The sequence below is a fragment of the Callionymus lyra genome, chromosome 10 (assembly GCF_982586985.1).
Source record: "Callionymus lyra chromosome 10, fCalLyr1.hap1.1, whole genome shotgun sequence".
Classification (NCBI taxonomy): Eukaryota; Metazoa; Chordata; class Actinopteri; order Syngnathiformes; family Callionymidae; genus Callionymus; species Callionymus lyra.
In genome coordinates, this window is record NC_141827.1 from 28,513,332 (window position 1) to 28,635,227 (window position 121,896).

Consider the following 121,896-nt stretch of genomic DNA (forward strand, 5'->3'; position numbering starts at 1 on the left):
TGAAGCCTCGACATGAGACATTTTTTCTTTAAAAAAAAGTTATAAAAAGGTTTTTTTTAAAGTGACGAACTAGATACGTGTGCTTTCCGTTTAATTCCATTTTCAAATTCCATTTTGATTTTGAAAAACTAATGTCCAATCCAATGTTTTTATCCTCTGTGTTGACCCAAAAACTAATGTATTTGTGGTATCCCTTGTGTTATCTCTGGATCAAGGTGACCTGAAAACAAACGTGTTTGTGGTATCCCTTGTGTTATCTCTGGATCAAGGTGACCTGAAAACAAACGTGTTTGTGGTATCCCTTATGTTGTCTCAGGATCAAGGTGACCTGAAAACAAAAATGTTTGTGGTATCCCTTGTGTTATCTCAGGGTCAAGGTGACCAGATAGATATCATGTACAGATACATTATAAATGTCCAGGCCAAGAGTAAAAACTAAGTCTAAAGTGTGGCCATTTTGATGAGTGGGTTCAGAAACATGTTGTTCAAAATTAAAGGCTTCTGTTAAAGTTAAACGTTATTTAGCAGAACAAGATGTGACGTCATCAACATGAAGATTAAAGTCTCCAAGAATAAGAACAGATTCCATTTGAATAATGAAAGATAAGAAGTCACTGAAGTCTTTCAAGAACATCGCCGCAGGACCAGGCGGGCGGTAGATTGACACACATAAGAAAGGTCTTGTAGAACCAACCAAGATCATCTGAGATTCAAAAGAAGTGTGTCTAAATCACTTTGCAAGAACAACTCTCCTTATAGACTGTAGCAAGACTTCCCCCATGATCAGAGAGGCGAGGCTTCCCCAGAACAGGAGTTCGTTCAGATGAATAAACTCTTCCTCTCTCTGCCAAGTCTCAGAAAGACTTAATAAATCCAAATTAACTCTTGTGACAAGATCATTAAGAATAAAGGATTTATTAGTAATGGAGCGAACATTCAGAAGTCCTACATTCAGCACCGATGACGTCACTGATGACGCCGCGTCACTGACAGGCGCGCAGAGCGGGATCTTTTGAAGAGAATAGCGGTCACGTGGGTACCAGCTGTCACTCACGTTCAACTAGGTAGTAAAAGCCGAATTAAAGAGAGGAAATGAAAAAATCTTACCACCTTTCGTTGAGGTCTGGACAGATGGCAGCGCTGACGTGTCGTCACACTCTTCAGTGAGAGGAACGTCGATCAAACATTGATGACGTTCGATGACCTCAGAGTTCTTCCGAACGATCGCGACTGCGCGTCTCATCGTGACCTGTACTCCGGACTGACTCGATCGCTTGTGGAAATCGCCCGGTACCCGAGAGATCAAACGATATTCCACAGAGTCCGAGTCGATGAGAAGCGAAGGAGGAAACAAACTCACGGGACGTTGGTAACTGTCACGAGTGAAGTCCTCCATCGACTCTCTGATGTTGAAAAGAGCATCACGATCATAGATCCGAGATGTGATATGAGCATAATATCCGAACAAGTAGTCTTTGAAACAACTGTTTTTGGCAATTATTGCAAGAGCTCACGTTCAAGCAGCCGATCAAAGGCTCACCAGAAGCGGAAGTGATGGGTCAAAGTAAATGACTCCCTGACTTCAAACACGTTTGGTTTCAGGTCACCTTGACCCAGAGATAACACAATGGACACCACAACACATTTGTTTTTGGGTCACCTTGAACAAGTGATAAGATAAGGGTTAAAACACATTGGAATTTTCCTGTTTTTTTGGGAACAAAAATATAAAATAAATTTAAAGGATGGATTGTTTTCTGGCCTTTGGGTAACCTTGACTCTGAGATAACACAAGGGATGCCACAAACACATTTATTTTGGGGTCACCTTGACCCTGAGATAATGCTAGGGGTTAAATTACTATACTAAATGATCGATCTATAATTAATTAATATCTATGTGACACGTGAGGACGTCCAGATGTGCAGCTACGTGATGCACGACCTACAGGAGGCGTCTTCTCGCTCGCAGGGCAACACGGGACCAGTCATCTGGAAAAAGAGCAAGTTCTTCCTCGTCCTTTCCTGACTCCAGCCTTCCTGTTTCACCTCGGCTGGGTCGGGATTTGAACCGTCGGGCCCCCCGCATGACAGGCGATCGCTCTCACCGCGGGGTGTCCACAGAATTATGTCACATGTTAGGTTACACAACATTAAAAAGTGGAAGCTGTAGCGGTGAGTTCTGTCAGATGATACATCATGAAGAAAACGTGTCGAGGAATTTAGGGTCAGAAATACTGGTGGAGACATGATGGAAAGATTTTCTTTTCCTCATCTTAATTGAACCTTCATGTTCTCCAGTTTAATTAAACATTGTGTAAGTTGATACGAATTATGTTCACCTGTTGTGTCACCAACAACCACGTGATGTCGTCACATAACAATCTCTCCTGGAGCCTCTAATCCAACAACTGTTCTGCGGCTTTTTTATTAGACGTAAAGACGAGAGAACGTCTAAAAAAAACTCTTTTGTTTAAGATATTTAGATCAAAGTTGACGCCAGGATTGCTTCTATATAGTTTTAGAAAAGTCTGCCAGTCAGGTAAAGAAAAGTTATATTTGTTTTCTCTAAATCTTTTTAAAAGTATTAAGTTAAAGTAAAGTTTTTAAAAAAAATAATAATGTCTTGGCAGATTTTTACAAAACTTTTAAAATCAATTGATTTTGATCTTTTTATATGTTTTAATATTACATTTTTCTTTGTGATAGAAATATCGAAATATTAACGCAACATATACTAAATCAAGTCAATAGTTTTTTTTTTACTTAAAATAAGATTTAAATACTTTTTTAATTTTTGTAGTATAGAGAAAAAAATATATTTTTTAAATAAACAGTTCTTGATTAAAATTTAAACTTTAAACTTTTATAAAATTCCCAATCTTTGCCAAGTATGCATATATATATTTTTAAATATCTTGGCGATCAAATTTTAATTTAACTTGCGGGAAATACTCAAATAATTTGATCAAAATCAAGCGATCAAACATAAACTAATAACAAAATAAATGAACAGTTGTCAGTGGTAACAAGAAGCAGTTTTCGTCTGACCCCAGGAGGGCCACACAAATACACGTTTAGGTCCATATGTGGCCCCCGGGCCATGTAAACCAATGTAACTGAGCAACACACTTCTGCACAAAGAAGTCACAAAAAAATAAATAAATTAGTGCCTTTAGTAGATTTTAATGACACAAATTATTGTTTTAGTTTCATTCTTGGAAGTTAATTAAATAAAAAAATGTTGTATTTTTAATCATGGTTAAACACAAGTTTGATTCATTTTCCTACAAAAAGGAAGACAAAGTTTGAAATGAAAATTTTCAAATTTCTTTACAGAGATGAAAAATAGAAGTTAGACCGAATAATAATGTAAATTTTCATCAGTATATGGAAACAACATGGACGTCTTGTTTCAATAGTTTCCATCAAAATGTGGAATCACAGAAGTATATTCAAAGTCTTATACATCATTAGTGTAGGTTTGTAATGGTCATGTTTGACCTGCTGTCTGGGAAAATACCGTCAACATAACGGATAATTGTCAGTAAATAAATACGAATGCAATCCTTCATGTAGAAAAGGTCTCGCATCTTCGTCCACAGGAAGACGGAGGTTAAACAAACAAACAGTCCCTCGTGAACGCAGCATCGCAAATGTGGGAAAAGGATCCCACATCTGCGTCTGATAGCCAGAAAGACGATCTCCATGAAATGGACGTTGAAGTTTAGCGGCCTGGAGCTGTTTACGTGGTTTTACGGAAGAATCTATCCATGTCAAATCTGGATCTTCGGCGCTGCCGGACATTTACGTGATGGACACGGAGACTCTAGTTCCCGAAGGAGAGACCCGGGGTTCTCATGACACCAGGACCAAAAAATATGACAAAAAATGTTTGTTTTTTTTCCCGATAAGAGCTTGATTTATGTCAATTAAATAATACAAAAATATTTTCATTATATCGTTTTAAATATATAACAAACCTTAACACCTTAACACAGTTTCAAGAAAGTAGCTTCTTCTCTCGACAATAATAGCTTAAAAATCTTAAACATTGATTCAAGAAAAAAAGCTAAAAAAACACAAAAAACCTCACATAAAAATACCAACAACATTGTAAGTACAGATTTAAAAACTTTAAACAAAACACTGACAAAGATTGTAGCCCAAAGATACATTGGCCATTTTTTTGTTTCTGTGTAAAAGCAAATGAATAAAAAGTAACTACTGTAGAGCATCACGTTGTGTCATTACCCTATGAGGAAAAAAGTACAGTAAGAATTTTGAAAAACCCTCTCAATTATTGCAAAAGCATTTAATTCTGTCATAGGTGTTTTTTTTTATTGTTACCATATTGAAACATTAAACTAACCTGTGTTGGTAAGACTTTTCCACGAAAATGCATTTTTTGAGAGCTTTTGTTTTGAAAAATAAATCTGTAATGCAAACCTTACTCTAATCCTTCCAACGCCAGATGAACCTACCTTAAGAAACAATATTTTTGTTGAAGACCCATAATGTCTGTCACAAATGATTAAATAGCAACCAATGTGTTGATTTAAGTTTGTCTTAAATAGATAATGTATATATATATATATATATATATATATATACACACAGTATATGTTATATGTTTATATAAAATGAATTACATTTTGTATGTTTTTTTAATTGACAAGATAACAACACCAAGCTCGAAACCTGCAAACATCGCCCCTGCAGTTGCTATTTAACCAGCTAGTTACAGTCTGTGGTGTCAGAACTTTGCTTCTTTGCTGGTAAAATTGACTACCGGAAAAAATAATTTGGTTCCTTGTCGGTTCATTAGAGAATGATCTTAAGCCACGCTTACTGAAAACACTTTCTTGAGATGAAATCTTGTTTACCATAACCATGCCCACTCATACTGTGATTGGTCAAACATGGAGGTTTGTCACCACGCATCATCAATCCAGTAAGTCTCCACCTCCAAGGGACTCGTTGTATAAACAAACCGGGCGTAATTACAGCTGGCTGGAGGAGGAGTGAAGCCATTATTACATTATAATGGACTCCGCTCTCATAACCTCTCATTTGCCCAGATTTCAGACAAACTTTATAAAGTTTAAAAAGTTTTTAAACTTAAAAACATGGTCATGATGAGAGACTTACTGCATCTTGGGTAGGAAGACTTCAACATTTGAAACATGAGATTCAGGAGAGTTGAAGTTTCACATTAGTTACGCTCTAATTAACAATTAAAGAAAGTGATCTTTACATCCAAAAAAAAAAAAGAAAGATCATTGAAGTCAACCTTCATCGTCTCTAGTAAGTTTGCACCAAAGACTATTTTCCACGTCGTGACCACATCTCTCTTCACGTCACAACACGGGTCACCTGTGATTTTCCGCATTAGTTCCACGGCTGGAGAAGACATTCATCAAAGTGTTCTGACCCGAAGTTTGCCTCCACTCATCCGTTACCGGTGGTTTTCCTCTCATTTCCAGCGAGAGAGTCTGTTGTTCGGACGCTCCTGACAGTTGCCTCAGCACCTTGCAGTCCAGGCCATTAATATCCAGAAGGGAGGGAGGGAGGGAAGGAGGGAGAGAGGGAGGGGGGAGGAAGAGAGAGAGAGAGAGAGAGAGAGAGAGAGAGAGAGAGAGAGAGAGAGAGAGAGAGAGAGAGAGAGGCCTTATTAGAAACAGACACCTGGACGTTTTGGCGCCTTCAGCTCAGTCGGGGCATGAGGAGTTTTTATTATTTACATCTTATTTCCTACAGTGTTTAAGCAAACAACAGCTCATGAAATATACATTTTCTCCGCGGTATTTTCCCCTCCTGACCATCCGTCACTTCCCATTTAGAAGGAGGAAAGAAGGAGGAACACCAGCCAGAGGAAGGAAGGAATAATGTCTATCTTTTTCTGGCCGGTTTTCCCTCAAGAAATCCTCCAAGGTTATAAAGCTTTCACAATAATAACTTTTAAACCTGGAGTGGAAACATTTTTAACTTTATGAAGCATGTCCAGATCCCCACTAGGTGGCACTGTTTGCAGTTTGACCTTTGGCTTTAAAGGACAACCAAAAAAAACACCTCTGACTCACTCACATGTTGTAAATGTTGAAGTCTTCCTTAAGCCGCTCATCATGACCATGTTTTGAACTTATTACTTTATAAAGTTCGTCTGAAATCTGGGCAAACTATTTTCCTTTGTTTTGAACAACTGTTCCAATGAAACATTTTTTTTAATTGATGGCGCCACCTACTGACCTCTAAAGAACATGACACTGTTTCACGAAGCTCGTCACTAAACATTTGTCTTCTAGAGAGTTTCCAAAGAATTTCACGTTAAAGGACTCGAAGAAAATTCATCACATGACCACTAAACTTGAATTTTAAGATAGATAAAGAAGAGATCGGAGGTAAAGATGCTCCGGTTTTCTATTTGCTGCAAAGAAAAAACATCTGGATTTGGTTTAAATTCCACCAGAGAGTTGAAGTTAAAAAAGTTCAAGACAGAAATGATACGCAGTTTACATAATTTACTCTTATATTCAAAGTATGTTTAAGAGTGTAAAATTGACTTCAACGGTGTATCACAAAAGTGAGTAAGCCCCTCACATTTCTGCAGATATTTACACACACTGAAGAAATGGCAAAACCCCTAGTGAAAGTAAGTGAAAATATTTAGTGTGGACACCATTATTTTCCAGAGTATTCATCTTTTAAGAGTGTGAGAGCTGTACTACACAATTGAACACACCTATGCACACCTGGGACCTAGTAACACTAACAAGGGGTGAAGTCTCTTAGGGGTGAACTCGCTTTTGTTGCCGGTGGTTTGGACATTATTGGCTGTATATTGAGTTATTTTGAGGAAACAAGACAGTTAAACTCTTATTTAAACTTTACACAGACTACTTTCCATTGTGTCAATTTGTCAGTGTTGTCCTGTGAAAATGTATATTAAATATCTGCAGAAATCTGAGGCGTGTACTCACTTTTGTGATATACTGGGAACCCAAAATGTGTCGCTCCACGGATCTCCTTCACCAGCAAACTAGCTTCCTGTCTCGGCTTCAGTGACCGAAGAATAATATCGAATCAAAACAAGAATCATCCTGAGGCCCCGTTATTAATAGAACACATCTGGACCGTCTGGTTTCATCGTTTAACGGCAGTAAGGAAGTGACCCTGATGTAGCTCTTGACCATTCCTTTCCTTACCATGTATCGCACAAAGGGTTTTGAATTCAGGTGCTAATGCGTCCTGAGGTCTGTGGTCGGTGATCGTCGAAAGGGCTAATGAGATGTAGCGGCGAGAGGAAATTGCGTTGACACTTTTTGTTTTGACAACGTGACTGAGTTGTGTTTCACGGTCGGTCGATTTCTCCGGCTCTACTTCAGACTTCACGCTCCGAGGAGAACCGACCATCCAGAAGACGGGATGAGGATGTTTGACGTTGGTAAAAGAGCGTATTTTTAAATACATTATTCCGGCTGAAAAGCAAGAAAAATCCACTTGATAGTTTTGCGCGAGATGAAAGCGATTCGTGCAGCGATCAAATTTACAACGAGTAGATGATTCTCTGACCTTTGATCAGGAAGCTTCGGCTCCTACATCCGTCAAAAGATTGTTTGGTTTGATAGGATGGTATGGATTTTTGACTCCTGCGTCGGCGACTATTGACCCGACAAGTCGAATCACTTCATTGAAGGAAAAATACCTTTTGAACTTGGAGCTGCGAACTATAAAAAACGTGGCAGGAGTCCAGCCGTGGTCAAGTACCACCTGGCAGACGTTCACCATGTAATGAGATTATATTTGGCTTTTATCCTCAGAGGAGAAGGAAAACATTGGATCACATCTGGGTCACTGATGCATTACACCTTTTTATTAAGATACGCACGCTTGATTTAAACCGCTCTAGAAGAACATCTTGGAATATTTGCTTTAGAGACAAACTTTACCTCGGTACTTTTTAATTTGTATCTAATCTTAAGGCTCTAAACATGATTTTTTTGATTGTCTGAAGGTAATTTTAGGCTACTTTTATAGAAGGTGGCAGTTGTGAATTACTTCAATAACAATTGAATAACATGAACAAGTTCTCAATTTCTGAAGTACATTCTGACCTAAAACATGGATTACATTGAAAGAGGGAACTTTAAAAAGGATTTTAATTTCCATTTTAAACTTGATATATATTTTTTTTATTATTGGAATCATTCATTTAAAGGTCAACTAATTATAATAAGTCTTCATCATGACTGTGTTACTTTATAGAGTTCGTCTGAAATCTGGGCGAATGAGAGGTTACGAGAATGCAATCCATTATGATGTAATAATAGTTTCACTCCTCCTCCAGCCAGCTGTAATCACGCCCACTTTGTTTATACAACGAGTACCTTGGAGGTGGAGACTTCCAGGGTTGATGACGCGGGGTGACAAACATTTATGTTTTCAGTGGGCGGGGCCTAAAATCATTTTCTAATGTTAATATTTCAATGAAAAGAGAGTTTTGTACAAACAGACACTGATGATACAATAGAGTCCAAGATCTGTTTAAAACACTTAAATCAACACATTGGTTACACTTTTATTCATTATTATTTTAAATAAAAGCTAAAAATGTGTATTGTAAAAAAAAACTAATTTATCATTTATGTCCATATATACCACCCTGTATCATATTCTGGCTATTACAAAGACATTGTTTTGTTTTTTAAGAAATAGAGAGCAGATCACATCGCCTCAACTCATGCAGGGGCCAAGGTCTTCAGTAGACAAGTTCCCTCGCCCTATGTTTCTGGACTTTTTGGTAGTTTCATCTCACAAGCCTATGATGCTAGATCAGTTCAGCTTTTATATAATAGCTTCAGTAGCATTAGCAGGCGATTCAAATGATGGGCATACGTGTCTTAAATAACATGTAAAAAATGGTCCAAATAGAAAAAACGAATCCATGGTCGGAGGTGGAATTATAGGAGAAGAGATTTTCCTTTGGTGCTCTGGGAGCTTCTCTCAGTATGACAGTATGAAAAGGAAATATTAACGAGTCTAGACACGTGGAAACATAAAAATAAATGAATAAACCGGTGCTCGAGTTTCAGTTTCTATTCTTTGAACAAAAGCCCTCTTTGATCCGAGCAGGAAGAATAAATGATGAATTGAATGAGATTGGTGTCCAGACTTTGGGGACACCTTGTCGAGGGAACATCGTGTACTGAGCAGCCACCGAAGGGAACAATTGTCCTCCAAAAACTGTTTGAACCGACTCCTGACGAAAAGGAGAGAACACTTGATGGTCAAATGCAACAATGTCAACTCACCCAAGTTGAGGAAACTGAGAAAAACGTCTTTCATTTGGTAGTTCTTGAGAGAAGTCAAGGTGGGCTGCGGCTGCTAGAACTTTTGATTGGGGAGAATGAATAAAAAAGAAAGAAGGAGAGACTTTTTAAACTGTGGTTTCCGTCTAAACTGATTGGATCCTACAATCTCTAATGAAAAAATAAATGTCTTGTCAAGATCATCTGAAGCCACAGGAAGAAGTCCAAGAGATGCTACTACACAATATCGGTTATATTTGCAAGTGTGCAATAACTCTGCTACTTATCTCAGGGTCAAAGTGACCCAAAGGCCTGTAAACAAATGTGTTTGTGGTGTCCCCTGTGTTGTCTTTGTGTCAAAGTGAACGATCTCCCTGGCTTCCATAAATACATATGCAGTGGTGGAGGTCGTTCACCTTGATCCTGAGACAACACAAGGAATATCACAAACACATTTTCAGGCTTCCGGATCACCTTGACCCTGAGACAACACAAGGGATAACAGAAACACATTTGTTTTCGGGCCTTTGAGTCACTTTGACCCTGAAATACCACAGGGGATACCACAAACACATTTGTTTTCAGGCCTTTGGGTCACTTTGACCCAGAGATACAACAAGGTATACCACAAACACATTTGTTTTCAAGCCTTTGGGTCACTTTGACCCAGAGATACCACAAGGTGTAATAGAAAAACCTGAATAAAAGAAAATGCAAAAAAGGTTTTCTCACTCTCACATGAGGGAATTCATCAAAGCTGTGTGATGGATTTAAGATCCTCCTCAGGCATCCTTGTAAGGAACTCTTCAGCGGATCCAGAGAATCCTCGTGACAGACCAGGCATAATACAAGCGTAATAACCCTGGGGAGCTGGGAGATTCTTCCTGGGGTGAGCTCAGATGGCCAGCAGAAGACGGACGGATGACCGATACTGTGTAGTCCTTATTTCATTGACTGACATTTTAAGAATATCTGATTGTACAATTTAGTCTTTTTCCGTTTCACATTAATATATTCTCGGATCAAAAGACAAAAAATATCTAAAAATCTATTATTTTTCTTCATTATACTTTCTTGAAAGGCACTTAATAGTGGTGTGTGTATTATCAAGAATCTGTTGATACAGTATGTATCACGAGACTAGGGCAACGAGACAATACATTGTGATACTGTAGTAACAAGGTACTTGGCTCTGGGGTTGGAGAACATAACAGCTGAAGTCCACTGTATCCTCTCGTCCTCTGTCATCTTACAGGATTTTATTTTTCATTTTAGTGGTGGAGGTCTAGTGAGGTCTAGGTTTAGTGGTGGTAATGACTGCTGCCATCTAGTGGCCGGAAGATTAATTGCACAGAAACGAAAAATAAATATAATTAATATATAATATATAAGTACATTTTTGTGTGTTTATAATAAATTGAATTATTTAAATTATTTTTATTTTATCCACACTTGATAAACATTTTAAAAGATTTAAAAGCTGGTAGAGTCGACTGTATCCTCTCGTCCCCAGTCATCTCACGCAATTTCATTGTCATTTTAGACGCAGAGGACATAATGACTGCTGCCATCTAGTTGTCCTGAAGTTTAATTTCAATACAAAAATTAAATCTTTGTAGCTGTGGAGCCTATCCCAGCTACTAAGCAGCAGAGTCTGGGGACACCCTGAACAGGAGGCCAGCCAATCACAGTGGAACCATTCAGAAACCATTGGCACACACACACTGTATGAACACTTTAGAATAATCAATAAACATGAAGTGAAAAAAAGACAAAAGTAAAAGTTCAATGTTCAGCAGTTCATTCTTTTATTAATGCTTGTGCAAGGATAGGAGTTACAAAAATCTACAGACTAGAGATGATAATATATCTTGTTGCTATCATACATCGTTATTTATACAGGTATCCTCCAACAATATGTATATATTTATATATGTATATATCGTATATATATAGAGTCAAATTACACTTTAAAGATACAACCATCGACCTCATGAGACGAACGAAGAACAACCACCGACAGTAAACGAGTTTATCTAAACAGTCTGTTTGGATCGTGTGCAGTCAAGACGTTGCGGAAGCTTCTATAGGACTCGTGTGCTAATATATATATATATATATTTTTCTAGTACAACATCATCCAAAAGAAACACACAAATGTCTGCAACACACGTCCCCATTGTGTTTATAAGTGCATTTGTTTCTTCAATCCACGTGTTCGGTTGCCATTCATAAAGCAGCACTGCGTAACATTTTTGTTTTTTTTAGATATTTTCTGTAGCCATTAGTTAATCTTTCAGAGATCTGAAGAGGGAAGAGAAGAAATGGAAGATGACTCCAGGAACCAACACAACGAGTGTCTGAGTCCTGTTTTGTAACTTGAAAAAAAGAGGTTGTAGTTACAAAACTTTGACACTAGGGGGAACCAGAAACAATGATCTCAATCTGCTTTAACAGACAGGGAGGTCTTTAAGAAGCATTCACAAGACTTTTTTTTTAAACATGTGTGTTTACAGGTTGTTTGTGATGTAGAGACAAAGCTGAGATTTGTAAACTTTTATAAAAATGCTTCGTAAACATCCAGAAGTGCTACGATGTGCTTCAGTTTGGAGAAGAAATCAGGGAGAATTCAAAATTCAAAATTCATTTTATCAAGAAAAAAAGGCAAAAGAGGGTTTGAAACCGCACTTCTTTTTAAGGCCAATTTATCATCAACATTTTATTACGACGACATGTTTTCATTTGTGCTTTTTTTAATAGTTGAACCTATATTTTCAATATTTTTCTAGAGATTTAATCAAGTCTAACGGAACTAATAATGACCTTTTTTATTTTAGTAAACAACGCGTGCTCAAGTGAATAAACAAAACATCGACCTAAGTCACAACAAGTTGAATCAAATATAGGTAGTTTTATTTTATTTTTTTGTGTTTCTGCAACTTCAGTTTTAATCTTGTGAGTGCGAAGCTTTGAGTGAGGTTGGATTGTGGAGAGCAAGAAAAACAAAACCCACAACAGTTAAGTTTAAGGGTTAGAAACTGCAAGTTAAACTTTAGCTAAAATATCTTTGTTTTATTTGAAAGAATCATCTTTATCCAACTGCCAGAATCCACTTTTATTTTAGAAGGATGATGGTGGTTAAAAGGCAGCATATTTTGGGATTTAAACTGTAACGAGTTAGTGAAAAAACACGAGCTGCGTTTTTAGCAGTAACTACTTTATCCGATGTCGCCATCGTGCGGTCATTCGTGGAGCTACAACCAACCGTAAAATTAATTTTCGTTGCCTCTAATGTTTTCTTGCTTTTAAAAAAAAACTATATTGAAACTATGTTAAATCGCCCTAAGTTGGTTAAACAGTTGTTGTTGTCAACAAAGTGGTGTGATATTCCCTTTTTATGGTATGTAAGTTCCAACTGTTATTGTAAACACAAGTTCCAGTGAATCCCTCGTTTCTCCTCACGTTCACTACATGTGACATTGTTTGTCTGAGGACGACGAGGACGTGGACGGCGAAGGAGAAGGTGCCTTCGGGAAGACTCTCTCGGTGGGGGTGATCCCGGGGCTGCCCAGTCCGGAGGAGCTGGAGCTGCTGGACCGGTGCGGCCCCTGTCCGAGCACGGGGGCCGGCCGCACGGGCCTCACGGGCGGAGGTCTCAGAGGCGCGCTCGGTCTGCGGGCCGCAGGTTTGAAGGTGGTCATGGTCTCCGAGGAGGAGCTGCTGCTGCTGCGCCGCTGTGCCGCGTCCGGGTCCCGGATGACCATGGTGTGGAGCGGGCTCCCCGGGACCTCCTGGCTGCACGGGTGCTTGAGAGGCTCGAGGGTGTCCAGGACCACGTCGGGCGCGTGCTTGGCTACGTTCTGCCGCTCGAGTTCGCGCAGCTCGTGGAGAGCCGTGTTCATTGTCTTCTCGATGTCCTGGAGACCAAAAGGAAATACTGTTGGTTTAGCCTGACGATTTATAGTTTTTTATTTCAAAATAAAACTAGTATTTGCAACAAACATGTATAAGTGAGTAACATAACAAGCTCATTTGTTCAATGATAAATACATTTAATTAAAAGTTTAAATTGAAAAATATGTACAGTATACAACATTAATTAAGGGAAATACTAACATAACATATTTTTTTATTTGGAATACATCTAAAAAACAGCTGTAAAGGTGATGTTTGGACATATTTTGGCTTCAAAACAAATGAAATCAGTTACGACTTCGTCAAGAGTCATGTTGTCTGTAAATTCTGCAACACCAGTGTCCAGTACAATACTACAAATATATCCTTGTTAGTACAGTATCACTACTCTGTAACCTCATACTTTTACACTAGATTTTATCTGTTTGATTTGAGTCTCACCTCCGCGAGCGCCTCCGCCTCGAGGGTCTTGTGGTCGCCCAGGCTGGCGTGTCTAGTGGTGCTGGGCGACGACCTCTGAGAGTGGGCGTCGACAAAGGCCTTCCTGTCAGGGTGGTTGATGCAGCCGGAGCTGCCGAACGTGGTCATGCGTCTCTTCTCCGGACTGTCGGCGGGGCCTCGACTGACGGCCATCTTGTGGGGGCTGCAGGGTCGCGGCAGGACTTTCGGGGGCCCGTCCAGGGCCCTGGTGGGGCTGTGGCTCTCGCCATTCCTGTGGCTCGGTAGGGGGCCGCCGTCCGACCGCATCCTCATCCTTGGGAAAGTATTCATCAGTTACAACAGTCGGACCCAGACTGTGATTCAACTAAAGCCTTTCTATTCTATTCTATTCTATAACTCAGAATAATGACCAGAAAACTTTTGTTGCCAGTGTTGTAAAGAAACAGGAATTATTTGATGAGATGACAGTATAGAAAGATAAACGTATAAATAATATGAAAATAGATGAATAAAAAAAAGACATAACGTTAAAGTGGGTATATAAGATTAAAATAACTCAATAGAATATATTTATTTAAATTTCATTTTATTCATGATCCTTGGCCTGAGTATATATAATATATATTTTTATGGACCATCAGTAAAACTGTCCGATGCTTATTTTTAAAAGTCACATGATCAAATACACCAATAAAAACGGACTTAATTAAGAGTTGCAGTGGTAACTCTTTTATTAAGTTACGTTCTGAAAATCCCCCGCATTAAGAAAAATCTGCAAAAGTAGTTTTTCACTTGTTTAATTTAACATTTATTTGAATGTGCAAACATGACTATATTTATGCAATTAGACTTCCGGCCTCCAGATGGCGCAGTGTGTCCACAGCAGCTTAAAGAACAATGAAATCCTGCAGGATCCTGGTGATGGTTGGGGATGAGAGGATACAGTGGACTCCAGTAGCCTTAAATATATATTTTTATATTTGACCTAACTGTATCATTTTTCTATGTGTTACTATGGTTTATAGTTTATAAAAGGATGTTTAAATAAAATAATTTACAATTAACATTCATTTACTCCATTTTTATATTTGCGTTGCAATTAAAGGAGGAATTAAATGATGCGACGACTGAGGACGAGAGGATATTGCAAACATTGCAAAGGTTCCATTGCACACGAGGTTCCATCCCTCTCAACAACCCTCCTAGTAACGGGGACCTGAACGGGAGCTCCGTTATGCTTTGCCGCCCAGCTAACCAAACACAGCCCGCCACCACTTTTGACATATAGAACTTAAATGTAGTACCGTAGCCGTTACTAAATAAACCAGTGTGTAGAAAGTAGGGTTGACACGATACTAAAAACTTGATACTGATAACCAGGAAAATATTCCACACTTTATACCACAACGATAAAAAACTCAAATACTAAACATATTTTTGTTGTATTAACAAGAAAGGGAGCAGCGCAGAAGGAGAACCAAGACATGATGAGGGGGTTCATGTTCATGTGTGAGGTGTTGAGGCTCTACCTTCCCAGAGCTCCCCCGTAGCGATGCTCCGGGGTGTGCTCCACCGGAGACTGACGTCCAGCTCGAGAGGATACGTGGTCGTTGTAGTTCGGTCCACTGCTGGCGTCGCTGTCCGTCCTCGGAAGGCTGTCAGTGAAGGCATCGTCCCTGAATAAAGGAGGAACATGAAATCCTTAAGTAAACCTCAGAGTATTTAATACATCTTAAATTATTAATGATTATTAAAATATGTTTATTATTGTTTACCACAGAAAAATTCCCTTATAAATATTCAAAATGTACTTTAAAAAAACAACCCTCTATCCACTCTGGTTTCCTCCCACATTTAATAAATACAAATTGTTGTATTTGCTAAACAAAAAATAAATAAATCTGGAGCGGTTGAGGATGAAAACTATGGGAGTAAGTGCAGCAATATTTTTTTAATGAAAATCTTGATTTTTTCAAACATTTAATTAACTGTCTGAATAATTAAAATAATTTATTTATTAAAAGGTTGACATAGTTTTCATTCAATAAATAGATTTTAAAAAATCGAATATTTTCAAAATTATTATTATTTTTATTTAATTTTTTACACATAGAGTTTGGAATTCTAATTCAAATAAAAAAGAAATGTTCTAAATACAATATTCCTTCATTAGTAGGCTTTTAAATTCAATATAAAAAATGTTAATAGTATAATAGTTCAAACATTTCTAGGTATTAAAGCCATTCATATTTATTTATTTTCACATAGTTTCATATTACAATCATCAAAAAAAACCTCAGTATTTCTTAATTCATAACCTTTTTATTTCAAAACAACATTTTATATTGAATTTAAAAGGCTATGGATTATAAATAAATGGAATAAAAAATATATATTGTTTAATTACTGGCAGCTGATAATAAAATCTATGTGTAAAAAAAATTATTCACTTACAGTATATATAGATTTTTAAAATTAAATGATCTATAAATTCCAGCTTTCAATAAAAGAAATAATGAAATTATTTAAAAAAAAATCAACAATGAAACGTTAAATTCAAACATGCAACAATACGATTGGCTCTGTTAAACTTCCATAAAAAAACAAGGATGATGAAAACCAGAGTTTGAAGAGACCATAAATAGGCTGATGACGAATATAGCCTCTTTGTCTGTGACATCATCATGTTCTCCTCCGGATCAAAGACCTTAAAGGTCTCACTCACATGTCCTGGACCACGATGTACTGGTGCGGGATGAGCCCGTCCACCCCGTTGTGCCGACCCTCCCACCAGTCCTGGGACGCCCGCAGGTACAGCAGCAGCGACGCCCCTTTCTTGAACGACAGCTCTCGGGGGCTGCGACCCACGTAGTCGAACTTGGCAATGGCCTCGATCTGCTCCAGCTCTGTGTGCGTGAAGATTTATCTTTCATCATCTGTTCTCATCCCGTCTTCACGCGACCGTGACCCACCGTCGTCGCTCGTGTTCGGTCCGGTGCCGTTGTCGATCTCGTCCAGAGCGCCGGCGTCGCTGTGAGGACTTTCACTGAGCGACACAAGAGACGACAGTAAGAACTTAATATACAAGAAACAGCCTTGAAGTGGACATTTTGAAACGTTTATTAAGCGTAAAAATACCCTCAGATGTAAGTAATTAAAATGTGTCAAAGATTCTTTTACTGTTAAAGAAATACTTCAGTATCAGAGTACGTAATGAAAAAGAAGTCAAAAAATACATTTTAAAAGTGACAGAAAACACAAAAAATGCTGACATTTGACTTTTAACTATGAGCAACTACACCTGAAGCCTCTTCTCTTAGACGCAGTCAGGGCCAAACCAAAAATAGCCGCGGATAAAATATATACCGCCATTAAACGGCTTTCAAATCAGAAATATAACGAGACAGTGTGACACAAGGATCGTCTGCAAATGTGACCTTGAGATAACCTATAATAACTATTGGATAAAAGATGCAATTTAATGTATTTTTAACTTCATTTGTATCAACAAGAACAACAAAAATAATGAAAAAAACTAAAATATATATCCTATTTATTAAATAAAACAATAATAATAATAATTATGAATTGAAATGAAATGAATTAAAAATAATAATTATGATAATAATAATGTAATAAATAAATAAATAAATAACATAAAATAAAAATGATTATAATAATAATAATGATATAAAAAAATGTAATAATAATGATATTAATAAAATAATATAAAATAAAAATAGAAATAATAATAATAATAATAATAATAATAATGATAATAGTAATGGTAAAAATAAAATAAAATAAAACACAATATTCATTATCCGGACACGATTCAAACTATATTTGCATTTGGAATTTTAAAATAGGGATTTTTATCTAGATGAATGGAATACAATAAAATAAAATTAAACAAGAGAATTAATATAAAAGTAACAAAAATAAACAAATGATTAATAAGATGTTTTAAAAATAAACTAGAAAATAAATGCTACGTAAAGTGGTTATAGCACAATTTATATTTATTATTTTTACATTATTATTTTATTGTTTTTTATCATTATCTATATTTATTATCCTTTTCATGTAACTTTTGAATACAAAAGTACAAGAATAAATAACAAGTTTAATAAACTTATCCTTCATTTTTTTAATCCCTCATTAAATTGAAGAAAACCTTTATCGTTACTTTGAACTTTTAACTTCTTGCTGATCGATGTTCCTCCAGAGTGTTCCTGATATAAAGATTTTATCTGAGGTTGGAGAAAGTTATTAAAGATGTGTCAAAAGAGGTGACGGACGCTTCATAAGAGCAGCAGGAAATTTCTTCACACGTAAAAAAAAGGTGACAACAATATCCTGGTGTTTTCATACAATAGTGGATTTAATCATTAGAAGATGAGGACGTTTTTAAATAAAATAGATTATTAATTAATCTCTGTTGGATCTTTCCTGCTTGGAAGAATACTATAGTTAGTTTAGACCGACAGCTTTTTTTAGAGTATTTTTTCACCAGTAAAAGACAGATTTATTTAATATCTTCATATTGATATTGATCTTCAGTGAAGTTTTTCATTTAGGATTTATCATTTGTATGGAAGGTTTGTCTAGTTTTTGACAATTACCTTCAATATTTGACATTTATTGAGGTACATTTGTTATTCAATAAAAAAGTTTAAAAAAAAAATAATTAAAGACTTACATTCATTGAAGGAACGTTTTTTGGATTGTTTAATAAAAGACACAAATGTTTACTCATAGTATGGACCCAACATAAAGAAGATGATTTCAATCAAAGAAAACAATTTAAAAACAAATACATTTTAAATTTTAACAAGATGCTTTATTTATTTGTTTTTCTATATATATTTATTTTTATTTGAATAAATGTTCTTTTCATTGAAGTATATTTTTTTGGTTAAAGCAACTTGTTTTTGATAAAATCAACTTTTATTTTCAAGAAACTTTTTTGATTCAAAATATTAGTTTTGATTGAAGCAACTTTTTAAAATGTTAATAAAACCGAAACAAATCTACCTCCACAATATTTGATTCAATGCATCTCATTTTGGTCAAAGAAACATATTTGTAATTCAAATGTTTTTATTCTATTAAACTCATCATCTTAATCATAAATAATTTATTTTGTTGACCCCGAATATAATTGAAAACTTTATTTTTTTAAATCCAGTCAAACATGTGATCAGGAGAAGCTTCCTCACCAGTAATCTTCTCCTCCAGCCATGCACTTCTCGTACACGGGTCCTTCCAGCTCACGTTGCGAAGGGAAAATGGTCTCATGGTGAACGATGATGCTCTTGATGACCTCATTAACGTGCGCCTGGCAGGACACGGGATCCTGCTCGTCTGGGATCGGCATCAAGGTGGGGCCGAAGCAAATGGCCAGGTTGTAGGGGTCCATCATGTTCTCGTCGCTGTACTGGGACATGCTGCGGAGACGCGTTGTTATTCAATTAAAACTCATTTCTATACTTTTTATTTCAAACTTACTGGTTGAGAAACGCAAACAAGTATCTCATGACGACGATCACGGGTCGAGGAAGAGTGACGACGATCTGCTGCAGGTGATACGCTCGCTCGCCTCCCATGTCCAGCTCTGGAGCAAGAAAGTCACAGAGAGAACTTTTAATTCACCAACAGCAGCAAATAACGCAGAATCAGAAAACTTGTATTGCCACAAGGATTTTTTTTATGTTGATGACAACACGTGAAAAAAAAAGACATAAATATAAATGAAATAAAACAAGATAAATGAAACACAATTAAATATAATATAATGCAGACAAAAATTGAATGAATAAAATAAATTAAACAACGTTTTATTTATGATCAAAACTATATTTGCATCTGATGAAAGATGAATAAAATACAATAAAATTAACTAAAACAAGAGACTTTCAATTAAAATAAAAAATAAAAGGATAGAAAAATGAATAAATTAAAAAGAAAATTGTGACAGAAAGTTCATAAAATACAATAAAATGTGTTAAAATAAAATGTATAAAAGTACAATCAAATTAAATAATTTAAATGAATTACAATAAAATGAACTAATATTCATGTTCTGGACATGAATCAAACTATATTTGCATTGAATGAAACATAATATAAGGTTAAATAAAACAATAAACATTAACATTAAAAATTTAAATTAAAATGAAAGAAAAAAAAAATATATAAAAATCTAAAAATAAAAATAAAAATAAAAATAAAAATAAAAATAAAAATAAAAATAAAAATAAAAATAAAAATAAAAATAAAAATAAAAATAAAAATAAAAATAAAAATAAAAATAAAAATAAAAATAAAAATAAAAATAAAGATCTGGACATGGTCAAAGCTATATTTGAATCTGTTATTTAAAAAATAAGTACAATACAATCCAAGAGGTTTCTATGTCAGCAGCATTCACTAGCGACAACTTGATTCAATTGGCAATAATTGTTTCCGGGAAAACGACTTACTGGTTGTAGAGATGAGGTCCAGGAAACGCTCTTTAGGGAATAGTGGGTTCTCAAGTCCCCTAAAGTAGAGCTTTAAAACCCCCGCGACAGAGTTGATATCATGCTCGGCCTGATCGTCCACCAGTGGATCCTCGCCTACACACACAAACACACACATTTATTTATTTAAGTCACACGTGAAAGACTTAAAATATGGATTACAAACATGTTACTGTTCATCAAAACAGGTCCATTAACATGCAACACACACACGGAGACTGTGTGTCTTGTGCGACGACACAATTCCTAATCAATCAGAGGAGGCCGGTTGTCTGCACTGAGACTAACCTCTTTCAAATGCATTTTTAATGTCATTGACTTCGACCTGTGAGCCAGGAACTCGAAATATCCCCTGTTGCTGCAGCCCTGCGGACACAAGACCATCGCTCAGCATCATGGGAAATACACAAACAGGAAGCCAGAACATTTTGTTTATTTAATGAAGCAAAAGCATCAAAATCCTGTGTTTTGCTTAATTAAAGAAAGATTAGGAGGAGAAAGAAAAGTTAATCCATCAGATTGATGTATGAAAAAACATTGTTAGCTTTAGCAACAAGAAATGATTTTAAACTCTGCTTATATCCAACTAGATTTTTGAGTGATCTCAAAAGAGACTTGATTGGAGAAGAAAAACATGAACGTTTTAAAAACTTCACCCTCATTATCCATTATTAAGATGCTGCATCAAGATACTTCAAGACAATCAAGAAAAGGTCAGGCCTCATCACAGCGCTGACATTATGACCAGAAGTTATCTCTACCTTTATCTTAAATGTTCCCTCTTACTCTTATGGACTATACACAAACATAAAACGTTTAAATATTTACAGCAAGATCTTCTAAAGATCTTCAAATTTATATTCTTAACCCAAAATCTGAGAGCTTCTTAAATTTTAAATTCCAAAAGAACCAAATACCATGTGATAAAATATGTTGATTTATTATTGATATTATTTGAATGAACCTTTTATGTATGGGGCTATTATTGTTTCAAAACTGTCCTGAATGGGTGAAGCTTTTTACAAATATTTAAGTGCATGTGTTAGCAGTGTGTATTGAATTTGGCGATACGCATCATGATAAAGGGGAAGCGATACAATATAGTGTAGGAATGTATTTGTAGTTTTGTCAAGAATTGACTCTGGCATTGCAGAATTTACAGACCACATGACTCTTTGACGAAGTCGTAACTGCTTTCATTTTTTTTTTAAATGATCAGCTTTAAAAGCTGCTGGTGTCCACTATATCCTCTCGTCCTCAGTTTAGGTCCATTTGTAATAAAAGACTCTTGAACGCAAACTTGTAAAAACACACTTTACATTTCTTAATCTGCAGGATTCTGCAACGAAACTGTTGTATTTATTTTGAGATTTGTTTATTTCAGATTTTATTTCATGTTAAATGTTGCACATGATACCAAAATATATTGCTTTTTTTTGGTTTCACACTGAAATGGAAATTTAAAAAAATCAATTTTGAATATGAAAATATATCTTAATCTTAATATACATATGTAATAAAGTATAATTAAAAAAAAAATATATATATATATATATATATATATATATATATATATATATATAATATTAACTTAAACATTTGACATTTATTTTTATATCGAATAACATAATCTAAACTATATTTGCATCGGATATAAGATGAATAAAATACAATAAAATAAAAAGAAACCAAGAGACGTAACATTAAAATAAAAATAAATAAACTAAAGGATAGAAAGATTAATGAATACATTTAAATTTAAATTATTACAAAAAGTTCATAAAATACAATACATTCTATAAAATACTAATGTGTAAAAATACAATAAAATAATGTAAACTAAAATAATAGACACAAATCAAACTATATTTGCATTTGGAATTGTAAAATAGGGATTTTTATTCAGATTCATGGAATAAAATAAAGAAATTAATTAAACATGTTTAATTCATTTATTTTTTATATTTCCTGACTTGGTGAAGATTATTGAAATATACTAGTCTAAAAATAAATTGAAATGTTGAACTTATTTTGCAGCATTATAACTAGTTAGCCTTCTAGCATAAAAGTAGCTTCTCACCGTACAAATTGATGTATCGAACACAGCTCTCCACCACGGCGGGAATCGGCTGACCTGAGTCCTGCAAACGGAACAACGATAAAATTAATTCACAAAATATCTTCTAAATAACACAGCAAACATATTTTAAACCATGGAGAGTTAACGTTAACGTGGCAGCGGTGCAGGCGGGAGAGAAGATACTGAACCCGGCATTAAGAGTACCTGGCTCCGGGCTCGGACATTCCTTCGTCCCCTGGGCAGAGAGCAGCACAAACAGAGGAGAGAGAGAGAGAAAAAGAGGCGACAACCACCACAACACGTTAGTGAGGAAAAGCCAAACCACATCATCAGAGAAAAAGAAGAAACAAAAGATCAGTAACATCACCAAAATAAACGTTTTACTTCAAACGAAATATGGATTAGGATCATCTGTTTCACTTTGTTAAGTCTAATGTTCATGTGAGCCGTGACCTCTGACCTCTGATTTAATGGAGACGCTCACAGAGAGAAAGGCAAGGCAGTGAGCAGCCAGGTGAAGCCGGTGTGGCAGAAGGAAACCCCCCCAACCCCGCCCCCCGAGGCGCTGAAGCTCGTAGACAGACAGAAGGATTTGAGTAAACAGTACCTGGATGAAGGCCTCCATATTGCCGTTAAACAGCTTACGGTTAAAAACGGAGCGAGGCCGACACTTCCGTATTCGCTGGGGTTTAGGGGGAAGTCTAGGGGGCCTGGGGAGAGGGTGGTGGTGTACCATATCTTAATATCTGTCATAGATGTTTGCTATTGCTACGATCTATTCACATTAAACAACATTTGCACATATTTCTGAAGCAGAGACGTACCTACAAAGAAAATGATTACTGTTAGTTTTTGGTGAATCAGTTTTGGTGATTTAGAAACAACATGTTTAATTAATCTTAAAAATGTGTTTTCTTGTAAAGTCTTCAATCTCAAAGTTACAGAAATTTTAATCCAAATATAACTTTGGCAAACATTTATAGAAAAAAACAAAAAAAAACACAACTTAATTAACCTTTGTCTACACATTTAAAGTGAATACATTATTAAATGTGGGGAAAAGTAAAAATAAATAAAATGAAATAAAAATAAATTAAAAAATAAAATAAAAATAGTATCCGCAAATCTTTGTTGTAATGTGTTCAAGTTGCACTTTTTGTTAATTAAACCAGTTTATTTGTTAAGATACAACTACATTTTTGAACCAACACTAAATCCAAAGAGGATTTTAAAACACAAAAAAAATGCATCCTAGTGTAAAGACCTTAATATAAATTCTATAATTAAATAATATCAAAATAAATACATATATAAATAATTGACAATGGGATGGGGAAGCTGTTCAGTGAATTGACCATCATTAAGTTAATATTTAATATGAAAATAAATATAACACAATAGCAGGAAAAAGTTAAAAACATAATAAACTATCACCAATATCATGTTTGTTTTAGGTTTACCAATTATATTTTTATATTTCATGTCTTGTTAAAAAAATTGATCGTCACAATTTCTTGATTATTGGTAAAAAATATGTTTTTTAGAATTATTACAAATTCATAATTAAATATGTGAATTAATCAGCCAGCAGTTTTTGCAGTGTTAGCAAAATGGCTATTTAGCCTGCTAGCATGTATGTTGCTAATATGGTGGTTTTAGCAACTGGACGGTTACAAGTTGACTTTCAGATAACATTTTTAAAGAAAGTAAACAACTCAGGGTTGATTCTTCCTATTTTATTAAAAAAGGTTAAAGAGGCTAAAACCATAAGTGTTGATGTGTCAAACACAGCATGGATTGTAGTGTTGCTTATAAAATGCTACATGTTAGCTTAGTTTAAGCCTTAAAAAGTAACACAACTTTATTGACTTAGACAAGAGGAAAGAAAAACCTGAATGAAAATGATTGCTGTTAAACAAAATAAGCCACTTTATAGTGTTAAAGTAAAATTTTAAAATTGTTATTTTGTTATCGTGCATTTTCATGCTGAATAATGACAATAAAGACTCTAATCTAAAATAACTATTCTCATTTATGTACCGTATTAACTTAGTGTTCATTCATTTAGAGCTACCGACTCTTCAGTTGTGAGTGCAAGTCTTACCTCGTGGTTCCATATTCAGCTCTTTCCCCTTAAAGGAAGCAGAAAAACAACACGACAAACTTAGTATTCACATTTACAACTACACAAGTAGCAGCACGGTGGTTCGAGGCCGACGACCTGGGGCCTGGCCAGATGGATGGAGGCAGAAAAGAGATGAGGAAATGTGCATCTATTCAGGGGGACTCAAAGGGGTGAACGCCATGACTGGGTTTGTCTCCTCGCCAGGCAGCGGTCATTCAGCGGTCGCCGTAGAAACGGCACAAGAGCCCCACGAGGGGTTTGGCCCCGACCGCTCTCTGCAGAGTGAATCTACATCCAGGGGTAACATGAGCGGGGAGCAGATTTCTACACTCGGGGTGGTTTCATAACGGCCTCAACACACACACACACACACACACACACACACTTCTTGTTCAAAGCCACAGTGAAAAAGATGCTATGTTTTGTTGATTTATTACCGTTTTATATTCAATATATGTCGATAGCATCACCTGGAATAAAAGGCTAGTTCTAATAATGTTAATAGGATGATGAATTTCAACAACTTAATTTGCCCGATACAGTTGAGTAATGATCAAATGATCAAAATATATTTAAATTACACTTGAAAGTAAGAGGGAAGGAAAATATTGTGATATTGTTTCCACTATACAACAGCACTGTATAAAATAAAGCTAAACAACTTTCAAACCCCTTTTAATTTGTGTAATAATTATTTTATGGTTACTATTCCAATAACGTGTGTATAAAATAAAATAATTAAATATTTTATTTACAATTATCCTGAAAAAATTCACAGTGTTGACTTTGTGTGCGTTGCAATGCATCTTCCGGTCGCTAGGTGGCAAAATACACTAAGCTAAAGAAACAATAGAATCGCCACGAGATCTCAGCGATGACTGAGGACGAGAGGATACAGTGGGCCCCAGCAGCTTTTAAAGCTTATGTTTGGACATATTTTGGTTTGTAATTTTTGTGCAATACGATAAATATATCCTGGTAACTACAGTATCACAATATATCGTTGCACCTGCATCATGATACGTATGATATCGTCAGATTCTAATCAATACACACACCGACTTTAAAGTGTTAGAAATGTATTTAGATGGAATTATTATCATGCAACAGGAAGAATAATACTGAATTCAAAGTTGTGTTCTCACCTTCTCCAAGTGTTTGCTTCAGAAGGTCATGCTTGGCCTGCAGTTTGACAATGAGGTTGCTGCCGTTCAAGTATTCCTTGTATTTCTGTGGGTCAAGATCAAAAGGTCAACTTCATCTGCAGTTCCAGTTCCACGGACAGACTCACAGTGAAGTAGAAGCCCTCGGTCTCGTGCTGATTGGCCCGTCTCTTCACGATGTTGGCCTTGCTCATGTACGAGTCAGAGGACGCCGACTTGACCGACTCGGTGGACTGGCTGTGCTGGAAGGCGTCTGAGACGTCAAAGTCCTCCACTGTGAGCATGTCCTGTAGGGTCTGCATGGTCGCGTCCAGAGTCTTCTTCACCTGACACACCACAGTGACAGAAGACGTCATCACGGTGTATTCCCATGAACAATATATACGAGTCAAGTCATCGAACTTGACCTCAAATAACGTTGTGTAAACTCTTTAAACAAAACAAATGTGTTTGTGGTATCCTTCGTTTTGTCTCTGGGTCACCTTGTTTTTTGGGCCTTTGGACCGTCTTGACCCTGAGATAACACCTGTTAAAGCCGTAGTGATAAAATTTCCTCAGGCAAAATTTTATAAAGTAGCCGTTGTGAGGGCCCATCAAGAAAAAAAAACAATACAATCCTTCTTAATATGATACATTTTTTTTCCTCAATTATTTTTAAATTTTATTTTTCAGGGGCTATAAATACTGACAAAAATGACAAAAGCAAAAGACAAAATTCATTAAAACAGAAATAAATACAAAATGAAATGTAAAATACAGTCAAAGGGCCGGTTTTGGGGTCAAATCCAGGAAAAAGGACAATTTGGAAAAAGTTATATAAAAAACAATTAATAATAATTTTAATATATCATTTAAGGGCTTTTGCTGCTTTATTTTTGCTTGATGGCCCTTAATAACATTTGCGGTATAATAAAAGCTGCCCCTGAGGAAATGCAATTGCCCACCATTGTGTGAAGGTGTCATGTATAGAAATTTTGATTCAATCAAACTTATTATTTATCTTGTGTGTCTTCATTTTATTTTTTACTTGTTTTCTGCATAAATCTTGCAGCCTTAGTAAAAGGTGCCATGGAAACGCTTCTGTTTTCTCTTGATTTATTCCAGTTTTAAGGTTTAAAAAGCAGTCTAAAATATTTCCTTATGAAACGAGGCACAAAAAAAATGCTGTTTCTAAAAACCATTATTTACCGAAAAACATCAACTCTTTACTCTATTATTTCATCTGAAATACAATCTAGCATCTGTAAACACAAGTCATCTCAGCATAAAAACAAAAACATCCCTCTGGCAAGAGGAAGTCCGCTGACAACCACAAATAAATATTCATGTTTGACTTCTTAAGCAGAGTTGGGAACATCCTTGTGATCGGGCACGAACAACACAACATTTTCACATCGGTTTGTTTAGCTGTGAACTGTGATGTGTATTTACATCCACTGTTTATTCCATGATAGCAGAAGAAGATTTTCTCTGTGTGATGGATGAGACCCGACACACACACACGCACACACACACACTCACACACACACATACTCACACACTCACACACACTCACACACTCACACCCTGTGACCTGAAGAGTCATCGGCAAAAGAGCCCTGATGACCTTTTTCAACATGCAACACACTCGCTAGTCTGATGATGAACGACTGTTGCGTCAGCAACATTTTAGATAAATAAAAATGTCAGCCATGTAAGATTACTGGAGTGCTAACTAAACCAGTCTTATGTGTATTAAGCAGAAAATCCATAATATAGATTAAATAACCACATAAAACAACATTTTAAAAATACACATTTCCTTTTAAAGCTAATGCTACATGCTAGTCAAAAGAAAAACAATGGATTTAAGTTACAAAACTATATCATGTTTGTATTAAGCGTAGTTTTAATCCTATTGCAATATTTAAAAATCAATAGCTATTAGCAAAGAAATTATTCGAGCTACCGCCAACAAGCATAACAGTTAAGCTTACAAGTTACTATATATATATATATATATATATATATATATATATATATATATATATCAAATAAATATTTAAAATACACATTTTATGTCAATGCTAACCTTATATACTAGTCGAAAGTGAAACAAGGGATTTAAGTTAAGCAACTATACTATAAGTGAAGTTTTAATCCAATTGCAATAATTAAAAATCAATAGCTATTAGCAAAGAAATCAGAGCTAACGCTACTTTGTAAGCATAACACCAAGTTAGCAGTTGAAGTGGTAGCTAGCACCAACACACATAGAAGTTAAGCTTACAAGTTACTATATATATTCTATTTATATATTTAAATTGTTCAATAAATGTTGTAAACAATGTTTTCGAGTTAGAAAAAGCGACAAATTCTTAGTCAAACTTTGAAACAAATTCATTATTATGTTAATGTTAGATATTGTAACTAAAAGGTAAAAAAGAGTGGTTTAAATTAAGATTTTGCGTTTAAAGTCCTGTCTATATAATGAGGCTCATAATTATTTTTATCATTCCTTATTCAGGGGAAGTAAAAAAAACATGTTTTGGTCAGTTTAAAGATGTTCAAGTCAATCGATGGCTGGACCGATAAGACATTTCATTTCCTGTTCCTGATCTTCCAGATAATCTGTTGACAGACGATGCTCGCTCGGACATTGTCCAAAATACTGATCATACCATCAGGGCTCGTGTTTTAATGACTGAATAATCCAGATTTTTGTAATTTCCTCGTAAAACATACTTTGATTCACAAACTCTTTGTGCTGAAGCATGAATTAAATGGTATTTTAGCGATTATACTTTAATTATCAATTAAAAATGTCTTCAAAAACATTTGAATCGTCACAGAGAGTAAAGTGAAGACCCACCTCCTCGTTCTCGATCTTGAGTGTAGCCAGACGAGACTGTAGCTGGTGGTGGCGCATCAGGAGTTCGGTCTGGACGGGCTGCTGCGCACTCACCTGACAAATCTGGTGACGAATAAGAAAAACCTTCAGTTATTTCAACTGTAGAGAAGGACACGAGTCGGGTACGAGACCAGCAACACATAAACCAGCTGGGTCTGTCTATTTATTCACTCATATTAAAACAGCAGAATGTTTAAGAAAACTACCAAAATACAATTTAATTTAAAAAATAAACATTAGTGAAAGTAAGGACATTTTTAAAGATGGATCCATATTTTGAATATAATCTAATTTTTATATTTGCACAAGACAACACAGATACTTCTATCCATTCAGACTGTGAGTTTGTTGCTTTTTAGTGTAGAAAGTTCATTTTTAGAACATCAGGGGAAAAGTGAAAAGAATATGGATTGACACGATGACACTTTTTATTGAATAATTTGATTCGATCACTTGTATATTTAAAGTATTAAGTTGTTTAAATGTTTTTTTTTTATAATAAATAAACAAAATAAATCAAATTCGAAAAAAATTTTACACATACAGGTTAATACATTAATTTACTTTTCCATAAATTATAAATACATTTTATAAATTAAATGTTTTAAATCCGTAGCCTTTTTAATTTAATATAAAAAAATGAAAATAAATGATGAATAATAATAAAAAAGTATAATCCTCTTAATAATCTCTTAATAATTAATAATCCTCTCTCTATAATCTTTTAAAATTATATTATTCAATAAATTAAATTAATCCTTTCAGTATACATTTTATTATTTTATTTAAAAATGAAATTGAACCTTTAAATGAACAAACTATTGAATTAAGTAATGCCAAAAACTATTAAAAGCTTTAAAAAACAACAACATTTTACATCGTTTGAAATATTGAATTCAATCATTTAATATTATATAATTAATAATTCCCTGCTAGCAACCTGGGTCCATTTAAAGGAAAACTTGTTCTGAAAACAATGTCACACACAAAAGTATTTCCTAAAATGTCGGAGGAAAACATTTGTCATTAGCTTAGCATAGCTTAGCATAGCATAGCTTAGCATAGCTTAGCAACCTGAGAGGAGCGACGTTTGTCCTGCTACGGTGGCCTCACCTCATCTCCCATGTGCGGCTGATAGTCGAAGCGAGCGGGGGGGCAGAAGATCTGACTGTGCATGTCCATGAACTTCAGCTTGTCTCCTCGGAGGTCCATGGCGTCGACCGCTCCCTCCAGCTGATCCAACCCTTCGTGTCGAGAGGTCTCCAGGCTGTACTCGGCGGACAAGTAGGTCCTCATGGAGCGGGCCAGGCTGGCGTGGTAGCCCAGGTCGCAGCACTGAAGGGAAATTCCATTGATAACTGTGCGGAGCAAAGCGCTCACGTCTACTCACGTCGATCATGTCGGACACATCGTGGATGTAGTACTTGGCCACCAGGGCGTTGGTTGCGGCCATGTTGAGGAGATAATCGTTCCGGGCTTTAGTGCATTTGAGTTTATTTTCAGAGTACTTAGCTTGTCTCTGAGGACGACAAGACAGGGAGTGTTGAGAGGACTTTGAATGTACGGAGTCACGCTTTATCTCCGAGACTGACCTTCTCCTTCATCTTCTCCATCTTCTTGACGGAGCTGCGGCGCTGTGGGCGCTCGTCGTGACCGTAGCGCAGCAGAGCGCTGCTGATGTCGTTGGCCTTGCCGATGTGCTTCTCCTCCTGCTTCTCCGCCTCCTTCAGCTTGCTCTCCGCACTCAGGCTCTCGGTGTGGTACATGTGGTACGTCTTCATCACCTGACCGGGGAGAGAATATTAAAACCACAGTTCACTTCAAATCAAATACCAATAAAAGAAAGTGTTTTCTTTACATATAATTAGAGCAACAAAATGATGTTTTTACTACGACACTTTCTTGATGCTTCGTTTATTTAGCAATAAGGACACACACACTATCAAAGAAACACACAGACATGCACAAACACACACTTGCACACAGACTCAAACACACACTAGCAAACACACACAGACATGCACATGCACAAACACACACACACACACACAAACTCAAACACACACTAGCAAACACACACAGACATGCACATGCACAAGCACAAGCACAAACACACACACACACACACAGACTCAAACACACACTAGCAAACACACACAGACATGCACATGCACAAACACTTGCACACAGACTTAAACACTCACAAGCAAAAACAGACATGCACATGCACAAACACACACACACTTGCACACAGACTCAAACACACACTAGCAAACACACAGACATGCACAAACACACACACTCTTGCACACAGATTCAAACACACACAAACAGACATGTACAAACATAAACACACTTCCACACTTGCTCACACACATGCAAGCAAACATGCACAAACACACTTGCACAGGCACCTACATACACAAACACACACATACAAGCACACACAAACACACTTGCACAGGCACGTACAAACTCAAACACACACAAGCAAACACACAGACATGTACAAACACAAACACACTTGCACACACACACACACACACACACACAAACACACGCAAGCAAACATGCTCAAACACACTTGCACACACACCTACATCCGCAAACACACGGATACAAGCACAAACAAACACACTTGCACGGGCAAGTACAGGCGCAAACACACTTTCATACAAACTCAAACACACACAAAAAAACGAACGCAGACATGGAAAAACACACACTCACCTGCTCTTAGACTCAAACACACACACAGACATGCATAAACACACCAACATTTGCACACAGACACAGACACAAACACAAAAACACACACCGACATGTACAAAAACGTGCACAATCACACACGCGCACAGATAAACGTACACAAAAAAACACAGGCGCGCACAAACAACTTAATGAATATGAAGTACTTTAAACGTCATTTCAAATTTAAGAAATCCTTAAAAAAAATTCTTAAAATACGGAATAAATCCCAGTCCATGTACGTTTTATAAAGATATATATTTTTACATTCATTAAGCAGCTGAATTATCTCAACGCTCTGACACGTCCTCAGAAGATTCGACTCTAGAGAAGCTATTTGAAGATAAAATGATCCTCATGTCACTAATACTAAGAACGACTTCTCTGCTCGATACACACGATTCATATCTTTCTTTCTGTTCTGGGTTCTTTTCTGCACTGCAAGCAAAATCAAAGACTTTCTCGAATCTTCTTTTTACTTTTTGAAAAACGCCTCTAGGTAGATCTTTCATGTGAGTGTGGATTAGCAAATCACCGTCAAAACATAAAATAAAATGAGCACCGAGGCCTGTGATCGAACCTTTGATAGAACCATACATTGAATAAATAAGGTTTTTGAAAGATCAAATAAAAATAATCATGTTACAATAAAAGATAATCAACATCATAATATGCCAATTTACATTCATTAGAAAACCAGAATAATTCCCTTAATAATGCCTTTTAAGCTTTTTACAGGCTCTTGAGGAAGTTGTAACTGCTTTCATTTGTTTTGAAACCAAAATATGTCCAAACATCAGCTTTAAAAGCTGCTGGACGCGACTGTATCCTCTCGTCCTAAGTCATCATTGTCCCTTTAGTTGCAGAGGACGTGATGACTTTTGCCATCCAGCGGTCGGAAGTTTAGTTGCAACACAAAAATGAACAAATGCTTTGATTATTGTATGAAAATCTGAAATTTTAAAAAGTAAATGAACAAAACACATTTTATACTACACATACTTATTGATATACAAATCAATGAAATACCTATGATAAAAATACAATTTGATTTGAAATCCAAAAATTTATGAATGTTCTTTTTTTTCATTTTTTTTTTTAATAGAACGTTTTTTATTCTATACATTTTTTTGTAGTCAACCTAAATTTCATTACTTACATTGAACTTAATTGGAATATAAACCATATACATATATATCAACATGTTTATTTATAATTTTTTGGCTTAACAATTATATTTAATTTCATCAAAGTTATTTAAAAAACACAACAATAATTGATCTTAAAAATATTTATATATATATATATATATTAATCGATATAGTGTGGTCGAATTTCTATATTGTAATCACCGATATGACAAAAATCATAACTATTATAACTAAAATAACCGATAATAAACGAGCCTGCAGGAGAGAAATATACATAAATAGCTTTAAATTCCTTATTTTATTTAGCTTTAACCTCAACTCTCTAAAAAACGAACAAAAAAAAAACATGGTTCCTATAGAAAAAAAATGCAAAATAAAAAGCTGAATCAGCGACGAGGAGTGAATAGTAACTTCTCTAAAATAACCGATAATAAACGAGCCTGCAGGAGAGAAATATACATAAATAGCTTTAAATTCCTTATTTTATTTAGCTTTAACCTCAACTCTCTAAAAAACGAACAAAAAAAAACGAACAAAAAAAAAAACATGGTTCCTATAGAAAAAAAATGCAAAATAAAAAGCTGAATCAGCGACGAGGAGTGAATAGTAACTTCTCGTTGATATTCTGCAGCAGCGTCAAGGAGCAACAGACTGGAAGTGAACACATATGCGAGTCAAGACTGTTACGCAATCACAGGCGCCAGCAGAAGCTCTCGCGAGTATTTCAGAGTTCATCCACGGAGCGTCCGGAGGACATCGCTCCACATTTTCTACTCCAGGTCTCCAGGAGTTATTTTAGGGGGCGCGTGGATAGAAGAGGGACTTCCCGGGTTTTAGCTTTTAGAAGTCTGGTACGAGCTAACTGTCTTTTTAGGTTGTTTCTGTGTCGAATAACTTAATAAACATCTGTTTATATGTTGAATTAACTTTGTGTCAGTCTCCAAGTGACTCACATATTAATGATGAATCAGTCAAATATAATATATATTTAGCATTTTAAATAAACAAAATTAAATATAAGTTTTACCTTACCTTAAATCAGAAAAGAGACTGTCTAATTAAATTCAATTATTTTTATATAATTTTAAAGTCATTCATTATAAGTAAGTTTTTCTTTAATATATATATATATATAAATATATATATATATATATATATTTCTATATAATATCTTAAATACATTCCCAATTATTTTATAATGTATTCATAGAAAATTAATATATGTAAATACTAAAAAATATATACAAAAAAAAAAAACGTAAACAAAGGGATTGACACGATAAAATGTATTCAGTTTGAAATTGTAACAATTGAAATGGAAAGAGACCCATTTAAATCTCCCTCCAGCTTAAAAACTAAAACCAGGGCCAGACACACGAGCCGCACGAGACCCTCGTCAGAAACACATTATACGTCTATATGCAGCTGCTATGAAAGGATCGGTGGATTCATGGGCTGGAGAAGAGGAAGCGTCAGCACCAGAGCACAGATGTTCTCTCTTCACCACCAGAGACCAGTTTGACGAGTCAACTCAGCATCTGTGGACGTGTGCAGTGGAATTGAATTATCATTCTTTTAAAAGCCTACAGCATTTTGACAAACTGAGGCAGCAAAACAAGAAATGATTTATTTTTCTTTCTAATTATATGGTAACAGTTTAGATTAACAAAGATATTTTACTATGAAAAACAAATCATTAACGTGTCTAAGCATAACATTAGCTGCTCGGCTCTACATTAGGATGATAGAGTTCACAGAAAACCTAAAAAAAATCAAAAATAATTAGGTGTTAAAATTATTATTATTAATTTTTTTTTATATTTTCCACTATAGTTTAATTTTTTTTTAAATTAGATCTAGAGTTGAATTAAACAAAAGTGATAAAATGATACATTCGGAATGTTTGGGAAAGAAATATGGAGAAAAAAATATTACGGGAATCATTAAATAAAACTTAATATTTTTGTTTTTGGTATTTATTACAAAAATACGAGTGTGTTATTTTGGTGAACATGGTTCTTACAGATCTGACCCAGGACCCCCTCCAAGAATGTAAGAACATCCTTTGAAACTCTGCTACGATATATACAAAGTATATTGTTTTACGATAACCCTCGACCAGAGTTAAACTTGTCTCAGATCTTCTCCTCCATCATCTTGACTTGATTGAGACTTTGATCGGCTGCAGTGACATTTGGAGGTCTTGATGAATCAAGGCGGACCACGTCGTCCAACACCGCGGGGGTCAGATATTGAGGTCACCGAAAACTCTCTCAGGTTCTGCCCAGAAAAGGTCACGAAGAGAACCAGTGGTAGAACCTGATGCTGTGTCACTGGAAACTTGAGTTCACAAGAGAACAGACTCATGAACCTATAAACTCAAACTATTTTGAACAATACATGTTTCTTCTTAAACATGTCAATCAATTACTGAAAATAAAGTTTTCCCAAAGAAGCGGATCCTCCGCTCCTTCCTTCTCTGCAATCAGGTCTTTAATGAATAAATATCATGTTTTTAATTAGTTATTTTCGCCACTTTTCTGTACTTCTGTAAATAGAATATAGATATAAATAAATCTTAGTTATTGTCTTGTTATTCATGTTTATTGTTGTCGATATATTTAGAATTATTTATAACGTTTTATATTTTATAATTATTATTATTTTATAGTTGTTTTTTTTTATATTTAATAATTGTTTTTTTATTTTATTGTTTTTTAATATGTGTACTTTATTGCCTGATACATGCATGTACTGCTGAAACTACTTAAATTTCCAAAATGTGGCAAGAATAAAGGAATATCAATCAATCAATCAATCAAATAATATGTATGTATAATATGATATTAGGGAAATAAGAAAATATTGATACACTGAAATATTGCTATATTGTTTTTAATGATACCATGTTAACAGCCCTGTGTCAACTTAAATATATATATATATATTCAAATCATATTATATATTTGTCATAGTTATTTTATGGATTTATGGATTATACAAGTTATTTCGTTTTCTTACGTAACTTTTTAACATTCACAGCGCTTGTTAATTTTTGTGTTGCGATTACTCTTCCGGCCGCTAGATGGCAGCAGTCATTACATCCTAAAGGAGCAATAAAATCACTCGAGATCCTGCGATGACTCGGGACGAGAGGATACATTCGACTTCAGCCGCTTTTAAAATTTTGCAATCCCAGAGTCAAGTACTCAGGCAAAGAGTGAAGTACTCAGGCAATACTAAACATGTATCCTTGTTCTAACACTATTGCAATATATATCGAAAGAGATCGTATCGTCTACCCTGTATCGAGATACGTATCAAACTAAACCATCAAAAACTTTGTCAAATCATTATAGTTGGACGGTTTGAAACAATCAGAAGCCGATATGTCAATCAAACTCAACTTTTCAGAACAGAGTTTTGAAGAACCCCTACCCCTCCTTTCAAGAAAAAACTTTAGGAGTAAAACCAAACATGAACCGCACGACAAAATACTGCCTCTCCTCCGACTCCCTCCTGGTTAGCCACGCCCCTCACAGATGGAGGCCGACATGTCTCATCCAACCTTCCACAGAATGACCTGACCGAGCATGAACTGCTGAGCACGCAGAAATCATCGCAACAAACGTCAGATGTTCACAGGTGAGAAAGAAAGAAGGTCGAGGAGCTTAGAGGCTGTCGTGACACGGAGAAGGAAACAGGGAGAGGCAGTGGAAAGATTTGCTTCAACTTACCGTGTAGAGCTCGTTGGTGACTTTCACCAACTCTTCGTGCATCTGGACGCCGATGTCTTTGCTCTGTGAGCGAGAAGTTGATGAACATTAATGCGAGTTTGAGAGAATTCTGTGAACACGTGACACGACAGACATCAATGTACAAACTGGGAATGTTTGATTTCATTTTAAACACTTTTTAAAAAGTCTTTTTTAGAGTTAAAGTTTTGGTGAAGTTTCAGGAAAAGATTTTTTACTATTCACAATTTTATTTTCGTCCATTTTTTTTCCGTTAAATAATAGAGTTTAAAATACAGGCCTTGTTTCAATATGGTGTAGTGGCCCCCAGGGGCCAGACTTCCATCTTAAGTATAGGTGTTTTTCTGTTGCAATTAAACTTCCGACCACTAGATGGCAGCAGTCATTACGATCTACACAGCTAAAGGAACAAGGAAATCCTACAAGATTTGAGGCAATGACTGAGGACGAGAGGATACAGTGGACTCCAGCAGCTTGTAAAAGTGATATTTGGATTTATTTTGGTTTCAAAACAAATGAAAACAGTTACCACTTCGTTAAGACTCATGTGGTCTGTAAATTCTACAACACCAGAGTCAAGTCCTCGACAGTACTACAAATATATCCTCAAGCAAATATAAAGAAGCATGACCTTTAAACAAAATGTTTTAACAAATTTCAAAAGAAAGCTAAACACTAAATAAGCTACTTATAAAATAAAATGGGCAATTAAATTTCCTCAGGGGCCACACAGTATATACTGCGATTGTTGTAAGGGGCTGTCAGGCCAATAAAAAGAAGCAAAAACTTATCCCAAAAAATACTTTTTCTTTTTACCAAAAATATAAAAAGATGCCATGAAATTTTAAAACAAAACCATTTAAAAAAAGAATACTTGAAAATTGTTCTGAGGGAAAATAATAACTCACAAAAAAGGGAAAAAAAGCAGAAAACTTTTTGTGGAGTTGTTATATGTTGAAATGATTAATAAAAACTTAACAAATATAAACACTAAAATGAATCCAGTAAAGAACATCAGGAACATTTATTTAGTGTGGATAGTGAAGGATTAGGTGCCGTTTTTGATTCTAAAAACTAAGGTAAATTAAAAATGAATACTGTACATTTTTAGTACATGACATTGTTCCCTCTTATGCCAAACTGAAGTTTTTACAGATGAGTCAAGTTGACATTGTGACTCGCCTGCGTCAGCGATTTGATCAGATGATCCCTCTGACACTGCACGTGGTTAACATTCTAGAGTCGCTCGTACATTTCATGACGTTTCTGACCTTTTTGAAGAGTCTGACGACGTCCTCGCCCACATGTGCCAGCCGGACAATCACGTTGTTGTTGTAGATGTCGCTCAGGGTGGCGTGGTCACGGCTCTCCCTCCTCGTCTGGTCCAGCACCAGATACCAGCAGTTGATGGTGGACAGAAGGTTTTGGTCTTTTCTGGAACGAACGGTGAGGAATTATTGAGTCAACGAAGGGAATGAATTAAACATCAGCGAGTTTTAAACAGTTGAAGTTGAAAACAAACATTAGACAGTAGTGTTTTTTTGGAGATTTCACTATTTTTTGTAAAATATTTTGACTGATTCATGAAGATTTTTCATAAAACTAAAGTTTTATTTGCGTAAAAGTGATTTTTTTTCTATAAAAACAAAAACTTAATTCAGGCTAATGTCTAATCAATAAGTTCCATCCACAGCAAATCCAATTATAAACTGATTTGAACTTTTCATGGACAGAAATGTTCAACGTTAAACTGACTCATTTTTTTAAGGTCTAATGAGTTTTGACAGACAATGAGACGTTGATCCAGATTATTAGGCCTTTGTATCGAGTACTTTTATTATTTACATTGAGAAATATTTAATATTTTTCAGTTTTTGAAAGGAAACAAAAGGAGAAAAAAATCTTGATTTACAAGTGTTATCACATTAAGGTTGTCTATTAGCGATACGATACTTATAACGATACAGAGACAACAATATGATATATTAGATACTGTAGTGACAAGGATATATTTGTAGTATTGTCGAGTACTTGACTCTGGTGTTACAGAATTTAAAGACCACATGACTTGTTGAAGTCGTAACTGCTTTCATTTGTTTTGAAACGAAAATATGTCCAAACATCAGCTTTAAAAGCTGCTGGATTCCACTGTATCCTCTCGTCCTCAGTCATCATTGTCCCTTTAGCTGCTGAGGACATTATGACTGCTGCCATGTAGCAGCTGGAAGTTTAGTTTAAATACAAAAATGAACAAACGCAGGGATTATGGTATGAAAATGTAAAAAATTAAAACGAGTGAAACACATTTTATACTACACATACTTTTTCATATAGAATCCATGAAATACCTGTGACACAAATAAAATGTGATGTGAAATCCAAAAAATAAAAAATGATTATCATTTTTAAATAGAATGTTATTATTGTATACAAACTTTATTTGGAATATGAGCTTTGAAAGCTGGAATTGAATGTATCCTCTCATCCTCAGTCATCGCCGGGATCTTGACGGATTTCATCGTTCCTTTAGCTGCGGAGGACGTCATGAATGCTGCCATCTAGTGGCCATAAGTTTATCGGATCACAAAAATGAACAAACGTAGTGAATATTTGGTCGTTGTTAATGTAAATAAATAAGGAAATAATTGTATTATTTTACTCACATTTATTGAAATATAAACTATAAATAACTATGATAAAAATAAGATTTTAAAGCCAAAAAAAAAAAAAAAAAATTGACACATTGATGTTCAGATGGATTCATGATATCAAGAATAAAAATAATAATATTAATCATCATTTTGACTCATATTTTTGGCCTCAATTTACCTCATTTCAACTACATTTTTCAGGACATCTTGAACCCGGCAACAGACAGTAAATGCATGTATTTTCCAAATTAAACGGCGTCGGCGAAGAAACAAGAATCTGACGTGACCGACGTTGACTCGCTGCAGCGCCGAGGTTACACATAAAAAAACAACCCATTGTGACAGTGAGGAGTCGACCAGACGAGCAGCGTTCGTGACAGAGTCACTACTCTGACCCGGGAACCACGTCTGGGGCCAGACGCATTTAAAAAACGGTTAAAATCTGGGCCAGTGGATGAGACGCGGGGAAGTCGGTCCACATGAATTTCTCAGAAGGATCTTCCCCGAACTTCAAGATGGTTGAGGTGTCGTTTACGAGGAGATAAAAATCACGTTGACTTAACAATTGGTTCCTCTCAGATCTCTGGTCAATATTTGTGGTGTGAGAATGGACAAGAGAGACAGAGGGGGGGGGGGCGACGACAAAGAGTCTGACCTAGTTGTGAGAATCAAAGCAGCCCCGGGGCCACAAGCTTTCTTGGCCCTGGCTTCATTTCAGGTCATTTCCTCTGCCCCCCCCCCCCCCCCCTCTCTGTCTAGTCTTTGTTGTGCAACCCTTTGTTTAAGAGTTTCATTCCGCTGATCAGTACTAAACAAGTGGAACTAAACGTGTGTCACGTTAATAATGTTCCCCAAAAGTTACGTTTAGGGTCATTGTTTTTTTTTTAAGACAAGCAGCAATGTATGCTGGGAGATTCATCTTTTGGAGGTTGTTGGAGGTTAAAAAATGTTTACATTTTACACAAAGAAAGTGAAGCAGCTAAATTAACAATGAAATTTCACGCGATGACTGAGGACGAGAGGATACAGCAGCTTTTAAAGTTGATGTTTGGACATATTATGGTTTATTTTATTATTATTATTATTATTATTGTGGTTTCAAAACAAATGAAAGCAGTTACAACTTCGTTAAGAGTCATGTGGTCTGTAAATTCTGCAACACCAGAGTAAAGTACTTGACACTGCTACAAATATTACTTGTTACTACAGTATCGCAATACATTGTATCGTATCCCCTGTATCGTGATACGCATCATATCGTCACATTCTTGCATATACTCGATACAGGAGAAACCTATGTCATAAAAATACAACAAAAAGACCATAAAAAAAATGTTTGTATCGGATCTGAACTTGGTTTAAGTAGAATAAAAGTCAAATTATGAAGAAAAACAGTTCAAGACTGTTGAGAAGAGAAATGTTCTCTCGTTAATTAAAAAAAACACGTCAGGCCAGGTCAAGCTTATCGTTGCGCAGTGTTTTATTATCACGATTGTCTTGCTCTTCAACATATAATCATACACGCATGCCTGTCAACTCAATCTGTCGACAAAAGAAAGAATTTCTAGAATGCGGGGGGGGGGGGGGGGGGGCATAGCCAAGAGGCAACATAAAAGAAACTCTTGTTTCAGGATATTAATTAAACAAATTAAAAAGATATATTTGTAAGTCAAAATATAAGTAATCGTTAGTGTTTATGTTAAGGAAGTGCTTTTTTTAATAGTTACATCATGTTATGAAATATAATATTATATTTTATTAACACACTTAAATGTTGAAGCAACAACAAGTCAGCTTGAATTACAATCATTTTAAAATGATAAAAAACATGTGAAAAAAGACAAAAGTCAATTTAGAATAGGAGGAAAAATATTGTTTCATAATGATGAAAACAAGAAATCATGAGCATGGGTTATACTAAAATAAATAAGATTAATAACATATTCTACTACTTCTACTTCTTATTCTACCGCTACTACTTCTACTTCTTATTCTACTCCCACTACCTTTACTTATACTATTAATTCTTATACTACTTCTATTACTACTTCTACTCCCATTACTATTACTTCTTCTACTACTACTTCTTCTACTCTCATTACTATTACTTCTTCTACTACTACTTCTTCTTCTACTTCTACTACAAATTCTAATTTTTTCTTCTTCTTCCTTTTTTTCTTGTTTTTAACCTTTTTCACTTTATTTCAACGTTTTCACATCAGTCTTTCTACTTTATGCCATCATTTCAACTGTTTCCGCACATTTTTACTTTGAATACTAATACTTTCATTTCAGTTTACAGATTCGGCAGATTCAGCACTCGTAATGCATTTTCTTCTGGAAATGCACATTTTCTTTGACTTGAGTATTGATAAAAATGACTTTAAAATGTTTAAGTGATAAAGTTCGTGTCCATTATTTCTCACGACTCACTTGAAGTGCTGGTGCTCTCTGGAGGTGCGGATCTTGGCGGAGTAGCGTTCCGCCAGTTTGTCCAAACTCCTGGAGAATTCCAGCTGCAGCTCAGCTTTCCGCCGGAAGAACTCCTGCAGATCCTGCAGCAGCTGCAGCCGAGACTCGGACTGCTGCTCCAGACACCGGAACTGCTCCACCAGCTGGTTGCGGATTTCTGCAACAAAAAAAAAGAAAAAAAAAAGAACTGTCAGGAGAGATAAACTCTGACTTGCTGGAGCATATTAAGGTAAGGTAAAACTTTATTGATCCCCGAACCTTCTTAACACCAACATCCCGGGTTAGGATGTTGATGTGTCACTAATGAAACGACAAAGTCATGGTTGCAGTCGTTGGATGTGGAAGTGCATCTGCTGCATGAACGTGTGTTTATCGTGGCAGACAGCACGGAAAATATAAAATAGGTCAGCTCCTCAAAACGTATTGTGCTGAGCCAGCCTTTAGTCAAGTTCGTCTGAACGTTCTGGAGATTATATCCAAGCTCGACTGCTGCGGCTTTTTTTTGTTCACTGGGTTTTGAAAAAAAAAAGGAAAATAAAAAGTGATTCTCCGGTTCAAGATCTAGTCATGTGTAGGCTGAATGGTGCACGGCCTGTTTAAGCGCAGTCATGTGACATGGAGTTTTAATTAGATCAAATAGTAGTGTAACATCTGCCCCCCTTTTTTTCTACATCTGTTTTCTCAAACAGAGAGTTTTGGAAACATTTGTATATTTGTATATGTGTGTGAAAAAAAAAAAAGAAACCGATTCTTCCATGTTGTTATAACTGTTGTTAAGGTTCAATAATTTCTCTATTCTGTCACGTTTTAATCCATTTTATTTTTAATTTATTGTGATTTGTTTGACTTTCCAGCGTTTGAAGTAAACATTCTCTGTTTTTTTGTTTTTTTTCATCAGATTACCTTGTTCATCATTGATTGATTGATTGATTAATATAATTTTATTTCTGATACTGGAGAAATGGTAGCAGTTAAAAAAAAATTAAAAGATTAAACAAACACACACATATTAACACATAAAGTACACATGTTTAATTTATTTACAATTAAAAATAATAAATAATAATAACACTAATATAATTGCAATATTAAAAGAACCCCAAAAAAAATCAATATTTTATAATGTAGATATAATAAACGTAATTTTTTTAAATCTCTTTTTAAATGTTTAAATTATTTAATAGCATGACTACAACTTTTCTCTGCTGGCACCACTCGCCAAAAATTAAAATATAGTTTCCCACTTTAACATAGTTTTATTTTGAGACAAAGTTCAGTAAAAAAAACAAACACAGAGAGCTTGCGATATCCTTGGGTATCTGACACAAACTAATAAAAACAATAATATGATTAAAAAAAAAAACATTAATAAGAAAAATCATGAAAGTAAATAAACCTATTTTTATCTTTTATTTATAATAATTATTGAATAGCGTAACTACTATATTTCTCTGATGGTAACCCTCAAAGTCCACTGAAAAGGAAAACAAAATCCATGCGTTTTAAAATAAAAAAATAATTTCCCACTTCATTTACGGCTCCCCCTACTGGTAGAAAAATGCATATATTCTTAAGCACTGATAGCACCGTCTACATGAGCTTTTAATCACCATCAAAAAGAGTCTTAAAGTATCTTCCTGAAAACTTCTAAAACTGCTATCTGTACTTCAGCCATGTAGGAATTTGATGCAACTGCCGTCTCCGGTAAGAGTTGCTAGAAAAAGTACATATTTAAAAAAAACACCTAAGAATGTTACGTAGTGCTGCTTTAAACCTTTTATACTTGAAATTACTATAAAACAAACTTTTCTCTAAACAATCAAATCCTTATCTTATAGCTTCTCATCCTTGATTAAGTCCAGAGTTTTCTCCCTTTACTTCTCGACTCGTAAGCAGTTAGTTATTTCTCAACCTCTCCAGGATTACGAGGGATAAAACGCCGACAGTCCGACCCTCGTGCTGGAAATCTTTAAGCGGCGCGTGGGTGGCAAATACTTGATGAGAAAAGCAGCGGGATTGAAGCTCCGGTTGCAGCGAAAAAGAAAAAGTTGATTCTATTTGGTGAACACAGATACGCGTTTTCTATTCGGCGACGAAAATTACCTTGAGATTTGTGCTGGCCTGGGGGCCACATCCGGCCCGTTGCCTGTGATAATGTGGCCCTCAATAAGTCAGAGGGAAATTAAATATAAATAAAGTTATTTAATTTTTATTTAACTATTGCCAGGGTTTAATACAAGATGGACGTTACAGACGAGTAGTATGAAGGTATTTGGATGTTTTAAGTGTCTTTTTGGAGGAACATGAAGACGAAGACAACTAAGCTCCAGTCGCTACATTAAACAACAAGTATTGGTATTGTTGGGTGAACTATTACTTTAAAAAATATTTTTTAAATGAATTTAATCTTGAGGCAAAATTTTGTGAATTGTAAACGAAGCTCAATAACGTTCTGTCAGTATATTTTGGAACCAATTTGTGCTTTTATCTGACGCCATTATCGCAAGAGCTTAGAATACACATAGAATGTTTAGACAAGTTTCTATCAGAACCACAATATGGATCCAAATTCTTTGTCGCCAACAATGATAATCATTTTTCATTTGTTACCAACTTTTTTCTGGTAATTATCTTCTAAATGTCATAATAATAATAATAATAATAATAGATCGTATCAGTTCAGTCAACGAATCTCAAAGTGCTAAATGTGTATATATGAAATTATTAAACAGATAATCCACCTTCTGTCACATTTTAATCTAATTTCTTTCTTTTTGATTTAATTGTGATTTGTTCGATTTTTCTCCAGCATTTTAAGTAAACATTCTTTACTTTACTTTTTTTAGTTTATTTTTTTTTTTTTTTTTACATCGGATGACCTTTAATGTTCTTATCGTCATCCATGATCCATGTTAACGATCGATTAATATCGCACACACACTTACTTTAAGACATACAGACATACAGTACACGTATTTAACTTATTTACAAAAAACAATGAAAGAAATTAAAATTAAAATTAAAAAAAACAAAATAAAGATGTACTGTCCATAGAATAAAAAGATTAAAATAAAATATATTTAAAAAAACAACATTACATTATTTTGTAATAAAGTTCCTGTCCACGACATCTTTTGTGCTTCACTATTTTATCCAGATTTAACTATTTAAATAAATATATATCTAGAGAATGAATTAATATTGTGAGATATACTAATATCTTCTTAAAATTAATTTTAAAATTCATTAAATTTATTTAAAAAATGAAGCATTTTTGGCAGGTCATGGTCATACCCTAATTTGCAGCATTTTATAAAATGTTCTCTTCTATTTTGCAACTGCTGTGAACCATAAAACACATTTAAGTTCTACTGAGCAAGTCATGAATGCTAAAAATAAAGAAAATCATTTAAAAAAAATAGTCTAAATGTTACGTACTGCTGCTTTAACATCAAATCAAACTGGGTGTTTGCGTTAGTGACACGAAAAAAAAAACAAAAAAACTCTCAGTTCACATCTTAACGCACAAACAAATCCATCGGCGGCAAACAAAGAGAAGCTGTTGAGCAACGCGGCGAGTGAGTGGAGCGTCGCCAGATTGTTGTGAAGCCAACGGAACGTTGTCGCCGCGCATCAATGGAGGAGATGCTTGATGGAAGAACCGGCCTTTTGTCTTTACCTAAATGATCTTTCTGTACGCAGGATAAAGGACTCGCAAAATGTCCTCCCTCAGACCGGCTGAGTCTGCCAGTGGGAAAGTGAATGGAGGAGTCGAGGGAAAGATGTTGGTTCCCTCGGTTCCCTCTGGCACGGTTGCCTGGTTACGGAGCTCCAGAGTCGCCCGGAGAGAACAAAACCTACAACTACCTGTCGCCGCCTAATGACCAGGGACGCACTTAAGCCACTAAACTCATGCTTTACAAGGATATTTATCATCATTCGAGGCAGCAAAGATGCCATAGAATCTTTTGATTGATGTTTTTTAAATGTTTTCTGTTTCCTCTGACTTACTACTTACTTAATGAAATGATGTTAAACATATGTTTAACTTAGAAATGCTAATGTTTTGTTAGCATCTGAGTTTAACATTGTTGAAATAGAAACTATTTATCCAGAATTCATCCAGTTCTTACAAGGTCAATGTCAAACTGTCAAACTGTAAACTTTTATTTTTTAAATAAAATACTTATGTTGGATTTATTTGCAGTTTTATTTTACTTCCTTTTAAATATTTTTTAGCCCAAATATGCTGTGTATAAAATTACATATACAGAAAATATATCGCAACCATCACAATGTTTATTTAACGATTTTACGACTTTACCGATATTCAACAGCACTGCATCCTTTTTATTCATTTTTTTATGTTTTACTTTCAAATCTTTTTTTTTTTTTTCATAGTTTTTATAATATATATTTTGTATTGGTTTGTTTTGGATTGTGTATTGAATAAGTTAAAACAATTCAAGGTGTTCCTTTTTTTTATGTTGCAGCAGCCAATACATTTTTCCAAGGCTAAAGGATAAATGAAATCCCATGAGATCCTGTTGATAACTGAGGATGAGAGGATACAGTGGACTCAAGCATCTTTTAAAGCTGATGTTTGACATATTTTGGTTTCAAAACAAATGAAGGCAGTTACGACTTCGTCATGTGGTCTGTAAATTCTACTCGACAATACTATAAATAATAATAATATAATATATAATAAATATTTAATTTGTTATATCTTTATTGTTCTTAATATCACACTATATACATAGAAAACATATTTAAAACATTATTATTTCTATCAAGATATTTTTGGCCCTTCTTGACTAGAATCCAACATCCAACTAACCATCTTGGGATTAAAGGGTCTGTTCAATATCAGTAATTCAGCGTATACTGCGGTCTCTCTCTTGATGATTATTGCTAATAATTATGTTAAATAATTACTTATGTATATTCACACAATACTAGCATGTCTCCATTTAGTGAGAACCAACCATTACACCAGGGAAAACTTTAGACCATGTGTGTTTAAACAAATAAAGGGCCAAAATATTTGCGCACTCTTGGTCGTTGAATGAACAAGTTCTATAAATACAAAACTTCCATTAAAAGCCTTTTTCTTAACACATAAAATGATCTTGGAAAAATGTACTTTCAAATACTTATTTGATTCAAGAGTTTTAAATATGCAGCAACAACATTTCTGTCATTATAAGATATATGTAGTTTATATATAACCAAGTAGTTCGATTCGAACTCTTTTGGCATTGTATGGTAATATTATTACACCAAAATGTTATATTGAATTTAAATGGCTATGAATAAAAAAAAAAAAACTAAATTTAAAACATTTATTTTTCAATTATTGGAATAAGAATATCAAACTGTATGTGTAGAAAATATTCATTACTCTGTTGAATATTTTTTTATTCAATTATTTAAAAAACTAATTATATTGAATTTAAAAGGCTATGAATTTAATTGTTTGGAATAAGAATACCAAACTTTTCTTTTTTTTTTTTTTTTTTTTTTTTTTAAATCATTTTCTTTAGAATATCCTTTTTTTAATTCAATCATCCAAAAATAATTATATTGGATTTAAATGGGCTATAAATTAGAAAAAAAAGAAGTACATTTAGAAAATTTATTTTTTCAATTTTGGAATAGGAATATCAAACTATAAGTGTAAAAAATATATACTTTTCATCAGAATATTATTCTTTTTTCAATTAATAAAAAAAACGAATTATCTTTAATTTAAAACGCTATGAATATTCTATACATACAAAACTTTCATTAAAAGCATTTTCTTAACTTGTGTTATTCTTCTAACACTTAAAATTATCTTAAAATAATCTACATTCACTCGCTTAATTCAATAGTCTAAAACTGCAACAACAACATTTCTGTCATCATAAGATAATTTTCGTCATTTTTCAAACGCAGAGAACTCGTATGAACGAGGAACCTGAACGCAGCGCAGAGTAACGAGCACATGATGGACTGAAACTGATTCCACCGCAGCAGTTCGTACTATTTGCATTCACTCTCCTGTCTCGATGCTATTTTTAGCTGCTTAACTGTTACTAGGGTTGGAGCGATGTTGCAGTGGATTCAATGAATGATTCAGGCTATATTTCAGGGTAATGCTTCGCTACGAGGAAGAATAAAAGACCCAGGATGTCGCCTCGTCTCCGTCTTGATCCATTGATTACTCAACAGCACAGTTCTTTCTAAGATGAAACAGGCCAGAACAGGTCGGTGAATTAAGGTTTGTTTCTAGGCAATGAGAAGCTCCACACCCTCGAGATGTTTCACCCAAGTTCTTAATTCTTCAGGCGACGCTATTCAACTCAAAGTACTAGTCGGCAATTTTAATTTGTTCTATTTTCTTTTGGTCGAATTAAAAGAACTGAGAGCCAAAATATGTCCAAATGTTAGCTTTAAAAGCAGTCTGAGCCGGATGTATCCTCTCGCCCTCAGTCATCACCCACACAATTTGATTGTTTCATCTTTAGTAAATTAAAGACCTAATTATTTTAGTTTTAAAAACACTTAATTGAAGTATAAAATATAAAAGAACTATGAATAAAATATGATGTAAAAGCCAAAAAGTTTAATTGAACTATAATAAAATATAACAGTGCTGTTGAATGTCAATACAACATCGTGCAAATACCATTAAATATGTACATCGGTATTGATTGTTTCTATCTCCTACACTTATAATCATGATAAAGTTAATTTCCCATCAACAAGCGGTGAAGAGCTTGAAAGCGATGTGGAATCAATCGGAATATTGAATTGTTTAATTTAACATTAATTTTTTAATATTCTAAAATGCATTTTGTATATTCAATATTTTTTAATTAGTAGCCTTTGAAATTCAATATTTAAAAGTTTGGTATAAAACTGCAAAAAATAAAGAATTAAAAATGTTAAATTTAGAACATTTATTTTGAATTCTTGGAATATCAAAATATAGCAGTAAAAAATTATTCATTATTCTTTAGAATATATTTCTTTTATTCAAATATTAAAAAATAAAATATCATAGAATTCAAAAGGCTATGAATTAATATATAAGTTATATTTAGAAAATGTATTTTATTATTATATTTTTGGAATTATACTTTAGAATATCTTTTTTTTTTATTAAATTAATTAAATTTAAAAAACAAATTAAACCTTTTAATATAAAAAAATTATTGAATTCAATGAGTCAATAAATGAACAAAGTGATGCAGCAACAATTAAATAAATAAAAAAAACATTTGAAAGGTTAAACTTATTATTCGGATGACTGACATGCTTCCCCGCCACACGCTTCAGGTCATACGTGAGCTCCAGAGAAGATCCGCGAACATCAGCCAGCGAGGAGTCGTTGTCACCACAGCCTCCGAGTCGGTCTGCAGCGAGCCATGCCCGGCCAATCACGTGTCCTAACCCGAACCGACACGTTGACATAATTTAGCACATCTCAGGCGCTCGTGCACGCTCGTGGTCGTGCGCGTGGTTGGGTTTGAAAATCATCTTTCCCTGTTTTAGATTCTGCGACTGCAGCTTTTCCATCGCACGTTGGGTCGTAAAGTATCTGTCGAGACATTCCGTTATGAGGAGTTCACAGTGTGGGGTGTGTCTGTGTTCCTGACATATCTGTGACGGCGGCTAAAGGTGCGGCTTGTTTTGTTATTTTCATGTAAAATGTTGCCACAGAACCACAATAATTAAGCTAGTTTATGTTCTTTAATGAAGATAACATGCCCTGCAGTAAAATATATTACAGCCAAGGAATAGCTTCACAGTTGGTTTCTGGTTCAGCAGCGACTTTGGAGATAATAGTCTCTGATTTAAAGGGCCAGTCGACCATTTTACTGGCGTTTTCCTTTTCACGGTCAAGAGACTCACAAATAGGGCAGTAGCAATGTACTGATCTCACAATACAATGCCACACTGGGGACTGAGGATTTTTAAGACATCTCGTAGGTGGTTAAATTAATAGATCTCAAAGCCAAAATATGACCAAACATCAGCTTTAAAAGCTGTTGACTGTATCCACTTATCCTCAGTCATCACCAGGATCTCGCAGGATTTTATTGGCCTTTCGCCCTGTGGCTTGGATAGGCTCAACCTCTGCAGTTATCCAATCAAGAATAAACCCAGCTCCTCTGGAGGTGTTCCTGCGAAAGCAGAAGACGTGTCTTGGGTCTTCCCCAAGGTCTCCACCCATATAGCTAGGCTGGGAAGACCTCCTGGTTCCAAGTCACGGAACCGAGGTATTGCTGTACCTCCATGGTAGACATCCTACGTAGGGAACTTATTTTGCTAAAATTCATGACCTTGGTCAAGAGGAGGAACATGGATCGAGCTCAGTTCTTGAAGTGATCAGATCCTGTTGCCAGAAAGACCAAAGACTAGCAACTTGTTCTAGTGGTTTGTTTTGGCAACAATCTGGTGATATGATACGTATCACGATACAGGGTCAACGATACGGTATATTGTGATACTGTAGTAACAAGGATATATGTCTAGTACTGTTGAGTACTTGATTCTGGTGTTACAGTATTTACAGACCACATGACTCTTGACGAAGTCGTAACTACTTTCATTTGTTTTTTCGAAAACAAAATATGTCCAAACATCAGCTTTAAAAGCTGCTGGAGACGACTGTATCTTCTCGTCCTCAGTCATCATTGTCCCTTTAGTTGCGAAGGACGTAATGACTGCTGCCATCTACGGAATGAGTATTTGCATTTTGTAAATAAAATGTTGTAATTGTAAATAAATGCATTATTCTACTCACATGTATTCAAACATAAACCATATTTTGAGGACGACGTAATGACTGCAGCCATCTAGCGGCCAAAAGTTAGATTACCACACCAATATTAACAGACGCAATGAGTATTTGCTAATTTTAAATACAATTTTCTTATTGTAAATAAGTAAATAATTTCCTTATTATACTCGCATTTATTCAAATATGAACAATATTTGAAGGAGGACGTATTGACTGCTGCCATCTAGCGGCTGGAGGTTTAATTGCAACACAAAAATGAACAAACGCCAAAAATAATTAAATATTTACACATTGCTGTTTAATATTGTGAAAAATTCATCGCGAAAATAAAGTACCATAATAAGAAGAATATATTCCTCAAAAACTAAACTTTTACCCAGATATCTAAACGTCAGTGAGCGAGTGTGAACGTGACGTTTTCTCTGCTAGAATATTCGTTCGTGATAAACATTTACGACAGAAATGATCTCGAAGGGTGACCGCGGGCGACGACAAAAGCCCCTCTCAGACCCCGGAGTGTACATCTCGCTCCATCATCTCGATGTTAGCAGTAAATACAGCTCCAGACCTGTTAAAGCGTCAGCTTGCTGATACGTGTCATTGGGGCTTGAGCCTGATTGAATTGCACTGCACTCAGCAGCGCAGCATTAGCGGCGGACAGTGTCGATGTCTCCGAGCTCCTGCCCGGCTCCCCAACGATCCCCACCATGGTCAGAAAATGAGCTTAACATGTCAGCTTAATGGCGTTTACGGGAAGCGAGATGGGAGAGGAAGCGCTGGTGCTTGATGTGGACACTAAATAAATGAAAAGATGGATGAAACTTGTTTCAAGCTAGTCAGTGTGTTCAGGCTGGAAACGACAACTGTATACGAAGCTTAAGATTAAGCCACTATTTCACTGCTTTTCTGGCTTTTTCCAAGTCAATTTGGGATTTCAATGGTGAAGAAAACTGTTGTAAAAAGGCTTACTTACAAATATAAAACCAAGAGATACATTTTTAATATTTTGGTGTAAACTGGGCGGTTAATAAATCCATCATTGATTCATTTTGTTTCAAGTTATATGCAGATCCAATAGTCAAATGTAGCCTGGAGCAAATCCCATCCTAAATAGGGTGAAAGACGAAGTCAGAAAACCAATTAGTATTTGTATTGACAATGTTTTTTTGTTTTTTTTCACGATTCTGTATTGATAGTCAACATCATTGTATTGATTTGTTTTTAATTACCATACATATCTTTTAAAGTCAATACTTCAATAAGTTGTGTTTGAAATAAAACCATTTAGATTCTACTTAAACTTCCGGTCGCTAGATGGCAGCAGTCATTACATTCTCCGCATCTAGAGGGTGACTGAGGACGAGAGGATGCAGTCGACTCCAGCATCTTTAAAGGCCGATGTTTGGACATATTTTGGTTTCAAAATAAATGCAAGCAGTTCCGACTTCAAGAGTCATGTGGTCTGTAAATTCTGCCACACCAGAGTCAAGTACTCGACTACCACAAATTAGCTACTGGATACTAGCTTAATAGTCGACTAGTCACCAACAATCTTAACAATTATTCAACAAATCTGATTAGAAAAAAAAAAATTCTTAACTTTAGCATTTAAAAAATGCATGTAAACCTCTGTCCTATAGTCAGTTTAATAAAAAGTAAATAATAAAAATGTAATAAACAGTAGCAGCACGTCTGCTTGTTTTGCATAAAGGTCTTTGTTTGGATTTAACCCTAAGATTATGGTTGTTTTGGATATTCAGTCAGAGAACATGAGTCATAAATTGAAATTGAGAAGTTTAATCCAGTATTGTGGGCAGGACCACAATGGTTAATGTTATTAAAATAACCTCCACCATGTCATTGTCGACTATTTTCGTGAACAATTTTCAAGGTAAGCGTCGACTAATCACTGCAGCCTTAATACAAATATTGCAAATGTATTGTTCTTCCTACAGTATCAGGATATATCGCGATTAACCGTATCGTTGTCACTGTATCGTGAGACGTACTCATCGTTGGAAGTGGACAAGATGGAGACGAAGAGGTTTTTTTCATTAGCAGATGAGACGAGAGAAACTAGAGACAAGTTGTCGAAGGCTTCAGGTGTGAGCAAAAGAGGAAGAAGACAATGAGATGCATAGACGAGGAGAGGCGTGAGCAGAATATGATGCCGATATCGATGATTTGAGATGAGATAGTTTTCAATTTATCGCATCTCAAAATAAGATTAAACTCAGAACCTGGATTTAAAAAACTGTTGGTCAGCACTGCAGCATGACCTTGACAACACTTTCCAACACAAGTTTATGATTAGCCTCCACCCAACAAGTCTCTAACACACACACACACACACACACACACACACACACACACACACACACACACACACACACACACACACACACACACACACACACACACACACACACACACACGTAAACTACTGTTAAAACAATCAAACACACAATTTTCAATTCAAAAAACATCAATTAAAATGTAAAATTAATTAATTTAGTCATTTGAGGAAATATTAGTTTTATATGACATTGTATTTTTCGACAAATGTATTTTTTTTTCACCTATAGATGTTTGTATCATGTTGAGCTCAATAGCTCGATGCTATTTCCCTGAAAAGACACCGACTTCAGCACTAATTTGTGACCCAATTACTGACTGTATGGTTTTATAAATACAAATATACATTCCTTGTATAGTAATGTAATAGCTTATTGCCCATTACTGATGAACACGAGGCGAAAAATGGTGAAGAAGTTTTATTTTAGTTTTTATAAAGGAAGCCAAAATGTCCTTAATCTATATTTGTATAGTTCTTTATTAAAAGTTAAGTAGAATTGATGTAAGTAAGTACTATTTCAAGTAAGTAATATCAAAGCTAAGGAACATAAAAGCCTTTTTTTAACGAATATTTTCATGTTTCGAGAGCTACCTGGTACAATGCTAGTTAGTTACTTGCTCAGAGGCGTCGAACTTATCCAACTTAATTATCTTTATCCTTTTCCAAACTAATTTATTTTCTTATCTTTTCTCACTTAAACACTTAAACCATCTTAATAGTAGTGATGTGCTGGTGAAGCTTCATGAAACAGTGTCACGTTTTTAGAGGTCAATAGGTTGGGCCATCAGTTAAAAAAATAATGTGATGTTTCATTAGAACAGTTCAAAACAAAGGAAAATAGTGCAGAGACTGCCATCTAGTGGATTCTGAACATAATGACACTGTTTCATGAAGCTTCATCAGACCATCATTAGTTAATAGGTCATGAAATTAACATGAATCTAGTTCAAACAAATCATCAGGCGGACATTATAAAATGAGTTTATAAAAATATATTGGTAAATATTGAAACACTTAAATACATTTTTTTTACGATAATGTATCGATTTGTATACTTTATACGTCAATAAAATGTGCATGAAATACAAATACTTACAAAAGTATCTAGAATTCACGAGCAAATATTCACCGTCTTTTTATTAGTTTTGCGTGCAATTAAAGGCAGCTAGAGGAGCAATGAAATCTCAGCGATGACTGAGGGCGAGAGGATACAGTCAACTCCAGCAGCTTTTAAAGCGGACGTCTGGACATATTTTGGTTTCAAAACAAGTGAAAATAGTCACAACTTCGACAAGACTCGAATGTGGTCTGTAAATTGTACAACACCAGAGTCAAGTACTCGACAATACTACACATATATCCTTGTTACTAAAGTATCACTATATGTAGTATCACTGTCCCTGTATCGTGATGTGTATCGTATCGCCAGATTCTTGTCAATACAAGTCGATAGAACAGTATGTGTACATACAAACATAAATATATATATTTTAGTCATTATGTCTTTATTATTTTCAATATGACACTAGTTTTTCTTTCGTTTACTGTCACAGATTTCGAGATTTCAGTCGATCATCTGGTGTTAATGTGACACATGTGTTAGAGTTAAGATATATATATATATATATTTTAATGTGTTTTACATGAGGATTCAAGCGACACCATAACCTCGTCGTGGATGATGCGATAGAAATGCTGTAGAGAAGAAACCTCCACACACACACACACACACACACACACGAGCATCCTGGCCTGACCATCCCTCTGCAGCATCACTTCCTGACTCTGTGTTTGGTCACATATTTAGCAGCAGACAGTGAAATCCTTTCATGCTTCATAATTGATGCAGACACCATGAATTATTGATGCACTTTCTCAACTGTTTGCTGTGTGTGACCTCCTCCAGCTTTTTTCCATTCTCTCCTTTCAGAGCAGACCATAATGAACATTCAGATGTGAAACCTGTTTAAAATGAAGAGATGGTTGACACACACGAGAGGTGTCACACGGGAGGAAGGTGAACTCGGTGCATCATCTGCAGACGTTAGAAACGCTCGACTGGCTGTCTCTGGCCTGCAGGAACAAACGAGTCAAGCATCTTTACCTCCACTGTGACATCCCAGTCAAGACAATGAGTGACGTTCACGTGACACACACAAGCACAAGGGAATGGAAAGTGATGCTAAAGTTGAATATTGAAGAAAAATAATGAGGGGGTGAGGGTGGGATGTGGGGTGGGGGCGGTTTGGTTACCAACCTTTCACTTGGGTCTCATATTCGGCAATAATCTCTTTGTCCTTCTTGACTTTCGCCTGAGATGACATTTTGGGGGGTGGGAGAGGCAGGTTACAATCCACGAGAGAGAAGTCCCACGATGATCACGCGGTCCTTGGATAGTTGAGCAACAAACAATCGGATCAAATAACTTCCGAGATTTAACGCCTTTATTTTCCCTCTGCTGCTGGTGCTGGTGGTGCGTTCAGGGACGCCGTCGATCTAAGAGTGCATGTCGAGCTCGTCACCCGAGCAGAAGCTGAGACGAGGTCGCCTTGTCCTGGATGGACATGTTGTTGTTGTTCGTGGTTCTCGGTCTTCGGGGGTCCCCGCGGAGGTGAAGGGAGAGGCGCTGCACGCGGACGACGGTTGCAAGTTCAACGCCGCCGCTGCTGCAGTCGAAGGCTGAATGGACGTGAAAGTCAACCCGAGGCTCCGCCCATTTCCCTTCCTCCCTCCTTCGATATCTCTCCATCCGTGGAGAGAGGATCGTAAAACAACGTTTTTATTTACTTCCTATTGCTGTTATTATGTATTTAACAACCTTTGTATACGACTTAACTCGTAGTCGTACATTTACTTACTTTGTCTAATGTTTTTTTAATAATACATTTTTTATTTACAGTTATCATCAAAATTGTTTTTATTTACCCTTATATAACGTAGTTCGTTAATGGTTTATATTTCAAAAAAAGTTTGTATGAAATGAAACGTTTCTTTAATCTACAGTTAACTTAAAAATATTCACATTTTATTTTTATTTTTAAATTTATTTTTGTATTGCAATTTCATTTTTAAAGAATGAGGCGATTACTGAGGACAAGAGGATACAGTGGACTCCAAAAGCTGAGGCTTGGACATTCTTTGGTTTCAAAACTAAGAACATTTTTAATTTTCTCGTTTCATAAATCACTGTGTTTAAAAAAAAACGCAAATGAAAAAATAAATGTTAAAAAAACGGAAATCATACTTACAATACATACATATTTTGTATCTACTTATTTTTTATTCATTTATTTTACATTTATTTATTTTCCCTTTCATTCTGTGCCTTTTAATCATAAGCTATATAAATAGAGATTATTATTATTATTATTATTATTATTATTATTATAAGATGTAAATCTGAAATTCAATGATAAAAATTCTAATCTAGTTTTGAGGAAAAGTACAAAATATATTGATTTATATTCCAGATGTAGAAAAACTTAACATAAAAATAAATGAATAAGACATATATATTTACTTGTTATTGCCTTTATTTTATAATCAACAACCTTTAGATATGTCTTAAGCGTTTACTTAACTTGTAGTACTACATTTACAATTATCATGAAAATAGGTTGTATTCATTTTTATCAGAGTTCTTTAATGGTTTATATATATTTTTTAATTTGTTCTTCAATCTACAATTAACTTCACAGTGATTGTTCATCTTTGTATTGCAATTTAACTCCAGACATCCAGATGGCAGTCATTAAGTCCTCACAATTAAAGGAAGAATGAGGCGATGACTGAGTACAAGAGGATACAGTGACTTCAGCAGCTTTTAAAGCTGAGGTTTGGATTTTTGTCGTCTTTCGTAAATCGCTGTGTTTAATAAAAATGTGAAATCAAAAAATATATCAATATGAAATACCGGAAATCATTCTTATATTTTTTAATCTACTTATTTTTATTCATTTATTTTACAATTATACAATTATTTTATTTACCTTTCATTCTGCGCCCTTTGATGATAAACCATAAATCTAAAATTAAATGTTAAAGATTCTATAAATTTTGACAAAATATATTGATTTCCAGATGTAGGAAAACTTCACTTCAAACTAAAAAAAATAAATAAAACAAGATGAATGTAAAAACATTTAATTGACTTGTTTTTGCTATTGTTTAATATTTAACAACCTTTAAATACATATAAAGCATTAAATTAACTTGAAGTAGTACATTTATTTTTTATTTGGTTTATCTTTTATCTGTTCATCTTTGCGTGAGGTTCCTCCTTGTTCTCTTTATCAGTCATCTTATGAATAATAACATTTTGTTGTCAATATTTTTCGTCTTTCATAAATCACTATGTTTAAAAAATAAACCAATTAAATGCATTCATGTGAAAAACTTGAAATTACTCCTAAAAGTTCGTAATTTTTATTTATTTATTTCAATTCAGTTGTATTTCAAGCATCATATCATAACAAAGTTAATCTCAAGACACTTTATAGTTTATGTGAGACTATATTGTCAACGTCAATTATTCTATCAAATCTGAAAAAATGTACTGATTTATGTTTCAGATTTTGGAAGATTAACATACATTTTTTTGCTTATATGTCTATATATGGTTTTATTTTATTTTCATTTTTCCATCTTTTTTGCGTCTTTTACTTTCTTTCTTTTTACTAAAAACTACATTGTAAAGCATGTCATTGATTTAGTGTTAGGTTGAGCCCTTTGCAAGTTATTTGTAATCGCCCTTTCCTAAATATTCTAAAAATAACATACTATAGCAATAATATGTTCACGTTTTCATCATATTAAATAATAAAATTGTTTAAAAAAAACCCAGTAAATTGTTGTTAAAATCATGCACGAAAAGAATAATAATAGTAATAAATAATAATAATAATAATATAATATATAATATAATATATAACATAATAATAATAAAGTCAAAGGATAAATACACTAAAATAACGATTTAAATAAAAGTATATTTAATTGATAAATAATAGACAGTAAAATCTAACACAAAACTACTAATAATATAAAGTGATCGTTAACATTTTCTGTGTTTGTAGTGAACAACTATAATAAAATAATTCAACTTTGACAGTGACTCATAATCATTTTTCAAGTTTGTCGTCACAATGTGTTAACTCTGACAACATGCACCGACTCGAGAAATAAAAGAACAAATTATAAATATACTGTATGTATATAATTAAAACTGCCCTTTGGATCCTTACGTCATATAATGAAACTTCATAGATCGAAACTGGAGAATAAATAATGACTCAAACTCTCAGTTAATCATAATTGTCACATGTTTGTTTTAGGTGGAGTTCAAAGATTGTTTGGATTTTCAGCGTTTATTTTATTTGTCTTTCTGCAGGCGATTGTTTGCTCACTGTGCATGTATAAGAGTCACTGAACCCGTGTCGAACACATTTCAGATTTGAGTGTTAAAAAAAGTTTTAAAAATAGCAGATGAAAAAACTCAACTCTTATCTCTCGTCTGCTGATCTCTCGTCTGCACATCAATCTTACAAACATTCAGAATATTTCCTGACACACAAAAGTTGACTGACGTCATGCAGCTGAAACTGCACAGACTTGTTCCTCTTTTTTTCTTATGAAAACAAATCAAATAGATCAGAAATCTTTCTCTAATTTCAAGTATTTATTGGAACTCAAGCCAGGTTATCTCGTAGAGCTATTACAACTCTGCGTTTAATCACAATAAACGTTGAATAAACTGATGTTTTCTGGTGATAATTTGAATTATACTGGCTGATATAGTGTATTTTTACTTTAGGAGTAATACTGACTTTGGAAGGGAGTGACTGCCCTCTGCTGGTGTTTTGTCCTCAACAGAACTTCCAACTATTCACGTACAAACACTGAAGCAAAAAACTCTATTATATTTATTCTTAGTAAAAAAAACAAACAAACAAAAAAAACTTTTTTTTTTAAATTTTCTACCAAATATAATTTCTACATATCGAGTTCCCCGCCCCAGCACAACTCTTCCACCACCGAGGCTGCTTCAGTAGATCCTGTATTTTGCCACTAATAAAACTTAAAAAAAAACAACAACTTGCAAAAACGAAAGTACTGTGACGAGAAACTCTCGGACGCGATGACGTCACGATGCAAGTCCAGACACCTCCATCTGGTCTTAAGTGTCGGGGAATGTTCCAGGACAGATAAGTCCGATCAAATGCCTATGATTCAAACGACTTAAATAGATTTGGTTGGACTTTTTTTTTTTCAATTGAAAATCCTTCTCGGTCTCTCATCCAGAAAGTGTTTTTCTCAAGAGGTTTGTTTGTGCGTCACCTTCCACACCTTCCCACACCCACATTCACGAGCGCGCGCTCCAGATCAGGTATAAAACAGCCGCAGGGCAGACATGGTAGTAGTTTGTGGGAGAGCAGAGGAAGAAAGAAGGAAACATGCTATGGACTATTCTGCTGCTGGTAGTTGGGCTGCTGTTGACGCTTCTTCTTTGCACGCGCTCCAGGTAAAAACTCAACTATTTACACTATAAAAAAGGCGTCTTTTTAATTTTAACAAACAATTGCCCCAATTTAAATTCGCTAGTGTCGCATTTTAAGCAACAAAGACATAACATGCAAAAATGAAATGTTTTTTGGATAAAAGTGAGTTAGAGTGAGGACGAGAATGAATGAACAGCAGCAACTTTTGAAGTGTTTTTCAGTGCAAATCGAATCAGAATCATGTTTATTTCCTGGCTGCAGTGTAAAAACAAAACAGGATGTTGCCTCTCTAAATTATGTCATTCTATTTGCCTATTCTATGCAAATAGAATGACATCATTTAGAGATTATTTTTGTGATCTACGGGCGGTCTTCTAATTCTCTAAAAAATGACTGACATGTGTTTCTTTAATTGGATTTAAATAGATTATTACATGTTTTTTCCTTGTTGCACTGGATCAAAACAGTCTAAATAAATCATGGAGTTTTTATTTCACTTAATTTTTTTTAAATTAAAATTGACTAAAACGAGCGTCAAAAGTTACAAACTAATGTTTTTCAGTCAATAATAATCGCAGTAATAATTCTTATTAATCATAATATATATTTTTATTTCTATTGTACTTTTTATTTGGTCAACACATCTCAAAGTGCTACAGGTTTGGAACAGACCTTAAAAACAATAAGGTCAAATAATATATACAAGATTAAAAGTTAAAGATAAATGCTTTATTAAAAGGGTAGATTTTTTTTTTTAAAGCGTCCTCCGTCTACGGAGGCCCGAGGTGATCAGAAAGCACTGACGGGGAGAAGCCGCTTTAAAAGTTTCTATAAGATTCTAGAATTAAATTATAGAAACTATTTTGTAATTGTGAGACTTACTTATATTTTTACTTACGTTTATTTATAAGGACTTAACAAGACAATGATCCAAATTAACGAAAACTTTTTTTCCCCTTTTTATTTATTAATTCATTTGTTATCGTCAACTCAATGTTCAAATGTTAATTACCGAAATACATCAGATTCATTTTTCCAAAGGATTTTTTTCTTACTAAAATTCAATATTTTATTCAACGTTTACAGAAAAAAAGGCTTAAGATTAATTCACGGTGTATGTGTTCTGGACAGTAACACAATGATAAAAATACAAATACATGAAACTATGAATAAACATATATAAATAAATGAATATATAAACATGAGAAACTGCATATATTATTGTCTTAAATATATATAAATTGTATTAATACCTAAAAATTTACACATCAAAATATAAATAAAAGAAAATATATGTAAACATATAAATTATAAAACATATATTAATATATATAAACATGAACATGAACGTGTAGAAATACTTAAACAAATTAACAGAAAACATACAAATAAACAAGAAAATATACTTGTTTTAATACCTAGAAATATAAACATGAACATACAAATATTAATACCTAAACATATACATAAACATATATCAATACATTAAAATATAAACATGGACACAAAAGTATTAATACCTTAAAATATACACAAAGTATATTAATAACTGTAAATATAAGCATGGGCATACAAATACACATACAATAAAATATACATACAAATATATTAATACATAAAAAATATACATAAACTCTTTTATCACAGTAAGAATGGCATAATTAACACCTAAACCAAACCTGAAATACCATGAAAATGTTCTTCTTTTTCTGTATTAAAAACATTTTCACTCTACTTTATAAATTACACAAAAATATAAATACATGAAAATATAAACATGAACTTAAACATGTAAAATACTTAAACATATTCACATAAAACATACACATGCAAATATACATATATTAACAAACGTTGATCTGGACAGTGACACAACAATAACACTTGTTGTCGTGTTGTGCAGGCGAGCAGACGAGCCGCCGCTGGACACAGGTTGGATTCCGTGGCTAGGACACGCTCTGTCGTTCGTCAAAGACACCCTTGAGTTCTTGGGTCGAATGAAAGATAAACACGGCGACATCTTTACGGTGAGTGTTCGTCACAAACAAAAAAACGACATGTTCTCAGAACTTAAATAACCAGTTTTGATTCCAGTTGAGGATGAAATGACTGATTCAATCACATTTGTCTCTAGCTCAGTGTGTGATTCATCAGTATCTGTTTTTATCGTTGGTGATTTAAAGTCAATCTGTCGACAACTGTTCCTTCAACTCACTTCCTTAAGCTAACACAACCATAAAATGTTGCAATAGTTGTTATTGCTCTGTTTCCTGTTGAGAAAAAACATGTTCTTCATATTGGCACTTTGTTCTTGTTCTGTACCTTCTATAAAGTCGTCCGTCCGTCCGTCCGTCCGTCCGTCCGTCCGTCCGTCCGTCCATCCATCCATCCATCCATCCATCCATCCATCCATCCATCCATCCATCCATCCATCCATCCATCCATCCATCCATCCATCCATATCCACACATCCACGATAATAGATTGTTTCTAAATGACATTACATGTATTGTATTATTATTATTGTATTATTACATGTATTTATTCAGAATTTCAAAGGGAGGCATTAGTCAGTTGACATTCATTTTGCTTTTAAACCAGTTTCATCTTTTAAAATCTTGATTTTATGTCAACAACTATGATCAAACAGGAACATGTTGTCACTCATTGCTAAACGTATTGTTGTTGTTAAGCTCTTCAAACTTTTAATATGATGTAATAAATCATGCTTGGTCTTGTTTCTTCTGCCTGATGTCACTTTAACACTCGTGAGTCAGAAAACACATGGTTTCTCTTTCTTGGACTTGAAATATATAGCAGCCATGTTTGATTATGATGATAAGTATTTGAATGATTGACACAATGAAACTCATATGTGGTCTGATCTCTTCACCTTCCTCTGCTCAGGTGCGAGTGGCGGGTGTTTACGTCACGGTGCTGCTGGACCCGAACTCCTTCGACTCAGTGCTCAACGACACCGTCTGTCTGGACTCAACTCGGACCCGAAACCGGATCATCTCCCGAGCGTTCGACCTGCAGCTACCCAGCATGCAACCTGACGCCGAGAGGAAATGGATGGAGAAGTAACAAAAACCAGGAGTTGAACTGAAATGTTCATTTCTTTATATTATCTATTTAAAAAATGTTTTAGGCATTTTCAAGGCCTCAATCTGTCTCGACTGGTCAACTGCATGGACACACATCTCCAGGAGATTCTGCTGAGCGAGCAGGACGGTCGGGAGATGTCAGAGTGGAAACAGGACGGACTCTACAGTCTCTGCTACAGCGCCCTCTTCAGGTTGGACACATGTTTTAATAGCAAACTGAATCAAACAGCATCAGAAAAGTCTCTAATCTACTATATTAATAACACAAAAATATAAATACATGAAAATATAGATAAACATATATAAATAATTTAAAATATAAACATGAACTTTAACATGTAAAATACTTAAACATAATAATAGAAACATACACGTAAACATGCAAATAAACATTTATTAAAAACTTGAGTATAAAAATGAACATAAAAATATAATACAAGAAAATATATAAATTATATTAATGACATAAAATAATAAAAACAAGAAAATATACGTGAACATACAGTATATTAATACACAAATATATAAACATGAACATAAACATGTAAAAATACCTAAACATATTAACAGAAAACATACACCTAAACATGCAAATAAACATTTATTAAAAACTTGAGTATAAAAATGAACATAAAAATATAATACTAGAAAATATGCAAAAAGTATATTAATCCCTAAAAATATAAACATGAACATATACTGTATGTATATGAAATAAATATATGTAAACATGTACGTTTTACATGAACGTAAAAATGCAAAAAATAAAAAATACTTAAACATATTAGCAGAAACTATACACAAAGAGATGATATCATATCATAAAATTCCTTTTTTTTTTAGTCGGAGCTGCGAAAACAGTTGTTTATATTATTTTTATTATTATATATACTATTATATTATTAAAGCTGTCATGTGCTGCTGCTCGTGCAGGGCTGGATATCTCTCCTTGTTCGAGCGGAAGGAAAATGCTGCTGCCGTTTACCAAGAGTTCCGCAAGTTTGACGAGCTTCTTGCCAAACTGGTCCGTGGCTCTCTGAAGAGAGGTAACATGATGAACTTAGTGTGTGTGTAGATAAACGTGTGCACGAGTGGACGCTGAAGACACATCTCCTGTGGCAGGAGAGAAACAAGAGGCGCACTGCTCTAGACGGCGTCTCTGGGAGCTTCTGTCCCCGCGGTGGCTTCACGGAGACTCGTCTGACGCCTGCTGGCAGAAGAGCTACCAGGTCTTCCTTCAGGAGGAAGGTGTGGATGCAGAGATGCAGAGGAAAGCTCTGCTGCTGCAGCTCTGGACCACACAGGTGAGAGTCGTAGCGGTAGGACGTGTGAACTGGTAACACCCTTGACTATTTTCTTAGATCCTTCCGCATGACCCGCATGCCACTGTAGCGTGTCGCGACACGCACTGTTTCATTGATGAGTGAAGGCTGCAAACACGACAACAGGAATTCAAGGACTGAGTTACAACATCTTTCCATGGACGTATTTTTACCGTGAGATCCATTAGAGAAAGGAAGTTTGTTGAAATCCTAGAGGTTGTTTTGACTCACAGGTTGATGACTGAGGTTCAAACACCATTCGTCACCAATTTCACTAGTTTAAAATATATATAAACATATACATAAACATATATTATCCCCTACAAGTAAATACATTAACATATATTAATACCTACAAATATAAACATATACATAAACATATATTATCCCCTACAAGTAAATACATTAACATATATTAATACCTACAAATATAAACATACACATAAACATATATTAACACCTACAAGTATAGACATTAACATATATTAATACCTACAAATATAAACATATACATAAACATATATTAACACCTACAAGTAAAGACATTAACATATATTAATACCTACAAATATAAACATATACATAAACATATATTAACACCTACAAGTAAATACATTAACAAAAATTAATACCTACAAATATAAACATATACATAAAAATATATTAATACCTACAAGTAAATACATTAACATATATTAATACCTACAAATGTAAATATAAACATAAACATATATTAACACTTACAAGTAAATACATTAACATATATTAATACCTACACATATAAACATATACATAAACATATATTAACACCTACAAGTAAAGACATTAACATATATTAATACCTACAAATATAAACATATACATAAACATATATTAACACCTACAAGTAAATACATGAACATATATTAATACCTACAAATATAAACACATACATAAAATATATTAATACCTACAAGTAAATACATTAACATATATTAATACCTACAAATGTAAATATAAACATAAACATATATTAACACCTACAAGTAAAGACATTAACATATATTAATACCTACAAATATAAACATATACATAAACATATATTAACACCTACAAGTAAATACATTAACATATATTAATACTTACAAATATAAACATATACATAAACATATATTAACACCTACAAGTAAATACATTAACATATATTAATACCTACAAATATAAACATATACATAAACATATATTAATACCTACAAATATAAACATATACATAAACATATATTAACACCTACAAATATAAACATTAACATATATTAATACCTTCAAATATAAACATATACATAAACATATATTAACACCTACAAGTAAATACATTAACATATATTAATACCTACAAATATAAACATATACATAAACATATATTAACACCTACAAGTAAATGCATTAACCTATATTAATACCTACAAATATAAACATATACATAAACATATATTAACACCTACAAGTAAAGACATTAACATATATTAATACCTACAAATATAAACATATACATAAACATATATTAACACCTACAATTAAATACATTAACATATATTAATACCTACAAATATAAACATACTAACATATATTAATACCTACAAGTAAAGACATTAACATATATTAATACCTACAAATATAAACATATACATTAACATATATTAATACCTACAAGTAAATACATTAACATATATTAATACCTACAAATATAAACATATACATAAACATATATTAACACCTACACATATAAACATATATTAGTCTACCACTTTATCCAGTGGTCAGGGTCGTGAGGAGACTGGAGCCTATCCCAGTATCATAGGGCGAGAGGCAGGGGACAACCTGGACAGGATGCGCTCATACCTACGGACAATTTCCCAAAGTTCTCAACCAACCTCTGTATATTTTTGGACTGTGGGAGGAAACCGGAGTGCCCATAAGCATTAACATAAAAATAAAAAAAATACTTAAACATATTAACAGAAAACATACACATAACACAAAGATAAACATTAATAATACCTAAACATATAAAGTGGTAAAATCATGAACATGTGTAAAACATGTTTACATGATCAGTTCCACTATTATTATATATTATATAATATATATATATTTTTAAGATATTTGTTTATTATATTTTTTATTTTAACACTACTTACTGATTTATTTACTTTATTTTTTATTCAAAGTCAGTGCATTATGTGTCCAGCTGGAGGAGCTAGCGAGCCTTACCCTGACATTCTTCATCTGCATCAGTTGATAAATGGCCAAGTGGAGCAGGAGTCTCCCTGGAATACTTCCGTGGCCTGTAGTCCCTGGGCGATGATGTGGGTTAGTGGACCAGTGATCGGGTCTTATTTAAGTCCGGCTGCGGCGGGTCTGGCGGGGTAATCCACAGGGGGGATCCACGGGTCTGAGCCCCGGCACATCTGTACACAGCTGAAGAGGAAAGTGGAGCAGCACTGCAGAGAGGATTAGCTGAGGAAACATGGAGCAAGATCCTGAAATATTGCTGCACATTTCATTAGAAACAGGAGGAATAAAACATTAAAGCAGGTAAATAAAACCTGATGTCACTTCCTGCTACAGAAGGCCACAGAGATCATGTGGCCCCACAATTGTCTCTCTTGGGTGTTTGCCCAGGTGGTCCACGGAGGGCAGATCTGATATGTGACCAGGTAGAACAGAGGAGCTCCTTTAACCTCCAGCAATGACTGACAGGATCAGGTGTCGCAGCCTCGTCTCTTCGTGCCTCACACCAGAGAAGCTGGACTTGAGAAGAAATCATGGTCAAGAGAGTAATATCCCTTCGAGGGCCGCGTGGAAACACAACACTCTTAGTGGAGACACAACTTCTAATTTAAACATGAGGAGATGTTTTTTATTATTTCTGGCATAATATCAACAGACTAATACTTGTTCATAAAAACATATATGAAAGCCTGAACAAATAAATACTTAATAATAATATTGAGCATATACATACAATATATAAATACCTGAGAATGTAAATAAACATATACACAAACATGAACACAAATATATACAAATATTAATAAAAAAATATGATTAACCATAAACAAAAACACACCAATACTAGTGAACATTATCATGGATGTAAACATATACAAATGATTAAAAGTATAATAAAACAATATATACATAAACATATATAAAATACCTAAAACATAAACAATGTAAACACAAACATAAATATAAAAATGTTGCAAAATGGTCTGGTGAAGCTTCATGAAACAGTGTCATGTTGTTTAGAGAGCAGTAGGTGGCACCATCAGTTTAAAAATGATGTGACGTTTTATTAGAACAGTTATTCAAAACAAAGGAAAGTCGTACAGAGACCGCCATCTAGTGGACTCTGATAATAATGACACTGTTTCATGAAGCTTCACCAGACTTGTAATTAAAACAGCAGGCCTAAGATGACACAGTAAGTAAGTAAGTAATGGTTAATGGTTATGGTTAGTAATGGTTATTTCTAAAGCGCAGAATTTTTTTTAACTGCAAGCGAGACAGCTCCTTCTTGTTTAGTTAATGGCGCCATCTGGTGGCTTCATTTCTTAACCTGTAAAAATTCTAAATAAAAACTTCAAATGAAATAAATGAGAGTGAAGATAAAGATGTTTACTCCTTAAACAGAAAAGGTGTGGTTTTTTTTCCTTAAAAAAACACACATTTATGTCCATGTTTGTTGCAGTGTAACGCAGGACCCGCTGCCTTCTGGCTCCTGGGCTTCCTCCTCACACACCCCGAGGCCATGGAGGCCGTTCAGGCGGAGATCAAGGGTCTGACTCTGCGGGAAGGATCCCTGCAGCATCCTCTCATCCACCAGCTGGAGACCCGGCGCACACCTGTGTTTGGTACGTGGCAGCTGAGCTTCTTCCCACTGGAGATTTTTTGTTTTTTTTTCCGTCCTGGAAACAGACGTGTGGAAAAAAACCCAGGGAAACAACTGGAGCGACACCCACGTGGATCTGCTCATTGAATCTTGTGTCTGCAGACGGCGTGCTGAGCGAGACTCTGCGTCTGACGGCTGCTGTGATGATCACGAGGGAGGTGGTGAGGGACAAGGATCTCCGCCTGGTCCAAGGAGGGACGTATCGCCTCAGACGTGGAGACAAAGTGTGTCTGTTTCCGCTGCTCAGTCCTCAGATGGATCCGCAGATCCACCAAGATCCTCAGGTCTGACCTTTATCAGGAACTCATTAGTCACCTCATTTTAGGGAGAGTAAACTAACAAAAAGCTGCCTTTTTATCCCGAAAAAAACTTCTTTAGCCTTCTTTGGGTTTTTTGATCTGATGAACGAGTCCTACGTCTGTACATTTGCCAGGAACTTTCTGAAAGAAAGAGAATAAGACTCATCCAAAAACGTATCAAAAGTGATTTTATTTAAATGCTAAAACATGTTTCTCTGAGATACTATGAGCTTAGAAAAGTGCCTTAAATATTGATACTATCATATACAAATACTTATACTTACTTATACTACTTATATAATTCAACATAAACATGTTATTGTAAATATATTCATTAACTTGTTTAATGATGAATAAACATTTAAGTAATTTGAATATTACTAAACATATGCATTAACATTAACTTACTTTACAAATACATAAGAATATAAGAAACATACACAAATATTTGAAAGTATAATTAAACATATACAAAAACATGAAATTCTACAGTAAATAAACAGAATTGGAAACATATTAGAAAACTAAAATATATGAAATAACATAAACATGAAAATAGAAATATACAAATACTTTAAAAATGTTTAAACATATATATGAACATATACAAACACATGTTATGATGAATAAACATGTATAAATAATTAACATATATTTAAACATGTACATTAACATGAACTTATACAAATACATAACAATATAAAAACAAACATAAATACTTAAAAGTATAATTAAAGATATATGAAAACAGGAAATTCTACAGTAAATAAACATACAAGTTGCAAACATATTAAATTACTAAAATATATGAATTAACATAAACATGAAAATAAAAATAAACAAAAACTTAAAAAATGTTCTAAACATAACCAGAAACATGTATAAACATATAAATACTTTGTAACGTAAACATAAATTAATTCTTAAAAATATTATAAAACATAATAAACATCTACATAATCCTGAACATAAACATATTAAAAATACTGAAAAATACATTAACATAGATATATAAACATAAAAGTAAAAAATAAACGAATACTTTAAAATATTATTAAAATGTATACACAAACATGTATCATGAAGTCATAAATAAACATGAATAAATACTTAAAAAGTAACAATAAATACATATATAAACTTGCACAGAAACAAACATAAATACCTAAAAATAGAAATCAACATAAACAAAACTTTTTTTTTTTTACTTTAAATTCGGTTTTGAGGAGCCTCTACCCTTCCTTAGACTACACTTAACGTACTGACGAGGTCAGGTGTTTGTTTACCGGCAACTCTAACTCGCACATATTCCAGTTCACATTATTCCTTTTCTCCTCTATTTCTAGAACCGCCTTCTTACTTTGCTTCTCCCACATTTAACTTGCAGATCCAAAGCAGAGGAGGTAGTAAAGCAACAGTTCTCGTGTTCATCTGTGGGAAATCTTGCTGCATTTTATCCAAATACCTTCTTCAGGCGTTTTCTTTACTTGCATGTTTAACCATGTGAACAGAAACAGAAACGTTTGTTCCTGAGACTGAACAATTTCCTCAAAAGTTCGACGTCTTATGTTGCCACGATAACGATGGTTTCACATACATTCTTTAAAATCACGTTCTGACAGAGGAACACTGGGACACTCCAGAGGCCAGAATGGAAACTCAATCCGTCCGTGTCGTCTCCTTGTGAGAGCAGGACTTACTGGAGAGAACTCAAATGGCTGTGACTCTATTTTAAAATCCTTGTAGGAAGAACCTGGTGATTCAGGGCGGGGGGGATTATTACATTTTCTTTAAGGGCCACATGTGTGTGGGGGACTCATTAAAAGACAAGGACAAAGAAGAAGAAGACTGAGATGAAGATGAAGAAGAAGTTGAAGACAAAGAAGAAAGTAAGGAAGAAGACGAAGAAGAAGTAGAAGACGAAAAAGAAGAAAAGGAGATGACAAAGAAGAAGACAAAGACGCTGAAAAAGACGACAATGGCAGAAAAGACAAAATAGAAGAAGAAGAGGAAGACAAAGAAGAAGATGAAGAAGACAAAATAACAAAAAAAGACGAATAAGACCAAAACGAAGAGGAAGAAAAAGACGATGACAAAGAAGATCATAAAGATGACAAAAGACAAAGAGTAAAAGGACGATGAAAAAGAAGACGAAGAAGACAGAAAATATGAAGAACACAAAGACAAAGAAGACGATGAAGACATTGACGATGAAGACATTGACAAAGAAGACGAAGCGAAAGAAGACAAGGAAGAAGACAAAAGAAGAGGTAGAAGAAGACGATGACGAACAAGAAGATGAAGACAAAGAAGAATAAGACCTAGAGGAAAATGACAATGATAAAGAAGACGGAGAAGACAAAAAAGACCAAGAAGACAAAGAAGAAGACGATGACAATGAAGACAAAGAGTAAAAAATAAAAACATTCATTTCTTGCTTCAATTTTCAACTTTGACGTCATTATGAGCTCACGACTCAGATTAATTGTTGATATAAATGTTGTATTAAAGCTTTCCGTTCATCTTGTATGTATATTATCAGTGACTACTTCTCATAATACATGTCCCATAATGCACTGCAACAGATCTGTAACATTATGAGAGTATGAGTGAATAAAGACTGTTTGTTTTCATCTTCACAGGAGTTTAAGTACGACCGCTTTCTGAATGAAGATCTGACGATGAAGGACGAATTCTACAAGGAGGGGCGGCGGCTCAAGTACTACACCATGCCCTGGGGAGCTGGGACCAATGTCTGCGTGGGGAAGGAGTTTGCCGTGACCGCAATTAAAAAGTGAGGATTTTCCAGATGACCTTAAAACATAAAAGGTTTTTTTTTCTTTCGTTAATTTTGCGTCGGAGGTCAAACTGCATCGGAAGCATCGTGTTATAATGATTAAGGTTTTTTGAATTAATATTTATTGAATTAAGTTTGTTCTCACAGATTTATCTTCCTGATCTTGACACATCTGGATCTAAAGCTATGTGACCCGGAGGCGCAGCTGCCACCGTTCAAACGCAGCCGCTGTGGTTTAGGAATGTTGCAGCCGGACGGTGAACTTCAGATCCAGTACAGATTCAAGATGACCAAATGACCAAATGATGAATTATTTATGCAACAATATTTTTTCTTATCTACTGTGTGTGTGTATATTGATGTACATAAATGATGTTTCTTTTGGAATCTGCTAGATTTTCTTTATGTTTATTTACAATTTAAAGGTTTGTACTTGGAACAAAATGTAATGGATAAAGATGAAAATGAAGATGAAGACGTAGACGTAGACGTAGACGTAGACGTAGACGTAGACGTAGACGATGACGATGACGATGACGATGACGATGACGATGACGATGACGATGACGATGACGATGACGATGACGATGACGTTGACGATGACGATGACGATGACGCTGACGCTGACGTTGACGATGACGATGACGATGAAGATGACGTTGACGTTGACGATGACGTTGACGTTGACGTTGACGATGACATTGACGATGACGATGACGATGACGATGACGATGACGATGACGATGGCGATGACGATGACGATGACATTGACGATGACGATGACGATGACGATGGCGATGGCGATGACGATGGCGATGACGATGACGATGACGATGACGATGACGATGGCGATGACGATGACGATGACGATGACGATGATGATGACGATGACGATGACGATGGCGATGACGAAGAACACGAAGACATGACGATGGCGAAGGTTGAAATAAATATGAAGAAGAAAACAAAGAAGAAGACGACGTAGACGTAGACGTAGACGTAGACGTAGACGTAGACGTAGACATAGACGTAGACGTAGACGGAGACGAAGACAAAGACAAAGACAAAGACAAAGACAAAGACAAAGACATAGATGAGGATGAAGATGAAGATGAAGATGAAGATGAAGATGAAGATGAAGATGAGGACGAAGACGGAGACGGAAAAAGAGAGGACGGAGACGGAGGCGACGTAGAAAACTTTGAGGAAGAAGAAAAAGAAGGGACCCAAAGGCTCAAAGACAAATGTGTTTGTGGTATCCTTTGATCCAGAGACCACACAAGGGATCAATATTTATGGTCCCTTGTGTGATTGAGTTTTACTCCTCTGAACTAAATTGACATTTTTAGTATTAAAAAAAAAATTACATGGAGATTTGCCTACATTATTTGTGCATAAATGTTAAATTTGTAAAATAACACAGAATAAGAAGTGTCTCTATGTTGACGTGTCTTTGATCTAAATGGCCTGAATGTATTGTGTTAAATCTAAGGAAATCAAAATGAAAATGTAACATAAAATATGAACAAAAACTTCTGGAGCTACAAATTCTGCTACAAATATCATAACAAATGTCAGTTATATGTGCACTAAATGTATGTACATTCTTAAAATAACACTTAATAAGTTTATTGATGATGATAAAAATCTGTATTAGAAATCTAAATCTAAATTATTAACTTTAAAATGTAAACAAAACCTCTCCAGGAGGAAATTTAAGAAGAAGAAAAAAAATATCCCATATTTGAACTCCTGTATGGTATTGTTAAAATAAATCTGATGATTGTTCGAACTTGAGTGTTTATTTGAGCAAGTTTCAGTCCATGTTTGAAGGCTCTGACGCTGGGCGTGTGAAGGGTTAAAGGGATGTGGAGGAGAACCTCCTGGATCCTCCTTCATGAGCTTCAGAGCCTCCTAACTCCGCTGACCGTGAACGCACCGTGCTCAACCGCTCCCGGCTCGCATACTTGTTGATCCACGGAAGACAACAATACAAAAAAAAGGGGGAATTAAAAAAGGGGACGGGATGTGGACGAACCAGCCGGAAGTTCGGCTGTAGATTTCGCCGGAGACTCGTCTGACATGTCGGAGGCAGAGGGACCGCGTTGGACCTGCAGTGAAGCGTTCACGGCGTTTATTCCCTTTTTCTCCCTGATCCGTCCAACACCAGCCGTTTGAATGTTCGCAGTGAGGTGAGCAGATGTTTTTAAAACGTTCGAATAATCGTGGATTTATTTAACTCTGCACCATGATCTTAAATAAGAAGGCACGCGAATGGGCGCGTTCACAACACGTCTCTCTCTCTCTCTTTCTTATTCTTTTTTTTTTTTTAAACGCATGTTTCTTCTTCTTCTTGAAAAAATGAAGGTGTTTATTCATCTCATCTCGGCTTCTTCATGAAGCAAAAAGGGTGGAGGCTCGTTCAGTCTTATTTGCTTCTGATTCTGCGCATCTGGTTACCGCATCTCCGCCAACAAACCAATCGAGAAGCATCCTGTTGTTGTTGTTGTTGTTGTTGTTGTGGTCAAACATGAGGGGGAAACTTTATGTTCCACTCATCATCATCATCATCATCACATCCTGTCCCGGGTTTGTCCTCCAGGTCGTGTTCCACAGTATAGAGACAAGAGGAGAGTGTTTCAGCACCACACGACTGGACAGCGCTCAGGAATATTCAACAAACACATAAAAAAAAGTTAGAGATTTTATTATTGAGCTTTTTTTTTTTTAACATGGATCAAGTGCACGTGAATCCCTGGTTCTGGAAAACCCGTCCGTACTTTAATCATCCATTTAAGTGGACACAAAAGTCGTTGGAAACTTGAACAAAATGGCAGTCACACAGGCAGGCGTCCGTGCTCCAGAGTGTAAAAGTGAATCTTTCAGGATCGGCCAATAAACAACTGTGATGGATTCAGATGTTGCCGTGACAACCATTGTTGGGTGATTTGGGGGAAACCCGTCCGAAAAGGCGGCGTGAGAAGGAACATACAAGAGGGTGAGTTGGAGTTCATGGTAGTCACTCAGAGTTGTTTTTGAGTTTTGAAGATAATTGTTGTTTTTATTGATACATTTTTCTTGTGGGATTCTGTGGCTTCGGTGAAAGTAGTTGGTTGAGGTTTAGGACCTTGTTACGTCTACTGTTTACTGTAGAAGTCTTTTGCCGACAAATTAAATAAATAAATTAAATTGTGTTTGGAATAAAACAGTGTGTGTGCTGGTAGAATATTGAAACTGAAAATTAAAATATTGGTTGAAAAAAGAAATCTTGGAAAATCGAAAAGTTGACATACAACGTTAAGCATCTAGATAAAACATAAATAAATAAATGACTGTGTAGTTGTCCCACTTAAAACAGAAAAGTGTAATGCCAACTCAAGCTGACACTATTCTAAGTTGTAGTATCTCTTAATGTAGCTTAAAGGTCATAGTTAAGATAAAATAAAGATTTCAATTAACCCTTGTTTTATCTCAGGTTCAAGGTGACCTGAAGGCCAGTTAAAAAAAAAGTGTTTTGTATCCCTTGTGTTGTGTCTTGGTCAAGATGAACGACCTCCCCTGATGTCCAGAAATACATGTGCAGTGTTAGAGACAACACAAGGGATACAAAAAACATATTTGTTCTGGGGTCACTTTGACCCTCAGTTAACACAAGGGTTAAGGTGGGGGGGTTTCGTGAGGTTAAGATTAATCAAGCTAGTTTGGCCTGCGACCACAGCATCCGACCGACAGCCGAAATGACGTGGTGTTGGATTCCACTTTGAGTTGATTGGTCTTTGTGTTTTTTGCAATGGCTAGCCATCCTGTCCAGGGTGTCCCCTCACCTTTCAGTCAAGTAGCCTGGATAGAACGTATGGTGTTTGAGAAAAGGACATTGGGGTGACTATAAGTGTATTATTACGATGACTATAGGTGTATTACTATGGTGACTAGCCAAGTAATACCACAGGTGACTAAAGATGTATTACTACAGTTACTTGCCAAGAAATACCACAGGTAACTATAGGAGTATTACAACGGAGACTCGCAAAGTAATACCACAGTTGACTAAAGGAGTATTAATACGGTGACTCACCAAGTAATACCTCATGTAACTTACTAAGTGTATTACTACGGTGACTCGCCAAGTCATACCACAGGTGACTATAGGTGTATTACTACGGTGACTCACCAAGTAATTTCACAGGTGACTAAAGGAGTATTACTACGGTGACTCGCCAAGTAAAACCACAGGTGACTAAAGGAGTATTACTACGGTGACTCGCAAAGTAATTTCACAGGTGACTATAGGTGTATAAATACGGTGACTCGCCAAGTAATACCACAGGTGACTATAGGTGTATTACTACGGTGACTGGCTAAGTAATTTCACAGGTGACTAAAGGAGTATTACTACTGTGACTCGCCAAGTATTACCACAGGTGACTAAAGAAGTATTACTACGGTGACTCGCCAAGTAATACCACAGGTGACTAAAGGAGTATTACTATGGTCACTCGCCAAGTAATACCACAGGTGACTATAGGTGTATTACTACGGTGACTCGCCAAGTAATACCACAGGTGACTATAGGTGTATTACTACAGTGACTCGCCAAGTAATTTCACAGGTGACTAAAGGAGTATTACTACGGTCACTCACCAAGTAATACCACAGGTGACTATAGGTGTATTACTATGGTGACTCGCCAAGTAATTTCACAGGTGACTAAAGGAGTATTACTACGGTGACTCACCAAGTAATACCACAGGTGAATATAGGTGTATTACTACAGTGACTCTCCAAGTAATACCACAGGGGACTATAGGTGTTTTACTACAGTGACTCTCCAAGTAATACCACAGGTGACTATAGGTGTATTACTACAGTGACTTTCCAAGTAATACCACAGGTGACTATAGGTTTATTACTATGGGGACTCGCCAAGTAATACCACAGGTGAATATAGGTGTATTACTACAGTGACTCTCCAAGTAATACCACAGGGGACTATAGGTGTATTACTACGGTGACTCGCTAAATAATCCCACAGGTGACTATTGGTGTATTACTACAGTGACTTTCCAAGTAAAACCACAGGTGACTATAGGTGTATTACTACAGTGACTTTCCAAGTAATACCACAAATGATTATAGGTTTATTACTATGGGGACTCGCCAAGTAATACCGCAGGTGAATATAGGTGTATTACTACAGTGACTCGCTAAATAATCCCACAGGTCAGCAACAACAGGATTTCATTATGACTTCTAAAACCAAATATGTGAGATCTACTAATGTCGACCCTGTTTCCTGACCCTTCCAGGCACCACCATGACAGGAAACAGGAGCCCCCCATAGCTCCGGATGTTTACTTGCTCCCCCACCTGAAGGTCATGATGGACAAGTCCCTGGCTGAGTTCAACAAAGCCAGCTCGCGGTCCACGACGTCCCTCCCCCCTGAACCGGTGGACATCATCAGAAGCAAGACATGCTTCCGCCGGGTGCGGCTGAACGTCGGGGGTCTCCCGCACGAGGTCCTCTGGCGGACGCTGGACCGACTGCCGCGAACGCGTCTGGGGAAGCTGAGAGACTGCAACACCCACGAGTCTCTGATGGAGGTCTGCGACGACTACAACCTGGAGGAGAACGAGTACTTCTTCGACAGGCACCCGGGGGCCTTCACGTCCATCCTGAACTTCTACCGAACCGGTAAGCTGCACATGATGGAGGAGATGTGCGCCCTGTCCTTCAGCCAGGAGCTGGACTACTGGGGAATCGACGAGATCTACCTGGAGTCCTGCTGTCAGGCCAGATACCACCAGAAGAAGGAGCAAATGAACGAGGAGCTGAAAAGAGAAGCCGACAACATGAAGGACAGAGAGGGGGAAGAATTTGATAACACCTGCTGCGCCGAGAAACGAAAGAAACTTTGGGACCTTCTGGAGAAACCAAGCTCATCCGTCGCTGCTAAGGTAATTGACACAGTCAGACGTTGCAAAGTGTTGAAATGTTGAAATCTCAAGAAAGCATTTAGATCTTAAAGATAACTTTAAGATTTCTGGACCAAGATGGTTTTTCACCCCAAGGTTTTACCATAACTAGGTCCATCTATTAGTAAAAAAAGAAGGTATTACTGGGTCCTTGACTTTGCTACCTCCAGAGCTCACTTAGTAAGTTCATTTACATCGTCTTGGACACGTCAATCTCCAAGACCGTGGTTCTCAACAAGAGGCACTTGATAATGTAACCATTTATCTGAGAACATTTTGTTTTGCTCAATGTAATGTTGGAAATTGCCAGTTTAAAAAAGTATATATTATATTTTATTCTATAAAATCTATAGACAAGTTACAACATAGTGAAGTCCACCTCCCTGCAGTTAACATTCTTATTGACTGGTTAAGGTATAGCATTGAGTCTGAATGTTAGTCTCTTTATATGACAGGAAAAAAACAGTTTCCTGATGTATTAGCCAATATGAGCCAAATGGGGGGGGGGGTGGTTTGGGATCAGAACATCCATTTCTGCCATCAAAACTATACCAGGATGAATTTAAGTTAAAGGTTGTTTTTTTTGAAAAGAGAATAACAGACTCGCAAAGTCTTTGATACGAGAGTTATAAAACAAGTCTGACAGGACGGAGGGAAGCAGCTTGCGGGCCGACAGGAGCGAGCGAAGATAAAAGAAGTGACTGATGATGTTGATGTCAAAGTTAATTCATGTTTATTTTGAGTTTCCAAAGCCACAAAGTACATATTGTATAAAAAAAAAATACCCCAGGATTATTTTAGGGATGTATTTTGATCCTCCTATTGATTCTGATGAATCAAACAAAAGTGTTCATCCGGAAGAAGTTTTCAACAGACCTTCCTTACTTGATTAAAAAACACATCTTGGAAATGTTGTTTCTACACAAACGTGTGTGTCGGATCCTCATCTGAGGCTGAGGATTCACATGCATGACTGACTCAACCTGAGAGTGTTTGAGTCACTTTGATGAATCAATAGAGGGCGGAGCTTCTGTTTGTTCTATAAACATGCTCGTGACAGGTCATTACTGCAGACGTCTGTGGGAAGAATGACTGTTGTGCTGCCGTCGCGCTTGGCCTGGTGAAACCAGAGTGCACATGATAAATGGTTCTGTTGAAGTCAAGGTAATATTTAGGGTAGGATATGATATATTCTTCAGGAACACTTTATTAATTATTTTTTATTATGTTATGCTGTTTTTTGATATGAAATATTTAGAAAAGAAGGGAGTTTGGAGAAACATCTACCCCACCTTCAACAGTCAGGCCAACCAAGAGGATGCTATGTGTTACTCAGTCTTTTTCGTAATTATTAGCTTTTTTCGTAATCTGAAAAATCTGAAAATATCAAAGCAAGTAAAAAAGACTTAAGATGCTAAAAAGAATTATTTAAGAGTGTTTTAGCACATTAACTTTAACTAGTAAATAATAATAACAATAATAACTCTGTAGAATTGACAAGGGTCCACATGAGGCCCTTTGACCATATGGCCATTGTGCGGAGAAACATCACATAGAAACTAATAAAATGTATTATTCATTATCTAAATATGATTCAAGGATTTTTTTTCATCACTTTTTTCCTTAGCTTTTGTCATTTTTGTGTTAATTTAAGTGAATATTACTAGAAGAAGAAAATTGGCAAAAAATGATTTTATATCAGACTTTAAATGAATAAAAGTTTTATAATATGCAATAAAAAATATCATTTGCATGTTTAGCTTGATTTCATTACTTGATTTTATACTTTCTGCTCCTTTATCCTTGCTTGACGGCCCCTCACAACACACTGTATAAAAATGTGGCCCCTCACAACACACTGTATAAAAATGTGGCCGCTGAGGAAATGTAACTACCCACCCCTGGTGTAGAGATTATCAGCAAAGGTTGTTTTTTTATACAAAAGATCTACCTGAGTGACCGTATTTAACACAAGTTGCCTTTGATCAATCTTCCTCCTTAGATTGAAGGGATTAAACGTGATTTTTCTCTACGAACATTTAGAAACGCAAGGCTTTGTTTGGTCGCAGAGGAAACGATCAGCGGTTTGTGCTGCTGAATGTTTAGTGAGAAGTGTCAGCTCTTCCCACAGTGAGAGGAGTGGAGCCAGTCTGTCAGTGGGCTGCTCCCCTCGCAGGATTCAGAGATGTAAAATCGATGTTTATTGTGTCAGAGCTAAGAAAGTGCTGTAGCCGACAAAAGAGAGACGACCACTCTGTGTCGAAAGACGTGTCAGACGCTCTCGCAGATGTTTGATCGAAAAATTACAGTAAAACTTTGAAAATGTTCACTTAGACCAGAAGCTTCTGATCATATGTTCCAATAAGAGTCAAAAGTGGACCAAGACCCAGACCCAGACCCAGACCCAGACCAAGACCAAGACCAAGACCAAGACCAAGACCAAGACCAAGACCAAGACCAAGACCAAGACCAAGACCAAATGTAAATTATGACAAAAAAAGGATAAATTTTCTGTGAACAGGGAATGGAAAAGATGTAAAATACAGAAGTTTTTTTCTGTTCAGTGAAAAATGGGCTTTTCTTCTGATTTTTCGTTTTAGGTACCGGTACAATTGCAAAGAAAAAATGCAAGTTCAAATCTTTTGTTTCAATTTAAAACTGTCTGATTAGATTAAACATGAGTCACATTCACGTAACAAATGTATAAAATGTCTTATTTAAAGATAATAAAAGACACAAATGAGACCTGAATTGCTTGTAAAAACATAAGTACATTTACCAACAGGTTTAGCAAAACTTGTTAAGTTTTTTTAAGTTTAAGTTTTAGTTTAAGTTTTATCCCCCATTGGGCGGAATCTTTGATTGTTATTTTACTACAAAGAGAAAGTAATCCAGACTTCATTGTTGTGTCTTAATATCTGGGCTGGTCAGATACTTTTTTAAGATTTGTATTTATTCATTAACCACAAATCAGCCTCATGTAATGAGTGTTGAAATACAATAGATTTGATCCCAATTGTATAAATTTGAACCTTTTGGCCCCTTGACACAATCGAGTTTCCCTCCCTCGTTAACCTTGAGCAAGAGGTCAGGAGTCACCAGATAATCTTCTAACTTGACATCATCATTAGTGGTAATTACTGGTCAAGCAAGTGTCATTACAAACACTGGTGGTCACTAATGTTAGCCAGACAGGGTTGAAGGAGTTTCTATCAAACCTCAAAATCTGCACAACGTCGATGAGATTTGAGTCGACCAAAGAATTGTATTTTGTTTTTTTACATCTTCTAAAGAAAATTACAAAAGTGTGAAAAATTGGCAAATACAGACAACATAACAAAAGCTAAGGCATTCAGATCTTACAAAAAATAAAGTCTTAGAAAATAATTAGAATAAAAACAAAAAGGATATAGACGTTTTTGTTTCCTTGAAGAAATGTAATTCGGCTTGTGCAAAATGTCATATATATATATTTTTTTAAAACAGGTGATCAAATAGTTTATCAAAATTCATCAGCACCGTTCGGGCCCCCTGGTGGCCATAAGCGGTATTTTAACTTCTTAAGCATGGACAGTGTTTCATTATTGTCATTTACACAGGTGGAGAAAATGTTGAATTTTTGTTTGAGGACATTTTATCACATGGAAATAATTAAGGTGCAAAGTTGGAATGTTTAAAAAAATCTCAAAACTCTCTTTTCTCGGAAGTATTTACGTTAGAAAATGATCATAAGCCCCGCCCACTGAAAACACTTTCTGGAGATGAAATCTTGTTTACCATAACCATGCCCACTCATGCTGTGATTGGTCAAGCATGGAGGTTTGTCACCACACGTCATCAATACCAGAAGTCTGCACCTCTAAGGGACTCGTTGTATAAACAAAGCGGGGCGTGATTACAGCTGGCCTGGAGGAGGAGTGAAGCCATTATTACATCATAACGGACTCTGCTCTCATAACCTCTCGTTCGCCCAGATTTCAGAGCAACTTTAGAAAGTAATAAGTTGAAACATGGTCATGATGAGGGACTTACTGCATCTTTGAGAGGGATACCACAAACACATTTGTTTGTGAGGCCTACGGGTCACCTTGACCCTGAGATCACACTAAGGTGAAGAACGTTTCCAGGTAACACTCCGGGGTTCCTTATTTTCCAGAGTTTTCCAGGTTAACCTGAAAGAAAGTCAGACACTAATGAAAACTAGATCTGGTGAAGATGTGTTTCAGTCAAACACTGTGAATCTACTGATGTTATCGGGCGAGAAATGTCACAGAATGTTAACCTGAAAAACATTTCTGGAACGACATGTTCTCTCTCGGGCCCCAACGGGTGGTAAAAAAAAAACAACTGTTTCTCAAAAATTTGATCCGCGGGAAGTATGTCGGTTTACCTGTCCACTCCATCCAGAAGTAAAATGTATCTGCCCGTCAACAGATGGTGAACGGTGGAAGCCGGCACAAAAAAAAAAAAAAAACTGGTTACCAGGCAACACAAACACGTTCTGTCGTCGCGGCAGAAGTGGAACATCAGTGGCTGTGAATCTGGTCAGGGATGAGGCCAGATTAGTCTCTCTATGGCTTTATATCTCTGTTTCCTTTCGCCCATTCTTGTAGCTCCACCTCGATACCTCCGACTAAATGTCAGGGAAATGTCACATTAATTATCTGCCAGGAGACTCCGGGTCCAATTTGAAGCTCCCCTTTCACTGTTTACATCCTTTGTGAGCCGCAGCTTTGTCTGTATGCTGCTCAAAATCAGATTGGAGGCTCCATGAAAAAAAAAAAGCACCATCCTCGGCCCCGCTGGCGTCGGAGAGCAGGGCGGCTGTTCCGGCGCCAGGAATTTCCATCCGCGATCAGTTAATGGTTTCTGTCAATGTCAGGGAAATGAAGCATAAAAAGATACACTTCATCCACATTTTCAATGGGGCTTGAGAGTCAGACTCGAGGCCTTTTTGCGAAGTCATTTCATGTCTCTGAAGTTGGTTTAAAGTTGAATTCTGAGCTAATTTAACGTTTGCGGTAATTAAAGAGAAGATTAGATATTTCAAAAAGGACGAGAGGGGAAAGAAATGAAGAGGAAGAAAAGGTGAATCGACGAAAGATATTAAAGTATTTATATATATCTAGTTTAGAAAAGTGGCCCCAAAGTGCCGGTTTATTTTCTGTTCTATTAATTATTAGTGTCAGAAAGATTTTTTTGGTTTGGAAATAAAGATTGTATTTTCTCGGAATTAGTCTGTGACACACCAAGACACTTGTTCCAGTCTAGATATAAGATAATATTTAACTAGATATTAGCTTTAACATGTTAGCTTAAACTAGATATTAGTTTCATCCTGTTAGCTTAAACTATATATTAGCTTTGTCCTGTTAGCTTAAATTAGATATCAGTTTCATCTTGTTACCTTAAACTATATATTAGCTTTGTCCTATTAGCTTAAACTAGATATTAGCTTTCTACTGTTTGCTTAAATTAGAAACTAGCGTTCTCCCATTAGCTTAAACTAAATAGTAGTTCCATCTTTTAAGCTTAAACTAGATATTAGGTTTCTACTGTTAGATTGTTTAAGCGCTTTGTGACCCTGGTCTGGAAAAGCGCTATACAAATAAAAATAACTTACTTACTTACTTAAACTAGATATTAACTTTCTCCTGTTAGCTTAAACTACATATTAGTTTCATTCTGTTCGCTTAAACTATATATTAGCTTTACCCTGTTATCAAAAACTGGATATTAGCTTTACCTTGTTAGCCCAAACTGGATATTAGCTGTACCCTGTTAGCTTAAACTAGATATTAGTTTTATCTTGTTAGATTAAACTATATGTTAGTTTCATCCTGTTAGCTTAAACTAGATATTAGCTTTACCCTGTTAGCCAAAACTGGGCATTAGCTTTACCCTGTTAGCACAAACTCGATGTTAGCTTTAACCTGTGAGATTTAACCAGTTATATGCCTTACCCTGGTAGATTAAACTAGATATAAGCTTTACCCTGTAAGCCCAAAATTGATATTAGCTTTACCTTGTTAGCCTAAACTGGGCATTAGCTTTTCCCTGTTAGCACAAACTGGATGTTAGCTTTACCCTGTGAGATTAAACTAGTTATATGCTTTACCCCAAACTGGATATTAGCTTTCCAACATTAGCTTAAATGGAACAAGCTAAAATGACATATTAACTTTCTCTTATTAGCTTAAATAAGAAAGTTTTCTATTGTTAGCTTAAACTAGTTATTTAACTAAATTAGTTATATTATATATTTGATGTACTTACATCTTCAAATATTCCATTTCTTTCCTTTTCTCAGTCTTGTACTTTCCTCACATATTCAGGGTCATTATGTAAAAATAAGTTTTCAGTCAAGACTCTTTGATTCTTACAATGACCATGGAAGGTCGAGTTGTTTGAGAAGCGTCTTAATGTCACGTCTCAAGTTACGTTATATGATCTTTGCCAGGAAGCCGCAGATAGACCATGTGATGAAAATACAATACATTAGTGCTTTTCAAATAATTGTTTTTTCTGTATCGTTGGGCAGGATCTGATCCAGAAGAGGTTGATATAGACATAGATTTATTTCTATTGTTTGTTTCTTTCCGTACAACAGTGCTAGCTCGTGCAGAAGCTCCTGTCGCTCTCGTTTATCATCATAATTAGTACAAATAAAACCTAATGTGTTGCATTTTATCACATTAATGGTTGTCCACCGCCTCTTGCCCCGGGTAGCTTGGATGGGCTTCAGCCGTGCAACCTCATTAAGCAGAATAAAATAAAGAATAGTTATAATTTCGCAATTTCCATTTTTTTCAATAATTGAAAAAAAACAGAGGTTGTTCTATAAAGAAGAATCTTCAGTTAAATCTAACTTTATTTAGTCATTTTACTAAAAGAGTAAAAAGATGACTCACGAGTCAGTCAAAATATCATAAGATAATTCAGAGGCTCACAAAGTGTTTGTAGTTGGGGTGTGAGAAAATACTGATACACAAAGAGATTGTGTTTTTTTTTCACAATATTGTATATTGATATCCAATAGTTTTCTTTATAAATAAATATTTTATGGTTAATATTTCAATAAACATTTTGTAAAATATAACAATATATTTTTTTATTTACAATTAACTTGCAAATATTTTCTGCATTTGTTAATTTTTGTGTTGCGATTAAATATTCGGCCACTAGATGGCAGCAGTCATTATGTGTATGAAAAGTGTTAAAAATAAAACAATTCGATTTTGTTTTAAATTCAATGCAAATAATCACAGTGTTTGTTCATTTTTGTGTTGCAATTAAATATTTGTCCGCTAGATGGCAGCAGTCATTACGTCCTCCGCAGCTAAAGGAATAAGGAAATCCCGCAAGATTAAGGAGATGACTGAGTACGAGAGGATATAGTCGACTCCAGAAGTTTTTAAAGCTGATGTTTGGAAATATTTTTGTTTCAAAACAAATGAAAGCAGTTATGACTTCGTCAAGAGTCATGTGGTCTGTAAATTGTACAACACCAGAGTCAAGTACTCGACAATAATACAAAGATATTCTTCTACTATAGTATCACGATATACGTATATAGTATTGTTGCCCCTGTATCATGATACCACTGTTTTTTCTCTCTTCTTTTTGAACAAATAAAATCCCACATTTTGTGTTGGATTTAAAACTTCATGTGACTGTAGCTAAGATACGAATCTGGATTTAATTCAGGTGAGTTTCTAACCATGAGTCAAAAACACCTGTTTTTTAAAGAGACAGTCCTGACCTTCTGATCACTGGCTCAGGTTTGTCTCTTATTTGTTAAGCGCATCGATTGAAGCCACAGAAAGTAGGTGAGCTGTTGATTAACAAGGTTGACCCTTGACCCGTGTTGCTGTGACGATGAGAGCGGACGAGCGCACACACCTACGAAAGAACAATATTTGTACACGGTAATAAAGTGAAGGAAACTCCTTGTGATGTTTCGATGACCGTACGTGACGAACTGACGTCACAAAATGGGCGAATATATGAAGATTAAAGCCGTATTTCAATATTATTACATTTAGAAACTATATTATTTGTTTGTTAGCTCATGCTAGCTAGTGCTGGTTTGTTAGCTTGTGCTAGCTAGTGCTGGTTTGATAAAGAAATATCAAGTGATTTGCATTATTTTCGGCTGTATTCTCTCACTTTCCAAAGACCTCCAGGGACAGTCGACGACTCTAAATTGTCCACGGATTGAGTGGTTATCTCTCCGTGCTGTCCTGTGATGGACAATTATGGTCCCAGATTGTGGAAATTGTCGGACGAGGACAGAAAATTTTCTCTTTCAGTCACTTGCATGGATTTGTTTCAATGTTAACGCAGCTATACAAAGATACTGAATTCATTTATATTAACTTAGATTTAGATAAACATCAGCTTTTGCTTCTCTGGCTTTCTGACCTCATATTTCGTGGCTTAATCTTTAGTATTATTTAAGAATAATTACACATAATTACCCAGAAGCGACAAAAGAGAAAGTACAAGTTGTCCTAGACCAGGATGTTAAACAATTATTTTATTACCAGTATCACATGTAGGGGGGTGTATTGACGATGATACAATAGGTATCACGATAAAGGGTCAACAAAATCATATATTGTGATACTGTAGTAACAAGGATATATTATTAGTATTGTCGACTACTTGACTCTGAGTTGCAGTATTTACACATCACCACATCACTTTATTACCGTGTACAAATATTGTTCTTCAAATATACTTCTTTCATTTGTTTTGAAGTTTCAGTCTGGCTTCTGCAAACATCACTCTACTGAGACTCTACTGAAAGTGTCCAGTGACATCATGATGATGAGTGAAAATACTTTGCAGCTGAATTTGGAAAAAACTGAAACTCTGGTGATTGCTCCTGATGATAAGGTTCCAGGGTTGAGTCAGTACTTGGGTGATTTAGGTCAGTCTGTCAAACTGAGCCTGAGAAACCTGGGTGTTGTATTTGATAAAGACATGTCTCTAGTACAACACTGCTGAAAACTGACCAGAAACTGTTTCCTTCAACTGAGAAAAATCTCTAAACTCAGGAAAATGTTGTCACAACATGATCTGGAGCTTGTAATCCATGCGTTTGTGTCTTCTCGTCTGGACTATAACAACAGTTTATTTTCTTGTCAAAAAAAGAAGGAGCTGTCTCGCCTGCACTTACAAAACTGCAGCGAGAATTCTGACCCGCTCTAGTAGAAGAACTCGCATATCCCAGATCCTTAAAACTCTTCACTGGCTTCCAGTTTCTTTCAGGATCAACTTTAAAATTCTGGTTCTTACTTTCAGATCGATTCATGGTCAGGATCCTTACATCAGTTATCTGATCCAGCCTTACACCCCAGCTTGGGCTCTGAGGTCTGTGGATCAGAATCTACTGGTGGTTCCTGAACACGGTTCAGGACCAGAGGAGAGAAATCCTTCCAGGCTGTTGCTTCTAAGCTTTGGAACGATCTTCCTCTCCCTCTGTGTTAGATGGATCTACTGACTCCTTCAAGAAACATCTGAAGACATTTTTATTGGTGCTTTTCCCTGATTTTCTGGGACTCCTGTGTTTGTCTTATGTGTCTTGACCTTTTAAAGATATAGATTGTATATTTTAACTGTGTTTTGTTTTTGATTGTTAAAGCGCTTTGTGACCCTGGTCTAGAAAGATCTTTACAAATAACCATTACTTACTTACTAACCAACTTTAAAAGTTGCTGGAGTCACTGTATCCTCTTGTCCTCAGTCATCACAAGGACTTCACAGGATTTCATTGTTTCTATAGCGGTAGAGGATGTAATGATGCCATCTAGACATATTTGCATGTTAATAGTTGAATAAATTAATGTTAAATATGTTGTACAAAAATCCTTTATATTGAGTTTAAAGTTGAACGAAAATCATTTATAATGCGATTAAAGTCATACAAAAATCATCTATTATGAATATAAAGTCGTACGAAAATCCTTTATTTTGAGATTAAAGTCGTACGAAAATCTTTTATTATGAGATTAAAGTCATACAAAAATCATCTATTATGAAAATAAAGTTTTACGAAAATCATTCATTATGAGATTAAAGTTGTATGAAAATCCTTTATTTTGAGATTAAAGTCAAACGAAAATAAATTATTATGAGATTAAAGTCGTACGAAAATCCTTTATTTTGAGATCAAAGTTGTACGAAAATCATTTATTATGAGATTCAAGTCGTACGAAAATCATCTATAATGAAAATTAAGTCATATGAAAATTATTTATTATGAGATTCAAGTCGTACGAAAATCATCATCTATAATGAAAATAAAGTCATACGAAAATCATTTATTTTAAGTCGTACGAAAATCATCTATTAAGAAATTAAAGTCTTTCAAATTCCAGGTCAGCTGGTGACGTCATATCGCCCTATTTTCATACGACTTTAATCTCGTAATAAGTAAGTAAGTAAGTGAGTAATTTGTATTTATATACCCGCCTAGACTATTGCAACAGTTTGTTTTCGTGTCTTAACAAGAAGGATCTGTCTCGTCTGCAGTTGATTCAGAACTCCGCAGCGAGAATTCTAACCTGCTCAAGTAGAAGAACTCACATTTCTCCGATCCTTAGTACATTTTGTATGACCTAAATCTCACAGTATTTTTTTTTCTTACAACTTTAATCTTGTTATAAATTATTTTTTCGTACAATTTTAATCTCGCTATAAATTATTTTCGTACAACTTTAACAAAAAAAAAAATTTGAAAGTAAAATATGAACCATACGAGAATTAGAATTAAAAAAAAAAATGGATACAGTTCTGTTCTGTATCGTGAAAATAATATTGCGGCGTATGATAATTTCAGAACCATTAACCATATATGAATACTTCTGGTCATGACCTAAATTGTCATACATTAAACATTAAATTATACTCAGATGTTTTTCCAGCTCTTGAGTGTTTTACTGCGACGTTCCTTCTTCATGCAAAGCTGTGGCAGTGAAACTCCTCTAGTCTTTCATTGTGAAGTGAATGTCTCGGGACCTGCACCGTCAGCCGAGCTCTTAGTCCTGATAGTGTGGACACAACACAACAGCACCTTTTATCACCAGCGATCCTGGCCATCAGAGTGAACATCCCAGTTACACTGCAAACACTGTTGTTGCGTTGAAGAAGAAAAAGAAAAAAAAAGATTGGACAGCTTAATAACACAGAAACGCTGTTATCGCTGGATGAGCACTGGTCATGAATTGTGCATCAGCAAAGCCAGACAGATCCTTTGTTGATTCGATTGGGAGTCGAGCGAGTGTTGTGCGCTCGCAGGAAAACACACAAAGACATGGCGAGGCCCGAGGAGCGAAGAGAGACGAATTACACGATAAACCGTTTGATGAAGAGGAACAGAAGTTACATGGGGAGGAGAGAAAAGAGGGAATGAAAACGAACGTCAGGTTGTTTTTGAATCTAGAAAATTGCTTGAATCGACAAAGACAATATTTAGTTGAGCTGAAGTATCCTTTTTCAAATACTTCAACAGTACTACAGTAAATCTCATGTGAGAGACTTTTATCTCTTAAATGTACAATAGCAAATATCCTAGGTGGGGTCGCGGGGGCAGCAGCCTCAGCAAAAAGGGCCGGACTTTAATTTATTTATTTCTAATTTACCTCATAGACAGTGTTGTGGAATAAAACATGTTCGAGAGTCAACATAGAACATTTAAGGGAAAATAAAACGTCTTTATTTTATCTCGATATTTACATTTTTTTTGCTGGGGACACAATTTTATTCTCTACTTTCCATAATAATCTGAATCAGAAACTCTTATTGCCAGTGTTTTTATGTGAACATGCTATCTTAGTGAATCAGAACGATCCGGGGTTCAGCCTTCAAAATGATTTAGTTTTCTTATGAACTCCAATCAACTCCACAAACACTACTCTACACAACTAAACAAACACTACTCTACACAACTCCACAAACACTACTCTACACAACTAAACAAACACTACTCTACACAACTAAACAAACACTACTCTACACAACTAAACAAACACTACTCTACACAACTCCACAAACACTACTCTACACAACTAAACAAACACTACTCTACACAACTAAACAAACACTACTCTACACAACTAAACAAACACTACTCTACACAACTCCACAAACACTACTCTACACAACTAAACAAACACTACTCTACACAACTCCACAAACACTACTCTACACAACTAAACAAACACTACTCTACACAACTAAACAAACACTACTCTACACAACTCCACAAACACTACTCTACACAACTAAACAAACACTACTCTACACAACTAAACAAACACTACTCTACACAACTCCACAAACACTACTCTACACAACTAAACAAACACTACTCTACACAACTCCAAAAACGCTACTCTACACAACTACACAAACACTAGTCTACACAACTCCACAAACATTACTCCACACAACTTCACAAACACTACTCTACACAACTCCACAAACATTACTCTACACAACTCCACAAACGCTACACTACACAACTCCACAAACATTACTCTACACAACTCCACAAACACTACTCTACACAACTCCACAAACATTAATCTACACAACTTCACAAACACTACTCTACACAACTAAACAAACACTACTCTACACAACTCCACAAACACTACTCTACACAACTAAACAAACACTACTCTACACAACTCCAAAAACACTTCTCCACACAACTCCACAAACACTACTCTACACAACTCCACAAACACTACTTACAACTCCACAAACATTACTCTAGACAACTCCACAAACACTACTCTACACAACTCCACAAACTTTCCTCCACACAACTCCACTAACACTACTCTACACAACTCCACAAACATTACTCCACACAACTTCACAAACACTACTCTACACAACTCCGCAAACACTACTCTACACAACTCCACAAACATTACTCCACACAACTTCACAAACACTACTCTACACAACTCCACAAACACTACTATACACAACTGCACAAACACTACTCCACACAACTCCATAAATACTACTCCACACAACTCCACAAACACTACTCTGCACAACTCCACAAACACTACTCCACACAACTCCACAAACACTACTCTACACAACTCCATAAATACTACGCCACACAACTCCACAAGCAGTACTCCACACAACTCCACAAACACTATTCTACATAACTCCACAAACACTACTCTACACAACTAAACAAACACTACTCTACACAACTCCAAAAACGCTACTCTACACAACTACACAAACACTAGTCTACACAACTCCACAAACATTACTCCACACAACTTCACAAACACTACTCTACACAACTCCACAAACATTACTCTACACAACTCCACAAACGCTACACTACACAACTCCACAAACATTACTCTACACAACTCCACAAACACTACTCTACACAACTCCACAAACATTAATCTACACAACTTCACAAACACTACTCTACACAACTTCACAAATACTACTCTACACAACTCCACAAAAGCTACTCTACACAACTCCACAAACATTACTCCACACAACTTCACAAACACTACTCTACACAACTCAACAAACACTACTCTACACAACTCCAAAAACACTTCTCCACACAACTCCACAAACACTACTCTACACAACTCCACAAACACTACTTACAACTCCAAAACACTACTCTAGACAACTCCACAAACACTACTCTACACAACTGCACAAACATTACTCCACACAACTCCACAAACACTACTCTACACAACTCCACAAACATTACTCCACACAACTTCACAAACATTACTCTACACAACTCCACAAACACTACTCTACACAACTCCACAAACATTACTCCACACAACTTCACAAACATTACTCCACACAACTTCACAAACACTACTCTACACAACTCCACAAACACTACTCTACACAACTGCACAAACACTACTCCACACAACTCCATAAATACTACTCCACACAACTCCACAAACACTAATCTACACAACTCCACAAACACTACTCCACACAACTCCACAAACACTACTCTACACAACTCCATAAATACCACGCCACACAACTCCACAAACACTACTCCACACAACTCCACAAACACTATTCTACACAACTCCACAAACACTACTCTACACAACTAAACAAACACTACTCTACACAACTCCAAAAACGCTACTCTACACAACTACACAAACACTAGTCTACACAACTCCACAAACATTACTCCACACAACTTCACAAACACTACTCTACACAACTCCACAAACATTACTCTACACAACTCCACAAACGCTACACTACACAACTCCACAAACATTACTCTACACAACTCCACAAACACTACTCTACACAACTCCACAAACATTAATCTACACAACTTCACAAACACTACTCTACACAACTAAACAAATACTACTCTACACAACTCCACAAAAGCTACTCTACACAACTCCACAAACATTACTCCACACAACTTCACAAACACTACTCTACACAACTCAACAAACACTACTCTACACAACTCCAAAAACACTTCTCCACACAACTCCACAAACACTACTCTACACAACTCCACAAACACTACTTACAACTCCAAAAACACTACTCTAGACAACTCCACAAACACTACTCTACACAACTGCACAAACATTACTCCACACAACTCCACAAACACTACTCTACACAACTCCACAAACATTACTCCACACAACTTCACAAACATTACTCTACACAACTCCATAAACACTACTCTACACAACTCCACAAACATTACTCCACACAACTTCACAAACACTACTCTACACAACTCCACAAACACTACTCTACACAACTGCACAAACACTACTCCACACAACTCCATAAATACTACTCCACACAACTCCACAAACACTACTCTAGACAACTCCACAAACACTAATCCACACAACTCCACAAACACTACTCTACACAACTCCATAAATACTACGCCACACAACTCCACAAACACTACTCTACACAACTCCACAAACACTATTCTACACAACTCCACAAACACTACTCTACACAACTAAACAAACACTACTCTACACAACTCCAAAAACGCTACTCTACACAACTACACAAACATTACTCCACACAACTTCACAAACACTACTCTACACAACTCCACAAACATTACTCCACACAACTTCACAGACACTACTCTACACAACTCCACAAACGCTACTCTACACAACTCCACAAACATTACTCCACACAACTTCACAAACACTACTCTACACAACTTCACAAATACTACTCTACACAACTTCACAAATACTACTCTACACAACTCCACAAAAGCTACTCTACACAACTCCACAAACATTACTCCACACAACTTCACAAACACTACTCTACACAACTCAACAAACACTACTCCACACAACTCCATAAATACTACTCCACACAACTCCACAAACACTACTATACACAACTCCACAAACACTACTCCACACAACTCCACAAACACTATTCTACATAACTCCACAAACACTACTCTACACAACTCCACAAACATTACTCCACACAACTTCACAAACACTACTCTACACAACTCCATAAATGCTACTCTACACAACTCCACAAACATTACTCCACACAACTTCACAAACACTACTCTACACAACTTCACAAATACTACTCTACACAACTCCACAAAAGCTACTCTACACAACTCCACAAACATTACTCCACACAACTTCCCAAACACTACTCTACACAACTCAACAAACACTATTCTACACAACTCCACAAACACTACTCTACACAACTCCACAAACATTACTCCACACAACTTCACAAACACTACTCTACACAACTCCATAAATGCTACTCTACACAACTCCACAAACATTACTCCACACAACTTCACAAACACTACTCCACACAACTTCACAGACACTACTCTACACAACTCCACAAACGCTACTCTACACAACTCCACAAACATTACTCCACACAACTTCACAAACACTACTCTACACAACTTCACAAATACTACTCTACACAACTTCACAAATACTACTCTACACAACTCCACAAAAGCTACTCTACACAACTCCACAAACATTACTCCACACAACTTCACAAACACTACTCTACACAACTCAACAAACACTACTCCACACAACTCCATAAATACTACTCCACACAACTCCACAAACACTACTATACACAACTCCACAAACACTACTCCACACAACTCCACAAACACTATTCTACACAACTCCACAAACACTACTCTACACAACTCCACAAACATTACTCCACACAACTTCACAAACACTACTCTACACAACTCCATAAATGCTACTCTACACAACTCCACAAACATTACTCCACACAACTTCACAAACACTACTCTACACAACTTCACAAATACTACTCTACACAACTCCACAAAAGCTACTCTACACAACTCCACAAACATTACTCCACACAACTTCCCAAACACTACTCTACACAACTCAACAAACACTACTCCACAAACACTACTCTACACAACTCCACAAACACTATTCTACACAACTCCACAAACACTACTCTACACAACTAAACAAACACTACTCTACACAACTCCACAAACACTACTCTACACAACTAAACAAACACTACTCTACACAACTCCAAAAACACTTCTCCACACAACTCCACAAACACTACTCTACACAACTCCACAAACACTACTTACAACTCCACAAACACTACTCTAGACAACTCCACAAACACTACTCTACACAACTCCACAAACACTACTCTACACAACTCCACAAACATTACTCCACACAACTCCACAAACACTACTCTACACAACTACACAAACACTAGTCTACACAACTCCACAAACATTACTCCACACAACTTCACAAACACTACTCTACACAACTCCACAAACACTACTCTACACAACTCCACAAACATTACTCCACACAACTTCACAAACACTACTCTACACAACTCCACAAAAACGCTACTCTACACAACTCCACAAACATTACTCCACACAACTTCACAAACACTACTCTACACAACTCCACAAACACTACTCTACACAACTCCACAAACACTACTCTACACAACTCCACAAACACTACTCTACACAACTACACAAACACTACTCTACACAACTCCACAAACACTACTCTACACAATCCCACTCACCACACCATTTCTGGTGTATCGTGATCACATGTGATTTCGAACCCGACGAGAAGAACCATCAAGATGATCTTCTTACAGTTGCTCTGCAGTCACGAGAGTCTCATCCATAAATTTACTTGAGAGTAACTTCCTCTTCGTTCTGCACGCGCTCAGTGAAGGAGAAAATAATCACGGACGACAGTGAAACCAAGTGGAATAGATTTATGACACGGACCGAAGACACACTCTACAGTAGATTTCTATCCTCAAGCAAACACACAAAAGTGTTTTTTTTTCAACCAATTATTTTGTAAAAAACATTCCTGGTTTCAATCATTTCAAGATAAGTTGAATTTACCCTAAAATGTTTAAGTGAACGATACTTGATTGTTCTGAGTTTCATTATTGAACCTCTTAGCTGGAACATAAACACAAGAGTTAATGACTTGGGCCGCGGGTTATTGGCACATTATAATGACTCTTCACGGACTTCCTGTTACAACGGTTTTGCTAATTATGCACAACTTTATCAATGAAATCAGCCTCAGACTATATTCAATTGAACACAGTTTATTTTTTTATACACAGCCGAAGAAAAGTGAGGGCCCCGGAATGGAACTCACAATTTAGAAATTTCGATTTAAAGGAGAGAAATATACACTTTTTTTATCCCCTTTTTTCCTAAATAAATATTAGTGAATCAAATAAAATCATTGGTTATGCCCTCAAGATTCTTTAGTTTCCTTATGATGAAAAGCCAGTTTTTTGTTTCTTGTTTCCTCTTTTGTTGAAAATTCACAAGTTGAGTTTACGTTCTAACAGTGAATCTTTACAGCATTAAAATGAGAAAATAAAAATAAAAAATTCAGGCAATTTATTTCAGATTTTTTATACATTTTATATTCAGTGTAAAATAACATCTAAAAAATGTATGTGAAAAATGAATTCAAATAAAAAAAATATTATATTTAAAAAGAAAATTGTATGTAAAACATATTCAATTTAAATAATTTTACATGAAATTTGTTTTTGTTAAAATAATAATTAAAACTTTTTTATTAGAATTTCTTTTTTTAATTATTAAATGTATAAAGAAAATCATTCAGCGCAAATTGTAAATTATGTTTTTTTTTAAAAAAGAGTAATTCAATGTAAAGAGTCAATTTAAAAAAAAAAATCAAATGTAAAAGAACATTTAACATAAAAAATAATTAAATGATTAAAAAAACTGTCACCTAAAAAATTAATTAAATTAAAAAAATGATTTAATTTAAAAATATAATGTGGAAGGAATACTAAATTAAAAAAAAGATTAAATGTAAAATGTAATGTGAAAATAATTCTATGCAAAAAATAATTACATTTAAAGAATAATTCAATGTAAAAAACGAAAATCAAGGTATGGAAATAATTCAATGTAAAAAATAATTCTGGTTAAATTAATAATTCTATGTAAAAAAACAAATAATTCGAAATAAAATGAATGTAAAAAATTATTTAATATTAAAAAAAATCATTCTTTCGAAAATAATTTATTTCTAAATTCTAAAAGGTGAAAACAGGGTTGAAATATTTTTGGTCAACATTCACATTTTTATCATTCAAATTAGCTCAAGAGTATATTAGATTTAACACTTTTCTTTAACATAGACATCGTCACACGTCACCATATCATGTACATTTTTCTGCATTGTTTTCTTCTTTGTTTTAGATACATGAATATTCAATGTTCTCCATATCATCATAATCATTAATCTACTTTGAGTTGAGTCCGTCTGGCCACATAAAATGTCCAGATTTGGCCCCAAGTCCTTGAGTTTGGGTATGAGATTTTTCCTTGTCACACTTTTTTTTTAAATTCCCTACTTTTTCAATATATTTTTTATATATATTAAAAAAACCTCAACATGTGTCTAAAACTGTTTTTATGTGCACCTGCTATCTTAGTGAATCAGACACAATCCGTGGTTAACCCCTCAGATATCAATCTTTCTTAAGAACAATGTCTCCATTTCTTTTTTGGTATTTTCTTTCTCTTTACTTGCTTTCTTTTGTTTTGGACTCATGAATATTCCACATTCTTAGCAGACTTTTGAAAACAATGTATCTTTTTAAATAAAAAATGAGATTCTCTGATCAAATAAAGATGAAAACAGGAGCCGAGACAGACTCTACTGACCTGGAAAACCTGAGGATTAGACAGAAAACAGGGGAAATCTTTTGCAATGACTTATTACTAAATAAGTCATAACAATTAGACAAAATGAAGGAGGCGGTAGCGTGCGGCGGTTTTAAAGACGGTTTCTCATCATGCTAACAATTCCTGCTTTGATGACATTCGCTAACACAAAGAACCTCGACACACGTCAGACCTGCACCGAGGATTTTAAATTAATTAACGCTTGTGTGGTTTTCACAAAGAGTCGTCAGGGCCTGTCGTGTTTAATGGAGCACGTCTGTCGTCGAAGGCAGTGAATGCTGGGAAATCTTCACCGCCTGCCGACGATCAGAATCCTTCAGTTGTTGCTGTGTTTCTCGGGCTCTCGCTGCTTCCAATAGAAACCTGAACACTGTCTTCATCGCCATGGCAACTGTAATTTCTGTGATCTTGAGACTTGAAGCTGCCGTCGATTCTGGAAACAGTGTTGATTGTGTGTGTGTGTGTGTGTGTGTGTGTGTGTGTGTGTGTGTGTGTGTGTGTGTGTGTGTGTGTGTATGTGTGTGTGTGTGTGTGACAGCCTCTCTCTTTGCGTTACAAATCAATGCTTATCTCTTGTTTACATTTGCTGGTGTGCTGCAGTCTGCAGAGAGTAGCTTGATTCTCTGGCATGATGGGAAGAAGCACAAACCTGATTACTCTCAGGCTCATTAACAGTCGCTCACACACGCATGCAATGTTTTTTTTATATCCTCTCAAATCAAGGACGGGCACAGTTTAGAAGCATCTTCATGTTTATCTGAGAAGGTTAGGAACAGACATGCTAGCGTGGATGACATAAGACGTACTGGACATTTTTTTAGCGTCAAAATCAGACTTAATATTTGATAAACCGTTAACTTTAAAGCACTTTGTTGAATGTAGACATAGAAGAAAAAGAAAATGTTTAGATAAATACGGATTTATTTAAAAAAAATTGCATAAAATGCTTTAAAAATGAAGCTTTTATCTTTCACGACTAGTTGTAACAAAGTGAAAAATTATTAAAACGTAAAAAACAATTTAATGTAAAAAAAATGAAGTGTAAAAAAGAATTCAATGCATATAATAAACCATTGTAAAACAATATATTAAATGTAAAAAAATTATTCAATGTAAAAAAGAATCCAATGCAAAAAATGATTAAATCTAAAATGATTCAAAGTAAGAAAATGATTAAATGTTAAAAGGGAAATTACGTTCAATGTTAAAAAATGTATTCAAAGTGAAAAAGTGTAAATAATATTTAAATGTTAAATAATTCAATGTAAAAATGATTCAGTGTAAAATGAAAATCTTTAATGTACAAAATAATTAAATATAATGATGTGCAGTTCAAGAAATTCATATTTTAAAAAGTCTGACCGAACACGTTGACTTTCACACCTGTGCTTTAACTAATTCAACGTTATGGTTAAATATATTTTTCATGCACTTAATAATCGTTCTGCTTGGTTTGCAGCACAAACTCGCTAATAAATTGTATGTGGCCTGCCAGGTGTTCAACATTTATCAATGTTCATGTTGATATTGTAACGTAGAAAAAAAACTGAGATCATTTAAAAAAAAAAAATAGCTGGGAGATAAACTGCAATAATATTTTGGCCCATATTGAGTTTAACATCAACTGGTTTACAAGATACGAGATAAGTAAATAAATACATCAAGTCTAATACAAGATACAAATAAATACATATAAACTAATACCAAGATAAGTATTGGATGTGACATACAGTATTTATCCATTATTTAAGAATCTTTCTGTTTATGAGAGTTGAGGAAACAAACTAGATCTGAAAATTGTTTCAAAGTCGACTTTGATAAAAAACTGTAAACATGACAAATTAGAGTAGAACACGGACTCTCTAGCTGAACCAGAACCTTACACCGTTTCTATTTTTACGGTCACCGTGGACCAGCCGCAGTTTAAAAATAGATGCTGAGTCTGGATTCTCTTCTTCATCTGAAATGCATGAATAATTGAGGAGGAGCGGAGATGAGGAAGGATTCATTCAGGAGATGGATGGTTGAGGGATGGATTTTCCTTCCTACAGTATAGAGCTCGGGGTGACCGTGTACTTCCCAGGCCAAAGAATAGTAGAAAGAACTCTGCCTTTGATGCCACCAGTATTAGACTAGGGATATCAAAGTCCATCAACATCTAACTAAAATAAATGTCCTTTTATCTTTGAAGAACGTTGAGACTGAAGAGTAAACAAGAAACAAGTCCACAATCTCAGTAAAAAAAAGTCAGTAGCAAAATCTATGATCATCCAAAAACTGGGGCAAGGTTGTTCGAGGATTTAACAAAACAAAAGAAAAAATGAAAAATCAAAAAATGTATCAAAAGACACAGAAAATTACAGAACGGAACCCATAATGGAACATGTAGAAAATGAACTTCTAACTTTAAAGATTTTTTTTATAGCTTCTTAAGATCTTAAATAGCTTTATAATATATTTTTAAACTTCTCAAGTTTTTTTTTTTACTTCTTAAGATCTTTTTTAACTTCTCAAGATCTTTTTTAACTGCTTAAAATCTTTTTTTGGCTTCTTAAGATCTTTTTTAGCTTCTTAAGATCTTTTTTAGCTTCTCAAAATCTTTTTTTAACTTCTCAAGACCTTCTTTAGATTCTTAAGATCTTTTTAACTTCTCAAGAGCTTTTACATTTTCCAATAAGTTTTTTTTCTCTTCCATGTACCATATGTTGAAAAGGATTGGGCTGAACAGGTATGAGAAAAAGGAAAACGGTTTAAAACACTAAAGCAGAAAGTCAATGCAAACGAAACAACAATCGTATGATTTTGTGATGCACTGGTGAAGCTTTATGAAACAGTGTCTTCAATAATGGGTGCTCTTGGCTTGAGAACGATATTAATAGTTAGCAAGTGTCATATAGTGGGTTATGAAAATGACAATGACGCTTCATGAAGCTTCATCAGAACATCAGCTTCATCAAAGCACGATGTTGTTGCATGTTATTCATGCTGATTTAAAAAAGAGAATGTAAAGAATTGTATCATGAAACGATGTAAGTTTCAACCGTGAGATACAACAAATATATAGTGTAAGTTCGTATCATGATATATTTCAAAAATTACACTCAAAGAAAGGAGTGTGTAGCCACAAGATGAACGTGTTTGACGACTCTCTGGGAAATGCGGACAACACAGTCTCCTCCCGTTTCCATGGAAACCCCCTTCTCTTCCACAGGCCGGAGGCAGACGCCCGTCTACATCATGGTCGACAGCGTGGATTTATTCCACGTTATTTGATGCTCATAGTTGCACCGGCAGGCGATTAGTTAACGTCGCTGACCACGTTTGCAGAGGACCGGCCGCTCGACGAGGCTGCGGCAGATGTTTGCGCCGGAAGATTAATCAGGATCATTTGAGGCCATTTCCCTTTTCAAAAGCAATAACCGTCATCTGGAATGAAGACTGCAGAGCAACCATGCGACTCTTGAAATGTCAAATCGGACGATGTGCTTTTGGTAAAAGACAGTAAGGGTTGGAACCCAGGTAATGGTGATGGAGACAGAAACAGGAAGGAGACTATGTCAGACTCGCTTCTCACAAACAGGTCCACGTAGGCACCTCCTGTCGAGCTTGGATGGGGGTTGTCATGGTGATGGTGGCTAGCAGTGGAAGTTGTTAGACTGAGTTCCATGGTTATCTCGGTGGCCTCGCTCGCTGTGAAAACGTAGCAAAAATGAATATTAAGAAGCAGCACGTTCTGTAATTATTGACCTTTGCTTCACACTTCAGTAGCCTTGGGACGTACTTATTTAGTCTTTATATTAATGATTTGCCCACTGTGTGTCCTGAAGCTGAAAGCTTAATGTAAAACAATTTGAAATCTTGTACAAACAAGGAATAAAAGTTGTGGACAAAAAAACCTAGGCACTATAATCACTGTGCCATCTTAAGGAAACCCTTAAGCACTTTCAGTAAGTCTGTTCAGCCTGGTCAGTAAGGAGTGCAAGTGTGTAGAACTAATAATATTTAAAAATTATAATTTTGGTTTCAAAACAAATGAAAGCAGTTACGACTTTGTCACTTCGTTCACTACATATTGTATCGTTGCTCCTGTATCGTGAAACAGATTTTAGCCAACACGGTGTGTTTTCATTTCACTGAAGAGTATCTCCGGCTCCAAATAGACTGGCATTGTTGGCAACAGAGAACAGTGATCAGCAGGAAACCCAGACTTGTGTTTAATCACCTTCTAAATCAGGAATCATATTGAGACGGCAACAATTTAATCTGCCAACACAAAAACATACTGCGAAAACATCACATGGGTCATTTTATGAATATCTGTAACCTTCATATCACATGTTGAAAAACACACAAGTTAACTAGTGGGTTCCAAAATCTCTCACATGTTAACTAGTTAAACTAAGTTAAATTAAGTCCACTAGTAAACTAGTCATGCAGTTTTACATCAATAGTGAACTAGTGAAGGTTAAAAAGCATAGTAGTAAACTAGTGAAGGCCAACATGCCTGCTAGTGAAATAGTTTAAGTCTTTTGGCCTTGCTAGTGAACTAGTAAATGTAAGGCAGTTACTAGTTGACTTGTCCAGCTACAAAATTGGCTTACTAGTAAGCTAGTGAACTAGTAATATACGAACGGTCACATGTTTACTAGTACTGAGTGTTCTGACTGCTAGTTAACATTCCAGAGTTTTTGGAACCCACTAGTTAACTAGTGTGCTTTTGACATGCGATATCAAAGATATGGAATAAATCCTCACTTGGCTTTCCATTCAGGTCATTTAAAATGACACGTCAGACCAGATTCGGCCCCTGGACCATGAGTTTTAGCATGAGACGACGACACAAGCTCTGGCTGCGAGTGAAGCGAGTGACTGGTATTCATAATGGAGGTAGTTCAGCTACTGCAGCAGGATGTACCTGACTCTGGGAATAGTCTTCTCAAGAACTGAGCTCTGGACGTCCCTTCAAACCACCTAATGAGCTCCGGTGTCAGCTGTTAGAATCTCGACACTCCAGCGCTGCGTCTGTAGATGACAAGCTGTGGGAGTCGCTGAATTTGTTTAGCGTGACCAGGGATTTCCTCTCAGTCTTTCCCTTCTTTTTTATCACATTGTCTCCACGGTGAGCTCCCCCTTTTTCCCTCCCTTTGCCCTTCTTCTGAGAGCCGTTGAGTAAAAATATTTGCATTGAAAAATAGTCAGTGTCAACTACCCAGGAACTATTCAAGGGAGAACCTTAAGATTTATTTTCTGGCTTCTAGAAATTTTGATTTAAGAAGTGTTCAAATTGGCCCCGTTAACATATAAGCCTGTTTTCATTCACAAAATAAGTATTTAAAGAGCAACTAATGTGTTGATTTAAGTGTGTCTTAAATAGATCGTGGACCTGTATTGTACTTTTCAGTGTCTAGTTTGTAAAAAAAAACTCTCTTTTCATTGAACTATTGATATTAGAAAATTATCTTAATAACTCTGTTTTTCTGGAGAATACATTTTTTTACCATTACCACGCCCACTCTGCTGTAATTGGTCAAACATTGAGGTTTGTTACTGAGTGTCATCAATCCCAGAATTCCCCACCTCCATGGGACTCGTTGTATAAACAAAGTGGGGTGTGATTACAGCTGGCTGGAGGAGGAGTGAAGCCATTATTACCTCATAATGGACTCCGCTCTCGTAACCTCTCATTCGCCCAGATTTCAGACGGGGAATAAGTTCAAAACATGGTCATGATGAGAGACTTACTGAATATTGGAGAGGAAAACTTCAACATATGAAACATGCCAGTCAGCAGAGTAAGGTTTTTTAGTTCACCATTTGCCATATACCGACGCATGTTTAACACTGTAGCAAACACCAGGCATCAAACCGACTCTCACATCTCTGTAGCAGATACTTGTTTAGGTCTCTGAATTTCTTTCTATAGAAAAAACAAAGAAGATGAATGTTCATGCATTTGGTGAGCTATAAAGATCTGTTAAGGATAAGATAAGTCAACAACTTTATATTCCATTAACAGATGAACTAGTGATGAATGATAGGAATTTCCTTTATAAATCATTGTTTGTTTGGATAAAACATTCCAGTTAAATATATCTTATAGGAGACAAACACAGTGATATTTGAGAAGTGAAATAAAGTGTATATGATTTACAGAAAGTGTGCAAGAATTATTTAAACAAAATTAGGCATGTGCATTAATTTAGGCATCACAAAAGAAAAATTACTCAATATTTTGTGCATCCTCCTTCTTCAGAAATAACAGCCTCTAAACGCTTCCTATAGCTTCCAATTAGGGTCTGGATTCTGGTGGAAGGTATTTTGGACCATTCTTCTTTACAGATCCTCTCCAGTTTAGTGAGGTTTGATGGTTTCCGAGCATGGACCGCCCGCTTTAAATCACACCATAAATTTTCAATAATATTCAGGTCTGGGGACTGAGATGGCCATTCCTGAACGTTATACTTGTTCCTCTGCATGATCGCCTTAGTAGATTTTGAGCAGTGTTTAGGATCATTGTCTTGTTGAAAGATCCAGCCCCGGCGCAACTTCAACCTTGTTACTGATTCCTGGACATTGTTCTTCAGAACCTGCTGATATTGAGAGGAATCCATGCGCCCCTCAACTTTAACAAGATTCCCCGTCCCTGCACTGGCCACACAGCCACACAGCATGATGGAACCACCACCAAATGCTGTGTTCTTTTTCCGCCATGCATAACGCCCCTGGTTATGCCCAAATAACTCTATTTTAGTTTCATCAGTCCACAGCACCTTATTCCAAAATAAAGCTGGCTTGTCCAAATGTGCTTTAGCATACCTCAAGCGACCCCGTTTGTAGCGTGTGCAGAGAAAAGGCTTTTTCCGCATTACTTTTCCATAAAGCATGTCCTTGTGTAAAGTGCGCTGAATAGTTGAACGATGGTGACACCATCTGCAGCAAGTTGATGTTGCAGGTCTTTGAAGCTGGTCTGTGACTGTTCTCACCATCCTGTGCCTCTGTTTATCTGAGATTTTCCTTGGTCTGCCACTCCGGGCCTTAACTAGAACTGTGCCTGTGGTCTTCCATTTCCTCACAATGTTCCTCACAGTTGAAACTGAGAGCTTAAATCTCTGAGATAGCTTTCTATACCTTTCCCCTAAACCATGATGTTGAACAATCATTGTTTTCAGGTCATTTGAGAGTTGTTTTGAGGCTCCCATGTTGCCACTCTTCAGAGAAGATGCAAAGAGGAGAAACACTTACAATTGCCCCCCCCAAAACACCCGTTCTCATGATTGGATTTACCTGTGTATGGAGGTCAAGGGTCACTGAGGTTACCAAACCAATTTTGAGTTCCAATAATTAGTGCTAAAGGTATTAAAATCAATAAGATATAAGGGTGCCTAAATTTATGCACATGCCTAATTTTGTTTAAATAATTCTTGCTCACTTTCTGTAAATCATATAAACTATATTTCACTTCTCAAATAACACTGTGTTTATCTCCTATAAGATATATTGAACTGGATTTTTTATCCAAACAACCAATGATTTATTAAGGAAAATCATGAAAATGTACAGGGGTGCCCAAACTTTTTCATAATACTGTAAATAACATTTTTGTTTGGCCCGCAACTTCTACTGCAAAAAGATTTGTGGCAGTGAACAATGTTATTTATGAATAATTATTTGCACAAAAAGAAAAAAAAAATATTAGCACTTTTATTGGTTGAATATACATTTTAAAATCATCATCATCATCATCATCATCATCATCATCATCATCATTACTGAAGCTAATACTTGTCATGTCGTCCTCGGCCTCTTTCTCTCTTTCCTTCGACACCACTAGACCTGTGAGTTCTCAGTGAACTCCGGTGATCTTATCTGTACCGGGAAACACTTGCGATGTCTCATCGCAGCTGTTTTTCACTGCTGCAGTGTGGGAGGAAATCAGATGGAGAAACACCACACGCTGGAGACGAGTTTATTTTTGATCAACGTTAAACTCATCTTGCTTGTTACATACTCTTTCTCCACCTCTGTCTAGTTCATCCAAGGTAAAACTCATTAATTATTTTATATATGTTTAATTGACGCCTGACTAATCTGTTCTGCATTTTATGTTTACAATTTGGTGTTTGATGAAGATGTTCCTCTGGCTACAGACCTCTCTCCTCAGGCCCCTCAACCTGCTCTCTAGAGCCCCTTCTTTGCAAACGGCTACCTTCTTTCTCAGGCCCCTAACTCTTCTTTAAACACACAAGACGTCCAGTCAAAGCTAATTCAGCAACTTTCAGCCTTTTTAAACTAAAAGATTATCCTTGTGAGAAATTGATTGTGATCTTCCCACCTCAAGGCGATTCTTCTTTAAAAAAAACGTGAATAGATAATAACCTGACCCGGATTAATATGCATTAAATCTGGGGATGATTCAGGTCAATTAAACTTTTATACTACGTTTATACTTAAAATGTCGAGTATTTGTTGGGTCCAGCAAGAGGATCATTGGTGTCTCTTAGAAAAACTTAAATCATGAAAAGTAGAATTTGTGGGTCATAGAAAGTGAAAATACAAACATTATATGATTATATTTGAGTTTGGGTCGAGGATATTTGATATGTACTGACATATCTTTTTTTTTCTGTATGTTTGTAAAGAAGAGATGTTGATGATTTCAAAGTACATTATCATTCCTAATTTTAAAATATATATATATATATATATATATATATATTTTAAGTCATTTGGCTTCGTAGAAGATTAGTTTTCTAGCACCATTGTTTTATTGTTAAGCTTGTTTGTTATTGTAATTCGAAATTAGTTACTTTATGAAATTCTAATCAACAAAATATGGCTCCAAAAGAAAAGGTCGGGGGCTGACAACTATTTATATTTTAACACGAGGCCAGCAAGAGTGTATATATAGCCTGAGTGAATCTGAAAACACCTTCACAATCACAATCAAATCTTCACTCAACCTTTTCTTTGACACGTCAACTTCATAAGCCCTGAGAGGCTTGAAAGTCGACATCACGACGGCATCCGTCAGCTTGTGAGAGAAGCACGTAGAGACGGTGACACAGCAAGATTATTTTCAGGGACTTTATTGCGGTATTTTTAAACTTTCTTTGTTAAAGTTTTGTCACTTGAAGCTCATTATCAAAGGTGTTTTTAAAGAAGTCTAGTTTTTGAACCTACGGTGTTCCAAATCCAGCACGCCAAGTCATGGCCCACAAGGGACTTGAAAAAAGTCGAAGCAGTCTGCCGTCTCATCTAAGGCCCCTTCACCTGCTTGCTCAGGAACCTTTGCAAAAAAACCCTTGGGTCAACTTGACCCAGAGATAACACAAGGGCTAAACAAATACATGCTTAAGATTAAATGTAATCTTAATAAAACGTATTATGCCGCTGGTTCTTTGACTCGATTGAGTTTCCCTTCCTAAAACCTTCGGTCAGTAATCTACATCACTGGTCCCCAACCCCTGGTAAGGAGACCGTTACCGGTCCGTGAGCCAATTATTAGTGTTTCATTTTGAAAAATAAACACACCTTAGGAACAAAACTTCTGTTAGACTCATTATTCCATACAAATAATGCTTGAACACAAACAAACTCACACATTGGCAGAAAGTTAGGAGAAACTAGGAGACCCACACATACACAATCAAATGTACAAAGATACAAATACACAAACATCTAGTTGTAAACAGTCCTGAGCTTTTGCTGATTCAGCATTATGGTGATATGTTTTTTTCATGCATTTAATTGTATTTCTTTTTTCAGGTCATGCTTTTGTATTTTCACTTTTTTCTATCTGAACATTGGTCCGTGAATATAATCCTGAAAATTGGTTTGGGAGTCTATAAATTATTAAGGTCAGACGGACACACACTGACAGACACACACAGACCGAAATATTATTTAATAAACAACCATGTTGTGAGGAAGGAACTATGACGACTCCAAACACAGAAAATCAAAACAAACAAAAACCACAGAAGCTCAGGTAACAAAACGATTATAAAATCGGGATTTAAAAACAAGGTTTTGTTTCCTTTGAGGGGATTATTTGAATGGGGTTTGGTGGTGGATAAATTCTAACCTGTTCTGTTCACATCCTGATATGAAATCTCTCCTCACCACCTGTTTATTTGTCTGTCTGTGTTTGCTGATGAACCGGCAACCAAAACAGAACTCATAAAACTATTACTAACAATTACTCATGTCCCTTTTTCCTTTGTTCCTAACCCATCTTTAATCTTTCTCGATTTCGTTCAGTCTCTCCATCTCGTCTCTGCTCCTTGGATGTTTGATTCCAAGGGTTTGGCTTTAGGGCACAAGAGAAATGGAAAAAGGGAACAAGCAAACAGACAGGGCCATTATTCCTTTCTGCCACGACGCTATGCAATCAGAGTCTCACGCTGATTGGTGGTCGATAAGGAATCCTCTTAGGTCAGTTGTTTTTACATTAAGGGGGTCTGAGGGGGGGGGGGGGGGGTGGGGGGTGGAGTAAAAATGTTTACAAGGACATTTTCAGAGTTGAATAGTAATCCTTGCCTGTATTGCTCATTATGGCAGTATATGAAAAAAGGTCTAAAGATATTTCTTGGAGGAGTCAGTAGATCCATCAAACACAGAGGGAGATGAAGGTCTGGAATTGCTGGGATCTGTTTTTCCTTTCTCCACTATAGTCTTACTTCATCTGTAAAGTGTCTTGAGATAACTTTGTTATGATAAGACACTTTAAATAAAATTTAATTGGAAGCGTGTGCGAGAAACCATCAGTAGATTCTGAACAACAGACCTCAGAGCTCGAGCTGGGGTGTAAGGCTGGATCAGATCAGTGATGTAAGGAGGAGCCTGACCATGAATAGATCTGAAAGTAAGAAACAGAATTTTAAAATTGATCCTGAAAGAAACTAGCAGCCAGTGAAAAGTTTTAAGTGAAATGTGAGTTCTTCTACTAGAACGGCTCAGAATTCTCGCTGCAGAGTTTTGTATTAACTGCAGGCGAGACAGCTCCTTCTTGTTAAGACATGAAAATAAACTGGTACAATAGTCTAAACGAAAAGATACAAACGTATGCATTATAAGCTTCAGATCATGTTGTGACACAATTTTCCCAAGTTTAGAGATTGTTATCAGTTGAAAGAAACAGTCATTTAGTTGGACTTTTGAAAAGTTACACCAAGATACATTCATTGTATCTCATTTTACCACCCATATGCTCGATTCTCAGAGGCTACAAGATATTCCTGCAACAAGCTCCAGTTCAATTGTTTAGCATGAATAGATGAGAGTCTGGAGACACCAATTGAACTCTTATTTTCTCTGGAATTGTGGGAGGGAGGTAATCAGATTGGGGAAGCCAAAAAGCACTGATGGAAGATGGTCAACAGATTGACCATTGGTTAAAATTGTTTCTCTAGAAATTCTTTGTCCGGGTTGAGTGTGGCCAACTAAATTTCAAGTAAGGAAAGCAAAACCTACATTGGTCAGCAACAATGTCAGAGGCAAAACTTTGAAATGGCAGTAGACGACCTTTCTTTCTGTAAGTTAGTAAGTAAGTAATGGCTGTGTTCTGTTTCTCTTTTAGATCTTGGCCATCATCTCGATCCTCTTCATCGTGTTATCCACCATCGCCTTGTCTCTAAACACGCTCCCTGAGCTGCAGGAAACAGATGAATTTGGCCAGTCCACAGACAACCCCCAATTGGCCCACGTGGAGGCCGTCTGTATTGCCTGGTTCACCATGGAGTACCTGCTGCGTTTCCTTTCCTCTCCCAACAAGTGGAAGTTCTTTAAAGGACCTTTAAACGTCATTGACCTGCTGGCCATCCTACCCTACTACGTCACCATATTTCTGACAGAGTCCAACAAAAGTGTGTTGCAATTTCAGAATGTCCGGCGCGTGGTTCAGATTTTCCGGATCATGCGTATCTTGCGTATACTCAAGCTTGCTCGTCACTCCACCGGACTTCAGTCTCTAGGGTTTACACTAAGAAGAAGCTACAATGAGCTTGGACTGCTCATTCTTTTTCTTGCCATGGGTATCATGATATTCTCAAGTCTGGTGTTTTTCGCAGAGAAGGATGAGGAGGATACAAAGTTTAAAAGCATTCCAGCATCTTTTTGGTGGGCCACTATCACAATGACAACAGTAGGGTACGGGGATATTTACCCAAAGACTCTCCTCGGAAAAATAGTGGGGGGGTTATGCTGTATAGCCGGCGTACTGGTCATCGCTCTACCTATTCCCATTATTGTAAATAACTTTTCAGAATTCTATAAAGAGCAAAAAAGGCAAGAAAAAGCACTTAAACGAAGAGAAGCACTGGAGAGAGCCAAAAGGAATGGCAGCATCGTTTCGATGAACTTAAAAGAAGCATTTGCTCGAAGTGCAGAGCTCATGGATGTTGTAGTGGAGAAAAGTGAGCGACCACACGACAACCACCTCTCTCCGAACCGGTGGAAATGGACGCCCAAGAGGGCCGCGTCAGAAACAAGCTCCAATCGCTCCTTCATAGCACATGATTCTGGCTCCCCAAGCAAGGGCCAGAACGCCAGTCCGCACAGGTTGAACGTCCAGAAATTGGAGGAGATGTATAACCAAATGGCCAAGACACAGTCCCAACCAAACCTCAATGCAAAGGAGAGAGGCTCTAAGGTTGGAAAGCAAAGGAATGAGATTGAAATGAATGCGATTCAAGATCAAAGACCACCTGCGTTCAGAACCCGAGAAGTCGGGGACATGAAGAGTTTGTCCAGCATCGATAGCTACATCAGTTGTGCCACAGACTTCCAGGAAAATCAAAACTTCTCTCATAGTCCAGCCATTAACCCCGCTCCTACCGACACAAGTACAAAGACAGGTCACCAGACCACTGAGCATAAGACCTTTGCCCCATTGACGAAGAACCTGTCGGAAAATGCTAGGAAGTTCCTATTTTCTGGTAACTCTTCCAAAGCATTTTTCTCGAAAGAAAGGGATCCAGGGCCATCGCCTCTCTCAGACACCTCGGTCCTCTCTGACCACTCCTTCTTAAGCTCCACTGTTTCCGCGTACACCACTGCCAGCAGCAAGACCCCCACCAAGTCCCCTGACAGCACTGCCTTAGCACCTTCTGTCTTCACTTTCCACGACTCCTCCATCAGCAAATATATCGACGCTGATACAGACGACGACGAGCACCTTCGCGACATCTCTGAGGTCAGTCCGTCAGAACACCTGTTGTCGGGCTTGAGCCCCAAGCGCAAAAATAACAGCAACTACCAGAGAGGGGCCAATCATTTAGAGACAGCTCAGAAAATGCTGGGACAGAACTGTTTGTTTCCCCTTGAAGGGAATTGCGGGGTTGCACACGAGAACCATATAGGACCAGAAGCATCGCGCAGACCTAAAGGTGAGAGGCGGCAACAAAATACTTTGGACAAAAACCTTTGAGGTTCAAAGGAACGGGCATGCCAACACCGGGGCGTGTATTTGGTAGTGAACATACTCGCACAAGACACTCCAAACCAGAAGGGAAGAGACCAAAACCTGTCACACCCTGAGCCTGTCACTGGGCCAGACGCTCAGACGGAACCTGACGGTTTAAAGACTCTGGAAGAAAAAAAACATTTCCGAATTACTGAATGTCACTGCCCCTTCTACAACACAATGGCACTACTATGTAGCCAGCAGGATACCTATGGCCGTGGTCTTTAACGGTTCAAAAATACACCATGATGGATCAAGAGTCTTTGATCCATTGGTTAAGAACCAACAAAACTGCCCAATCTCCCAAATCTGAGTTCCTTTTTTTGTAGTCTTGGTAGGAACAAGACGAGGACCTTAAAGCCTATAAGATAATTCCTTGTGCCCTCCATTATCCTGGCCTTAGTCATTCACATTTGTGAACGTGTGCATGTCTGCATGTGTGCGTTTACGTGCGTGCATGTGTATGAATGTTGGTGTGCGAGAGAGTGATAATTAAACTAATTGTCTCACGCCATGTATTCTTACGTAGCCAAGAGGGACAATTCTATTTAGGGACACACGGCCATTGTCGCCAAGTTAGCCCGGGTTATCTCAGAGCTCGTCATGTACACGAGCGGTCGATGATCCAAGAGTTACTCACGTTCCAACATCTCAGTTCTGTTCGCTTCAGATGGTTTCACAGACATTGATACAACTTAACGTAGGCGTTATTAAGGGTTTATTGAATATCTAGAAGCACTTATGATCAAGTCGACCCCGAGGTATTAAGTTGTTTATCGACCCGTGACGGCAAAAGAATTCACCGCTTAATCAAGATGTTCGTTGGTCGATTATTCATCATAAGGAAAACAATTAAAGTATTTCAACAATAAAAACAATCAAGTTGCTCCTTTTTTAAAGGCAAAGTGGTAAAAATGCATCAGGAAAAATAATACCATTTAAAATATATCTATATATTTCTTTGTAGCAACATTTTGTCTATAGGTTTTGGTGGAGATGTGGCAGATCGACATAATCTGTTATCTTCAACAATCTCTAACCTGTTGTCGCATCGTAGTTTCTAAAATGAAAAAATACCAAATTAAAAGGTACAAGATGTCGTTTACTTGGCCCGGGTTAATTCATTTATATTTCACCGATAAATAATGAATGGAAAATACTATGGAATGATAAAATAAATTCAATTCAACAACTAAGAGTTAAGATTCTATCGTGGACCAGTTTTTTTAGGACCTCATTTTGTTTAAAAAGGTCCAAGTCGAACTATGTGGCCCGCAAGAACTTTCAACTAAAATTTAGCTGGAAATAAAAGTCACCGTCAGCTAGTGTTGTAATCCAAACATAATGACTGAAGGCTGGTTTTAAAGCCAAGTTAAGAATTCAATGAAATATTCCAAGGTACAAGGTCCAAGGACAAAGATGCTGAAAACAAAACAAAATTGAAATCATTTAAAATTAGTTTACGGTCCGTCATTGACCAGCCAATGAACATACGGTACATTTTATTTGGCTCCTTATTCCAGATTTTGGTGAATATTTCGGCCCGTTGCGTGATTGAGATTTATTCTCTAGTTCCGGACTCTGGCTCGGATGCATCTCGGGGCCCTACAATGATAAAATGCTAGTAATGGTCTGATGAAGCTTCATGAAGCAGTGTCATGTTGTTCAGAGGCCAGTAGGTGGCACCATCAGTTTAAAAATTATGTCATGTTTTATTAGAACAGTTGTTCAAACCAAAGGAAAATAGTGCAGAGGCGTCCATCTAGTGGACTCTGAACATAATGACACTGCTTCATGAAGCTTCATCAGACCATCACTACTGTTTTACTTTGTTTTGAACAACTGTTCTAATGAAACATCACATCATTTTTAAACTCACGGCGCCACCTACTGACCTCTAAACAACATGACACTGTTTCATGAAGCTTCACCAGCACATCACAAGAAATGCTAAGAAAACAAAATAAACACTAGAATATATAAGTAAATAAGTGAATTTTAAGTGACTAAAGATGTTTTCAGGTTCAGAATACGTCATAACATCTTCAGTTAAACCTCAAAAACTCTTCACAGTCGGGGAAACAGTCCAAGAACCATTGACTATAGTTTAGTTTCCACGGCGACAGAAGCTGCCTTGCTCACAGGTTGCGAACTGGAGGTGTTGCATGTCACTTGTACTCGCACGTCATCTCCAGACCATATATAAAAGTCACAGCTACACGCGTTTGTTTTCCCCTCACTGTGCATATTCATGAGTAATAACTGCAGCGTAACTAATCCGTGTGCAATATATGAACGTCCACTATACGTAGCATCCGAGGCAAAAAAAGAAAATAAACGTTTCTCACTCACCTGACTCACAAGCAAAGCAGGGAATGCACATGAAAAAAAACCTTTAATGTAAATAGATGTTTGAAAAACACAAAATGGCGGCCCTTATGCTACCTTGATAAGCACAGAAGAAAAACACGCTAAACTGTGGACATTATGGCACAAATATCACATTTTTTTTATGTACTTTGTTGTAAAAACATATTTCAAGTGAATATATATATATATTAAAAAAGGGCATTTGTAATTTTTCAGAGAGACTTTTATTCCATAATAAATAGAAAAAAAATCTATAATTTTCTGAAATTGATTAAACTTCAATTGGAAATTCTGCAGTGCATCATGGGACATTGCTTCATGTTTTTTTGTTATTTAATTAGTTTGAATCGTCGATTTTGATTATATATTTTGCGTCATTCATGTACTGGATACAGTTTTACAGTGAGGCAGTACTATATATTTGAAATTAATATATCAAAATAAGTTTTAAAAAAAAGTGTATAAATAACTAGTAATGATTTTTCATTATTATTATTATTTTTCACATACTTTAAGGAATAAATAATTCTATTAGAAAATATATATTTTAAGTAAAAAAATATGTTAAAGTTATATGTGTATGTAAGAATTTATTTTGGATGAAAAGAAAAGTTGAAATGTAATAAAAAATATTGGTAAATAATTCAAAAATACTGATTAGGGTTTTGCTGCGTTTGTGTGTGTGTCTTTTTGTGAGTCATTCGCACAGTTGTGTTTCATGTGAGTCCAAAACCCTCCGGGGCTTGACAGATTTGATATTAATTCATAGAGTTCAGTTTCACGTATTCCAAATCATGTCAAAATCAAAGATGACAAACCGTTCTAAAAACCTACGTTCATCTTTACTTCTTGAAGAGAATGAAAACAAAATGTAATTGTCCAAGAAAAACTAAAAAAAAATGGTGTTTTTAATCAACGTTTGGAAGCGTTTCATATTGTTCTCCTGTAGTGAGAGTAGCAGAGGTGTGAATGGAATATCAATGACTGGGTGAAGCAGAAGGAACAGTGTGTGTGTGCGTGCGTGCGTGTGTGCGTGCGTGTGTTAAGGCACAGCATTACAGCAGCCAGCTTGCTGTTTAATGAACAAAATTGTTTTTTTTTAAGAGGAATGTATCAACATCAAAAGGATTCTTTGCTTTCATTTTCTCACCACGCCATCAGCATCAAGCCGTGACCAATCACGAGAAACCAAAATTACCGAAGGCGAGCAGTCACAACAATATGATGTCATCATCTGGAGTCATCACACGCTTGAGTAGAAATACAAATCCAAATATTTTGGGTATTTTTAAGTTAAAAATAATATTACTCTTAACTGAAAAGCTAATGTCACGACAACTAAACATGTTTATTCTAAAGTAACTAAAATTGTATTTGAGCCACAACGCACCACAAAGTAGGAACAGCTTTCGTTTTCCGAGCTCAGCGTTTTCCAAGCTCAGCAGGTGGCGCTCTTGGCTTCGTGAGGTAAAATCAAAGAAGTTAAAGCCACTGATAATTCGGCAAAGAGCGCCATCTAGTGAAAATGATGCTTCATGAAGCTTTGTGAGCGACCACCACGTAGAAATGTGGAAAATCAAAAGGGTTTAGTGCTAATTTTAGGGATAAATAGCAGATGGTTTGTTGAAGCTTCATGAAGCAGTGTCATTATTTTCAGAGTCCACTAGATGGCAGTCTCTGCACTATTTTCCTTTGTTTTGAACAATTGAAACATCACATAATTTTTAAACTAATGGCGCCACCTACTGACCTCTAAACTACACGACACTGTTTCATGAAGTTTCACCAGCACATCAATAGATAATAGATGCATTTTGCTTTATTTAATTAATTAAAATAATGTAATTACAATATAAATAGTTTGCTTTATAGTGCAAAATTAAGTGCAGAAGTGTAAGAAAAAAACCCGTATTTTTTAAATTCTAAATATTTCTGTATGATCCACTGCCTGACAAACTACTTATAAATCAATTATAATCCAATTCTGATTAAAAAACTAAATATTTAACCGCATCAAAAGCTGGTATGTGTACTTGTATGTACATTCTTTTTTTTTCAATTACATAAGCATATATTTACATGAATAAAAATTAACTAAATTTACACCCTTGAAAGTGTGTTATTAATGCATTTATTCTGTCACCGATTACATTTAAAACAATCAAAAACTTTAAATGAAAGTGTCAAAATACAACAATTATTATTTATGTTAAAATTATGATTTCACTTAATTTCATCACCAGATTTATTTATTTTTCGGGTAGTCAGGGATCCTTTTCAAAACTGAAAATTAAGACAATCAATATTTCAACGACACGGAAGCTTTGAAAACACACTTGTAGAACATTTTGAAACGGTTCCGTTGATGGACTAAGATACTGTGACAGCTCATGTATTCCTTTGATCTTTTATTTTGTTGGTAAAAATACTTTTAAGCGACAGTATTTCCTTAATTTCTCAGAGTAATTCAAGCGGGAAAGAAAAACGTATATAAAGAGCACATTGGTTGAAGATCTCCCGACTGTACAGTGAATATATTTGGTGAATTCCAAGAGAGTTCATCAGTAGCTGCTAATCTATGACATAGAATTTAAAAAAAAAAAATCGTATTTTTATTAGAAAATCATGGGAGAGATTTGCGTATGTAATGGATAGAAGCATTCCAGGGACGGGAAAGATCAGTAACACAGGGTTGGGGTCCATTCGGGGGCCACATGTGAGACACAGTATTGAAGAGAAGGAGGTGAAACATAATCTCAATTTAAACTTTTTTTTTTTGAACTAGTTAATCTCTCAGCGGAATTGACCCCAACCTTGCCTAAGCCATCGGTCTTTGTCGAGTACACCAGGGAATTACTCAACGTAGATATTTGGAAGACCTTAGCCAGCTCTTATACCATGTTGTTTGTAGGTCCTGAGGCTGTCTGTTTTGTAAAAAAAAACCACAAAAAAAACAAAAGGGAAATTAAAAAAAAGAAAAGAAAGAAGATTTATACCTGTTGACTTTCTATGCGGTCGTTTGTGTTTCAATGTTTTGTTGTTCGGTGCATGTTGTAAACCTGGCGTCGTGGCTGGTTGTGACTCTCACAGGGGCCAGTTCTTGTCTTGTAAGGAAAGAAAAAAAAGAAGAAAAAAAAAGTCTCTTTCTGTCCCAAGTTATTTCTATTTCGTAAGAAAAGTGGATATTTTCCCTTGGATCTCTCAAAATGAAATAAAGCAGATCACTTTACATTTTGAATACAACACGTCTGACTCATTTGTGTCGCCTGAGATTCCCTTGGACTGAGATTGATGGAAAAATTGTCAGTGGGTGGCGCTGTTGTCTTAAAAATATTATTATTATAACAAAAAGAGCCATCTTACTTCCTATTTGTACTAAATAACAGAAATCTGTTTTTTTTTCATCCTTGGCTTTTGTTTTTTTTGTGTGTTGCAATTTAACACCCGGCCGCTAGATGGCAGCACGTATTACGTCCTTAACATCAGTGTTTTTCAACCTTTTTTCGAGCCAAGGTACATTTTTTCATTAGGCACACCACCACCCAAAATGTTTAAAAAATAATTACTATGTAGATCTTTTTACGACTGTGCATCAACCAATCGGTCAAATATGCATTTGACTGACATACAGAGCAGATGCAGATGAATGTTTTTCGACTAATTAGGTCAAATGTGATATTTTCCAACGGCACACATGACGATCTCTCGAACCACACTTGTATCGTGATACGTATCAAAACACACCCCTAGTGCCGTGGATTGTGTCATTCAGTTCGATAACTAGTGTGAAAAACATAACTTGGTGAAAGAAAACGCTTGTATAAAAACTTTTTTTTGCCAGTTGTTAACAGAGTAGGGCTCGTTAGCAGCAGCGTTGAGAGGCCATACAAATAGACTTCAATGTCTAAATGAACGACAGAACACTAACAGAATCAAGTAATATGAAAAATTCTGGCAAATGTTTGACAATTCTTAATTCTTGTCATTCACAACAACAAAGGCCACTTAATATTAAGCAGATTATTTAGATATTAAGATTATAAAGATGTATAAATAAAAAAAAGGGGAGGGGGAAACACAATAAAATCAACAGGAAGAAGAAAACAAGATAAGAAAATCTGAGAAATTATTAGATTTTTACTCTTTAATTATTTTATTTGAGCGGGAAAACTGCCAAAACATTTACATTTTCAAATATAAAAAAACAACACTATTTTAATGTGACCAAGAAATACAATTAAAATATAAATTCATTAATGAAAAATGAAACATTATAAAATAGATTTTTGGAAAATGTGTTAAAAATATACATGTACATATATTTAATGATGAAAATGTGTTTTTAATGACGATCTAAAACCTCAACAGTTTCTCTGAAACTATGTTCGGACTGGACAGTCATCGCAGCCATTTCACGACTGAAGAAAATATCACCTGGTAACATGGTTTCTTACTCAACCCTGAGCAGAAGTTCTGATGCTCTGACGTCACCAGGGATTAAGTAAAAATCCTAAATGTGTTACTGCATGAAGATTCCTTCGATTGAATGGCTTCCATACGTCTGGCGTGGCTGCAGATCGCAGGATGGAATCCTCCTGCGGGGTCGGTTCTGGATCCCGGTGCGAGATGAAAGCGGGTCAGATGAAGAGGAAGCTGTGTGCCGAGGGGCAGGAACAGGCCTCCTGCCTCCCCACGCGCCTCCACACGCCCCTGCACTGAGGGTTTCCCACCGCCTGCCACCGGAGAGACGGACTCCTGCAGGAGGAGGAGGAGGATGAGGGCCAAGCTATTGCGGGAGACAACACTGACACCTAGTGGTCAACTTCACAAGTCATTCTTATTCAATAAGATTATTTTTATTTATCATCAGCAGTATGATCGAAGTATTTGTTTTTTTTGCTTTGCAAACGTTTAATAGAAATAAAAACTTTTGATCGACACTTTTTTTTTGACAAAATTGGTGTCAAGATAGTGTGAGAAGAGGATAAGGTGATACATTTATTATGAATAAAAATGTGATTCATCAAGTCACCCGTTATTGGACTGATGGTTTGATGAACTTCATGAATCATCTTTTTTCAAAGCCAACAGTTGACTGTATAAATGTTTGCTTAAATCAAAAAATTCGATTTTTTTTTAAATCACTTTCAAGCTATAAAGCACTAAGCGGCTTCGTGAAGCGTCATCAATCAACCTCTATTTATAAGCTTTTCAATTTCACAGTGCATTGAAGTGTTGGGAATGTTTTTCCTTAAGGTAAAGGGAAAAGTGATTCATATTTGAAAATAAAAATGTAGGCCAGATATACCAGATACCTTATAAAACACCATAAGATGTATAATACTTGGCTTTAGTTAACAAATAAGCCAAGAGCGCCACCTAATAAGCTTGGAGCTTCATGAAACGTCGTCTTTTCAAAGCCCATTGAAGGAAACAATTTACTAAATAATCTTTTGCTGAAATCAACTGATGAGATGAAGCGCCACATAAATGCTAAGGGTGCCACTTAATAAGCTCGGAAAATAAGGCTTAATGAAGCTTCATCAACCTATTACCATTTTTAGAAGTGTTTGTGGTGCATAATGGGATTAGAGCTATGAATGTGTTTGTTTTTTTCATGTAGTCATTATTCATTCCAAAAAAAAAAAATGATTTTTTTTAGCACATTAGCAATTAGCTTGCGGCTAGTAAGTCTGAACAATTATAGTTTGAGGAAGCTTCATGAAGCATCGTCTTTACACAGCCCATTAGAGGACAGCATTCTCTATATAATCTTTCATGTTTCATCAACGAATGAGCCAAGAGCGCCACTTAATAAGCTCGCAAACTGAGGACAATGCTTCATGAAGCTTCATCAAACCATAATGAGAGATCATTGCTTATATTGTTGCAGTTCAATATGGATCAGTGACAGGTTTTTTTTTTTCTGCTTCATGTTGCCATTAACAAGTATTGATGAACTATGTTAGCAAGTGAGTCTGAACCATAGTGAAGCCTCATGAAGCTTCGTCCTCATTATTAGAGCCCACTAGATGTCACTCTTTGCTGTATAATCTCTTACGACCGCACCCGTCTTCACTCCTCGACTCCCCACCGTCGCCGGCGCAGTGCTGGTGTCCGGCAGGAAGTGCGGGCGGCTGACACTCGACGCACACCTGGCGACCCTCCTTCAGGTGTTTCATCCAGCGGGTGTGCGCTACTCCATTCTGTCGGCAACCTTTGGTCACTGAGGTCAACTGGAACTGAATGCAATACCTGATCCACACAGGAAGAGGTCATACAATCCACACTGTCGTCAAAGAGGTGAGTGATAAAAGTTACAGCTACCCTGTGATGTCGCTGCTGTCGGGGACGTCTCGTTTCTTCCTGGCGTTGCCATAACCACCGGTGGTAATGAGGGCTGGAACTGTGTGACAAGAACATTACATGTTAGAAGAAGGAGTTTGATTCTCATAACGGAGAAAGATTTACCTGAAATATGACCTTTTAGACACTTTTGACAGTTATTTGACTGATTTACTCAAGACTTGTTTTCATTCAATCTGTTCTCATACATAAGCAATATATATAGACGTTCATTATTATTATTATAAGAAGGCTTTTCCAATTTTTCCACTTCCTTTTATAATCGTTTTAAATGTTTAACCACAATTAATTCCTTTTAATGAGATTTATTTTCAATGAAAGTGTTATAGGAAGTGGAATTAAATCCATTATAATTCCCCAGAGTACGTAATAATTTGTCACTTTTAAAAAAGGGTTAAAAACCCGTATAAAAATCTGTATCCACGCCTTATCTTTATTTTGAAACTACTTCATTCACAATGATTACTAGAATTGATGTCAGATATATCAGTAGAATACGATAGTGGTCACCAGACCTGTGTGGCATATGGGCTGCACAGAAAGAAAAACAATTGACAATATTCATTATGTCTGAAATGGTGTTTTTGGGTGAAAAAGGTGGTATTTTCTCCCAAGTAAAATTAGCGTGTGGCTCTTGACACGTCGAGAAGATTTTAAGAAGGTTTAAGTCAAGTTTATTTTAAAAATGTACCTGTAAACTTGTAAAATATATAGGGTTTCACTTAAATAAATAATTTGATAAAGACAGAGAAAGAACATTTTATGGCAATATTCACCTCAAGTATTTTGAAAGAAGATTTTGTACCAATTTTTCATAATTAATCAATGTTAATGTATTTGATTAATATATAATTCTAATTCTTTGTTCTTATTTGTTGATTAATTTCTGGAGTACGCCTAAATTTCAGTTTACTTCCCCGTTTGAAACCCTAATTGAAATTTTAAAACGTGTGCATTAAGATGAAAGTTGTCTAACCCAGAGAGTTGTGGCAGTGTTCGTGTTGGAACCAGTACTCTGCACAGCCGGCGTGCTCCTCCAGGTGTGGACAGGGTCTCCCGCTGTTGAGTCGCTCCTGCAGGATGGTTCTGCTCCGGCGTCGTATTGTGGCTCTGCAGGGCTCGGAACAACCGGACCACTGCGTCCAATCACTGACCTTGCAGGACACGCCTGAACAGAAATAATTCATATGAAAATGCTGAAACGGAGGCTCCTGATTGAACACACAAGTACTTCTGCTTATGACATTCTTATTTGAGGTTTTTCCCTGATTTTCTGGGACTTCTTTGTTTGTCTTATGTTTCTTGGCCTTTTAAAGTGTACATTTTAATTGTGTATTGTTTGTGATTGTTGAAGCACTTTGTGACCCTGATCTAGAAGTGGCTTTCAGAAATAACCATAACTTACTTACTTATAAGGGATGTGCTGGTGAAGTTTCATGAAACAGCGTCATGTTGTTTAGAGGTCAGTATGTGGCGCCATCAGTTTAAAAATGATTTGACGTTTCATTAGAACAGTTGTTCAAAACAAAGGAAAATAGTGCAGATTCGCCATCTAGTGGACTCTGAACATTATGACACTGCTTCATGAAGCTTCATCAGACCATCATCAGTAGGTTGTGCACTGGCCTGTATAGCAAAGGGTTTGATTATAGTGAGCTGATGCTACATGAGGCTTCATGATGCTGTGTCACAATTCTCATAGCTCATTGGGTGGCACAAATATAAAGTGAAGTTTTTTATTTTAATAGAGACTTAGAGACAAAGATTAAACTTGTGTTAAGTCGAAAGAAGCTTCATGAAACAGTGTCATAACTTCCAGAGTTCGGTGGTTTGTGTGCTGTCCTAAAAATAACGTAAGGGTTCCATTTTAAAAGTCTCTCAGGCAAATATTTGACTAGTGGTCAGTTCATCACGATAGTTGCTTTTAGTGATAGATTAAACTAAAGTTGGGCTGATGTAGATTTTAACTTTACATCAAATATAATGTGACATTTCTATTATAACAGATGCTTTAAGCCACAGATTAGTGTTGGACTGATGAAGCTTCATGAAACAGTTTCGTAAATTCCAGAGCTGAGTATGTGGCGGATTGTCTTAATATAATATTAGGTTCCATTTTAAAACTCGCTCTATGCCAAAGTTTATAAGGTGCGGTGATGATACTTCATGAAGCAGGTACATTTTTACTTTACATCAAAAACGATGAGTCATGAAGCTTCGTGAAGCATCATTAAATCTCCCAGGCAGGAGGTCACAACGATAAAAGAGTTCACCAAAAGCCTAAAACTAACTATGTAGGCACCATGTTTGGAAATAAATAGGTTGATAACAAGGAGGTACCTGGGCAGGCGGTCTGGTAGTCGTGGCAACAGTCCATGGTGGAAGAACAGTCTTGATCACAGAAGCAGATCCCGTACGTCCGGTCGGACCTCCATCCTTTGCTGTTGCACGACGTCTCCCTGCCGGAGCAGCACAGACCTGCTCCCCGACACCCGGACTCACAAGAACCCACCAGCAGCAGAGAGAGTCCCGCCTGAAGCCACCAGTAGCCGTCAAGCGTCATCTCGACTCATCTGACACCACGAGAGTCTCTGTGTTCAGCCAGTCTGTCTGCGTGATGGTTAATGAAGCCTCGCGCTCAAGTCTATTATCTGTGGTCATTTAGGCGCGATGGAGGGTCTAGACCCTGCATGTCACCCACACTCCCTTAAAGGCACAGTTGACCAATTAGAACTTCGTCGGATATTTAGGTCACTTCTTAATGAAGACGCATACTTCCAAGCTTCCAGTTTTTAACAAAAGAAAAATATTTGAAACGTGTGTGTACTAAACAACGTGACAAAAATACAACTTCAAACTTGATTCTATATATTGTGGCGTTTCCCTCGCCGTGTGCCTCAACATGTGACGGGGGCCGGATTATTTTAACGCCCATGGACGGAGTTATTCATGCAAAAAGAACAACAGTGTTTCTGGCTTTCACGTGAACTTAAAACAAACGACAAAAGAAAGAGAGAAAAAAGGAAACAAAAACAAACACGGATCAGTATCTGCTGTGGGATCCGTTGCCTGAAGGTTGAAATAATTCACAAAATAAATCACCTATTTACCTACATCACAAACTTTTTTGTTGTTTTAGGTAGTGATGTGCTGGTGAAGCCAGTTGTTCAAAACAACCCTAGTGCAGAGACGCCATCTAGTGGACTCTGAAGATAATGACACTGCTTAATGAAGCTTCATCAGACCATCACTAGTGTTAGCTAGCTGTGTCACAAGCTCAAACTGGACTAGAATCTTTGACCTGGCATTATTTGAACTTTAAAACAAGAATAGGACGGATTGAAAATATTGTTTCTGGCTCCCCCTACTGTCAGAACACCGTTTTAAAGCTGCACAATGCGACTTTTTCCCCTCATATGTTTTCTACAGGGCAACTGTCTATGGCACTTTTGTCAGAGATAGTAGTTGCCTTCATTTCTATAGTAGCTAAAGAAGTACATTTTCCAGGGAGAAAGAAAACATTTTCTTTCGTTTTTTGTGGCGACTGGATACTCTTAAGTTTTCAAGAGGCTATCCAACACCGTGAATAAAACACAGTTTCCAAACAACTCCCCACATTTGTGTGATGCAGCATAAAAAGGGAAAACTAAATTAAACATCAATAGATTTATCATTGCTGCACCTCGAGAATCGTTATGAGGCTTTGAGTTAAGAATCGTGTTTAATTAAATATGCATGTTGTGCATTTGTGTTCTGAAAGTTGACCGTAAAGACACAAATAACACGTAAGAATTCTGTAATATTTAGGGTTAAATATACACCCAAATGGAGAGTAACTTATAAGTGTCACTAAGCTAGAGACGGTGCGACACTAGTAAAACACACACAAAAGATATTTCCACATAATACGTGTCATCAGTTGCTATTGTTCTGACGGGTGACATTAACGAGAAAAAAGTCCCCTAAAGTTATGAAAACTGGGTCGTTTTATAAGGTCGTCTCAATATTTCAGAGAAACA

General features: G+C 36.0%; 4 protein-coding genes across 7 annotated transcripts; 2 read left to right on the forward strand and 2 right to left on the reverse strand.

Moving 5' to 3' along the window:
* Positions 1-11,105: 11,105 nt before the first annotated feature.
* LOC148071350 (SLIT-ROBO Rho GTPase-activating protein 3-like) lies at positions 11,106-55,035 on the reverse strand. 2 transcript variants are annotated; one of them, XM_087801535.1, is made up of 22 exons: positions 54,630-55,035; positions 41,184-41,379; positions 37,371-37,533; positions 36,082-36,144; positions 30,038-30,229; positions 29,836-29,964; positions 29,559-29,780; positions 28,407-28,508; positions 25,684-25,881; positions 25,538-25,622; positions 24,372-24,399; positions 22,472-22,502; positions 22,268-22,328; positions 20,476-20,553; positions 20,149-20,283; positions 19,175-19,280; positions 18,886-19,113; positions 16,636-16,709; positions 16,389-16,569; positions 15,193-15,339; positions 13,664-13,976; positions 11,106-13,224 (listed from the first exon to the last, which is right to left on the reverse strand). In XM_087801535.1, exons 1-22 carry the CDS (start codon positions 54,694-54,696, stop codon positions 12,775-12,777), a joined length of 3,249 nt encoding a protein of 1,082 aa, XP_087657661.1. In that variant the 5' UTR covers positions 54,697-55,035; the 3' UTR covers positions 11,106-12,774. The 2 variants fall into 2 exon arrangements, with proteins under 2 accessions (XP_087657661.1, XP_087657660.1); XM_087801534.1 differs by lacking the exon at positions 22,472-22,502 and adding an exon at positions 22,875-22,977.
* Positions 55,036-58,746: 3,711 nt separating this feature from the next.
* Positions 58,747-70,715, forward strand: ptgis (prostaglandin I2 (prostacyclin) synthase). Its single transcript, XM_087801536.1, has 10 exons — positions 58,747-58,892; positions 60,773-60,896; positions 61,777-61,952; positions 62,021-62,167; positions 62,910-63,022; positions 63,099-63,280; positions 67,032-67,194; positions 67,335-67,516; positions 70,174-70,325; positions 70,476-70,715. The coding sequence occupies exons 1-10, from the start codon at positions 58,825-58,827 to the stop codon at positions 70,624-70,626; spliced, it is 1,458 nt and encodes a 485-aa protein (XP_087657662.1). The 5' UTR covers positions 58,747-58,824; the 3' UTR covers positions 70,627-70,715.
* A 1,568-nt stretch (positions 70,716-72,283) lies between these two features.
* Positions 72,284-111,888, forward strand: kcnb1 (potassium voltage-gated channel, Shab-related subfamily, member 1). Its single transcript, XM_087801807.1, has 3 exons — positions 72,284-72,520; positions 75,635-76,283; positions 107,258-111,888. The coding sequence occupies exons 1-3, from the start codon at positions 72,507-72,509 to the stop codon at positions 109,103-109,105; spliced, it is 2,511 nt and encodes an 836-aa protein (XP_087657933.1). The 5' UTR covers positions 72,284-72,506; the 3' UTR covers positions 109,106-111,888.
* A 3,804-nt stretch (positions 111,889-115,692) lies between these two features.
* On the reverse strand, positions 115,693-121,451 carry LOC148071353 (somatomedin-B and thrombospondin type-1 domain-containing protein). Of its 3 annotated transcripts, none has more exons than XM_087800856.1 (5): positions 120,218-121,451; positions 118,854-119,045; positions 117,839-117,917; positions 117,606-117,766; positions 115,693-116,266 (listed from the first exon to the last, which is right to left on the reverse strand). In XM_087800856.1, exons 1-5 carry the CDS (start codon positions 120,438-120,440, stop codon positions 116,031-116,033), a joined length of 891 nt encoding a protein of 296 aa, XP_087656982.1. In that variant the 5' UTR covers positions 120,441-121,451; the 3' UTR covers positions 115,693-116,030. The 3 variants fall into 3 exon arrangements, with proteins under 3 accessions (XP_087656982.1, XP_087656981.1, XP_087656983.1); XM_087800855.1 differs by having other exon boundaries at positions 117,573-117,766; XM_087800857.1 differs by having other exon boundaries at positions 116,027-116,266; positions 117,581-117,766.
* Between the last annotated feature and the right edge of the window lie 445 nt (positions 121,452-121,896).

Bases quoted from the DNA above. Each gene is read 5' to 3' on its own strand.
- LOC148071350 (XM_087801534.1), bottom strand. From the start codon at position 54,696: ATGTCATCTCAGGCGAAAGTCAAGAAGGACAAAGAGATTATTGCCGAA. The intron at 30,230-36,081 runs GTAAGTTGAAGC...CTCCCCGGTCAG, and splicing joins TCACCAACGAGCTCTACACG to GTGATGAAGACGTACCACAT. The intron at 22,978-24,371 runs GTAAGACTTGCA...CCCTCTCCCCAG, and splicing joins GCTGAATATGGAACCACGAG to GCCCCCTAGACTTCCCCCTA.
- ptgis (XM_087801536.1), top strand. From the start codon at position 58,825: ATGCTATGGACTATTCTGCTGCTGGTAGTTGGGCTGCTGTTGACGCTT. The intron at 67,195-67,334 runs GTACGTGGCAGC...TTGTGTCTGCAG, and splicing joins CCGGCGCACACCTGTGTTTG to ACGGCGTGCTGAGCGAGACT. The intron at 70,326-70,475 runs GTGAGGATTTTC...TTGTTCTCACAG, and splicing joins GCCGTGACCGCAATTAAAAA to ATTTATCTTCCTGATCTTGA.
- LOC148071353 (XM_087800855.1), bottom strand. From the start codon at position 120,440: ATGACGCTTGACGGCTACTGGTGGCTTCAGGCGGGACTCTCTCTGCTG. The intron at 119,046-120,217 runs GTACCTCCTTGT...ATTTCTGTTCAG, and splicing joins CTACCAGACCGCCTGCCCAG to GCGTGTCCTGCAAGGTCAGT. The intron at 116,267-117,572 runs GTAAGAGATTAT...CTCCTCCTGCAG, and splicing joins GAGTGAAGACGGGTGCGGTC to GAGTCCGTCTCTCCGGTGGC.
- kcnb1 (XM_087801807.1), top strand. The intron at 76,284-107,257 runs GTAATTGACACA...TTTCTCTTTTAG, and splicing joins GCTCATCCGTCGCTGCTAAG to ATCTTGGCCATCATCTCGAT.